Source organism: Nerophis ophidion, linkage group LG12 (genome assembly GCF_033978795.1).
Source record: "Nerophis ophidion isolate RoL-2023_Sa linkage group LG12, RoL_Noph_v1.0, whole genome shotgun sequence".
Classification (NCBI taxonomy): Eukaryota; Metazoa; Chordata; class Actinopteri; order Syngnathiformes; family Syngnathidae; genus Nerophis; species Nerophis ophidion.
In genome coordinates this window covers 2,451,577-2,576,278 of record NC_084622.1, presented here as the reverse complement: position 1 = coordinate 2,576,278, position 124,702 = coordinate 2,451,577, and the positions used below count along the sequence as shown (strand labels likewise).

General features: G+C 40.5%; 3 protein-coding genes across 12 annotated transcripts; 2 read left to right on the top strand and 1 right to left on the bottom strand.

Annotated features, from left to right (window-relative positions):
- The first annotated feature begins 19,637 nt into the window (after nt 1-19,637).
- On the top strand, nt 19,638-47,147 carry LOC133563732 (death-associated protein kinase 2-like). Its single transcript, XM_061918033.1, has 9 exons — nt 19,638-19,693; nt 19,760-19,981; nt 34,302-34,440; nt 37,589-37,718; nt 37,822-37,870; nt 37,950-37,976; nt 38,055-38,207; nt 38,410-38,455; nt 45,799-47,147. Exons 1-9 carry the CDS (start codon nt 19,638-19,640, stop codon nt 46,348-46,350), a joined length of 1,374 nt encoding a protein of 457 aa, XP_061774017.1. The 3' UTR covers nt 46,351-47,147.
- LOC133562885 (alpha-mannosidase 2C1-like) lies at nt 21,380-111,806 on the bottom strand. Of its 5 annotated transcripts, XR_009808927.1 has the most exons (31): nt 111,561-111,806; nt 104,842-104,967; nt 104,648-104,771; nt 104,498-104,568; nt 103,190-103,367; nt 102,924-103,113; nt 98,975-99,081; nt 98,771-98,881; nt 98,575-98,667; nt 98,385-98,501; nt 98,214-98,309; nt 97,980-98,125; nt 97,650-97,773; nt 97,443-97,564; nt 97,280-97,365; nt 95,967-96,110; nt 95,814-95,893; nt 95,500-95,594; nt 89,021-89,125; nt 88,772-88,928; nt 88,535-88,678; nt 85,119-85,228; nt 84,485-84,564; nt 84,275-84,417; nt 84,104-84,207; nt 83,864-84,012; nt 70,236-70,315; nt 70,026-70,168; nt 69,855-69,958; nt 69,615-69,763; nt 21,380-22,064 (listed from the first exon to the last, which is right to left on the bottom strand). XR_009808927.1 is itself a non-coding variant. In XM_061916696.1 (27 exons), exons 1-26 carry the CDS (start codon nt 111,659-111,661, stop codon nt 83,901-83,903), a joined length of 3,066 nt encoding a protein of 1,021 aa, XP_061772680.1. In that variant the 5' UTR covers nt 111,662-111,806; the 3' UTR covers nt 81,950-82,443; nt 83,864-83,900. The 5 variants fall into 5 exon arrangements, 1 of the variants encoding a protein (XP_061772680.1); XR_009808926.1 differs by lacking the exon at nt 21,380-22,064 and having other exon boundaries at nt 57,380-69,763; XR_009808929.1 differs by lacking the exon at nt 21,380-22,064 and having other exon boundaries at nt 57,380-69,763; nt 111,544-111,702.
- LOC133562886 (endonuclease 8-like 1) lies at nt 59,411-82,008 on the top strand. Of its 6 annotated transcripts, none has more exons than XM_061916698.1 (8): nt 59,418-59,505; nt 77,036-77,139; nt 77,208-77,292; nt 77,382-77,503; nt 77,580-77,607; nt 77,689-77,759; nt 77,824-77,995; nt 81,893-82,008. In XM_061916698.1, the coding sequence occupies exons 1-8, from the start codon at nt 59,463-59,465 to the stop codon at nt 81,937-81,939; spliced, it is 672 nt and encodes a 223-aa protein (XP_061772682.1). In that variant the 5' UTR covers nt 59,418-59,462; the 3' UTR covers nt 81,940-82,008. The 6 variants fall into 6 exon arrangements, with proteins under 6 accessions (XP_061772681.1, XP_061772682.1, XP_061772684.1 ...); XM_061916699.1 differs by lacking the exon at nt 81,893-82,008 and adding an exon at nt 76,886-76,935 and having other exon boundaries at nt 59,454-59,505; nt 77,824-78,626; XM_061916701.1 differs by lacking the exons at nt 59,418-59,505; nt 81,893-82,008 and adding exons at nt 68,177-68,671; nt 76,886-76,935 and having other exon boundaries at nt 77,824-78,626.
- Nucleotides 111,807-124,702: the final 12,896 nt, after the last annotated feature.

The window sequence follows — 124,702 nt, the reverse complement described above, 5'->3', positions numbered from 1 at the left end:
CAGTATCATGTTAGACCCGCTCGACATCCATTGCTTTCGGTCCCCTAGAGGGGGGGGGTTGCCCACATCTGAGGTCCTCTCCAAGGTTTCTCATAGTCAGCATTGTCACTGGCGTCCCACTGGATGTGAATTCTCCCTGCCCACTGGGTGTGAGTTTTCCTTGCCCTTTTGTGGGTTCTTCCGAGGATGTTGTAGTCGTAATGATTTGTGCAGTCCTTTGAGACATTTGTGATTTGGGGCTATATAAATAAACATTGATTGATTGATTGATTGAAAACTGAACACACTGACAGCCAGCTCCTCTCCCAAATATGTGAGCTTCAGTGGATTCTCATTTTACCTTGTTATCCTGTACAAAAACAAACAAAAGACGGACACTAAAAGTGTCACTTTTTGCCACTCTGATTTTGTTTTTTTATTAGTTTTGGAACTAGTAATCTATTTCTCTTGGTTTCATTTGCTTGATTGGTTGTTTGTTTGATGTTGGATTTCTGTTGCTGAAAAAAATACTTTTTAGCCTTTTTCTTGAAGTAAATATATATGGGTCGAAATTGACCCGTAACACCATAGATGTTACTATAGTTAAAATTCTTAAAATGAAAAAATAAACAAAACACATTTATTTAAGAGATGTGTTCTAATACCCCTTAGTAATAGTTAGGTAACACAACAACCTTTTTTTATTTATATGATTCTCTTGAGGTTCGTTTTACCATTTTTAAAAATTGAAATCGAGGGGTATACTGACAAAATAAGGCCCAATGGCCCAAACCAAAAATATTAAAACCAATATTTTCAAGGATAAGGAAGCCTAACAAGGTAACCAAGAGATGAGAAACAAATTGGATGATATATAATTGTTTTTAGTGTATTTTACAGCTGATTTAAAACATGGGTCAAAACAGACCCGTTAACATAAGAGATGGTAACAGAAAGCTAACACAAGAGGAAGGTTAAGATGGAAAATGTAGCCACCATTATGATGTGCAGTGATGTTTTCAAATGACCATTATTATTGAACTATACAAAGTATTTCAATGGTCGGAATTTGCGCTTTTGCAGGATATACTATTTACTTTGGTAATCTAATTAGTTACTATGGTAATCTAATTAGTTACTATGGTAATCTAAGTCACAGCAGCTCAGACGAGGCACCAAGAAGTGTGGGTGGGGAGCGTTTCCACAGAGTGTTTCTAGAGCTGCCAGCCTGTAATGCGGGTGTCAGGGACACACGCGAAAGGTAGATTTTTACAACAAAGTTCTAAAGCTTAGTGATATATACCCTTTGCATTCATAATTCGCTGTGTTTGTCGCATTTTTGTTGTGTTTCGCATGATTGTAAGATATGTCGATGGAGAGGGGGTGTGATGTTCATATGTTGTTAATATTCAGTGTTTTATCATTAATAGTTAATATTAGCCCACCTTCTTTAATTTCAGGTATATACTGGGTGTCTCATTCAGTAAAAAAAAAAAAAAATGCCATTCTGTTTTTATACCTGTCTGTCCTAACATTTTTAGCATTCAATCAGACATTATTGTGAGGTTTTGTATTAGTGTTCCTGAAAACAGTTTACACATATTTATATAAATATATATATGTATATATATATATATATATATGTATATATATATATATTAGGGGTGGGCAAATGAATGCGTTAATTACGCGTTAACTCATCAATCTATTAACGCCGACAATTATTTTATCGCACATTTGCGTATGTTGTTTACATGCTTTTATTTTGTTAACGCCTTTTCCCTGGCTCATAACATCACAATATAGTACCATGTATATGATGCGTTCAGTTTATCAAAGCACCAAGCAAACAATTGGAAAATTCCGATCATATCAATTCCTAGATATGGTCATAATTATTTTAAGTGCACTACGCAGAATAAACACAACATTATTAATATTGCTACTACGGATAATTTGATCAAGAATTCCCTAAAACAGCCCACTACCTATAATATAGGTTTTTTTAAACATAAGATCCCTGATAAAAAAAAATGTTTCTGCTGTTACCTCAGAAATTGCCTGTTCAGATGTTATGATTGTGGCTCAGAGATTTGTATGTAGATTATATTTATTTTCCATAACAAACAGGATAACTTAAATACCCTGGCAGTGGCAATAAGCTTAAATGTTTGTATTTACATTTTTGGAGTTGATTTTCATCAAATATGCTATTCAACTGCTACTGTTTAACAAGGACTGATTTAAATTGTGTTTGCACAACAAATGTTTTGGCGCTTTTGTTCATGTGGGAGAATATTCCAATAAAGGTGCACTACACACTACTTTTGAATTCATTATTGGGCTTTGCGTATACAATGCAGTTAATCGCGATTAATCAAATAAATAGTGCGATTAACTTCGATTAAAATGTTTTATACATATATATATATATATATATATATATATATATATATATATATATATATATATATATATATATATATGTGTATATATAGCGATATACCGGCCCAGATAATTGTCTGCATATAAACTGTAAACAGTTTATATGCAGACAGGTATTGATGATTTAATATGCGTACAGACATGATTAATATTATGATTTTGGTCATTTTGATTGATTGATTGACTGATTGATTGAAACTTTTATTAGTAGATTGCACAGTTCAGTACATATTCCGTACAATTGACCACTAAATGGTAACACCCGAATAAGTTTTTCAACTTGTTTAAGTCGGGGTCCACGTTAATCAATTTATGGTAGAATTATTCATGAGTTAATTTGTTATTTTTGACAGCCCTAAAATACTACTACTAATAATAATGATAATGAGCAAAGCATGATTAACAAAAGTTCAAGTTTGCTCCCCCACACTTTTGAAGAAGATTTTTTTTTTTCCCCGTCTGTTGAGCACTCTTCTTTTTTTATCCAATGTTGTCTGCCTGGAATCTGTTCATTGTTTCCACTTCAACAAGCCTGATATTGTCGACTGGCTTGTATTAACTCAGTCAAGGGCTCTACTGTATGTTTGCAAGGCGTGTTATGTTGGTTTTACGGCGTGGCGCAGTGGGGAGAGTGGCTGTGCGCAACCCGAGCGTCCCTGGTTCAATTCCCACCTAGTACCAACCTCGTCACGTCCGTTGTGTCCTGAGCAAGACACTTCACCCTTGCTCCTGATTGGTGCTGGTTGGCGCCTTGCATGGCAGCTCCCTCCATCAGTGTGTGAATGTGTGTGTGAATGGGTAAATGTGGAAGTAGTGTCAAAGCGCTTTGAGTACCTTGAAGGTAGAAAAGCGCTATACAAGTACAACCCATTTATCATTTATTTATTTAAGTCAAACATGTGGGGATCAGCAGTGCTCTAAAGATGAATAATCAAAAGTAACCGTTAGTATGAGTGCCACTTTTAAGCCATTTATTATTAATAAAAAAAAAAAACACTTTTTAATCTTGGGTAGAAAAAAATAATTGTGTTAAAATATTGTTTTTGTGTCTTTGGACATTTGATACTTTGTCTCCCACTCTAGACACAATAGAAGGTCAAGATATTACAGACTAGAAAAGCCCTCGGAAAGCTCAGAGTTTTGCCAGGCTCTATCTCCCAATAGTAAATGATCCCTTAAAAAAATCCCAACTGAACTACTTTTTGTAGACTTATCTGTCACGATCCGCCTCCCGGATCTGACATAGTTTTAGTTCTTGAGTCCTTTTGTGTGTTTTGATTATTTTTGGACTTTTCCGATCCCTTTGTTTGTTCAGTTACCATGGTTCTTCATTTGTTCCACCTGCCATGCCTTTTAAGCACACCTGTGGTAATTGTTTGGTTCTGTATTTAAACCTGCCTCCTCCCTTTGTTGGGTCTTGGTACGTTGTTTGCGGTAAGCAACAGTCACGTTTGTTATTCTGCTTTGTATTTACCTTGCTAAGTCACGTCTTAGCATGTCGTTTCTCTTGGACTTTGAACTCAATGCTTGCTAACTATTAGCATTAGCTTGCCGTGCGTAGGCACGCTGTTTCTTTTCCTTTTTGTTTTTGTTCTTTTATCATTTTTATATTAAAACAAGCTCCTACCTGCAATCCTGCCCAGTCATAGTCCCTGCCTATGTGCGTTCCAAATCAATCAATCAATCAATCAATCAATGTTTATTTATATAGCCCCAAATCACAAATGTCTCAAACGACTGCACAAATCATTACGACTACAACATCCTCGGAAGAACCCACAAAAGGGCAAGGAAAACTCACACCCAGTGGGCAGGGAGAATTCACATCCAGTGGGACGCCAGTGACAATGCTGACTATGAGAAACCTTGGAGAGGACCTCAGATGTGGGCAACCCCCCCCCCTCTAGGGGACCGAAAGCAATGGATGTCGAGCGGGTCTAACATGATACTGTGAAAGTTCAATCCATAGTGGTTTCAAGACAGCAGCGAGAGTCCCGTCCACAGGAAACCATCTCAAGCGGATCAGCAGCGTAGAGATGTCCCCAACCGATACAGGCGAGCGGTCCATCCTGGGTCCCGACGAGCGGTCCATCCTGGGTCTCGACTCTGGACAGCCAGTACTTCATCCATGGTTATCGGACCGGACCCACTCCACAAGGGAGGGGGGGACATAGGAGAAAGAAAAGAAGCGGCAGATCAACTGGTCTAAAAAGGAGGTCTATTTAAAGGCTAGAGTATACAGATGAGTTTTAAGGTGAGACTTAAATGCTTCTACTGAGGTAGCATCTAGAACTGTTACCGGGAGGGCATTCCAGAGTACTGGAGCCCGAACGGAAAACGCTCTATAGCCCGCAGACTTTTTTTGAGCTCTAGGAATCACTAATAAGCCGGAGTCTTTTGAACGCAGATTTCTTGCCGGGACATACGGTACAATACAATCGGCAAGATAGGCTGGAGCTAGACCGTGTAGTATTTTATACGTAAGTAGTAAAACCTTAAAGTCACATCTTAAGTGCACAGGAAGCCAGTGCAGGTGAGCCAGTATAGGTATATATGTATGTATATATGTATATAAAGGTATATACAGTACAGGCGTAATGTGATCAAACTTTCTTGTTCTTGTCAAAAGTCTAGCAGCCGCATTTTGTACCAACTGTAATCTTTTAATGCTAGACATGGGGAGACCCAAAAATAATACGTTACAGTAATCGAGACGAGACGTAACAAACGCATGGATAATGATCTCGGCGTCTTTAGTGGACAAAATGGAGCGAATTTTAGCAATATTACGGAGATGAAAGAAGGCCGTTTTAGTAATGTGACATTATCTCTTGTAACATTTGTTACTTGTGCTACAAATAAGTAATATTTCTTCCAATGTGTTTTCTTACCAGTCGGCATGTAAATACTTGCAGAATGAGGAATATTTAATTGCACATTACTGAATATTGGGGTTGTAGGCTATACCGCTACTGGTACAAATGAACTAAAAACGGTACCATACTCTGTTTGAAAAGTACCGGCTCCCGGGCATGACGCCGCGTTGTCACGCTGTGACATTGCTGGTTTTGCGAGCAGAGGAGCATGTTCGGCAGCGCACAATCACGGAGTACATACAAGCAGACACGGTGTGCAGACAGAAAAGGGAGAACGGACGCATTTTGGCCTACAAACTTAACGATAAAGGTGAAGTTATATACTGAAACACCCACAGGAAGAGGTGCTTTAAAACATGGTTAGCTAGCTAGCAACTAACATCCATCTGCAGTCTGCATTGTTTTAGCTACCTCTAAATCACTAATCCTTGCCTCCATGGCAACAAATAAAGTACGTTTCTTACAAGTATCAGACGAGGAATAGCTAAACATGCTTCACTACACAGCTTAGCTCACCGGCGTCACATTTTGTAAACACACGCCATGGGTGGATCTACACCTGACATACCACGTACAGGAGCGTATTTAGTTGATACTACTTTTATTACATCGATATTTTTTAGCATCACTAAATCTTTTTACATTTTTCCAAAATCTATATTATGTTTACAAACTCAGGAAATATGACCCCGGACACATGAAGACTTAAATTATGACCATTGTATGATCCTGTAACTACTTGGTATCGGATCGATAACTAAATGTGTGGTATCATCCAGAACTAATGTAAAGTATCCAAACAACAGAAGAATGAGTGATTAATACATTTTAACAGAAGTGTAGCTAGAACATGTTGAAATGGAAAATAACCAGATAATAAGAGTAAATGAGCAACTCGATTAATAATCCATTTTTACAGTTTGTCCTGTAATTTGGACAAAATAGAATGAGAAATGACCGAATATGTTACTGAGTACGTCAGCAGACCAATTAGGAGCCTTTGTTTGTTTACTTACTACTAAAGGACAGGTTGTCTAGAATGTTCACTATTATATTTAAGGACAAAATTATTCTTCGATTGCAATAATAAACATATTTTTAATGTACCGTAAGATTTAAAAAAATAATAACAAAGCCAATAATTCAATTTTGTTGTGTTACACTTTATTTATAAAAGTACCAAAAAGTATTGAAATACATTTTAATACCGGTACCGGTACTAAAATATTGGTATCTGGACAACCCTACTGGATAGTAAACAATGCATGTAGACAATTACAGTATGAAGAATCTCACATTTACGCAAATTATGGTAGCCTACATTTTAGTTTTCATCACCATTGTTTCAACGTGAACAGCAACTGCGAGCTGATTTTGACAAAGTAGCTCAATTGGACGGAACACCGGATCGCCTCCATAACGTAATCACTTTGTCCTTATCCTATTTTTGGCATATCCTGAAGGTTTCATACAAATCCACAAATAATGTAACATAATTTATATTTTGTTTGTCTGTGGCCTTCAAACAGGCCATAGTCGATGTTCCATCAAATCTATGGTGTTATTTTTCGGGGAAATAAACATATGATGATATGTAGTAGTCTTTAAGAAGGGGGACCGGAGGGTGTGTTCCAACTATCGTGGGATCACACTCCTCAGCCTTCCCGGTAAGGTTTATTCAGGTGTACTGGAGAGGAGGCTACGCCGGATAGTCGAACCTCGGATTCAGGAGGAACAGTGTGGTTTTCGTCCTGGTCGTGGAACTGTGGACCAGCTCTTTACTCTCGGCAGGGTTCTTGAGGGTGCATGGGAGTTAGCCCAACCAGTCTACATGTGCTTTGTGGACTTGGAGAAGGCATTCGACCGTGTCCCTCGGGAAGTCCTGTGGGGAGTGCTCAGAGAGTATGGGGTATCGGACTGTCTTATTGTGGCGGTCCCCTCCCTGTATGATCAGTGTCAGAGCTTGGTCCGCATTGCCGGCAGTAAGTCGAACACATTTCCTGTGAGGGTTGGACTCCGCCAATGCTGTCCTTTGTCACCGATTCTGTTCATAACTTTTATGGACAGAATTTCTAGGCGCAGTCAAGGCGTTGAGGGGTTCCGGTTTGGTGACCGCAGGATTAGGTCTCTGCTTTTTGCAGATTCCTGATGGCTTCATCTGACCGGGATCTTCAGCTCTCACTGGATCGGTTCGCAGCCGAGTATGAAGCGACCGGAATGAGAATCAGCACCTCCAAGTCCGAGTCCATGGTTCTCGCCCGGAAAAGGCTGGAATGTCATCTCCGGGTTGGGGAGGAGACCCTGCCCCAAGTGGAGGAGTTCAAGTACCTAGGAGTCTTGTTCACGAGTGAGGGAAGAGTGGATCGTGAGATCGACAGGCGGATCGGTGCGGCGTCTTCAGTAATGCGGACGTTGTACTGATCCGTTGTGGTGAAGAAGGAGCTGAGCCGGAAGGCAAAGCTCTCAATTTACCGGTCGATCTACGTTCCCATCCTCACCTATGGTCATGAGCTTTGGGTCAAGACCGAAAGGATAAGATCACTGGTACAAGCGGCCCAAATGAGTTTGGGTCTCTCCCTTAGAGATAGGGTGAGAAGTTCTGCCATCCGGGAGGAGCTCAAAGTAAAGCTGCTGCTCCTTCACATGGAGAGGAGCCAGATGAGGTGGTTCGGGCATCTGGTCAGGATGCCACCCGAACGCCTCCCTAGGGAGGTGTTTAGGGCACGTCCAACCGGTAGGAGGCCACGGGGAAGACCCAGGACATGTTGGGAAGACTATGTCTCCCGGCTGACCTGGGAACTCCTCGGGATCCCCCGGGAAGAGCTAGACGAAGTGGCTGGGGAGAGGGAAGTCTGGGTTTCCCTGCTTAGGCTGTTGCCCAAGCGCCCCAACTTCGGATAAGCGGAAGAAGATGGATGGATGGATGGATGGATGGATGGATGGATATGTAGTAGTGTATACTGACTGGTCACCGATATTCCGTCTAATTTTACATGTGTATCAGCAAACGCAAAAACTCCCTGAGCATTCCTGTCCCAAACCTGACTTAATAACAAGTCTCATTATAATAAGCAAATGACAGCAGTCATTTTCATTCAATCATTTTCTAATAAATGTTCTAATATTACTCCAATATTAGTTTGTAATATTTGACCCATTTACAATGAAAATACCAAAAAAGAATATTGTTTTTCCTGAGCTATGTAATAGTATTTTATGCCCGGGTAGGTCCTACTTTGGAAAGTAGTTGTTCTCCTTTCAGAGATCATATTTAGTTCCCCTTAAAACATTCTCATGTTGCACTATGTAAGCAATAAAATGGCAACCAAGGTAATCAAAAAGGTCAACCAAAGAACGAGATTCCTCTACAGAATCTCCTCTCTCGTCAACATACTTCCCAACCCTCCCGGATTTTCCGGGAGACTCCCGAAATTCAGTGCCTCTCCCGAAAACCTCCCGGAAGAAATTTTCTCCCAAAAATCTCCCGAAATTCAGCTGGACCTGGAGGCCACGCCCCCTCCAGCTTCTTGCGGACCTGAGTGGGGACAGCCTGTTTTCACGTCTGCTTTCCGCTATATAAACAGCTTGCCTGCCCAATCACGTTACAACATCTACAGATTTGAACAAAAACTACACACACAAGGAGAGGAAGCAGAAGAACGGCGATGCCGTCTGTAATAGAGTGATTCTATGTTGTCTGTTGCCATCTCCTGGTGAATGTTGGCTATAGCGTTATGGGGTTGCTTTTTGATTGCCCAACGATTTACGTGGTGTTGGGCACTTGACGGTTAGTGAGGGAGTCTGTTCTGAAGCCCACAGTAAAGAGACATAACTCCATCACCTAGCCTGGTTATTGACTCCAACCCAATATTTTACACCGTCGATGAGCAAAATGAAGAAATAAATGGCAGAACAAAGGTTACTCAAATAGTGAAAGGTAAGTGTTATTGTTGTTTTTTTAGTAACCAGCAAGCACAGTACAGTTAGTAGAACAACTGTGTTTTTATTACTGTGTATTTGATAGATGCCGTCTGAAATTCAACAATTAATTTTATTTATATATCTAGTATTTCATATATATGTGTATATATATATATATATATATATATATATATATATATATATATATATATATATATATATATATACATTTATATATGTATATATATGAAATATATATGAAATACTCGAGTTGGTGAATTGTAGATATAAATATACTCCTCCCCTCTTAACCACGCCCCCGCCCCAACCATGCCCCCAACCACGCCTCCGCCCCACCCCCGACCATGCCCCCACACCTCCCGAAATCGGAGGTCTCAAGGTTGGCAAGTATGCTCGTCAACAAAAGCACCTTAAAGATTCTAGCGGGGAACTCTCATTCAACCCTTTTTCCATTACACTTGCACCTCCTGGTACCCCAGCACCTCCAAAACCCTCAAATCCAGACTCCAAACATCCCAGGACAAGCTAGTCCGGTTACTTTTAGACCTCCACCCCAGATCACACCTCACTCCAACCCACTTCTCCAAAGTGGGCTGGCTCAGGGTGGAGGACAGAGTAAAACAACTTGCACTGAGCCTAGTCTATAAAATCCGCTACACCTCCTTGATACCGAAGTACATGTCAAACTACTTCCTTAACGTAAATGACCGCCATAACCACAACACCAGGGGGAGCCCCACAAACCACGTTAAACCCAGATTCCGATCTAACAAAGGTCTTAACTCAATCTCTTTCTATGCCACATCAATGTGGAATGCACTCCCAACAGGTGTAAAAGTAAGTACATATCTATATTCCTTCAAAACCGCTCTAAAACAACAACTTCAACCCTTTACTAACACCCTCCTCCATTCACATCCCATCTCCCCGCATTGTAAATAACTTAATGTAAATAATCAAATGTACTTCTAATGTATATACTTGTTCTTATACTATCTGAACTCACTATGTTCTCTGCTGGCTGTACATATCCTACTAAATAAGACCTACACTGTTTCAATGTCCACATTTCTCTGTTGATGCAATTGTTGATGACTGAAGTTCTGATATCAAACAAAGCTCCTCATCCCACCCCCATGATTGTAAATAATGTAAATAATTAAATGTATATACTATGATGATTAACTTGTGTGATGACTGTATTATGTTGATAGTATATATTTGTACCATGAATTGATTAATGCGGACCCCGACTTAAACAAGTTGAAAAACTTATTGGGGTGTTACCATTTAGTGGTCAATTGTACGGAATATGTACTGAACTGTGCAATCTACTAATAAAAGTATCAATCAATCAATCAAAGATAAAGTGTAAATTCCTGTAAATTTCTCTATTTATCTTTTTATTAACATTTCTGTAATCTAGTAACAGCATTTCATGATTATTGTCCATAAATAATGATTGAAATTCAATAAGCACACATCAGATTGATAGTCATATTGTACCGACCTGGCATTTACACTTAGTGTGGTGTTGGGGTTGTCTGACTTTTTGAGTGGTCTTGTGGCAAAGTGTGTGTCTTGGTGCAGGTGAGAGAGAGAAAGCGGGTGCTGTTGATATGATCGATGACAAAGAGTTGGATTTGGCTTAGTTTGTACGGCAGAAAATGACCAGTTTATACGTTTTTTTGCCGACTTGTCCAGGGTGTACACCGCCTTCCGCCTGATTGTAGCTGAGATAGGCTCCAGCGCCCCCCGCAACCCTGAAGGGAATAAGCGGTAGAAAATGGATGGATGGATAATGTTTTTGGTGTGGTTACGGACAATTATAAAAAGCTTTGCTCAATACAATGATCAAATTCCTGTCCTCTTTAAAGTGTCTTGACAGACTTTAGAATATTTGAAAATTGTTGACATTGTTTTATCTGTTTAGGCCTCTTGTTGTCACCTGTCACTCACAGAGTTGCATTGCAAAATCCTATAGAACAAATAGTTAAAAAAAAAAAATTTTTTATTTAGAGTTCAGATGGGATTTTATTTTGCGCACGGCATAGATTTGCTGTGCGCAGAGGACGAGTGAACAGTTCGCAGTTGCGCAGGCTTAAAGGCTTAGAGCAGGGGTGCCCATTACGTCGACCGCGGGGGGTGTGTCAGTCGATCTCCAGCCAGGCTTTTAAAAAAAATAGACCCAAAAATGAGTGATCCTCAATCTTCACCAAGACGTCACTTAAATGACATTCACGGTACCGGAGGGTCTTGTGAGATGACGCTGGCTGCTGCAAGATCATTATTATGAAAATATGACCCAGAGGAAGGCGAGAAACACTTTTTATTTCAACAGACTCTCGCGCCGTACCTTCCGTCAAAACTCTAAAGGCCGACTGCACATTTCCTATCTTCACAATAAAAGCCCTGCTTCATGCTGCCTGCGCTAACTAAATACAGAGTCTGGGAAAACTGGCGTGCACAAGCGATCCCTCAGAAAGCTGGCGTGCACATCACTTGTGCACGCCAGTTTTCCCAGACTCTGTATTTAGTTAGCGCAGGCAGCCTGAAGCAGGGCTTTTATTGTGAAGATAGGAAATGTGCAGTCGGCCTTTAGAGTTTTGACGGAAGGGACGGCGTGAAAGTCTGTTGAAATAAAAAGTGTTTCTCGCCATTCTCTCTGTCATTTTTTCATAATAATGAACTGGCAGCAGCCAGCGTCATCTCACAAGACCCTCGGGTGCCGTGAATGTCAATCAAGCAAGCTACGGAATTTGCCGCCAATGTTTTTCTTGTAAAGTGTATGGAAGCTGGATGAATTAGATACCAAAAACCAACCACTTTCATGTGGTATTGTACAGAAAGGACAACATTTTTTCTCCTCCATTTGAAAATGTGGGCGTTATCATCATTACTGTCTGATTCCAATCAATGCAAGTCATCAGAATCAGGTAATACACCAACTTATATTCTTGTCTTTGTGAAAGAAAGACATCTATATGTGTTACACATGCTTGTATTATCATTAAACACATTTAACTTGTTTACAAAAATGTCTCTTTCATAAATACATAAATATAAATGATATATATAAATGAGGTAGATCCCCTCGAGTTGGTCAATTGAAAAGTAGCTCGCCTGCAGAAAAAGTGTGGGCACTCCTGGCTTAGAGGGAAAGTTGCTGGTCACTAAGTGTCAGTATTGTCACATGGATATGTACTCTATTACATACAGTACAGACCAAAAGTTTGTACACACCTTCTCATTCAATGTGTTTTCTTTATTTTCATGACTATTTACATTGTAGATTGTCACTGAAGGCATCGAAACTATGAATGAGCATATGTGGAGTTATGTACTTAACAACAACTGAAAACATGTCTTATATTCTGGTTTCTTCAAAATAGCCACCTTTTGATCCTATTACTTTTTGCTCACTCTTGGCATTCTCTCTATGAGCTTCAAGAGGTAGTCACCTGAAATGATTTTCACTTCACAGGTGTGCTTGAAGCTCAACGAAAGAATACCTAGAGTGTGCAAAACAGTAAATAAAGCAAAGGGTGGGTATTTTGAAGAAACTAGAATATAAAACATGTTTTAAGTTATTTCACCTTTTTTTGTTAAGTACATAACTCCACTTGTGTTCATTCATAGTTGTGATGCCTTCAGTGACAATCTACAATGTAAATAGTCATGAAAATAAAGAAAATGCATTGAATCGGAAGGCGTGTCCAAACTTTTGGCTATTCCAAAGTTAATTAAAGGTACTTATGAAAGGAATACAGTCTTTCATTAAAGTAAATAATCAAAGTTCTCCTTTTCACCTCCAAAAAGGCTAAACCACAGTATATTAGGTGCTTGGCTGGAAGAAATAAAACTTGACTACATAGAGGAAGTAAAAGTCTTGACAAAGTTTCCATATGTGAACATGCGGAATTATTATTACCTTTAAAAAAGAAAAGCTACACAGAGCGTCTCAAAGAGCGTCAATCACGTTCCCCATGTACAAAAATCCTCCCAACACAACTAGTAAAATATTCTTATGTGCAGACAAATAGTTTTATGCAATAAAAGATGTGGGAGGTCAGGACATGGCCGGATGTTTTTTGACACGTGATGTCACACCAGGAAGCGACGACCGCTGCCCTAAAGAAGCTGGAAGTGGCAGCCAAAAGTAACGTGTATTTCTTACTCTCTAAAAACTATTTGTCTGCGCACAAGAATACTGATGTAATAGTTAAAGAAAAACACAGTCAATATCTCATCCCAACACACATAGAGGGCCCGAGCAGATACTGAACTCAATGAGGGAGGGAGGCTTTAACAGCCAAGGTTTTACTCGTCGAATCAGAAATACTTATAAGCAGTCTAGTTGATCTCAAGCGTGACTTCGCTGATCTGCCCCCACATGTGATTTAGACCCTGTTTTAAGGGCGGGGTTAAGGGGGGAAGAGTATAGTTATAGCTAGAATTCACTGAAATTCAAGTATTTCTTACATATATATATATATATATATATATATATATATATATATATATATATATATATATATATATATATATATATTAGGGGTGGGCAAATTAATGCGTTAATTACGAGTTAACTCATCAATCTATTAACGCCGACAATTATTATATTGCACATTTGCGTATGTTGTTTACATGCTTTTATTTTGTTAACGCTATTTCTTAACAAGAGGGCGTCGCCCGGACGGGCTTCAGCGTCGAGGGGCTCTTGGTAAAGATGGAACATTTGGCAAAAATACCGGACAATTCTGCAGATTTCATGGCTGGCTTACAGCGTGGTCACTCCGGGATCACTTACGACCGCCAGACAATTCTGGATGTGGATAGATCGGGCCGTTTTGGACTGAATGAGGCGTGCTTGCTAGACCGGCTAGCTAGCATGGGAATACTTTGCTGGCTACATCCAGCAGCCTGTGAAGCAGCGGAGTATATGTGTTGTCTGTCTATTTATGAATAATGCAGACCAGGAGTGTTGGCTGAGTTCTTAACGTTTGCTTTCAGAGCGTGCATATCACAACATACAAGATGCCGTCATGGCGACACAACCTATACCGGGCTACCGCGCATGCTCGTCACTCCTGTTGCATGCTGGGTAGGGTAGTTCTTTTATTCCCTGGCTCATAACATCACAATATAGTACCATGTATATGATGCCTTCAGTTTATCAAAGCACCAAGCAAACAATCGGAAAATTCCCATCATATCAATTCCTAGATATGGTCATAATTATTTTAAGTGCACTACGCAGAATAAACACAACATTATTAATATTGCTACTACGGATAATTTGATCAAAAATTCCCTAAAACAGCCCACTACCTATAATATAAGTTTTTTAAACATAAGACCCTGATAAAAAAAAAATGTTTCTGCTGTTACCTCAGAAATTGCCTGTTCAGATGTTATGATTGTGGCTCAGAGATTTGTATGTAGATTATATTTATTTTCCATAACAAACAGGATAACTTAAATACCCTGGCAGTGGCAATAAGCTTAAATGTTTGTATTTACATTTTTTGAGTTGATTTTCATAAAATATGCTATTTAATTGCTACTGTTTAACAAGGACTGATTTAAATTGTGTTTGCACAACAAATGTTTTGGCGCTTTTGTTCATGTGGGAGAATATTCCAATAAAGGTGCACTACACACTACTTTTGAATTCATTATTGGGCTTTGCGTATACAATGCAGTTAATCGCGATTAATCGGAGAAATAGTGCGATTAACTTCGATTAAAATTTGTAATCGTTGCCCAGCCCTAATATATATATATATATATATATATATATATATATATATATAAATAAAATAAATACTTGAATTTCAGTGTTCATTTATTTACACATATACACACACATAACACTGCTTTACTCATTGTTGTATTGGAAAGTGCAATGCTTTGCAGCCAATAGCACAGCCTATGAAGGAGCAGAGGTATGGGCAGCATCTGTGATATTTTAATTTGCAGTAAAGGAGTGAGTTAAGGGTTGAATTGTCCAACTTCGTTCTATTCTCTGTCACAATCTTTCTAACCATGCTGAACAACCCTTTCGGATGATGCATTGCTGTGTGGCACGCACAAAAGTGCGTTCATCAAATGCACCAGAGTCTGGAATCTTACATCTTTCCCTAGCATCCCCCTTCCCCTTTGATTTGTCCTGGATTAACTGTAATTCTTGTTTCCAATCATTTTTGAACTTGCAAGCGTACTTCTTCTTCTTACTTGTCGTCGCCATGACTGTCTACTGTTCGTTCTTCTGCTTCGTCTATGTTATGTTTTTGGACATCACTACTTGCCATAGTTTTGAAGCAATGCATGATGGGAATCCGGATGTTGTGTGTCAGTGTATTAATGTGCCGGTTGGAATAAACACACATTAAGAAATAGCTCCATGCCTGCCTACTTTATGGGTTATAGATAAACCTATGGTTAACGGAGACATATATAATAGTCTCCTTCTTGTTGTGTGTGCAGTTGCGCACTGAGCTCCAAAAGCGGTAGATGTTATAACGTGACTGGGCTGGCACGCTGTTTATAAGGATGAAAAGCGGAAGTGACGACAGGCTGTCCTCACTCAGGTCCGACTGGAAATCGGGAGAAATTCGGTAGAAAGTTTGTCCTTGGAGATTTTCGGGAGAGGCACGGAAATTCTGCAGTTTCCGGGAAAATTCGGGAGGGTTGGCAAGTATGGTTTAAATCAGGGGTGCCCATTACGTCGATCGCGAGCTACCAGTCGACCGCGGGGGGTGTGTCAGTCGATCTCGAGCCAGGCTTTTAAAAAAAATAGACCTAAAAATGAGTGATCATCAATCTTCACCAAGACGTCACTTAAATGACATTCACGGTACCGGAGGGTCTTGTGAGATGACGCTGGCTGCTGCAAGATCATTATTATAAAAAATTACAGAGAGGAAGGCGAGAAACACTTTTTATTTCAACAGACTCTCGCGCCGTACCTTCCGTCAAAACTCTAAAGGCCGACTGCACATTTCCTATCTTCACAATAAAAGCCCTGCTTCATGCTGCCTGCGCTAACTAAATACAGAGTCTCGGAAAACTGGCGTGCACAAGCGATCCCTCAGAAAGCTGGCGTGCACATCACTTGTGCACGCCAGCTTTCCGAGACTCTTATTTAGTTAGCGCAGGCAGCATGAAGCAGGGCTTTTATTGTGAAGATAGGAAATGTGCAGTCGGCCTTTAAAGTTTTGACGGAAGGGACGGCGCGAAAGTCTGTTGAAATAAAAAGTGTTTCTCGCCTTCCTCTCTGTCATTTTTTCATAATAATGAACTGGCAGCAGCCAGCGTCATCTCACAAGACCCTCGGGTGCCGTGAATGTCAATCAAGCAAGCTACGGAATTTGCCGCCAATGTTTTTCTTGTAAAGTGTATGGAAGCTGGATGAATTAGATGCCAAAAACCAACCACTTTCATGTGGTATTGTACAGAAAGGACAACTTTTTTTCTCCTCCATTTGAAAATGTGGGCGTTATCATCATTACCGTCTGATTCCAATCAATGCAAGTCATCAGAATCAGGTAATACACCAACTTATATTCTTGTCTTCGTGAAAGAAAGACATCTATATGTGTTACACATGCTTGTATTATCATTAAACACATTTAACTTGTTTACAAAAATGTCTCTTCCATAAATAAATAAATATAAATGATATATATAAATGAGGTAGATCCCCTCGAGTTGGTCAATTGAAAAGTAGCTCGCCTGCAGAAAAAGTGTGGGCACCCCTGGTTTAAAAGGGTTAAACGACTTAGTGTAGACATGGCCTGAAAATGATTGCAGAAAAAGGGTGCGGCACACACACTAAAACAGTGAAGACAGAGGTCATTGGAGTCACCTAAAAACCTAAAAAGACGAATACAGGAGTAGAATTTCCTTTTATATCTCAATTTCATTGGGGCAGTAGACTTATTTATTTCTTCTTTTCCATTCCATCCATCCATTTCTCCCGCTTATTCCCTTTTTGGGGTCGCGGGGGGCGCTGGCGCCTATCTCAGCTACAATCGGGCGGAAGGCGGCGTACACCCTGGACAAGTCGCCATCTCATCGCAGGGCCAACACAGACAGACAGACAACATTCACACTCACATTTACATACTAGGGCCAATTTTTTAGTGTTGCCAATCAACCTATCCCCAGGTGCATGTCTTTGGAGGTGGGAGGAAGCCGGAGTACCCGGAGGGAACCCAAGCATTCACGGGGAGAACATGCAAACTCCACACAGAAAGATCCCGAGCCTGGGATTGAACCCAGGACTGCAGGACCTTCGTATTGTGGGGCAGAAGCACTAACCCCTCTCCCACCGTGAAGCTCTCTTTTCCATTCATGCTTTCTCAATCTTTTTCTACGCGGAAACCGTCAAGAGATGACAGGTGGAGAGCCAGTTAATTTTAGCCCAAGAGATAACTACGATAACAGCTAAGCACTTCATGTCACAGTTACACTGCTATTGCTGTCTCTCAGTATAGCAGCAAAAAACAGGGCGAGTTGCATGCTTGTTTTGCCATTAAATGCGAGTTGAGGAAAAGGGGGTAAATTCAGGGAACTCGGAGCGCCAACTGCAAACTCTACATACATCTGAATGGAGGTCCACAAGCAAGAGTCCTAGTTGTCAAAGACATCAAGGATTTGGACAAATATTAGAACTCCCAGCAACTACAACAACGATAATGGAATCTGACGGAAATCAAACATTGACATTCGACTACAAATTTACAACGCTCCAAGGGATTACCGAACAAGAAGATCTTTACTCAGGTGCAAATACATCTGCACTTATAGACATTCAGAGAGCAACACAAATGATTGATGGACAGGAATGTGTGGAACTGAAAACCTTCATCAGCAAAGATCACAATAGTCCAGAATTAGATGAGGATATAGATCCAGATACATATTTTATCTTTTCATTGTTTTAATTATACAGATGACAAATGGAACGAAAACATTAAAATTGACAACAAACTATCGATTACAGAAATGTCATTTGAAAACAATGGCAGCCCCCAAGAATACTTGAATTTAATAATATACAAATGCAAATGTTAGTATTCTTTAAAGGCTACTAAAAAAGGATCTATTTTTAACAAAAGTTAATACACACTTATCATGGTTGTGCAAGTTTGACCAGACTACTTTGGTGTAATAAAGCGCTATATAAATACAGGCCTTTTACCATTTGCCCAAAGTGTGAAATTTACAATTTCACAGCAGTTTTGAACGCAGCATAAAACTTAGCTCAACTTGTTAAATTCACTTATTGTGCTATTTTACAACAGTTTTGAATAAGTCTCAGAAACCCCACAATAGTTATTGGAAGTTGGCCAAAATCAAGCTACGATTCTGGAGTTTGGACCGTTTAAAAGTAAAGTGAAGTGAAGTGATCTATATTTATATAGCGCTTTTCTCTAGTGACTCAAAGCGCTTTACATAGTGAAACCCAATATCTAAGTTACATTTAAACCAGTGTGGGTGGCACTGGGAGCAGGTGGGTAAAGTGTCTTGCCCAAGGACACGACGGCAGTGACTAGGATGGCGGAAGTGGGAATCGAACCTGCAACCCTCAAGTTGCTGGCACGGCCACTCTACCAACCGAGCTATGCCTGTTGGTAGAGTATTTTCTATCACGTCATTTTGTGTATCCATCCATTTTCTGCTGCTCGTCCCGTTGCTGTAGCTTTAATGCTAGTAAGCTTTGTCCATGCCAGGGGCGTCGCCAGACATATTTCACTGGGGCACGTGCCCAACTGTTGATCTGCAGTGCCCCAGTAAAAATTTCACGAATAAAAAAGAAAACGCGACACAGTGGTGAACATGCCCTTTCCCAACTACTTTGGCACGTGTTGCAGCCATGAAATTCTAAGTTGATTATTATTTGCAAAAAAAAAACAAGTTTATGAGTTTGAACATCAAATATGTTGTCTTTGTAGTGCATTCAATTGAATATGGGTTGAAAAGGATTTGCAAATCATTGTATTCCGTTTATATTTACATCTAACACAATTTCCCAATTCATATGGAAACGGGGTTTGTATGAAATACATAGAGAAAAAAGGAAACATCGGCTAAAAGCGTTTGGGTGCATGGAAATGTGTCGAGCAAGAGTGATCGGGCGCTGAGTCAAGTTTAAGATGAAAACAAGTTGCCTTCGATGAAACGGTTCAAAAGTGTGCAGGAGTAAAATGATGCGGTGAGAAAACAATGACTCAGAGATGATCCCCCATTGTGAAACACTTAACAGGATTATTTGATAAACGGCAGGAAGTTTGCAGAGCAGCAGCTTGGACCTCGCAGGCTGCTTATTGTTCTTAAAGAGGAAGTGATGGATCATACTGCAATATTTCACCCACAACTTCCCCCTCGATGTTTGTGTCCGCCGTCCGCTACATCCTGTTGACACTTAAGTGTTTCATCATCACGTGATTCAGATAAAAACATGTGTGTTACAAAAAAAACAACATTTTTTTGGGATGTTCTGTCTGCAGTGGTCAGTTTGCAGTGGTTAAACGTTGCACAGAGAAGAGCACGGGCCTGGAATATGCCGCCAAGTACGTTAAGAAGCGCCAAAGCCGCGGCAGCAGACGCGGCGTGAGGCGGGAGGCGATCGAGAGGGAGGTGGACATCCTGAAACAGGTCCAGCACGCCAACGTTGTAGCACTTCACGACGTCTACGAGAACCGCACGGACGTGGTGCTCATCCTGGAGCTGTGAGTCCTGCACCAAACACCACACTTTCACTCATCAAAAGAACCACAAAGCAGCATAATGAACGCTATAAAAAAAAATGCATTTTTAAATAATATTTTAGCCTAATAATCATGCATGGCAATAGCCATTTAATCAATTTCAACTGAATCACAGAAGGGAATGTGTGAGAAAACTGAGTTATATTCATTTCCTTCTCAGTGTTGATTGGCTGGATTTGTTCCGCAGCCAGATCAAAGAAGAGATTATAGATAGAAAATGGCCCTAATTTGGCAAAGATGCCATATAATGGTCTTACTGGTGGCTGATGTTAAGTTTGATCAGACGTCCTGATGTTGCTCCTTTTGGAAGGAAATGTGACTCGTAGTTGACTTATTGTGTGAATGCTCCAAAGCATTCACACATGGTTTTCTTCATCCATCCATCCATCCATTTTCTACCGCTTATTCTCTTTCGGGGTCGCGGGGGGCGTTGGCGCCTATCTCAGCTACAATCGGGCGGAAGGCAGGGTACACCCTGGACAAGTCGCCACCTCATCGCAGGGCCAACACAGATAGACAGACAACATTCACACTCACATTCACACACTAGGGACCATTTAGTGTTGCCAATCAACCTATCCCCAGGTGCATGTCTTTGGAAGTGGGAGGAAGCCGGAGTACCCGGAGGGAACCCACGCATTCACAGGGAGAACATGCAAACTCCACACAGACAGATCCCGATCCTGGATTTGAACCCAGGACTGCAGGACTTTCGTATTGTGAGGCAGACGCACTAACCCTTCTGCCACTGTGAAACCCATTTTTTCCATTCTAAATTAATTGGCCATTTTTCAAACTTCCACCGTTTCCATATTTTTCAACTAGGGCTGGACGCTATGGCCTTTTTTTAACATCTCGATATTTTTAGGCCATATCGTGATACAGGTTAAATATCTCAATGTTTTGCCTTAGCCTTGAATGAACACTTGATACATATAATCACAGCAGTAGATTAGATAGATAGATTAGATAGTACTTTATTTATTCCGTCAGGAGAGTTCCTTCAGGAAAATTACAATTTTCAGCACAATCCCATTCAAGATCAGACAAAACATTACAGGGAGACAGAACAGGATCGCTGACGGGTCTGCCGGCTTCCAGCGCCCCTTACAAAAAAGATGAGATACAGGTAAACAAGGAGGGGGAATAGAAGATTAAAACAAAATAAAAAAAATCGGTCTTAGCCTGGGCCCTGGAGAGGAGGTGCAAACTGAGGCCAAGGGAAAAAACAACAACTCATAGCCATGGTACACATCCCTCTTCCATGTGTGTAAGAGGGAAACATCAAACATCAAAGAACACAGAGGACATTAAAGACATTAAAGCAGCAGATACAACCAGACACTTCTACATACTAGCTAGTATGATGATTCTATGTGTCTATATTCAAACATTCTAGTTCATACTGCATTTGTTAGGCCTTGGCGAGAATGAGGACAATTGACACTGCCTTTATTTAACAGTTTTCTTTGAAATCTCTTTGAACAGAGTGATTAATACAAAGCGGCTATAGAATTTATCTTTGGTATATTAGAGCAACAAAAGACATATAGGCAGAACGCAATAAACGGAAAATCACTCCATAGGGAGGAAAAAGGCAATAGCAAAATTACACACGAATCTAATAACCAAAAAAAACAACGATCCATGATTGGCTAAAAAAGTAAATCACTCATGCAGAGGAGACAAGAAACTTTAAACAAAAGGTATGGTCTAAAAAGCTGAGATAACTACAAAGTAAAGCGCTCCAAGAGGCTAAGCAATATGAAATTTAACACACAAAAATGTTGACCAAAAACCTTAGCAAACAAAATCACTCTCTCAGAGGAAACAAAGAAATCAATAAATAAGGCAAGGCAATACTTAGCAACTTGGTTTGAGACTGTGGACAAGGCTGGAGGTACGTGACGAGACGATATACTCTGGCACAAGACAAGAGGAGGACGAGACATCTATACACTTGAGGGAGGGTTGACACAGGTGGGCACAATCAGGCAATCAGGAGAGACATCAGACCAGTGAAACGGGAGGAAGGGCAAGTGACCTGAAACGAGGGGGCAGAGGTAACCTTTCAAAATGAAAGAGGAAAATACAAGACAACATGAAGCCAGACAAGACTTCACCCAGGTGTGACGGCATTAATATATGTTCATTTTAAACTTTCATGGTGAGAAGGAAATCACGACTAAGTTAATTGACCAAAACTGTATTTATTAAAGTTATTAGCAGGTGACTTTTCAAATGATGCTACATATTAGCAGTGATGCTACTATTGGTAGCAACGCTTGTGCCCCACACTTGACAAATTAAAGTTGTCTGTTCGACATCTTCCCGCTTGAAGCCAAAGGAATGAATTATTTCTTCATTTGCACCTTCGTTCTCTCGTATTACCACTCGCACGGCTTCACTAGCATCACAGCTAACGTTAAGCAGTCTGTTACCTCTCTGCTCTGTGAGGGCGTATGAGGTGACAGTATGTGATGTGTGTAAGTTTGTGCGCTTGCTGTCTGTGAGAAGGAGACACAAGAAGAAGTGGGAAGAGCCTGTAGTGTAATGCCCGCAGCTAAAAGCAACTGCGTGAGAACGTATACTCAAATATCACGATATAGTCATTTTCTATATCGCACAGAGACAAACCCGCGATATATCGCCCAGCCCTATTTTCGAACGATTCAAACAATTCCACCGTCAACACATTCAACTCATCCTGGACATGCAAACAATCACCCAAGTTAAAACAATCCCAATAATTCCCATTTATCCACCCTTTTTTCTGTTGACTTCTCCTTCCAAATTTTTCATAGCTCTGTACAAACATTCCTCTTAACCAGGGCGGAAAACCAAGTTGTTTTTGAACTTGAAAAAGTCCTGGTTTCCCAGAAATTTCAGGAATTCCAAAATACCATTTCTCAATTAATAAATCGTACTGCTGTAACATTTCGCGACCGATTTGAAAAATTCCAACACCAACCATTCAAATTCATTCAGAACATTCAAAAGTTTTAGCATTTAAAAAAAAAAAATCCCTCTTTTCCCGAGATTCCCAAATTTCCATGAAAATTTAATTGAAATGAATGGGACCTTTTTTCAACCTATTCAATCCATTCCAACATCGACAGATTCCTCTTATCCTGGACATTCAAACTATCCATCCATCCATTTTCTACCGCTTATTCCCTTTCGGGGTCGCGGGGGGCGCTGGCGCCTATCTCAGCTACAATCGGGCGGAAGGCGGGGTACACCCTGGACAAGTCGCCACCTCATCGCAGGGCCAACACAGATAGACAGACAACATTCACACTCACATTCACACACTAGGGCCAATTTAGTGTTGCCAATCAACCTATCCCCAGGTGCATGTCTTTGGAGGTGGGAGGGGCCTATCCCCAGGTGCATGTCTTTGGAAGTGGGAGGAAGCCGGAGTACCCGGAGGGAACCCACGCATTCACGGGGAGAACATGCAAACTCCACACAGAAAGATCCCGAGCCTGGGATTGAACCCAGGACTGCAGGAGCTTCGTATTGTGAGGCAGATGCACTAACCCCTCTCCCACCGTGAAGCCCCCCACATTCAAACTAACACTTTCCCAAGTTCCAAACCAAATTCCAGTTTTCATGGAAATCCAAATTCTTCAACATTCAAACCATTCCAACATTCAAACTATTCTTACATTCATACTACATTATATCAGCATTGGAGCATTCACACGAAATTCCTTTAGGAATAGCCTCATCTATTTATTATTACTATAAAAGGAAGGTACACTTTTACCCTCAGGTCCCGAATCGGTCTCACTCAAAAAAGTGTAATATCTCAAAACAAGTAATATATCAATATGTTCTTTTCGGGGACCAATGATTATTTTAATCTACATTTAAAACATATCATTGTGGTTTAGATCGGGGGTCCCAAACCTTTTTTGCAAAAGTGTTTGGTATATTTTCACGGGTGGCAGATAAATAGAGCAAAAATAAGTGCATTAAAATACAACTCATCATAACGCGGAATAAGTGGGAGCCCTGGGCTTGTTTATTTGCAATGAGATTGTTTTTTGCAGATTGATGATTTAAACCAGGGGTGCCCATTACGTGGATGGCGAGCTACCAGTCGACCGCGGGGGGTGTGTCAGTCGATCTCCAGCCAGGCTTTTAAAAAAATAGACCTAAAAATGAGTGATCATCAATCTTCACCAAGACGTCACTTAAATGACATTCACGGTACCGGAGGGTCTTGTGAGATGACGCTGGCTGCTGCAAGATCATTATTATGAAAATATGACCCAGAGGAAGGCGAGAAACACTTTTTATTTCAACAGACTCTCGCGCCGTACCTTCCGTCAAAACTCTAAAGGCCGACTGCACATTTCCTATCTTCACAATAAAAGCCCTGCTTCATGCTGCCTGCGCTAACTAAATACAGAGTCTCGGAAAACTGGCGTGCACAAGCGATCCCTCAGAAAGCTGGCGTGCACATCACTTGTGCACGCCAGTTTTCCGAGACTCTTATTTTGTTAGCGCAGGCAGCATGAAGCAGGGCTTTTATTGTGAAGATAGGAAATGTGCAGTCGGCCTTTAGAGTTTTGACGGAAGGGACGGCGCGAAAGTCTGTTGAAATAAAAAGTGTTTCTCGCCTTCCTCTCTGTCATTTTTTCATAATAATGAACTGGCAGCAGCCAGCGTCATCTCACAAGACCCTCGGGTGCCGTGAATGTCAATCAAGCAAGCTACGGAATTTGCCGCCAATGTTTTTCTTGTAAAGTGTATGGAAGCTGGATGAATTAGATGCCAAAATCCAACCACTTTCATGTGGTATTGTACAGAAAGGACAACTTTTTTTTCTCCTCCATTTGAAAATGTGGGCGTTCTCATCATTACTGTCTGATTCCAATCAATGCAAGTCATCAGAATCAGGTAATACACCAACTTATATTCTTGTCTTTGTGAAAGAAAGACATTTATATGTGTTACACATGCTTGTATTATCATTAAACACATTTAACTTGTTTACAAAAATGTCTCTTTCATAAATAAATAAATATAAATGATATATATAAATGAGGTAGATCCCCTCGAGTTGGTCAATTGAAAAGTAGCTCGCCTGCAGAAAAAGTGTGGGCACCCCTTATTTAAACTATATACTATCAATTAATACTACGATATACCTTCTCACTAATAGGGCGTGTAAGCCGGGTTTAGACTGTTGTGAGACAGGTTAGATTTTTTTATATATACCAGGCCTGGGAAAAATATGGCCCGCGGGCCACATGCGCCCCGGTAAGATGCTCAATCCGGCCCACCGGACGTTCTACATAATTTTTTAGACCTTTAACATCAAAACTGTAGCCGCCGTTATGATGTGCAGTGCTATTTTAAAAATGACTGTAAGTCCTGAACTATAGAAAGTATTTCAATGGTTGAAATTTGTGCTTTTGGGTGTTATAGGAGTTATTACGGTAATCTACGTCACAGCAGCTTTGGCCAGGAACAAAACAGAGTGGGCGGGGTTTGTTTTCAGAGCAGCCAGCCCGAAACGCCTGTGTCAGGAACAGATGCGGAAGCAGATTTTAAAACAAAGTTCTGCATAAAAGTGATCATGTATCTTATTGTAGGTGTTTATTACACTTTGCATTCATGTTTTGCTGTTTGTTACATTTTTGTTGTGTTTTGCTTGATTGTAAAATATGTCTATCAGGAGCTGGTCTGAGAAGTAAAAGAAAAGCGACGTTCATATGTTGTTAATTTTCAGTGTTTTATTGTTCATAGTTAATATTGTGAATCTCACTTTGTAACTCCCTCCAACATAGCACTGACACAATGGCTTTCTTTGACTGATTTATTGAAGGCTTCCTTTCCCTTCAATTCACCGTGAAAACTGTTAATAAAATAAAGCATGTCACAAACGTGAAAATAACATGCACAGCATGTGGCTCAAACATTTTACCGAAGTAAAATACAAACAGAAATGACAAATACCTCGTTGGCCTGCATGCTTCTTTTAGGAGGAAATTGTGATCTTCTGGCTGTTATAGCCCAAACGCTGAAAGACCTTGTGATACTTTATAGTCCTTTATCCATTCTCATTGCATCAAACAGATGTTCACTCATACCCGGAAGCAGCTTCCTTAAATCCGTTCACAGACCAATCGAGACACTTCAAAACAAACGCATGCCCACAAACCCAACAAAAAGGCATGAAATTACATTTTTAACCATAGTAACTTAAATAAAGCCTTCTTATGAACTTTTATACATTTTGATTTAAATTCCCTTTTATGAACTTAAATTATTCTGTTTTTAGAGAAATAAAACAAATTAAAGCTGCCAGCAGCGTTGGTCGGGTCCGCCTTTGGCTGCTGCCCCCGAGACCCACGGCCGAATAAGTGTTAGAAGACGCCTTGGAGCCACTATTTTGAGAATCTAATGCATTGTGAAAGTAATGCAGTTGTTGTATTGAAGTGAAAATATCAAACTTCCTGTTGATTTTTGCTAAAGTATGTTAGTTATTAAAATGTAGGTCTAAGTGAGACCTACATAGTGTTTTTTGTTTCTTATCTGTCTGACATTCCTACCGGAAGTTACAAGCAGTTTTGTCTGTGTTTTCTTCCTAGGAGCAGTTTGTCCGTGTTGTATTCCTATGGAGGCGGTAGAGCGCAATTTTGAGTTTTGAGGTTAGGTTTTTTCATCAGATCGCAATTTTTGCCAGACCTGATGTGTGTGTCAAGTTTGGTGAGTTTAGAATAGTCAAGAGTCAAAAATGACATTTTTTAGGAGACTTTGCACAGGGGTTCTTTGAAGGCGCGTAAAATCAAAACCTGAGAACTTATCAAAACTCTGTTCTATACTTTTAATCAGAAGGGTTCAATCTCTCTCCTGTGCGAGTTTGAAGCCAAAACAACAAACGCACTCAGAGGATATAATGTTTGAAGAAAGGTGACCGGTTTTTACAATTTTTTTCTTTTGAAGGGGGGATTGCAAACTTCCTGTTGATATTTGTTGGGGGTTGTCAATCTATGAAATGTAGGTCTAAGCGAGACCTACATAGAGGTTTTGGTTTCATGTCTCTCCGACATTCTTACCGGAAGTTACAAGCTATTTTGTCTGTGTTTTCTTCCTAGGAGCAGTTTTTTAAGTGTTTTATTCAAAAATAGCGCTAGAGCGCAATTTTGAGTTTTGGGGTTTGGTTTTTTCATTAGATCGCAATATTCGCCAGTCCTTATGTGTGCGCCACGTTTGGTGACTTTTGAAGCCTTTTAAAGGGGTCAAATTACAGCGCAAAGAGGCAAAAATTGCATTTTTTGCGAAATTTTTATTTTGAAGGGGTTTTTGCCAACTTCCTGTAGATTTTTGCTGAAAGAAGTGAGTGTATGAAAATTGGGTCTAAGTCAGACCTGCATAGGAGTTTTTGTTTCATGTCGCTATGACATTCCTAACAGAAGTTACATGCAGTTTTGTCTGTCATTTTTTCCTAGGGGGCGCTAGAGCGCAATTTTAATTTCGGGGGATTGGTTGCTTAATATGTTGGGAAAGTTTGCTATACCGACGTGTGTGTCAAATTTGGTGAGTTTTGAAGCATGTTAAGGGGGTCAAATTACAGCGCGTAGGTGCGGAATAATAATAAAACACAGCAGTTTCAATAGGGTCCTTGGCCCATGGCAAAGGACTCCACAGGAGTCCTTTGCCATGGGCCAAGGACCCTAACTATAATAATTACTAGTAGCAAAAGTTACTCACTTTCTGTATTTTAATGTACATTTTTGGGTAACCCCATTCATTAAAAAACTGTAAAATTCCATTCCGTTTTTTTGAGGTGATCTGTCATTACGACAAGTCGTCCAGAGTCCTAATCACAGGGCTTCGGACATTGTGACTTTTGGTCTTAGTGTTCCTGAAAAAAAGGGCCCCAGACACACATACTGTATAGCAGGTTTTTACAGCCAAATGTATATACATAATTTATACACACATACACCTTAGCCCCCCAGACACATTTTTTCTCTCAATGTGGCCCCCGAGTCATCCATCCATCCATCTTCTTCCGCTTATCCGAGGTCGGGTCGCGGGTTAACATCAACCTGCAGATGAAAATTAGCCTTTGGCTACAATTTGGCACATTTACATTTAATATTCCTCCCACCTTGGAAGACCTGCACCGGGAGATAGGTTGATTGGTGACAATCAAATGGGCTCTAGTGTGTGAATGTGAGTAGTCTGTCTATCTGTGTTGGCCCTGCAATGAGGCGCTGACTTGTCCAGGGTGTGCCCAGCTGCCTCTCACCTGAATGCAGCTCGGATAGGCACCAGCACCCCTGCGAGAATGACCAGTGGTAGAAAATGGATGGATGGATAGATGTTCATTAAAGGCCTACTGAAATTAGATTTTCTCATTTAAACGGGGATAGCAGGTCCATTCTATGTTTTCATACTTGATCATTTCGCGATATTGCCATATTTTTGCTGAAAGGATTTAGTAAAGAACATCGACGATACTTTTGGAACTTTTGGTCGTTGATAAAAAAAAGCCTTGCCTGTACCGGAAGTAGCAGACGATGTGCGCGTGACGTCACGGGTTGTAGGGCTCCTCACATCTTCACATTGTTTATAATCATAGCCACCAGCAGCTAGAGCGATTCGGACCGAGAAAGCGACGATTTCCCCATTAATTTGAGCGAGGATGAAAGATTCCTGGATGAGGAAAGTTAGAGTGAATCACTAGGAAAAAAAAGAAAAATAAGGTGACGGCAGTGGGAGCGATTCAGATGTTGTTGGACACATTTCCTAGGATAATTCGGAAAAATCCCTTATCTGCTTATTGTGAAGTGAAGTGAATTATATTTATATAGCGCTTTTCTCTAGTGACTCAAAGCGCTTTACATAGTGAAACCCAATATCTAAGTTACATTTAAACCAGTGTGGGTGGCACTGGGAGCAGGTGGGTAAAGTGTCTTGCCCAAGGACACAACGGCAGTGACTAGGATGGCGGAAGCGGGAATCGAACCTGCAACCCTCAAGTTGCTGGCACGGCCACTCTACCAACCGAGCTATACCGTGTTACTAGTGTTTTAGTTATAAAGTCATACCTGAAAGTCGGAGGGCTGCGGTGACCGCCAGTGTCTCTGAGGGAAGCAATATAGAGGAGCCAAGAAAGTCACAGCTGGCTTTTTGACAGCAGCTGCAGGAGGACGCAAACTCCGTTCAAGTAAGAGCCGACCTAATATCACAATTTTCTCATCCCAAAAACTTGCTGGTTGACATGTGGTAGAGATACATGTCCGCTTGACCGCTCTGTTCCATATTAAAGCTTCACAACAAACAAAGAAACACATGCTCATTTGTTGTCTGGACTTTTATCGTACGTGTCATTTGAAGCGAGAAGTTGGAATTTCCGAGTTCCCTCCCGGAAGTTTCGACTGGAATTTTAAATGCAAATGTTTCTTTACTGTGTCAGTCATTAGATTTGGTTCGTTAGTGAATATCACAACCCTCCAGTCTTTTGATAAAATTTGATATTCTAACGTTAATCAATGCAGAACAAAATTTATTTAAAAAAAACTAACTAATCTGCACTTTTAATCATAATTATAATTTTTTCAAACTCACTTTTGTATCTCTCCAACAGCGTCCTTTGCCATTAATTATGCCAATGAAGGGATGACATCATCCAGCGACTTCTAGCCACTTTTAGGACAGCCAATAGCTACTTTCCGTGCTGGGGAGTTGGCAACACTGATATGGAGGCGTACAAATTAAACCACTCCCAGCCCTCTCTAAAAAAACATCATAGTTTATTTTTTGGAAAATGTATATCTTGAAGTTGTCACACTATTTTTCTTTTGGAAACGGTCAACAATAAACTTCATAAACAGTTTACATATTCACTCGGCCACAACATTAGGCACACCTGCACACTTTCCTATTGATCTGCATGTCACACATTGGTGTTATTATTCACATGACAATAATATATAAAAATACAGTCGTCACTTGTTTATCGCTGTTGATTGGTTCCAGAGATGACCACAATAAATGAATGTACGCAAAGTAGAAATCATGAAAAAAAAAAAATCAAATATTTTCATAACTAGAACATAAAAAAACTGTTTATCAATCAATCAATCAATGTTTATTTATATAGCCCCAAATCACAAATGTCTCAAAGGACTGCACGAATCATTACGACTACAACATCCTCGGAAGCACCCACAAAAGGGCAAGGAAAACTCACACCCAGTGGGCAGGGAGAATTCACATCCAGTGGGACGCCAGTGACAATGCTGACTATGAGAAACCTTGGAGAGGACTTCAGATGTGGGCAACCCCCCCCCCCCCCCCTCTAGGGGACCGAAAGCAATGGATGTCGAGCGGGTCTAACATGATACTGTGAAAGTTCAATCCATAGTGGCTCCAACACAGCCGCGAGAGTTCAGTTCAAGCGGATCCAAGACAGCAGCGAGAGTCCCGTCCACAGGAAACCATCTCAAGCGGAGGCGGATCAGCAGCTTAGAGATGTCCCCAACCCATACACAGGCGAGCGGTCCATCCTGGGTCCCGACGAGCGGTCCATCCTGGGTCTCGACTCTGGAAAGCCAGTACTTCATCCATGGTCATCGGACCGGACCCCCTCCAGTAAGATCATCGGATTCCTATTTATCAATCAATCAGTCAATCAATCAATGTTTATTTATATAGCCCCAAATCACAAATGTCTCAAAGGACTGCACAAATCATTACGACTACAACATCCTCGGAAGAACCCACAAAAGGGCAAGGAAACCTCACACCCAGTGGGCAGGGAGAATTCACATCCAGTGGGACGCCAGTGACAATGCTGACTATGAGAAACCTTGGAGAGGACCTCAGATGTGGGCAACCCCCCCTCTCTAGGGGACCGAAAGCAATGGATGTCGAGCGGGTCTAACATGATACTGTGAAAGTTCAATCCATAGTGGCTCCAACACAGCCGCGAGAGTTCAGTTCAAGCGGATCCAAGACAGCAGCGAGAGTCCCGTCCACAGGAAACCATCTCAAGCGGAGGCGGATCAGCAGCGTAGAGATGTCCCCAATCGATACAGGCGAGCGGTCCATCCTGGGTCTCGACTCTGGACAGCCAGTACTTCATCCATGGTTATCGAACCGGACCCCCTCCACAAGGGAGGGGGGGACATAGGAGAAAGAAAAGAAGCGGCAGATCAACTGGTCTAAAAAGGAGGTCTATTTAAAGGCTAGAGTATACAGATGAGTTTTAAGGTGAGACTTAAATGCTTCTACTGAGAGGTTTACGACCTTCTATATATTTTTTTTCCACATTATGAGAGCCCTTTAAACATGAAACATCACCTTTTAGTCACCTTTACATTCTATAAATTTGATATAGTAATGCTGCCCAAGGCTGAGCCAATCAGTGGCCTCGATGCTGAACAGCATGATCTAACTGGTTTGATCTCCTCTAGTGGCAAATACTACTGTAGTTTTGATATGTTTGGTTAATTTAGCCATTTCTCTGCTTGAAAATGCTACATTTAGGCCAAATAACTACATAATGTTTTAGAAATATTACAAAACCCAAAACCAGCGAAGTTGTCATGTTGTGTTAATCGTAAATAAAAACAGAATACAATGATTTGCAAATACTTTTCAATCTATATTCAATTGAATAGACTGCAAAGAAAAGATACTTATTTTTCGAACTGGAAAACTTTGCCATTTTTTGTAAATATTAGCTCATTTGGAATTTGATGCCTGCAAAATGTTTCAAAAAAGCTGGAATAAGTGGCAAGAAAGACAGAAAGTTGAGGAATGCACATCAAACACTTATTTGGAACATCCCAAAGGTGAACAGGCTAATTGTGAACAGGTGGGTGCCATGATTGGGTATAAAAGCAGCTTCCATGAAATGCTCAGTCATTTACAAACAAGGATGGGGTGAGGGTCACCACTTTGTGAACAAATGCATGAGCAAATTGTCCAACAGTTTAAGAATAACATTTCTCAACGGTCTATTGCAAGGAAATTAGGGAGTTCACCATCTACGGTCCGTAATATCATCGAAAGGTTTAGAGAATCTGGAGAAATCACTGCAAGTAAGCGATGACATTACGGACCTGCGATCCCTTAGGCGGGACTGCATGGAAAAAAAAAAAAAATCGGCATCAGTGTGTAAAGGATATCACCACATGGGCTGAGGAACACTTCAGAAAACCACTGTCAGTAACTACAGTTTGTCACTACATCTGTAGGTTCACGTTAAAACGCTACATTGCAAAGCGAAAGCCATTTATCAAAAACAGCCAGCAACGCTGAGCCCGAGCTCATCTAAGATGAACTAATGCAAAGTGGAAAAGGGTTTTGTGGTCTGACAAATCCACATTTCAAATCGTTTTTGGAAACTGTGGACATCGTGTCCTCCGGAACAAAGAGGAAAAGAGCCATCCGGATTGTTATAGGCGCACAGTTCCAAAGGCAGCATCTGTGATGGTATGGGGGTGTATTAGTGCCCAAGGCATGGGTAACTTACACGTCTGTGAAGGCACCATTAATACATACAGGTTTTGGAGCAACATATGTTACCATTCAAGCTACGTTATTATGGACGCCCCTTCTTATTTCAGCCAGACAATGCCAAGCCACGGGTTACAACAGCATGGCTTCATACTACAAGAGGGCGGGTACCAGACTGGCCTGCTTGTAGTCCAGACCTGTCTCCCATGTATGGCGCAATATGCCTAAAATAACACAACGGAGACCCCGGACTGTTGAACAACTTAAGCTGTACATCAAGCAAGAATGGGAAAGAATCCCACCTAAAAAGCTTCAAAAATTGGTCTCCTCAGTTCTCAAATGTTTACTGAGAGTTGTTAAAAGCAAAGGCCATGTAACACAGAGGTAAAAATGCCCCTGTGTTGCTGCCATTAAATTGAAAGTTAATGATTATTTGCACACAAAAAAAGAAGTTTCTCAGTTCAAACATTAAATATCTTGTCTTTGAAGTCTATTCAGTTGAATATAAGTTGAAAAAGATGAGTAAATCATTGTATTTTGTTTTTATTTACGAATTACACAATGGCCAATTTCACTGATTTTGGGTTCTGTACTTTGACAGTTTCAGCCCTAAATGTCACGCCCGGAAAAGGGTGGAGTGCCATCTCCGGGTTGGAGAGGAGACCCTGCCCCAAGTGGAGGAGTTCAAGTACCTAGGAGTCTTGTTCACGAGTGAGGGAAGAGTGGATCGTGAGATCGACAGGCGGATCGGTGCGGCGTCTTCAGTAATGCGGACGTTGTACCGATCCGTTGTGGTGAAGAAGGAGCTGAGCCGGAAGGCAAAGCTCTCAATTTACCGGTCGATCTACGTTCCCATCCTCACCTATGGTCATGAGCTTTAGGTCATGACCGAAAGGATAAGATCACGGGTACAAGCGGCCAAAATGAGTTTCCTCCATTGTGTGGCGGGGCTCTCCCTTAGAGATAGGGTGAGAAGCTCTGCCATCCGGGAGGAACTCAAAGTAAAGCCGCTGCTCCTCCACATGGAGAGGAGCCAGATGAGGTGGTTCGGGCATCTGGTCAGGATGCCACCCAAACGCCTCCCTAGGGAGGTGTTTAGGGCACGTCCAACCGGTAGGAGGCCACGGGGAAGACCCAGGACACGTTGGGAAGACTATGTCTCCCGGCTGGCCTGGGAACGCCTCGGGATCCCCCGGGAAGAGCTAGACGAAGTGGCTGGGGAGAGGGAAGTCTGGGCTTCCCTGCTTAGGCTGTTGCCCCCGCGACCCGACCTCGGATAAGCGGAAGATGATGGATGGATGTCATGTCAGCTCCGTCAGCGAGTTCCTCTGTCCTTGCTTGCTGTTTGCCCTCCTATCTCTGCCAGAATCGATAATACTGATTTGGAATAGAGCCCTCAGTAAAGTGGGACCCTGTCCAGGTCCAGTCGCTTCCTGAGACTGAAAACTCTAGTTAATCAAAGCAAGAATGAAGCGTCTGACGGCTTTTGTCTTAACAGCGTGACCTCACCCAGTGCGTCATTCAGTCAATCATGTTTTCAATGTGACTGCCAGCTGCTCAAAGAACACTTTGTATGTGGAGCTTTTCACCACAAAATGACGGGCAGAGCAGTGAATCGTGTGTTGGAATGGTGGGCTGACTGAAAACTAACACGCACCGTGGCTAGAAGTATCCCTGGCATCCTATTTGAGCGCATCCTAATCTTGAGAACACACACTGATAAAGTTTGAGAGCTTCCAGGATGAGTTACTCAGTGTGTGTGTGTGTGTGTGTTTGTATGTTACAGCGTTTCTGGTGGAGAGCTGTTCGATTTCCTGGCTCGCAAGGAGTCGCTTTGTGAAGAGGAGGCCGCTCAGTTTATTAAACAAATCCTGGATGGAGTCCAGTACCTTCACTCGAAAAGGATTGCACATTTTGACTTAAAGGTACATAACAATCATTGACATACGTGGTAAAATGCTGTATGTCCACCGGTATTAGGAACTAATGTGAAATATTTCTGATGTAAGAATTGTGAGGCTATTGTGAACCACACTTCCTTCCTGTTTTCTGAGGTCCAAGCTCTCAGCTACAAACACCACAAGGTTATCTCATCCCTTTCGTGGAGCAATGTCGCCCACGCTGCACTCTCACAGTCAAAGTCCTGTCAGTCTGCAGCTCTGGCCCTGCACTTGCTGTTGTTTAGCAAGAGATTTGAACTGAAATGCAATCTTATTGATTGTTTTTTGGTGCGTAGTATTCATTTTACTCCCTTTTTTAAAGAAACATATTTTGTGATTAAGATCCTGCATAGTCAGCAAAGCAATGAACAAATAATATGACAAAAATTGACAACTAAAATACAATATATTTGATAAATAATGATGAAAGTCATGATTATTTTGATGATTTATCGGTATTTTAAAATGCAACAAACAGACACTGACAAATGTTTTAAATAATAATAATTCACCAACTTATTTCCAAAACAACAACCCATCTATGCAAAAAACAACAGTGATAATAAAAGAAAACAAAGAAACATGTGTTCCCGAAAAGGAGCAAAAGCGTATAAAGACATGCCCCATTGCTAACTAAGATCATCGGATTCCTATTTATCAATCAATCAATCAATCAATCAATGTTTATTTATATAGCCCCAAATCACAAATGCCTCAAAGGACTGCACAAATCATTACGACTACAACATCCTCGGAAGAACCCACAAAAGGGCAAGGAAAACTCACACCCAGTGGGCAGGGAGAATTCACATCCAGTGGGACGCCAGTGACAATGCTGACTATGAGAAACCTTGGAGAGGACCTCAGATGTGGGCAACCCCCACCCTCTAGGGGACCGAAAGCAATGGATGTCGAGCGGGTCTAACATGATACTGTGAAAGTTCAATCCATAGTGGCTCCAACACAGCCGCGAGAGTTCAGTTCAAAGCGGATCCAAGACAGCAGCGAGAGTCCCGTCCACAGGAAACCATCTCAAGCGGAGGCGGATCAGCAGCGTAGAGATGTCCCCAATCGATACAGGCGAGCGGTCCATCCTGGGTCTCGACTCTGGACAGCCAGTACTTCATCCATGGTTATCGAACCGGACCCCCTCCACAAGGGAGGGGGGGACATAGGAGAAAGAAAAGAAGCGGCACATCAACTGGTCTAAAAAGGAGGTCTATTTAAAGGCTAGAGTATATAGATGAGTTTTAAGGTGAGATTTAAATGCTTCTACTGAGGTAGCATCTCGAACTGAATAAAATACATAATCACCTGATCCGTGGCAATTCATCCATCCATCCATCCATCCATTTTCTACCGCTTATTCCCTTTGTGATCGCGGGGGGCACTGGTGCCTTGTCCAGCTACAATCGGGCGGAAGACGGGGTACACCCTGGACAAGTCGCCACCTCATTGCAGACAGGAATTCATATCGTATATCATTTAATTCACATATACTCACAAAAATAAACATTTTGATCATTTCATCAAATGTTGTTTGTGAAAATCCTAGGGCTTCAGGCAGATATCGATTATTTTAGTAATTGCCTCATCTATCAATTAGTTCAAGTAATCGAATAAAACCCACTGTACAGTCTCACTGCATATTTTAGGGCAAATAGTTGACATAAACAAACATTTCTCATAAATTACTTGATTAGCATTTTATTTAATGTATTGATTCTTAAATATTGTTTTCGGTGTGACTTTGATTAAATAGATCAGTAAATGTAATGTTTTAAATTACAAAAATATTATGTATTTACTCCATGTTATATATATATATATATATATATATATATATATATATTAGGGATGCACCGATTAATCGGTAACCGAATATAGGGGCGTGGTGATTACTTCATGTGTTACCTAGAAGGTGCCATCACAGACGGGAACACCTTCTAGGTAACACATGAAGTAATCACCACGCCCCTACACCTGCCTGTACCCACCCACTCTGTGTCCTATACAAACCATGGTATGTGAATGCTTCCATTAAAATCTCCTGACGATTGAGGCAACCCCTCATGAAACAGTTCTGTAGAGATGAAGTAGTCTTGTGATCCCCCCCCCACACACACACACATATATATATATTAGGGTTGTGGGAAAAAATCGATTCGAATACGTTGTGCGATTCAGAAGCGATTCTCATTTTTAATAAAATTGATATTTTTTTAAATCAATCCAACAAACCACTACACAGCAATACCATAACAATGCAATCCAATTCCAAAACCAAACCTGAGCCAGCAACACTCAGAACTGCAACAAACAGAGCAATTGAGAGGAGACACAAACACCACACAGAACAAACCAAAAGTAGTGAAACAAAAATGAATATTATCCACAACAGTATCAATATTAGTTATAATTTCAGCATAGCAGTGATTAAAAGTCCCCTCATTTACATTAGACATTTATTATTAGACATTTATAAAAAAAAAAAAAAGAGCAGCAGTGTCACAGTGGCTTGCATTTGCATCGCATCTCATAAGCTTGACAATCTTTCACAAAGATCAAATAAGTCATATTTTTGGTTTGTTTAATAGTTAAAACAAATTTACATTACTGCAATCAGTTGATAAAACATTGTCCTTTACAATTATAAAAGCTTTTAAAAAAATATATACTACTCTGCTAGCATGTCAGCAGACTGGGGTAGACCCTGCTGAAATCCTATGTATTGAATGAATAGAGAATCGTTTTGAATCGGAAAAATATCGTTTTTGAATCGAGACCCGCGTTGAATTGAAAAAATCGATACATTGTCGAATCGTGACCCCCAAGAATCGATATTGAATCAAATCGTGGGACAACCAAAGATTCGCAGCCCTAATATATATATATATTATTTTTATCTTAAGAGGTAATATAATTCAGTTACAAGAATGTTGAAAATACTGTGCGACCTTTACATGTATTACTACACAAATATGACAATAACATACATCGCAATGTTTTTTCTAATGCTGACACTTAAGGCCCCTTCAAAAAGGTACTTTGTTGTATTATTTTATGACAGTATGTGTATTAAAAAAAAACTGGGGATTAGTTGGAAAATAATTGTTGACTTTGTTGACTTCAGCCTGAAAACATAATGCTGCTGGACAGAAATGTTCATCCGCCCCGCATTAAAATCATCGATTTCGGACTGGCACATAAAATGGAAGACGGATCAGATTTTAAAGACATTTTTGGAACCCCTGAGTTTGTTGGTAAGTTGTTGTTTTTTTTTGTAATTATTCATGAATGTCTGTTCCGAGAAGTACAACATGTTTGTGATGTTTGTGTGTGTGTGTGTGTGTGTGTATTTTCCAGCTCCAGAGATAGTTAACTATGAGACCTTGGGGTTGGAAGCAGACATGTGGTATGAGTATATGAGTTGTATATCATAGTGGACACTGTGTGTACGCAGTATCTACAAACATGCTTTAATCTTCTTACAGGAGCATTGGTGTCATCACATATATACTGTAAGTTGACTCCTAAACTTAGATGTACTCCAAAATACGTAAACAATAGTCAAGTCAACGTGTTTTGTTTTTTTTCAGCTTGAGCGGCGCTTCGCCTTTCCTCGGCGACACGAAGCAAGAGACGTTGGGCAACATCTCCGCCATGAACTACGAGTTCGACGAGGAGTTCTTCAGCAACACGAGCGAGCTGGCCAAGAGCTTCATCAGGCAGCTGCTGGTGAAGGACACGAGGTACGACGTTAACAACAATGGCCCTCTCACAAAAAGTCACAATGCACAACGACGGATCTTGTTCTTGTTGCCTTTCACATGTGTTTCCCATTGTGTTGCACCTCCAGGATTTGAAACCTAAACTGTTTGTATTAAGCTCAATGTGATCCTGAGGGGGTTTGCATCACTGTCTGTTTACTCAGATGCATTTTTCTCACTTTAGGAAACGCATGAGCATACAAGAAGCCCTCAACCATCCTTGGATTAAGGTACTGTGTGTGCGTGCGTTTGTGTGTGTGTGTGTGTGTGTGTGTGTGGCTTTTACACTGTAAGAAGTGCAGTTGTATCTTACCATTTGAGAGCGTGTTGATCTGTTAATAACCACAGACCGAACGGGACCTTTATACTCGCCGACACAGTCTAATGAGCTCCCAAGGAAGCGCTCTTCTTGGCATTCTGTTTGAAATTATTTCCTTAAATTGAATTAATTGTTTGAATAATGAAAAAAATAATAATCAAGGCATCACATTGAGAAGTGTTTTTAATCCATCCATCCATCCATTTTCTACCGCTTATTCCCTTTTGGGGTCGCGGGGGGCACTGGCGCCTATCTCAGCTACAATCGGGCGGAAGGCGGGGTACACCCTGGACAAGTCGCCACCTCATCGCAGGGCCAACACAGATAGACAGACAACATTCACACTCACATTCACACACTAGGGACCATTTAGTGTTCAATCAATCAATCAATCAATGTTTACTTATATAGCCCTAAATCACTAGTGTCTCAAAGGGCTGCACAAACCACCACGACATCCTCGGTAGGCCCACATAAGGGCAAGGAAAACTCACACCCAGTGGGACGTCGGTGACAATGATGACTATGAGGACCTTAGAGAGGAGGAAAGCAATGGATGTCGAGCGGGTCTAACATGATACTGTGAAAGTTGAATCCACAATGGATCCAACACAGTCGCGAGAGTCCAGTCCAAAGCGGAGCCAACACAGCAGCGAGAGTCCCGTTCACAGCAGAGCCAGCAGGAAACCATCCCAAGCGGAGGCGGATCAGCATCGCAGAGATGTCCCCAGCCGATACACAGGCAAGCAGTACATGGCCACCGGATCGGACCGGACCCCCTCGGACCGGACCCCCTCCACAAGGGAGAGTGGGACATAGAAGAAAAAGAAAAGAAACGGCAGATCAACTGGTCTAAAAAGGGAGTCTATTTAAAGGCTAGAGTATACAAATGAGTTTTAAGGTGAGACTTAAATGCTTCTACTGAGGTGGCATCTCGAACTGTTACCGGGAGGGCATTCCAGAGTACTGGAGCCCGAACGGAAAACGCTCTATAGCCCGCAGACTTTTTTTGGGCTTTGGGAATCACTAACAAGCCGGTGTCCTTTGAACGCAGATTTCTTGCCGGGACATATGGTACAATACAATCGGCAAGATAGGATGGAGCTAGACCGTTTAGTATTTTATACGTAAGTAGTAAAACCTTAAAGTCACATCTTAAGTGCACAGGAAGCCAGTGCAGGTGAGCCAGTACAGGCGTAATGTGATCAAACTTTCTTGTTCTTGTCAAAAGTCTAGCAGCCGCATTTTGTACCAACTGTAATCTTTTAATGCTAGACATGGGGAGACCCGAAAATAATACGTTACAGTAGTCGAGGCGAGACGTAACAAACGCATGGATAATGATCTCAGCGTCTTTAGTGGACAGAATGGAGCGAATTTTAGCGATATTACGGAGATGAAAGAAGGCCGTTTTAGTAACGCTTTTAATGTGTGCCTCAAAGGAGAGAGTTGGGTCGAAGATAATACCCAGATTCTTTACCGTGTCGCCTTGTTTAATTGTTTGGTTGTCAAATGTTAGAGTTGTATTATTAAATAGAGTTCGGTGTCTAGCAGGACCGATAATCAGCATTTCCGTTTTTTTGGCGTTGAGTTGCAAAAAGTTAGCGGACATCCATTGTTTGATTTCATTAAGACACGCCTCCAACTGACTACAATCCGGCGTGTTGGTCAGCTTTAGGGGCATGTAGAGTTGGGTGTCATCAGCATAACAGTGAAAGCTAATACCGTATTTGCGTATGATGTCACCTAGCGGCAGCATGTAGATGCTGAAGAGTGCAGGGCCAAGGACCGAACCCTGGGGAACTCCACACGTTACCTTAACGTAGTCCGAGGTCACATTGTTATGGGAGACACACTGCATCCTATCAGTAAGATAAGAGTTAAACCAAGACAGGGCTAAGTCTGACATACCAATTCGTGTTTTGATACGTTCTAATAAAATATTATGATCGACGGTATCGAAAGCCAATGTTGCCAATCAACCTATCCCCAGGTGCATGTCTTTGGAAGTGGGAGGAAGCCGGAGTACCCGGAGGGAACCCACGCATTCACGGGGAGAACATGCAAACTCCACACAGAAAGATCCCGAGCCTGGATTTGAACCCAGGACTGCAGGAACTTCGTATTGTGAGGCAGACGCACTAACCCCTCTGCCACCGTGAAGCCCTTAGTGTTTTTAATGTTTGTTAATTTAGTCTTTTATGGGCTTCACAGTGGCAGAGGGGTTAGTGCGTCTGCCTCACAATACGAAGGTCCTGCAGTCCTGGGTTGAAATCCAGGCTCGGGATCTTTCTGTGTGGAGTTTGCATGTTCTCCCCGTGAATGCGTGGGTTCCCTCCGGGTACTCCGGCTTCCTCCCACTTCCAAAGACATGCACCTGGGGATAGGCCCCTCCCACCTCCAAAGACATGCACCTGGGGATAGGCCCCTCCCACCTCCAAAGACATGCACCTGGGGATAGGTTGATTGGCAACACTAAATGGTCCCTAGTGTGTGAATGTTGTCTGTCTATCTGTGTTGGCCCTGCGATGAGGTGGCGACTTGTCCAGGGTGTACCCCGCCTTCCGCCCGATTGTAGCTGAGATAGGCGCCAGCGCCCCCTGCTTACCCGAAAAGGGAACAAGCGGTAAAAAATGGATGGATGGATGGATGTATAGTACAGGCCAAAAGTTTGGACACACCTTCTCCTCATTCAATGTGTTTTCTTTATTTCTATGACTATTTACATTGTAGATTGTCCCTGAAGGCATCAAAACTATTAATAAACACTTGTGGAGTTATGTACTTTAAAAAAAAGGTGAAAACATGTTTTATAGTCTAGTTTCTTCAAAATAACGATCCTTTGCTCCGATTACTGCTTTGCAAACTCTTGGCATTCTCTCGATGAGCTTCAAGCACACCCGTGCAGTGAAAGCCCTTTCAGGGGCAGCATAGCTCGGTTGGTAGAGCGGCCGTGCCAGCAACTTGAGGGTTGCAGGTTCGATCCCCGCTTCCGCCATCCTAGTCACTGCCGTTGTGTCCTTGGGCAGGACACTTTACCCACCTGCTCCCAGTGCCACCCACACTGGTTTAAATGTAACTTAGATATAGGGTTTCACTTTGTAAAGCGCTAAATAAATATAATTCACTTTACTGACTATGTCTTGAAGTTCATCGAGAGAATGCCTAGAGTGTGTGAAAAATTCAATATGCCCTAACCTGCTTATACGCACTGAAATTACGGTCATATATAAAACATTTTGTGCAGCATGTGTCCACTGTTTTCCCCAAATTTGTTTGATTTTATTCGACACGGTGTCGCCCATCCTGCTGAGCAATTATGCATGATACGGAGCATAATGTTTGATAACATGCATAACTCTAGTTAAAAAAAATGTGGGTTTATCTTCCAAAAGCAATAAATTAAAGATAGTCTGTCCAATACCTGTTTGGCACAACACACAGTTAAAGTTGTTCCAATGTAAAGGAATTTAAATATTAATAAATAAGTATAAATACCATTTAAATTGACATTAAAAGATCTTAAAGGACCCATAGCTTCCAGATGTATAACATTTCACAAAGAAGTTCTCTATGTATTTTCTTCTCCTGAAAACGAATCTAAATAATAATATCAATTAGTTTTTGAGTAATGGGTAGATAACTAACAGTATATGGAACATAGCTAGACTTGATATTCTGTCCCCTTTTGAGGTGATGTCATTACAGAACTGGAGCTCGTTTCCTTGCATAGACCGTGTGGATAAAGGCATGCCAATCTATTATTTTGATCGTTTAATTGCATGTTTTTGTCACTCTGGTCCATGACTACTTTAAAACTGATACGGTTAAAATTATGAACAAAAAAAATGAATATAAAAGATCACCATTTCCGGACTTCCCTGCTCTTCCAGCTCATCTTCCATTGACACCATAGTCTGTGTTTCCTAAAGCCGGGGATATATGGCTTAAAACTGTATCACCGTATAGGTGTCTTGTATCGGTCGATATCAATAATCAGTGGTATTTTTTATGACCGATTGACCAGGAGAAAAATACATTAAATGTAATTTTTTTCTAAACAATTTACCTTCTTCTGATTATAACCCCTTCAGCTATAAAAGGAAATGTCAACACAACCATGGAAAACACTCAATCAATGGAAACATCATTTTCATATCACATTGAACACTTAACAATAACCTCTTAAAATTGAGGTGCAAAAATAAGGAATGCGTAAAAAATGCTTTATAAAGTGTAACAAAAATAGTGCAAAGTGTGAAATGTAAACCTAGAGAAACCTAAAAAGATTAATTTTCTGCAGGGTTAGTGCCGGGAAGTTAGGGCTCTGCTCAGGGGTGTGGTGTGTGATTACCAGCCTTGGTGTGGACAAGCACCTTGCATATTCTACCGACCACGTTGGTTGAACTTAAGTCCATTATAAAACATTTACTGCCATACTGTCGAGTTGACTTTTCCTGTTTTATCGACAATTTTGTTACTCTCTGCAGCACTCATTTTTGCTTTCTTTTCTAATTCGATGCAAAGAATCAACCGCGAGACAACAAGATGGTGCAACCGAACTTGATTGTTATTACTGTTACCTGATTGGCTGTTAGCATGTCACTCCCACTGTTCAGTGATCAATTCCTGTGCTGGTTGGTTACCAGGTAGCGAGTACCTTTGTTCATGCAACCAACCTTGCTTCTTAACTTCCGGTTTCTTAGATTACATGCAGCTCAGTGGCCTTGTGGTTGGAGTGTCCTCCCTGAGACTGGAAGGTTGTGAGTTCAAGACCAAAGACTATAAAAATGGGACCCCTCCCTGCTTGGCACTCAGCATCAAGGGTTGGAATATGGGGTTGAATCCCCAAATGATTCCCGAGCGTGGAGCGTGCTGCTGCTCACTGCTCCCCTCACCTCCCAGGGGGTGAACATGGGGATGGGCCAAATGCAGAGGACACATTTCACCACACCTAGTGTGGGACTTTAACTTTAATGTCTATCGCGATATACATTGATATTAGTTTATTGTCAGGCCCTAGTGTTTCCTCATGCTCCCTCAGCCCTCTTGAGGAAAACATCAGTAGAAGAGGATGCAAATTCCATCTTTGAGCACCAGGTCTGCTCTTCCTTTTCAGTTTCCCACAGGTTCTGGTTTAGTCTTTCTCACCTCAATGGTGCTCCTGATTTTCAGAATTGCATTTGGCTCGAGTCTATTAAACCCCATCCAAAACCTTTCTTCTTGAAATTACTAAAATGATTGTTGCAAATTACTCTCTTCTCGCTTATTTTTTCCCATTTTGCACGGGTCAATTTGAATGGAGAGGTCCATACTTTCCTCATATTTCTATCAAAGGGAATTGTATGCAGGCTGACCCCCTTCTTTAGTTGTATTGCTACAACCTGCAACAATGCATCTTGCAGACATATATGATCATTCCTTCGAATGCAGTATGAAAATGTCATGATTCGGGATGAAGATGCTACCAAAACACATACTACGTAATATGAAATTGCCTCCACTCTTCTGTAAGTGACGTCAGCAAGCTCATCAGAATCAGGAAAACTTTATTAACCCCGGTGGGGAAATTACGATTTTCAACACAATCTCATTCAAGAGCAGACAAAAGAGAAAAACAATATTAAGTGTAATCCTGGGACCCTGGAGAGAGGGTCCAAGGGGGGGCTGGGGCCAAGGGAAAAAACTCATAGCAATAGCACACATAAGCATGTGTGTAAGAGGGAAACATCAAAGCACAAAGGACATTAAAAAAATTAAAAAAACAGAACTGATGCAACCAGCCGTCTACAAAAGTAAAATAACAACAACAACCAAACATATACACTGTGGTGGCCTCTGCGGTGTTGCACGCCATCATCTGCTGGGGTGGGGGGAGCATAACCACAGACAGGAGCAGACCCAACAAAGTAACCAAGAGAGCCGACTTTACCCTCGCCTGCCCACTAACTTTCGGCCAGTGTCCAGTCTGCATGGATGAGCGAGGATGCGTCTCTGATGCAGGCCCGCCCACATTTTAGAGTTAAAAGTGGGCGTTCCAAAATGTGCTGAAACTCACTTGAAAACAAACCTACCTACTGTCTCCATTTTGGCTGTCATTTTACCTGTAGACATCATTTTTGGGTTCAGAACTATGAAATACGTTCCAAAATTGTCAGCATCACAGGAGCCCCTTTAGCAAAAATTAGTACTGGCTCTATACATTATAGCCCCAGCTCCCTTTAATCTATCCATCCATCCATCATCTTCCGCTTATCCGAGGTCGGGTCGCGGGGGCAACAGCCTAAGCAGGGAAACCCAGACTTCCCTTTCCCCAGCCACTTCGTCCAGCTCTTCCCGGGGGATCCCGAGGCGTTCCCAGGCCAGCCGGGAGACATAGTCTTCCCAACATGTCCTGGGTCTTCCCCGTGGCCTCCTACCGGTTGGACGTGCCCTAAACACCTCCCTAGGGAGGAGTTCGGGTGGCATCCTGACCAGATGCCCGAACCACCTCATCTGGCTCCTCTCCATGTGGAGGAGCAGCGGCTTTACTTTGAGTTCCTCCCGGATGGCAGAGCTTCTCACCCTATCTCTGAGGGAGAGCCCTGGAAACTCATTTCGGCCGCTTGTACCCGTGATCTTATCCTTTCGGTCATGACCCAAAGCTCATGACCATAGGTGAGGATGGGAACGTAGATCGACCGGTAAATTGAGAGCTTTGCCTTCCGGCTCAGCTCCTTCTTCACCACAACGGATCGGTACAACGTCCGCATTACTGAAGACGCCGCACCGATCCGCCTGTCGATCTCACGATCCACTCTTCCCCCACTCGTGAACAAGACTCCTAGGTACTTGAACTCCTCCACTAGCTCTGCAAAAATAAATACAATACAGTTTCCTATGCAACACAGAGAAAGGGTATGGCAGACGGAGAAGTGTCAGACTTTATTTTAGAAGGAAATGACGACTAGATATCTAAAGATGACAAGCGGTTACCCCGACACGTTGCCACAGTTAGTGGCTAAACATCACTAACTGTTATCTTGATGACAAGCTCCAGTGGTGATATTTATTGTTTGCATCCATGCATGCGATTGTTGCTTTTGATGTGCAACGTGTGGACACCAGCATGACACCAGGAAGCATCTAACACAGCGGTAATGTGCTGTGGATGCTCTTACCCCTGCCATGGCTTCTGCTGTAGGGTCACAAACACTAACCCTACAGAGCCACTTCTGCAGCCTCTGACTCAGTGTTCCTCCATCCTTGTGTCAGAAGACCGGTGGCCGCCCGCCAGACATCGCCGTCCTGGAAGCTGAGCAGCTCAAGACCAAGCGCCTGAAGGAGTACACCCTGGAATCCCACTCCAACATGTGCCAGAACAACACCTACGCCAACTTTGAGCGTTTCTCCCACGCGGTGGAGGACATTGGGTCGATGGAGATGGGGGTGGCGCAGGTGGCGGGGGCCCCCCACACCCTGCAGGGGGACCTGGAGGCATTGCTGGCCATCTTCAATGATAAAGAAGCCTGGTTCGAAAAGGAGAAGGAAACCGCCAGAAAGCAACTCTGTGAGTTTCACAAAATGGAGATCACCAGGAGGCTGCTGCAGGAAGACTTGACGGGCGTGGGGACCACCCTGGACAGCGTCAGCGGGAAGTACCAGCAGAGGCAGAGTCACCTGGACACGCTCAGGCAGGAGCTGACCTCGGAGCTGCAGTGGCTGGAGGAGGTGATGGTTCTCTCTGCATCTGCAAGGAGCAGCAACACTGGAGGAGCTGCTGCGTCCCGAGACCCAACAGGCCTTCACAAAGTCAACTTAATATGAATTATTTGGAAGCACATCCCTTGAATCGAATACAATCATGGGAATATTCAGTATGTGTCTACATGCTGACTACACATAATTTAAAATGAAAGCAAGTATGCTTTGCAGCTGTAACACAGACTTCTGGGAGGACGCTGAGCAATATGTTGGCGTGAGAGGTCACAGCTCACAGAGTTCTTCTTCTCCAATCACATCCAAACATGCCTCCATGGATCTTTGTGTACTAGGGCACACAAACAGACCCTTCCCCTAACTTCCCACACAACGGGAACATTGATTTATGTAGGGATTATAGGAGTCCAGCCCCAGCGGATAAATATTGGATTGTCATAAATATTTCTTGGAGCTTGATGTTTAAGCGAGCTCGATTAATGTTGGCTCGAATTTGATGGAGTTTGGCAAGTAGAGGCAATAACTTATTTGCCTTCACTGTGTTGTGAAAATGAGGCCATAAATGAAGCTTTTTAATGGAATGTATTGGAACAACATTTTTTTTTTCATTCCATTTTATTATGTTGCTTTAATTTGTTACTTTCCTGTTAAAGAGCACTTTTATCGACGGCATATTTATTTGATTATTTTTGTATTGTTTGAATTTCGTATTTTCTTGGTTATTTTTTTGAAAACCTCCAATATATTTAATCATGCTTTTAACAAACTGTAAGCAGATCCACACAATGTGCACCTTTCTTTATTAAATCATTCACTGTTTTCATAAAACTTTGAATTCATTTTTTTTTATGCTAAAAACACATTCATTAAAATGTGTCCACTTCGGCAATTATTATCATTATTATTTCTTCCTTCCCCTTGTGTCTCCACAGCCTCACAATTCCAAACAAGCGATGGTCAAGAGGTTGTCGGTGGTCAACTTAGAGAACTTCAAGAGGCAGTATGCCAGGCGTAGGTGGAAGGTAAAGTCTCCAAGCACAATTGAGAAATCAATGTTGCTTATTATTGATTTTTTTGCCTTTCAATGGGTCGATTTTATAGCTCTCATTCAGGATTGTGGCTCTGTGCAACCACTTAACTCGGATCATGAAGAAGGGTCACAAGCTGCCGGAGCAGAGTACGGTAGGAACAGACTTTTGTTGTGCCAGCAAGCGCCTGATTACCAGAATGCATGTTACTTTTGAGACTAACTATTTGGTTATAAAACATATACGACAGAATCAACAGGACTCTTGCATTTTAAACTTAAAACTGGAACTAGGTAATAACTGTAACTTCCATAGAGACACTTATACAGATTTAATACTTGACATGTGTCCTTCAACGTCAATATTTTCTTACATTGAGACATGATGACATTACGTTTAGTTTTTTTTAATCCCGTGAAGATTTTATATTTGTTTTTTATTTTTAAGTGCTCTACGGAGCACTTTGTACAGTACTTCACATTCTGTATACTAACCTTAAAACCAGTGAAGTTGGCATGTTGTGTAAATTGTAAATAAAAACAAAATACAATAATTTGCAGATCCTTTTCAACCTATATTTAATTGACTAGACTGCAAAGACGAGATTATTGACGTTCGAACTGGTAAACTTTTTTACTTTTTGCAAATATTACCTAATTTGGAATTTGATACCTGCAACATGTTAAAAAAAAGCTGGCACAAGTAGCAAAAAAGACTGACAAAGTTGAGGAATGCTCATCAAACACGTATTTAGAACATCCCACAGGTGAGCAGGCTAATTGGAAACAGGTGGGTGCCATGATTGGGTGTAAAAGCAGCTTCCATGAAATTCTTAATCATTCACAAACAAGGATGGGCAAGGGTCACCACTTTGTGAACAAATGTGTGAGCAAATCGTCAAACAATTTATGAACAACATTTCACAACGAGCTATTGCAAGGAATTTAGGGATTTCACCATCTACGGTCCGTAATATCATCAAAAGTTTCAGAGGATTTGGAGAAATCATTGCACGTAAGCGGCAATGCCATGACGTTCGATCCCATAGGCGGTACTGCATCAAAAAGCAACATCAGTGTGTAGAGGATATCACCACATGGGCTCAGGAAATCTTCAGAAAACCACTGTCAGTAACTACAGTTTCTTGCTACATCTGTAAGTGCAAGTTAAAACTCTACTATACAAAGCGAAAGCCATTTATCAAAAACACCCAGAATTGCCGCTGGCTTCGCTGGGCCCGAGCTCATCTAAGATGGACTGATGCAAAGTGGAAAAGGGTTCTGTGGTCCACATTTCAAATAGTTTTTGGAAAACAGTGGACGTCGTCTCCTCTGGACCTAAGAGGAAAAGAACCATCCAGATTGTTGAAGACGCAAAGTTGAAAAGCCAGCATTTGTGATGGTATGGGGGTGTTTTAGTGCCCAAACCACGGGTAACTTACACATTTGTAAAGGCGCCATTAATTCTGAAAGGTACGTACAGGTTTTGGAGCAAAATATGTTGCCATCCAGGAAACGTTATCATGGACGCCCCTGCTTATATCAGCAAGTCACTGCCAATCCACGTGTTACAACAGCGTGGCTTCATAGTACTAGACTGGCCTGCCTGTAGTCCAGACCTGTCTTTCATTGAAAATGTGTGGCGCATTGTGAGTTGTAAAATACCACAACGGAGACCCTGGACTGTTGAACAACAGAAGCTGTACATCAAGCAAAAATGGGAAATAAGTCCACTTGAAATGCTTCAAAAAATTTGTCTCCTCACTTTACAAACATTTACTGAGTTTTGTTAAAAGGAAAGGCCATGTAACACAGACGTAAAAATGCCCCGTGCAATGTGTTGCTGCCATTAAATTCTAAGTTAATGATTATTTGCCCCAAAAAATAAATTTCTCAGTTTGAACATTAAGTGTCTTGTCTTTGCAGTCTATTCAATTGAATATAAGTTGAAAATGATTTCAACCATTTCAATGATTGTATTCTGTTTGTATTTACGAATTACACAATGTGCCAACTTCACTGGTTTTGGGTTTTGTAGGATAAGAATCAGAAAAATCAATTGGATTATTGCATTCAATACTTTATACAACAACTGTAGAATTGGAAACACAGTGTAAAGATAGCCCCACACCACTTTGAACTCAGATATTTTCGAGCAAGTGCGGCTCGCCGACGTCTTCAATTTGACCCGCAAAATGTCTTGAGTTTAATAAGGAATCTTGCCAGCAGGAAGATTGCATTCATTTTAAAAGGCTAATTTTGATGCTGCCATCTTGTCACCATCAAGTGGACACTAACTACAGTATGTACACATGGACACAATTAATTGGATTAAAAGCCTAACCTGAATAAAAATTCCATTTGGAATATTCTGACTCAATCACACACGTTCGCACCAAAATTTCATTCAGATCGAGACGAGTCGTTTATGTGAAAGTCATTTGGATTGGAGCGCATTAACACATTTCTTCCGAAATTCATGTTGAAATTGTCCTTACTACGCATGTCTTTGACGTCAGCTATAGTTTGGTGGTAGAGCTAAATTTTGTAGTCTCGGAATGAAGGGACAAGCGGTAGTAAATGGATGGATGGATGAAGCGATTATCTTACTGCTGTCTCCCAACATTCAACATGTACAGAAGTTGCGTTGTATACTGTTGAGTTTATTGCTCTAAAACCGAGACTAACAAAAACAAAAGTATGGAGTGTCATTTGTCGATGTCACAATAAAAGGAGTGATCCAGTTGTCGTCTGACCGAGCTGTTTTATGCAGTGCTAACTGCTAGCCTCAGGGACGTACACAGAATGTCGTAACAAAAGGACGCCAAACTATACATACTGTAACATAAAAAACACAGGGAGATAAAACAAAAGTAGTGAACAGAAGAACACAATTGATAAATGAATATTGTGACGTCGTCGGACAAGCAAAATTGCACAAATCTGTGTTTGTTTAAACCAGGGGTGCCCATTACGTCGATCGCGAGCTACCAGTCGACCGCGGGGGGTGTGTCAGTCGATCTCCAGCCAGGCTTTTAAAAAAAATAGACCTAAAAATTAGTGATCATCAATCTTCACCAAGACGTCACTTAAATGACATTCACGGTACCGGAGGGTCTTGTGAGATGACGCTGGCTGCTGCAAGATCATTATTATGAAAATATGACCGAGAGGAAGGCCAGAAACACTTTTTATTTCAACAGACTCTCGCGCCGTACCTTCCGTCAAAACTCTAAAGGCCGACTGCACATTTCCTATCTTCACAATAAAAGCCCTGCTTCATGCTGCCTGCGCTAACTAAATACAGAGTCTCGGAAAACTGGCGTGCACAAGCGATCCCTCAGAAAGCTGGCGTGCACATCACTTGTGCACGCCAGCTTTCTGAGACCCTTATTTTGTTAGCGCAGGCAGCATGAAGCAGGGCTTTTATTGTGAAGATAGGAAATGTGCAGTCGGCCTTTAAAGTTTTGACGGAAGGGACGGCGCGAAAGTCTGTTGAAATAAAAAGTGTTTCTCGCCTTCCTCTCTGTCATTTTTTCATAATAATGAACTGGCAGCAGCCAGCGTCATCTCACAAGACCCTCGGGTGCCGTGAATGTCAATCAAGCAAGCTACGGAATTTGCCGCCAATGTTTTTCTTGTAAAGTGTATGGAAGCTGGATGAATTAGATGCCAAAAACCAACCACTTTCATGTGGTATTGTACAGAAAGGACAACTTTTTTTCTCCTCCATTTGAAAATGTGGGCGTTATCATCATTACTGTCTGATTCCAATCAATGCAAGTCATCAGAATCAGGTAATACACCAACTTATACTCTTGTCTTCGTGAAAGAAAGACATTTATATGTGTTACACATGCTTGTATTATCATTAAACACATTTAACTTGTTTACAAAAATGTCTCTTTCATAAATAAATAAATATAAATGATATATATATAAATGAGGTAGATCCCCTCGTGTTGGTCAATTGAAAAGTAGCTTGCCTGCAGAAAAAGTGTGGGCATCCCTGGTTTACAGTGTAAGTCACTACTTTTTTAGCACCTTCAGTGAGCGAACTGGTCCAAATTATGGCGCCCCAGCACAAACATATAAAACACCTTTCCAATTACGGTATATGGTGCGCATGTCAAAGTAAAGTATTCAGATTTAAGGAGCGATGCATGAAAATTCACATAGTAATCATATCTTTTGTTCAAGCTCCATGTACACAGGAACATTGATTTATCATTAATGATCAATTTTGTTTATACACATGTGGCTAATGTTATTAATTTAGGCCTATGACCTTTATTTATACTCTGATTAGGGTTCAGCGCAGCATTTACTTATACAATCCAATGCAGACAACCTTCCCCAGTCACGGTGCAAAAATCCAACCAACACAACATTTCAATACACATCGTTACACATAACAAAACCTGCTCACTGAACTTTGTGGTTTTTGTACAAATGTCCGAGCACCATAAACATTTAAAAATCGCACCCATTTAAAGGCCTACTGAAAGCCACTACTAGCGACCACGCAGTCTGATAGTTTATATATCAATGATGAAATATTTACATTGCAACACATGCCAATACGGCCGGTTTAGTTTACTAAATTGCAATTTTAAATTTCTTGTCACGTTGGGAGCGCATTTTGATGCGTGTTGAGTCACCCCCAGATGCACGAGGACCAGAACAAGCAGGGATAGCAGGTAGGACTTAATTTAATATACCAAAAGTAAAAGAACACTGGTACACAAGGTAAAATAAAGTGCGTGCCTACGCACGGGAAGCTAATGCTAAACGTAGCATGCAGTCCAAAAGTCCAAAAGTGACGTGCCGATCGCACGGGAAGCTAAGGCGTAACTTAGCGCAAGTGTTAACAAATCAGAGAAGTTGCATGTAGCAAACGCCGAACCAAGAACAAACAGAGGTGGAATGCAGGCTTAAATACTAAAGTAAACAATTGCCAACAGGTGTGCGTCAAAAAGCATAGCAGGTGGAACAAATGAGAAACCATGGAAACAAGATAAACAGGAAGTGCAAAACTCAGAACAGGAAGTGTTCAAAAATAATCAGAAAACACACAAAAGGACTCAAGAACAAAAAAACTATGTATGATCCAGGAGGCGGATCATGACATTTCCCGCAAAGTATCCTGTTGAAAACGTCGCGGAATGATGACGCGTGCGTGTGACGTCACGGGTTGTAGCGGACATGTTCTTCCAGCACCGATCACGGCTAAAAGTGGTCTTCTTTAATCGCATAATTACACAGTATTCTGGACATCTGCGTTGCTGAATATTTTGCAATTTGTTCAATTAATAATGGAGAAGTCAAAGTAGAAAGATGTTGGTGGAAAGTAGGTATTGCGGCCGGCTGTAGCAACACAAACACAGCCGGTGTTTCCTTGTTTACATTCCCTAAAGATGACAGTGAAGCTTTACTATGGAAAAGAGCGGTCAAGCGAACATGGTTCTCTACCACATGTCAACCGGCAGGTTTCGGTGAGAAAACTGTGGTAATAAGTCGACTCTTACCGTAGACATGAGCGGAGCTTGTGTCGTTCCTCCTGCAGCTGTCAAAGAGGCAGCTGTGACTATCTTGCCTCCTCCATGGTTTCCCTCAGAGACACTGGCAGTCGATTATATAATCTCACTAAAACACTAGTAACACAATAAGCAGATAAGGGATTTTGCAGAATTCTCCTAGTAAATGTGTCTAATAACATCTGAATCGCTGCCACTGCCCTCTTTTTTTTTTTCTTTTTTTTTGTTTTCTAGTCCTTCACTCTCACTATCCTCATCCACGAAACTTTCATCCTCGCTCAAATTAATGGGTAAATCGTCGCTTTCTCGGTCCAAATCGCAATGTTCAAATGTGAGGAGCTCCACAACCCGTGACGTCACGCGCACATCGTCTGCTACTTCCGGTACAGGCAAGGCTTTTTTATTAGCAACCAAAAGTTGCAAACTTTATCGTTGATGTTCTCTACTAAATCCTTTCAGCAAAAATATGGCAATATCGCAAAATAATCAAGTATGACACATAAAATGAACCTGCTATCCCCGTTTGAATAAAAAAATCTCATTTCAGTAGGTCTTTAAATCCATTAAAAAGCATGATGGGGAAAAATGCAAAACACTGTCTACACTTATCCATGTTGGGCACATTTTAGCTGCCTGATATTTTTGACTGATTACAAAACTTTAAGGAGGTTGTCATGTACAGGCCATATAACATTTATAATTTGTTTAGCCCAAGTCTAAAAGTTTGAACACCCCAGCTTTAATGACTCAAAATGAATGGTTCACACCAACAAATGTTGGCTTAAAAATAGACCAATTTTAACCCAACTGCTGGTTCAGAAATGGACAAACACTTTGTTTGAGTTATTTCAACCCAACATTTGTGTTGAATTATTTAACCAAAAAGTTGAGGTATTATAACTCAATTTTGGGTTATTCCCAACCAAACTATTGGGTTGAATTATTAAAGGGGAACATTATCAGCAGACTTATGTAAGCGTCAATATATATCTTGATGTTGCAGAAAAAAGACCAAATTATTTTTTTCAACCGATTTCCGAATTCTAAAAGGGTGAATTTGGCAATTTAAACGCCTTTCAATTGTTCGCTGTCGGAGCGATGACCTTTCACCCGTGACGTCACAATGGGAAGCAATCCACCATTTTTCAAACACATTACACACACAAGTCAAATCAGCTCTGTTATCTTCCGTTTTTTCGACTGTTTTCCGTACCTTGGAGACATCATGCCTCGTCGGTGTGTTGTCGGAGGGTGTAACAAAACGATCAGGGACGGATTCAAATCGTCTTACGTGGAGTGTGCATCAATTAGCATGCCGTGCTAATTGATGCTAACATGGCAGAAATGGCAAGAATGTGTGGATATCCTGCGACACTCAAAGCAGATGCATTTCCAACGATAAAGTCAACAAAATCACAAAGGTGAGTTTTGTTGATGTTATTGACTTATGTGCTAATCAGACATATTTGGTCACGGCATTACTGCCAGCTAAGCGATGCTAACATGCTATTTAGGCTAGCTGTATGTACATTTGTAGCTATATTTGCATCCAGCCTTTCCCTCCACCCACATTTAATGCCAAACAAACACTTACCAATCGACGAATTTAAGTTGCTCCAGTGGTCAAAAGATGCAATCGTTGGTTACAAGAAGATCGTCGAATAGCTTCAATAGCTAATCGCTCAATAGCTTCAGTTTCTTCTTCAATTTCGTTTTCGCTATCTGCCGATTGTAGCTGAGATAGGCGCCAGCGCCCCCCGCGAACCCAAAAGGGAATAAGCGGTAGAAAATGGATGGATGGATATCTGCCTCCACACTCCAACCATTCGTTTCAATACATGCGTAATCTGTTGAATCGCTTAAGCCGCTGAAATCCGAGTCTGATTCCAAGCTAATGTCGCTATATCTTGCTGTTCTATCCGCCATGTTGTTTGTATTAGCATCACTATGTGACGTCACAGGGAAATGGACGGGTGGATTTACAGATAGCGAAAATCAGGCACTTTAAAGCCTTTTTTCGGGATATTCCATGATGGGTAAAATTTTGAAAAAAACTTCAAAAAATAAAATAAGCCATTGGGAACTGATTTTTATTGGTTTTAACCCTTCTGAAATTGTGATAATGTTCCCCTTTAAACCCCAAATTTAGTTATGCTAACTCAGTGTTGGTTGATTCATAACACAATTATTGAGTTAAATTCATTTAAGAAAAAAGCAGAGTTATTCTCACTACAATGTTGGGTTATTGCCAACCCAACTATTGAGTTGCGCAATTTAGCGCTCCATAATCCAATAGTTGGTTAAAAATGATACATTTTACGACTAGTTTTTCCTACTCCTCTCCAACTACTGATCAAAATTATTTTAGTTCTATTAAAATATACTCAAAAGCAAGAAATGAGTGACTTTTTTTTTTTTTTTTACAAGAATTGCCTTGTATGGTCATAGTATTCTTATACAGCATGCTCAAATAATTTCATGTACATAAAATGTGTGATTGTAAATAATGTCAATGAGATTAATCCAAAATAGAATTCCCTTCAAGAAAAAAGTAACTTTTTAATTTAAAAAAAGCCTTTTACCCAAAAATGAGTTACTCGTTGAAAAACAATCCACTAATGGTCCATCATTTTGAACCCAAAAAATGGGTTGCTCTTCATAAAAATAACTCCAAAATGTACCCCAACACTAGCAACTCATAAATTGGGTTATCAAAATAATGCAGGATTATTTTTTGTACGTCTTGAGGAAGTTATTGCTGAACATCTGAAAAATGTCAGGTTGCGAAAGAAGCAGATAAGGCAAATCCAAAGATTTTTACAATTTCTCGCTCACAGAACTTGATCTCTTTAAATAATACTACAAATCAATAGGGTTCTTGAATTGATAGAGGACCAAATTCAAATCAAAAAGCGTTTGAATAGCGAAAAAAAACATCCGTTTAGCCCAGGGGTGCCCACACTTTTTCTGCAGGCGAGCTACTTTTCAATTGACCAACTCGAGGGGATCTACCTCATTTATATATATCATTTATATTTATTTATTTATGAAAGACACATTTTTGTAAACAAGTTAAATGTGTTTAATGATAATACAAGCATGTGTAACACATATAGATGTCTTTCTTTCACAAAGACAAGAATATAAGTTGGTGTATTACCTGATTCTGATGACTTGCATTGATTGGAATCAGACAGTAATGATGATAACGCCCACATTTTCAAATGGAGGAGAAAAAAAGTTGTCCTTTCTGTACAATACCACATGAAAGTGGTTGGTTTTTGGCATCTAATTCATCCAGCTTCCATACACTTTACAAGAAAAACATTGGCGGCAAATTCCGTAGCTTGCTTGATTGACATTCACGGCACCCGAGGGTCTTGTGAGATGACGCTGGCTGCTGCCAGTTCATTATTATGAAAAAATGACGGAGAGGAAGGCGAGAAACACTTTTTATTTCAACAGACTTTTGCGCTGTCCCTTCCGTCAAAACTCTAAAGGCCGACTGCACATTTCCTATCTTCACAATAAAAGCCCTGCTTCATGCTGCCTGGCTACAAAATAAGAGTCTCGGAAAGCTGGCGTGCACAAGTGATGTGCACGCCAGCTTTCTGAGGGATCACTTGTGCACGCCAGTTTTCCGAGACTCTGTATTTAGTTAGCGCAGGCAGCATGAAGCAGGGCTTTTATTGTGAAGATAGGAAATGTGCAGTCGGCCTTTAGAGTTTTGACGGAAGGTACGGCGCGAGAGTCTGTTGAAATAAAAAGTGTTTCTCGCCTTCCTCTCGGTCACATTTTCATAATAATGATCTTGCAGCAGCCAGCGTCATCTCACAAGACCCTCCGGTACCGTGAATGTCATTTAAGTGACGTCTTGGTGAAGATTGATGGTCACTCATTTTTAGGTCTATTTTTTTTAAAAGCCTGACTCGAGATCGACTGACACACCCCCCGCGGTCGACTGGTAGCTCGCGATCGACGTAATGGGCACCCCTGGTTTAGCCGATCCAAGACCTCGGTTACCAAACATCCAGGGTCAGTTGTTACAAAAGATTAGCTTTTTTTTTGCTTGACCTACATGAATGTCACTCTGAAACTCAAATGATGTTGTTTTTGAGTACAAATGTGTGTTAACTGCAGCCTTTGTTTATGTCAGAGGGATTGTGAAAGCGACCAGGAAGAAGAAGTCCTAAGGAGGCGGCCGAGGACCAGAAAGAGAAGCAGCACTTCCTGAAAGCTCTTAAAAACCTTTCAGTTGTGAGACACACACACACACACACACACACACACTCTTGCAGCTGTCACCCTATATAAACCTATCCATGCCAACAGTCTGGAATGCTTCATTTGTCCGTGCGAGCCTCCGCCACATAATCTGCCGCTGTGTTACTTAGCATTTTTAAATTACAACTTGTTTACTTTTCTGCCATAGTAGGATTATTATTGACGTCTTGCAGAATATAGACGACTTCCTCTAATATGATGCAGTCTTAAAAATCCTTCAGCTGTCGAGTGTTAATACAGAGACATTGCTTTTTTTTTTTTTATTAAGCTGGCTCTTTTTGGAGCAAGGAACCATATTTGGTTACTTTATAAACAAGAGTTCAAAATGGACCTTGAGTGCTTCATTATGAGGCAGTTAAATAAGTTATGATTACGATATTCTGTCTTTTTGTCTGTGTCATGTATAGTAAAAATCCATGTATTTTAATAAAACAATAAATGACCATCCTCCTGTATAGACAACATCTATACATATTTAAAGTGCAAGTTTTTCATGCAACTATTTGTACACGATACATTTTATGTATTTATGGTGTAAATATAAATATCAGTCTTACCAGTTTTAAACATAAACGTTCCTCTTTGCTCGGTTTACTTGAATGTACCGTATATTGAAATGGTGGTTTAATAAACTTCTGAATATAATATTTGAGTGTCACTTTTTTTGTCTGTCATTTAAATATGGAAGTTATAAAAACGTCATAAATGTGGTGCGTTCAAACACCCTTGTTCAAAGTTAGAAAAAGGTGTCACAATGTGTTAAGGACGGAGAAACTTAACCCCTTGGAGAGTCACTAATAATCATAATAATGTGTTATTGTGACTCATCTTACAAACTAAAGGATTTACTGGATTATATAGATATTAGCCCCATCTTTAAAAAGCCAAAACCATAATTAACGTATTTTTCGGATTATGAGGCGCACTTAAACTCCTTTAATTTTCTAAAAACTCGACAGTGCGCCTTATAACCCGGCGTGCCTAAAGTACGAAATTATTTTGGTTTTGTTTAACGAACTCGAAGCTATTATATTTGGTACATGGTGAAATGATAAGTGTGACCAGTAGATGGCAGTCACACACAAGAGAAACGTGTGGATTGCAATATGACTCAAGTAATCAACACCAACATTTTATATGTTCCATTGAAAATATCGAACTTTACACACGGCGCTCAATAATCCATCAAAATGTTATAGTACGACTTTTGTAAGCTATGAAGCCGCACCGCTTGATGGATTGTACTGTGCTTCAACATATAAGTATCATTATATTATCTGTTGTTTTGTTTCGCAATATTATGCAAAAGCAACTTTTCTTACCTTCTGGTACCTGCTGATCTGTATTCTGGATCTGCATAAGTCCTGAAAAATTGCGCGCGTCCGCCTTTGTAGTCTGTGAACAACCGTAGTCGATAAGCTTCTTCTTTTTCTCCATCTTCTTATTTTGGGACATTCATCCTCCGCTGTTGCCATTTCTAATACAAATTAGTGTAAAGTTCTTACATATATCTGTCAGTAAACTTGCCATGAAAGCACTAAAACATACCGGTGTAGTGAGTTTACATAATTCACCCAAGGAACTTCAGTTATTAGAGAGTTCCGGTCGGATGTTTTTCACGGGACACATTTCTGGCCTTGTTATTATACTACTAGTGAGCCATGGATGAGGATATGCTGAAGTGTGAATGTCATTAAAACAGTTCTTTTGACACGTCTTCTACTCCCGTCCTTGCACGCTACACCGCTAAAACAAAGATGACGAAAAAAGACGCTGCCGAAGGTGAGCCGCGTAAAAAAGACCGCCCACAAAACGCCGCATACCAAAGCGACTGTCAGAAAGCGACTTGAATATTGTCTGGAAAACATAATCCATGCAACATTTTGACCAAAGAACCACCATTACATGTTATGTAGACCGCAGGAAAGAGTTTTCCATTAAAAAAAGAAAAAGACCCCTTTAATGCGTTTTATAATCCGGTGCGCCTTTTGTATGAAAAAAGACCTGACTAGACCCGCTCATCGGCGGTGCGCCTTATAATCCGGTGCGTCCTATGGACAGGAAAATACAGTAAGGTTTTTACATGAAAAAAGCTGGTTTCTACCCAAATCAAGGGCGTAGAATCGGGTAGGGACGCTAGGGACACGTCCCTACCAATATCCAGCCGCTACTGTGTAGTCACTATCAATACAAGCGCTGCCCGTAATGTTTAGTCAATGATTATGGCACAGAAAGGGTTAAATGTCGGTCTCTGCTAGAAGTCCCGCCTCTAACCTAAATCTCGCTCCCTGATTGGTTGCCGGTTTCAAGCTAACTTACGTGTGATTGGCTGTCCCCGCTGTCACTCCTTCTGCTTGTAAAAGCTAGCCTACATGCTAGTTGCTAGCGAGCGGACGAGAGGCAGTGCAACTCGGTGTAAGTTGTAAGTTCTAACTTGTAAGTAACTGTAAGTTGTAAGTAAGTGTAAGTTGTAAGTAACTGTAAGTTGTAAGTAAGTGTAAGTTGTAAGTTGTAAGTAAGTGTAAGTTGTAAGTAACTGTAAGTTGTAAGTAAGTGTAAGTTGTCAACATGTTCGGCATTTGTTGTTCTTGGCACACGGTAGCTAGATGGATTTTAATATCAGTGGTGTGATTTACATTGTGTTTGTGTCTGTTTGCGTGCGTGTGTGCTGTAGGTTTTGAAGGATGTCAATGAAAAGAAAACTGGATATAAAAGACTTCTTTAGGAGTCAAACTAAGTTATTTCAAGGGTGTATAGAAGCTCAACAATATTGAATAAATCAACAATATATCACTCCAGTCACGCCCCTTAGAGTGCTATAATGAGCATATACCATGGACTGGAGTGATATATTGCTTTTATAAAACGGTTACAAATAAAGGCAATATGAAATAGGAATACTCAATCAATTTAATGTAGTTTTATTCAACCCGAAATACATATTATCCAATAAAACAGCCTCAATGTGGAAAAAATAGTCCCACCTATCCAGACGTTAGCTCCAAATTAGCACTGCATCTCGTCTTTTCCTCCACTTTTTTTCAGGTGAAAGTCAATGCTCAGTCCCCTCTACCATTGTTAACCCTCCCCGGAGGTGAAAGTTAACCTTAAACATGTGAATTCAACTACTTTAGTCCGTTTTTTAAGATCGTAAAAACATCAGCTGTCTTTTACTATGGAATGCAACAGTCCGTTGTCATGGATACATGACAACAACTTCCATTCATACCAGTCATGCGTGCCTGAGGTGGAGTGATAGCCTGCGCTGTGATAAGGCTTTAGAATATTTAAACCACGGTTAACAGCCAATCAGATCGCCGGATTTCACCTTTCCGTTTTATTTTTGAAATTATTTTTTAGTTTCATGTATTTGTGTAGAAGTGAGCAACGTTTTGAAAATAGCAAAGTGGTGGAAACACAATAAACCCTCACTAGATGATCATGTGATTTTACAATGCTAAAATACAATTCATAAATATGAAGTAATATTCATATTTAGTAAAAGCCTTTTTGCTCAGGCAGTAACTGTACCATCAAGTTCTATGGTCATTGTCCTTAAAGTATCTGTCACGCATCAACATATTTTTGGCCAGCAGTTCATTTCTGTGACAGACCGGCGGAGGCACGTGTTTGGCTCTTTCAAATAGGAACAACCAGTGGACACTAATCTGCTTGTATTTGAGTATTAGTGACAAACATATTTACAGTACAAAAGCAGCAATAGAAAGAAGTAGTTGATTCAAACACAAGTTGGGGAAAATATTATTACAGTTCATTTATGTTTATTTACAATGTTGTATTGCATGAATGTATTTCTGATGTTGTTGATGGACAGTAGGCTATGTTGATTGACAGTCTTCTGTATGGGGGGCCTAGCATTTGGTGTTACGCCCCTGAGTGCAGCAATCATTCTTTTGAGCTGATCTGAATTAAACGTTTGGCAACAACACAAAGTAGGCCACTGCCACAAAGACGCAGGGAAAGTTGTCCACGTCAACAAGTGGGTCAGCCAGAAATCCCCACACTGGTTGGTGCTGACAAAGTCCAACAGTTTGATGCTATTGCTTGTTAAGAAAAATATAAGATAATCAATCAATGTTTACTCATATAGCTCTAAATCACAAGTGTCTCAAAGGGCTGCACAAGCCAAAACGACATCCGCCGATCAGTGCCCAAATAAGGGCAAGGGAAAACTTACAACCCAATGGGACGTCAATGACAATGACAATGACAAGGAGAAACCTTGGAGAGGACTGCAAATGTGGTTGTCCATCCCTCCTCCCCGACGGGAGACCAAAAGCAATGGACGTCAAGTGGGTCTAACATAATAGTGTGAGAGTCCAGTCCATAGTGGATCTAACATAATAGTGAGAGTCCAGTCCATAGTGGATCTAACATAATAGTGAGAGTTCAGTCCATAGTGGATCTGACATAATAGTGAGAGTCCAGTCCATAGTGGATCTAACATAATAGTGTGAGAGTCCAGTCCATAGTGGATCTAACATAATAGTGTGAGAGTCCAGTCCATAGTGGATCTAACATAATAGTGAGAGTCCAGTCCATAGTAGATCTAACATAATAGTGAGAGTCCAGTCCATAGCGGATCTAACATAATAGTGAGAGTCCAGTCCATAGTGGATCTAACATAGAAGTGTGAGAGTCCAGTCCATAGTAGATCTAACATAATAGTGAGAGTCCAGTCCATAGTGGATCTAACATAATAGTGTGAGGGTCCAGTCCATAGTGGATCTAACATAATAGTGAGAGTCCAGTCCATAGTAGATCTAACATAATAGTGAGAGTCCAGTCCATAGTGGATCTAACATAATAGTGTGAGAGTCCAGTCCATAGTGGTTCTAATATAATAGTGAGAGTCCAGTCCATAGTGGATCTAACATGATAGTGAGAGTCCAGTCCATAGTGGATCCAACATAATAGTGTGAGAGTCCAGTCCATAGTGGATCTAACATAATAGTGTGAGAGTCCAGTCCATAGTGGATCCAACATAATAGTGAGAGTCCAGTCCATAGTGGATCTAACATAATAGTGTGAGAGTCCAGTCCATAGTGGATCCAACATAATAGTGAGAGTCCAGTCCATAGTGGATCTAACATAATAGTGTGAGAGTCCAGTCCATAGTGGATCCAACATAATAGTGAGAGTCCAGTCCATAGTGGATCTAACATAATAGTGTGAGAGTCCAGTCCATAGTGGATCCAACATAATAGTGAGAGTCCAGTCCATAGTGGATCTAACATAATAGTGTGAGAGTCCAGTCCATAGTGGATCTAACATAATAGTGAGAGTCCAGTCCATAGTGGATCTAACATAATAGTGTGAGAGCCCAGTCCATAGTGGATCTAACATAATAGTGAGAGTCCAGTCCATAGTGGATCTAACATGATAGTGAGAGTCCAGTCCATAGTGGATCTAACATAATAGTGTGAGAGTCCAGTCCATAGTGGATCTAACATGATAGTGAGAAAGTCCAGTCCATAGTGGATCTAACATAATAGTGTGAGAGTCCAGTCCATAGTGGATCTAACATAATAGTGAGAGTCCAGTCCATAGTGGATCTAACATAATAGTGAGAGTCCAGTCCATAGTGGTTCTAATATAATAGTGAGAGTCCAGTCCATAGTGGATCTAACATAATAGTGTGAGAGTCCAGTCCATAGTGGATCTAACATAATAGTGAGAGTCCAGTCCATAGTGGATCTAACATGATAGTGAGAGTCCAGTCCATAGTGGATATAACATAATAGTGTGAGAGTCCAGTCCATAGTGGTTCTAATATAATAGTGAGAGTCCAGTCCATAGTGGATCTAACATGATAGTGAGAGTCCAGTCCATAGTGGATCTAACATAATAGTGTGAGAGTCCAGTCCATAGTGGATCTAACATAATAGTGTGAGAGTCCAGTCCATAGTGGATCTAACATGATAGTGAGAGTCCAGTCCATAGTGGTTCTAATATAATAGTGAGAGTCCAGTCCATAGTGGATCTAACATGATAGTGAGAGTCCAGTCCATAGTGGATCTAACATAATAGTGTGAGAGTCCAGTCCATAGTGGATCTAACATGATAGTGAGAGTCCAGTCCATAGTGGATCTAACATAATAGTGTGAGAGTCCAGTCCATAGTGGATCAAACATAATAGTGAGAGTCCAGTCCATAGTGGATCTAACATAATAGTGAGAGTCCAGTCCATAGTGGATCCAACATAATAGTGAGAGTCCAGTCCATAGTGGATCCAACATGATAGTGAGAGTCCAGTCCATAGTGGATATAACATAATAGTGTGAGAGTCCAGTCCATAGTGGATCCAACATAATAGTGTGAGAGTCCAGTCCATAGTGGATCTAACATGATAGTGAGAGTCCAGTCCATAGTGAATCTAACATAATAGTGAGAAAGTCCAGTCCATAGTGGATCTAACATAATAGTGTGAGAGTCCAGTCCATAGTGGATCTAACATAATAGTGAGAGTCCAGTCCATGGTGGATCTAACATAATAGTGAGAGTCCAGTCCATAGTGGTTCTAATATAATAGTGAGAGTCCAGTCCATAGTGGATCTAACATAATAGTGTGAGAGTCCAGTCCATAGTGGATCTAACATAATAGTGAGAGTCCAGTCCATAGTGGATCTAACATGATAGTGAGAGTCCAGTCCATAGTGGATATAACATAATAGTGTGAGAGTCCAGTCCATAGTGGTTCTAATATAATAGTGAGAGTCCAGTCCATAGTGGATCTAACATGATAGTGAGAGTCCAGTCCATAGTGGATCTAACATAATAGTGTGAGAGTCCAGTCCATAGTGGATCCAACATAATAGTGTGAGAGTCCAGTCCATAGTGGATCTAACATGATAGTGAGAGTCCAGTCCATAGTGGGTATAACATAATAGTGTGAGAGTCCAGTCCATAGTGGATCCAACATAATAGTGTGAGAGTCCAGTCCATAGTAGATCTAACATAATAGTGAGAGTCCAGTCCATAGTGGATATAACATAATAGTGTGAGAGTCCAGTCCATAGTGGTTCTAATATAATAGTGAGAGTCCAGTCCATAGTGGATCTAACATGATAGTGAGAGTCCAGTCCATAGTGGATACAACATAATAGTGTGAGAGTCCAGTCCATAGTTGATCTAACATGATAGTGAGAGTCCAGTCCATAGTGGATACAACATAATAGTGTGAGTCCAGTCCATAGTGGATCTAACATAATAGTGTGAGAGTCCAGTCCATAGTGGATCTAACATAATAGTGAAAGTCCAGTCCATAGTGGATCTAACATACTAGTAAGAGTCCAGTCCATAGTGGATCGAACATAATAGTGAGAGTCCAGTCCATAGTGGATCTAACATAATAGTGAAAGTCCAGTCCATAGTGGATCTAACATAATAGTGAGAGAGTACAGTCCATAGTGGATATAACATAATAGTGTGAGGGTCCAGTCCATAGTGGATCTAACATAATAGTGAGAGTCCAGTCCATAGTGGATCTAACATAATAGTGTGAGAGTCCAGTCCATAGTGAATCTAACATAATAGTGAGAGAGTACAGTCCATAGTGGATCTAACATAATAGTGTGAGAGTCCAGTCCATAGTGGATCTAACATAATAGTGTGAGAGTCCAGTCCATAGTGGATCTAACATAATAGTGTGAGAGTCCAGTCCATAGTGGATCTAACATAATAGTGTGAGAGTCCAGTCCATAGTGGATCTAACATAATAGTGTGAGAGTCCAGTCCATAGTGGATCTAACATAATAGTGAGAGTCAAGTCCATAGTGGATCTAACATAATAGTGAAAGTCCAGTCCATAGTGGATCTAACATAATAGTGAGAGTCCAGTCCATAGTGGATCTAACATAATGGTGAGAGTCCAGTCCATAGTGGATCTAACATACTAGTAAGAGTCCAGTCCATAGTGGATCTAACATAATAGTGAAAGTCCAGTCCATAGTGGATCTAACATAATAGTGAGAGAGTACAGTCCATAGTGGATCTAACATAATAGTGAGGGAGTCCAGTCCATAGTGGATCTAACATAATAGTGAGAGAGTCCAGTCCATAGTGGATCTAACATAATAGTGAGAGAGTCCAGTCCATAGTGGATCTAACATGATAGTAAGAGTCCAGTCCATAGTGGATCTAACATAATAGTGTGAGAGTCCAGTCCATAGTGGTTCTAACATGATAGTTAACAAAAACTTATATTTGAGTAGTAACAAAGAACATGGAATATACAGTTATGACTTTTGGCGTCCCCTACTGTTTTTCATTTTAGAAAATGTGTATCTTTAACTTGTATTTATTTAGCATAAACTTTTTTTCCCCCGCCACTGAAAAAAACTAAAATACGTCAGTCATAATTATGTGATAAAAGTTTAAATAAGAAAATAAATTTGAAATGATGAGATAAAAAGTCATAATTATAACTTATTTTAATGTGTCGCGTACTAATTCATCTCATAATTTCGATATTTTTAATCACACATTTATGATTTTTTTTAAATCTCATGATTCCGATTTGTTTTATCTCATCATTTTGACTTTTTATTTAATTATTCAGATATTTTTAATGTATTATGTAATTAGGAATTATATCTTCTAATTATGTCTTTTTATCTCATAATGTTGACTTTTTATTTAATTATTTAGATTTTTTTTATTTCATAATTAGGACTTTTTATCTTATAATTATGTCTTTTTATCCCGCAATGTTGACTTTATCTCATAATTTTGACTTTTTAGCCAATAATTTTGACTTTTTAGTTAGATATTTAGATTTTTTTTCGTATTACATAGTTAGGGCTTTACATCTTATAATTATGTATTTTTATCTCATAATGTTGACTTTTTATTTAATTATTTAGATTTTTTTTATTTCATAATTAGGACTTTTTATCTTATAATTATGTATTTTTATCCAACAATGTTGACTTTATCTCATAATTTCGACTTTTTAATCACACAATTATGATTTTTTTTTATTCTGATGATTTCGATTTTTTTTATCTCACAATTCTGACTTTTTAGCCAATAATTTAGACTTTTTAGTTAGATATCTGGATTTTTTTTTGTATTACATAGTTAGGGCTTTACATCTTATAATCATGTCTTTTTATCTCATAATGTTGACTTTTTATTTAATTATTTAGATTTTTTTTAATTTCATAATTAGGACTTTTTATCTTATAATTATGTATTTTTATCCCACAATGTTGACTTTATCTCATAATTTTGACTTTTTAATCACACAATTATGATTTTTTTTTTCATCTGATGATTTCGATTTTTTTGATCTCATAATTTAGACTTTTTAGCCAATAATTTAGACTTTTTAGTTAGATATTTAGATTTTTTTTTGTATTACATAGTTAGGGTTTTACATCTTATAATTATGTATTTTTATCTCATAATGTTGACTTTTTATTTAATTATTTAGATTTTTTTAATTTCATAATTAGGACTTTTTATCTTATAATTATGTCTTTTTATCCCGCAATGTTGACTTTATCTCATAATTTTGACTTTTTAGCCAATAATTTAGACTTTTTAGTTAGATATTTAGATTTTTTTTCGTATTACATAGTTAGGGCTTTACATCTTATAATTATGTATTTTATCTCATAATGTTGACTTTTTATTTAATTATTTAGATTTTTTTTATTTCATAATTAGGACTTTTTATCTTATAATTATGTATTTTTATCCCACATTGTTGACTTTATCTCATAATTTCGACTTTTTAATCACACAATTATGATTTTTTTTTAATCTGATGATTTCGATCTTTTTTATCTCACAATTTTGACTTTTTAGCCAATAATTTAGACTTTTTAGTTAGATATCTGGATTTTTTTTTTGTATTACATAGTTAGGGCTTTACATCTTATAATTATGTCTTTTTATCTCATAATGTTGACTTTTTATTTAATTATTTAGATTTTTTTAAATTTCATAATTAGGACTTTTTATCTTACAATTATGTATTTTTATCCCACAATGTTGACTTTATCTCATAATTTTGACTTTTTAATCACACAATTATGATTTTTTTTTTCATCTGATGATTTCGATTTTTTTGATCTCATAATTTTGACTTTTTAGCCAATAATTTAGACTTTTTAGTTAGATATTTAGATTTTTTTTCGTATTACATAGTTAGGGCTTTACATCTTATAATTATGTATTTTATCTCATAATGTTGACTTTTTATTTAATTATTTAGATTTTTTTTATTTCATAATTAGGACTTTTTATCTTATAATTATGTATTTTTATCCCACAATGTTGACTTTATCTCATAATTTCGACTTTTTAATCACACAATTATGATTTTTTTTTAATCTGATGATTTCGATTTTTTTTATCTCACAATTTTGACTTTTTAGCCAATAATTTAGACTTTTTAGTTAGATATTTGGATTTTTTTTGTATTACATAGTTAAGGCTTTACTTACATCTTATAATTATGTCTTTTTATCTCAAAATGTTGACTTTTTATTTAATTATTTAGATTTTTTTTATTTCATAATTAGGACTTTTTATCTTATAATTATGTATTTTTATCCCACAATGTTGACTTTATCTCATAATTTCGACTTTTTAATCACACAATTATGTTCTTTTTTTTTATCTGATGATTTCGATTTTTTTGATCTCATAATTTTGACTTTTTAGCCAATAATTTTGACTTTTTAGTTAGATATTTGGATTTTTTTTTGTATTACATAGTTAGGGCTTTACATCTTATAATTATGTATTTTTATCTCATAATGTTGACTTTATCTCATAATTTCGACTTTTTAATCACACAATTATGTTGTTGTTTTTTATCTGATGATTTCGATTTTTTTGATCTCATAATTTTGACTTTTTAGCCAATAATTTAGACTTTTTAGTTAGATATTTACATTTTTTTTTCGTATTACATAGTTAGGGCTTTACATCTTATAATTATGTATTTTTATCTCATAATGTTGACTTTTTATTTAATTATTTAGATTTTTTTTATTTCATAATTAGGACTTTTTATCTTATAATTATGTATTTTTATCCCACAATGTTGACTTTATCTCATAATTTCGACTTTTTAATCACACAATTATGTTGTTGTTTTTTTATCTGATGATTTCGATTTTTTTGATCTCATAATTTTGACTTTTTAGCCAATAATTTAGACTTTTTAGTTAGATATTTAGATTTTTTTTCGTATTACATAGTTAGGGTTTACATCTTATAATTATGTATTTTTATCTCATAATGTTGACTTTATCTCATAATTTTGACTTTTTATCACATAATTATTATATTAATGTTTTTTTTCAAACAGGTTTTCACGTTATTTTGATAGTTTCAAGATTAATCATCATGGTATTTGTGGAAGAAATGCTACACATTAAAGGTAGTTTAAATTGGTATGACCCAGGAAGTGAAAGAAGAGACCGGAAGTGGGGAAGGTAATGATCGAGACACACCTGGTAATTCAAAAAGGAAGAGGACCGTGGAAGAGGAAGTGAATAGCAGTTTGATAAGATAAGACTGAAAATACATTTTCAGCATAAAAGTAAGTGTTTAATATCACACACCTGCACGCACATTTCATCATTATTGTCACTTTTTAGTACTAAGTACTGATTTGTACCTTAGCTAAAATAGTTTGGGCTAGCTAACTAACTACTTAGCTAGCAATCAAGCTAAAGTACTGGGTCATGACCGAAAGGATAAGATCACGGGTACAAGCGGCCCAAATGAGTTTCCTCCTCTCCCTTAGAGATAGGGTGAGAAGCTCTGCCATCCGGGAGGAACTCAAAGTAAAGCCGCTGCTCCTTCACATGGAGAGGAGCCAGATGAGGTGGTTCGGGCATCTGGTCAGGATGCCACCCGAACGCCTCCCTAGGGAGGTGTTTAGGGCACGTCCAGCCGGTAGGAGGCCACGGGGAAGACCCAGGACACGTTGGGAAGACTATGTCTCCCGGCTGGCCTGGGAACGCCTCGGGATCCCCCGGGAAGAGCTAGACGAAGTGGCTGGAGACAGGGAAGTCTGGGTTTCCCTGCTTAGGTTGTTGCGCCCACGACCTCGGATAAGCGGAAGAAGATGGATGGATGGGTTTAATCGGCCCTTTAAGTTGTCCAGCAGCTATAAAATTATATTGCTGAATATATATCTTATTTTTATTTACAAATAAATTATTTAAAATTCCTACAATGTGAATTCCTGGATTTTTTTTTCACCTTCTGTCTCTCACAGTTGAAGTGTACCTATGATGAAAATTACAGACCTCTGTCATCATTTTAAGCGGGAGAACTTGCACAATCCCTGGCTGAATAAATACTTTTTTGCCCCACTGTATTTTCCAGAGTTGTTCCTTCATTATTAGCAATTTTGTACCAACGTGTTACCAATCTTCTATTGTGACATCACAAAAAAACCCACATGTACATTTGAATTAAATGATGTCACTTGAGGACAATTTGTGCAACTTAAGGCAAACTTTCCCTAAAAATACCTTAAGAGGTTCCACTCTGTGTCTGATGACTTGCTGTTTAAAATATAAGCAGCAGCGATCTAACTTGGAATGGAATGAAGTGGAGAATGATCCCATCTGCAGAGTCACATGCTGGCTGAGTAGTGTCTGTTTGCTCTAAAAGATCACAACTGAAAGGAAATAGTATATTGTAGTCAACACACATACGTTTTATTTAATGATATTCTGTATAAAATGTGACATTGCAGAAATGCTACTTACTGCCAGGCCTCCTTGATTGGAAGAGTTGTGTGGAGGGTTGCAGTCACACCTCCGCCGTAAGCCTCGTACATTCTGACAAGGAGGGCTCCCTTCCTGCCTTCCGCCTGTTTTTGTAAATGCAGGCTGAGCATACTTATTCAACATAGGTCATGGTTATGGTCGGTGTGATACCTGTTTAACAGTCTCTAGGATGACAGCTGCAGGGCTAATGGAAAAGGCGCTCCAGAGCGCCATGTCAGAGGAGCACGGGGTTAACCTTAAAGGGTAATTGAGGTTGTACGCACATTGGATGACTCCGACATCTTGTAAGGTCCCTGCAATACAAAATAGAATAAAAGTGAACATTCAAACGTGGTAAATACAACCTAAAGTGGGACTAACCTGCGTGTGGCATGATTGCATAGGTGAAGTGATGAGATCCCATATCAGCGTTGGCATCTGGAGCCTTTGGCGCCCTCAACCTGAGATAAAGAAGTATTCAAATGAACTGTTATGAACGGATCTTTTAATTGAACGATATGAACCAATTCCCATTTGGGAGTTGAAGTTTGCATGCCATTTTTATATCAAAGTTGCCCCACTACCTACAGTACATGTGTGTACATTTACTGCTGTACCAGGAAGGAGGATCATTTACTATAATGCCTGAAAAAAAAAGGTTCAGCAGGTAGGGTAGTACAGTTGTGCATTAATCTTTATCATGTGAACATTTGTATTGTAGTTGGATTTATATGTATCGTAAATATGTACATTTAATTTCTAATTCATATTTTTTTCCGTGTTAGCAGTTGTAGTAGTTTGCATGGACTTTTATCTGTGGGATCTTTAGTATTTTTAGGTAAGGGAAAATACAACAGCATGGGGCTATGGTATGTGAGAATGAGATATTTTTAAGTGTTCTTTCTTAATCCATAGTGATCTTTAATGCAGCTAGTACTTTCCCATGTAGTGAGTCTTCTCGTGACCTCCTTGCTTTTATCTTATGTCCGCTAGTAAAATCTTTGGTTTGTCTTAAGGGCTCCTGTTTGTCGGCTTACACAGCTGTTTTGGCCAGTTTCTTATCTGTTTTGAAGAAGCAGCTGTGATCCTTTCTGGGCGAGAGGGGCTGTTTTCATTCTACATAAGCTGACTCTTTTTGTTTGGATTTAGACCTCTTCTTGCTGATGCTATTGTCGCACTGTAAGGGCTGGTCTCCTGAAGCTTCAGTAAAACTAGGTATTGTACTATTCTGTCTCTGGAGTCTTTTTACTCAACATATGTGTCATCCAAAAGAACTTGGGATTGACATGTGTGTTTTATTACCTGAGAGGAAGACTCAGGGAAGGCACAACAGGTACCACCCAATGTAATGTATACAATACAAATTAAAATTGTAAAAATATTTCGGAATAATTTCCACCAACAGAGTAAATATTGGTGACATATGCAAGTTTGAATTACTAAAAGATACATTTTGTAACTGCTGCAAGTGATGTTTGAGTTAAAGCAAACAAAATATAATGAGCCGGTATTTCTAACGGCTCTTTTGACATGGGTGGCACCACAAGATCATATATCACACATCATATACACACATCATGTATCAAACATCATGTATCACACATCATATATCACACATCATGTATCACACATCATGTATCAAACATCATGTATCAAACATCATGTATCACACATCATATACACACATCATGTATCAAACATCATGTATCACACATCATATATCACACATCATGTATCACACATCATGTATCAAACATCATGTATCACACATCATATATCACACATCATATACACACATCATGTATCAAACATCATGTATCACACATCATATATCACACATCATATATCACACATCAATTATCACACATTATGTATCACACATCATATATCACACATCATGTATCACACATCATATATCACACATCATACATCACACATCATGTATCACACGTCATGTATCACACATCATATATCACACGTCATGTATCACACGTCATGTATCACACGTCATGTATCACACGTCATGTATCAAACATCATGTATCACACATCATATACCACACATCATACATCACACATATATCACACATCATGTATCACACGTCATGTATCACACGTCATGTATCACACATCATGTATCACACATCATGTATCACACATCATGCATCACACATCATGTATCACACGTCATGTATCAAACATCATGTATCACACGTCATGTATCACACGTCATGTATCAAACATCATGTATCACACATCATGTATCACACATCATGTATCAAACATCATATATCATACATCATATATCACACATCATATATCATACATCATATATCACACATCATGTACCACACATCATGTATCACACATCATATATCATGTATGACCACGAGGTGGCGATAGTTTCAAAGAACTATGAAGTTGTTGCAGGTATGACCACTTGGTGGCGATAGAGCACAGTGGGCGAACTGCAGATGGGAACTACTTCAACATGAGAGGAATAAACATCAAACATCTTGTGGACTCAATTGATGACTTGTTTATTGCTGCAGACAAGCTGGCAGGTATGACAACAACAGGTATGTCACACCTGAGAGACATGGCACACACCAACAACAGGTATGTCACACCTGAGAGACATGGCACACACCAACAACAGGTATGTCACACCTGAGAGACATGGCACACACCAACAACAGGTATGTCACACCTGAGAGACATGGCACACACCAACAACAGGTATGTCACACCTGAGAGACATGGCACACACCAACAACAGGTATGTCACACCTGAGAGACATGGCACACACCAACAACAGGCATGTCACACCTGAGAGACATGGCACACACCAACAACAGGTATGTCACACCTGAGAGACATGGCACACACCAACAACAGGTATGTCACACCTGAGAGACATGGCACACACCAACAACAGGTATGTCACACCTGAGAGACATGGCACACACCAACAACAGGTATGTCACACCTGAGAGACATGGCCCACACCAACAACAGGTATGTCACACCTGAGAGACATGGCACACACCAACTACTCAACAACAGGTATGTAACATTTGTATATTGAGACAAATCATAGAGCAGTAGAACCCAAAATGCTCAATGGTTAAGACTGCTGCCTCTCACACAGTACTACTGGGTTCAAATCCACAAGATGGGAGGTCTTGTTTTTTGTTTCATCTCTATCATTGTTAAATGATTGCATTTGTATATGAGTGAAAATCATGTCTTGATGGAACCAGGATACCTCAATGGTCAACACTGTGAGCTTCAAATACGGGGGTACAGGGTTTGAATCCCAGTTGATTTGATAAGTAACTTCAGTTCAAAATTGAGCTGCACCTCAATCGTATTTTACTGGGACAGATGTCACGATTCCATTAATGAATGAGACGGACTACATTTACAACAAGACTCAGGATAGCTCAATGTTTAAGACTGCTGCCTCTCATGCAGAACTACTGGGTTCAAATCCATTTGTAGGAAGAGCTAGTTTATTATTTTGCCTTGATCATAGTTCACTGATTACATTTGTATATGAGTGAAAAACAAATCTTAGTGGGACCTGTGATAGCTCAATGGTTAAGACTGCTGCCTCACACGCAGTACTACTGGGTTCAAATCCACATCCGGGAAGTTCTTGTTCTTTGTTTTGCCTGATCATAGTTCACTGATAGCATTTGTATATGAGCGAAAACCAGACTTTCCCGGGACCCAGGATAGCTCAATGGTCAACACTGTGGGCTCCTAATACAGGAGTAGTGAGTTCAAATCCCATACATGGAATCAGTAATTTGGCAGTATGGCGTCAAGACGACATACATTGTGGGCTGTTTCTTCTCCCCCACACAGAGTAATGTTATGTGCTAGTTGTTTGACTAACATATAGTTGAAAAATTAAGTCAACACTAAAGATAATAATAATCCAAAATAAATTGTCAAATAGTCAATGATGACACCTCAGGGGTTACCTGTGTGTGTGTGTGTGTGAGAATGAGTGCGCGTGTGTGTGTGTGTGTAGGAGTGTGTGCGAGTGAGCGTAACTCCTGAGGTGGGTGGGAATAGGATAAATAAAGAGCGTTGACCAATGAGCTCTCCTGGGTACAAATAAAATAAAATAGGTTAATTGTAATTGGATAAAAAAAAAAGTAAATTAAATTATTATTTTAACATTACATGAGAGAAATGACACAATTACAATATTTGTCAACTTGCAGCCTCCAGCTGATCTTTTAAATTACACGTCGACCCAAGCGGGAGTCGAACCCCACACTCTTCAACCTGAGTCAACAGTCTTAACCACTGGGCTATCCTGGGTCTTGATGAGACATTTTTTTTTCATACACAAATGTAATCGAGGACTGTGGCCCAGTAAAGTTTTATGAGGTAGAACAAAATACACTCAAACTGAGTGGGATTTGAACCCAGTACTTTTCATTCCGAGTCAGATGTCTTAACCCCTGGTCTATCCTGGGTCTTGTGAAGAGAAGATTGTGTTCTATACACAAATGTAATCGAGGACTCCTAGCTCAGTAAAGTATGACAAGCTTAAACAAAATGTTGTCAACATGAGTGGGATTCGAACCCAGTACCTGTCATTCAGAGTCAGCAGTCTTAACCACTGGGCTATCCTGGGTCTTGATGAGATATTTTTTTTTCATACACAAATGTAATCGAGGACTGTGGCCCAGTAAAGTTTGATGAGGTAGAACAAAATACACTCAAACTGAGTGGGATTTGAACCCAGCACTTTTCATTCCGAGTCAGATGTCTTAACCCCTGGTCTATCCTGGGTCTTGTGAAGAGAAGATTGTGTTCTATACACAAATGTAATCGAGGACTCCTGGCTCAGTAAAGTATGACAAGCTTAAACAAAATTTTGTCAACATGAGTGGGATTCGAACCCAGTACCTGTCATTCAGAGTCAGCAGTCTTGACCACTGAGCTATCCCTGGTCCTGTGATAGATGGGTTTATTTCCATACACAAATGTTATATACGACCCCTGACTCACTGAAGTATGATGAGGTGGAAAAAATACTGCTGACCGGAGTAGGGTTTGAACTCTGTACAGTTTGTTCTCATGCAACAGTCTTAACCACTGGGCTACCTTAAATCTTGTAAAGGTAGGATTTTAGTCCATACACAAATGTAATCAACGACTCCCAGCCTTGGTAAAGTATGATGAGGTAAAAAAAAAATACTATCAACCAGAGTGGGTTTGGAACTCAGTACTTTTCATTCAAAGTCAGCAGTCTTAGCCCCTAGTCTACCCTGGGTCTTGTGACAATAAGATTGTGTTCCATACATAAATGTTATCGAGGACTCCTGGCTCTGTAAAGTATAATGAGGTTGGGAATGGGTGAAAAAAATAGAAGATTATAATAAAATTAAATATACTGAAAAAAATGGTCTAAGCCTGGGCCCTGGAGAAGGGGTTATGACTTAGGCCAAGGGAAAAAATAACAACTTATAGCCATAGTACACATCCCTCTCACATGTGTGTAAGAGGTAAACATCAAAGAAGACAAAGGACATTAAAGACATTAAAGCAGCGGCTACAAGCAGACACTTCTACATACAGCTATGAATAACAACTAAAAGAAACATATACACTGTGGTGGCCTCTGCGGTGTTCCACGCCATCGTCCACTGGGGTGGAGGGAGCATGGCCAGAAACAGGAGCAGACCCAACAAAGCAACCAAGAGAACTGACTCCACTCTCAGCCGCCAACCAACTCTTGGCCAGTGTCAAGTCCGCATGGATGAGCGAGGATACGTCCAAGGAGACTGAGGTGTCTGACACCTGCTCACCCAGCCAAGACACCGCGAAGCCTCTCCATCCCAGCGCTCAGAGCTAGCTCCGCAGTCCTGTCCCCTCATCCGCATCTACTCCAGTCCCTCCAAACCGACTCTGGTGTGGCAGTGACCCAGCAGCTGGTCTCCATGGTCAAAAGGCTCCCGGGAGGCAGATCCAGAAGTCCACAAAAAGCACCGCAGAGGTCACGAAAGTTCTACCCCTTGTCACACAGTCCCAAAGGGTCCCGGACCAAAAGGCAAAAAAATATAATAACACATGAAAACAAGAGGGAAACACAAAAGGATGACACAAGATCACAGAGCTCCTGCCAACAGCAGCCACTACACCAGCGCCATCTTGGAAAAAACCACATGGTGGCGATAGTTTCAAAGAACTATGAAGTTGTTGCAGGTGTGACCACATGGTGGCGATAGTTTCAAAGAACTATGAAGTTGTTGCAGGTATGACCACATGGTGGCGATAGTTTCAAAGAACTATGAAGTTGTTGCAGGTATGACCACGTGGTGGCGATAGTTTCAAAGAACTATGAATTTGTTTCAGGTGTGACCACGTGGTGGCGATAGTTTCAAAGAACTATGAAGTTGTTGCAGGTGTGACCACGTGGTGGCGATAGTTTCAAAGAACTAGGAATTTGTTTCAGATGTGACCACATGGTGGCGATAGTTTCAAAGAACTATGAAGTTGTTGCAGGTAGGACCACGTGGTGGCGATAGTTTCAAAGAACTATGAAGTTGTTGCAGGTATGACCACATGGTGGCGATAGTTTCAAAGAACTATGAAGTTGTTGCAGGTGTGACCACGTGGTGGCGATAGTTTCAAAGAACTAGGAATTTGTTTCAGATGTGACCACATGGTGGCGATAGTTTCAAAGAACTATGAAGTTGTTGCAGGTAGGACCACGTGGTGGCGATAGTTTCAAAGAACTATGAAGTTGTTGCAGGTATGACCACATGGTGGCGATAGTTTCAAAGAACTATGAAGTTGTTGCAGGTATGACCACATGGTGGCGATAGTTTCAAAGGACTATGAAGTTGTTGCAGGTATGACCACATGGTGGCGATAGTTTCAAAGAACTATGAAGTTGTTGCAGGTATGACCACATGGTGGCGATAGTTTCAAAGAACTATGAAGTTGTTGCAGATATGACCACGTGGTGGCGATAGTTTCAAAGAACTATGATGTTGTTGCAGGTATGACAACGTGGTGGCGATAGTTTCAAAGAACTATGATGTTGTTGCAGGTATGACCACATGGTGGCGATAGTTTCAAAGAACTATGAAGTTGTTGCAGGTATGACCACGTGGTGGCGATAGTTTCAAAGAACTATGATGTTGTTGCAGGTATTCCACCCTTTGTGCCTGCCCGGACTGTGCTGGAAGGCCTCGAGTCAGAGGATGCGTGTGAAGACAAGAAAGCTGTAAAAAAGGAGATCCATAACAAAAAGGTCAAATAAGTACAAACAAGTATTTTACCTCGATTATTAACAGTTTGGTTTTGCCCAAAAATGTTAAGGGAGCCAAAAAGGACAAAATGGAAGAGGAGAATACAGACCTGCTCAGACTTTGCCACACAGTACCGCTGGAGGTGGTGAACTTAGGTAAGAATCCATATTTCAAGGTTGATCGGGGTGGGGGGAAGACAACGACACAAAGGTGCTCCTCTTATTTCGACTTTTTGTTTATGGAGGTGGGAAAAGTTACGATCCAGAGAAGAAAGACTACCCAGGTTTTGAGGCCTGGTTGCAGTGTTACTATCTGGATGGAATGAAGTCTGTACGCGACCACAATGGCAGGACTATGTGGTTCAAAGTATGCAAACACATTTTCATACGTAACAACTATATTTGTAGCATGTATTGACTAATATAAAATGGTGTCATTTCAGGGCGATCCAGGTCCTATGGCTCCTAAAGGTAAACGCCAGAAAAAATAGTTGAGATACCATTACACATAAGAGAAAGCTTAGTGTGTCTTTATCTTTTCTCACACACCAGAATCAAAGTCTCCAAAGGCCAAAAAGAGAAAAGATACAGATGCAGACCATGATTACCCCCGCAAGAAAAAGGTATATTCAGTAGGTAATCACCACGAGCACATAGAAATCTAACCCCATTGTGGCTGTACTTCAGGTGTCCAGGAAACACAACTCTGACAGCACAGTGAAGAAAAAAGCAGCAAAGGAAGAAGAAAATGGACCTCAAGAAGAAGCCACAGCCAGAAGAAGATCAGCAAACACACCTCAGCAAGAACCGAAATCCACGTCAGGCAGGAGGAAAAAGAACAATACAGAGCCAGCTGCAGGTCTGATTCTAATAATACTCCCATTTTCTGAAAATATTAAGAACCTGATCTTTGAGGATCCAATTCCCACACACTTATCTGTGTGCGCAAACTATAAAATTGCATGTACTGTTGGTGGACGTGTTGTATGTGATCTACTTTGTGCAATTGATAGCTGCAAAAGTGGCGCAGATCACCCTATTTTTGTGTACTAGAAGCATTATGTGCCCTTGGAAACACTTCTTTCCCTCTACATTCATGTTATTATGCTCTCCACACTGGAGGGGGGCTTATATTAGATTATAGCACATATCGATCATCTAACACCTTTTCTGCAATATAGAATCACAATATGTATACTATTTGCAGCAGGAATGATCAAACTGCATATTGCAAGACATTTTTTTAGGAGTTATACTAAATACAAAAAAAAAAAAAACGCAACGCTTTTGTTCTTGTTCCCAATTTAAATGAACTCAAAGATCTAAAACTTTGACTATAAACACAAAATACCTGTTCCTCTCAAATATTGTTCACAAATCTGTATACATTTGTTAGTGAGCATTTTTTCTTTGCCAAGATAATCCATCCCACCTGACAGGTGTGCCTTGAGCTGTCCAAAATAAAAGGCCACAGTGAAATGTGCAGTTTTATCACACAACACAATGCTTCAGATGTCGCAAGTTTCGAGGGAGCGTGCAGTAGGCTAGATGACTGCAGCAATGTCCACCAGAGCTGTTGCCCGTCAATTAAATGTTTATTTCTCCGCCATAAGAATAGAATAGAATAGAAAGTACTTTATTGATCCCTGGGGGAAATTCAGCACCACAGTTCGCTCACAATAAACAATGATAATAATAAATAATATAATATATATGAATAATATAAATATATTCTACATATATTCTACATTTAAGTGCAGTCAAGGAACATATGCATTATACAGTCTGATGGCTGTCGGTGTGTGGTTCCGTGTTGCATTTTGAGAGTCTGAGCCTTCCACTGAACGTGCTCATTCTCTCTGCAAGGTCCGAGTGTAGTGGGTGGGAGGTGTTGTCCATAATGGCTAGGAGTTTTGCTAGACTTCTCCTCTCTGACACCACCGCCAGAGAGTCCAGCTCCACTCCCATCTTGTTACTGGCCTTCTCTACCAGCGTGTCGAGTCTGTTTGTGTCCCTCACTCTCAGCCCGCTGCCCCAGCAAGCCACGGCGTACAAGAAGGCGCTCGCCACCACCGACTCGTAGAACATCTTCAACATCTTTGTACAGACGTTGAAGGATCCTAGCCTCCAAAGGAAATATAGATTCGGCTCTGTCCCTTCTTGTAGAGGGCCTGAGCGTGTTTTGACCTATTCAGCTTGTTGTCCATGTGTACTCCGAGGTATTTATAATCCTCAAACATGTCCACATCCACCCCTTTGATGGAAAGAGGGGTCGCTGAAGTACTCCTCCTCCTTCCCAGGTCCACAACCAGCTCCTTGGTCTCCGTAACATTGAGCTGGAGGTGGTTCTTTCCACACCATGTGACAAAGTCCTCCACCAGTGTCCTGTATTCCTCGTCATCACCATCCTCAATACACCCCACTATCGCAGAGTCATCAGAAAACTTCTGAAGGTGGCAGGACTCTGACTGATAGTGGAAATGGGTGGTGTAAATGGTGAAGAGGAAGGGGGAAGAGTACTGTAGCCTCCGGGGCCCCGGTGTTGCTGACCAGCCTGTCAGACACACAGTCCTGCAGTCGCACATACTGTGGTCTGTCAGTCAGGTAATCTACAACCCAGGACACCAAGGGGGCCTCCACCTGCATCTTCTCCAACTTCACACCCAGTAGCCCAGGCCGTTTAGTATAAGCCGCCTCCAAAGGTGTTTCAGAGAATTTGGCAATACATCCAACTGGCCTCACAGCCGCAGACCTGCCACCCGGACAGCTGCTGCAACAATTGGTTTGCTTAACCATATCATTTCTGCACAAACTGTAAGAAACTACCATGAATTGATTAACGTGGACCCCGACTTAAACAAGTTGAAAAACGTATTGGGGTGTTACCAATTAGTGGTCAATTGTACGGAATATGTACTGAACTGTGCAATCTACTAATAAAAGTATCAATCAATCAATCTGTCTCAGGAAAGCTCATCTGCATGCTCGTGGTCCTCATTGGGGTCTCGACCTAGCTGCAGTTTGTCTTCTTAACCAACTTGAGTGGGTAAATGCTCACACTCAATGGCGTCTGGCACAATACAGAGGTTTTGGTATGTTATTATTGACAGTGAAACCATGTGCATTTTATTGATGGCATTTTCCATGCGCAGAGATACCGTGACGAGACCCTGAGCCCCATTGTTGTACTAATCACCCGAGGCCATCACCTTTATAAATAAAATTTACTAACTCATGTTGCAAGGATCTGGAAGCTAAAAACATCCCGGTTCTTGCATGACCAGCATACTCACCGGACATGTCACCCAGTAAGCATGTTTGAGATAATGTGGATCGGCATACAACAGTGTGTTACAGTTCTTGTCATAATCTCCCTAATAAAGCCAAACTGCACATTTCAGAGTGGCCTTTTAATGTGGGCAGCCTAAGGCACACCTGTGCAATAATCATGCTGTTCAATCAGCATTTTGATATGCCACACCTGTGAGGTGGGATGGATCATCTTGGCAAATAAGAAATGCTCACTAACACAGATTTGTAAGCAATTTTTGAGAGGAATATATGTTTTGTGTATAGTAAAAGTTTCAGATCTTTAAGTTCAATTCATGATAAATGGGAGCAAAAACAAAAGTGTTGCTTTATATATTTGTTCAATACCATATTTTTCGGAGTATAAGTCGCACCTGCCGAAAATGCATAATAAAGAAGGAAAAAAACATACAAGTCGCACTGGAGTATAAGTCGCATTTTTGGGGGGAAATTTATTTGATAAAAGCCAACAGCAAGAATAGACATTTGAAAGGCAATTTAAAATAAATCAAGAATAGTGAACAACAGGCTGAATAAGTGTAGGTTATACGAGGCATAAATAAGCAACTGCTATGTTAACCTAACATATTATGGTAAGAGTCATTCAAATAACTATAACATATAGAACATGCTATACCTTTACCAAACTATCTCTCACTCCTAATCCATAAATCCCATGAAATCTTATACGTCTAGTCTCTTACGTGAATGAGCTAAATAATATTATTTGATATTTTACGGTAATGTGTTAATAATTTCACACATAAGTTGCTCCTGAGTATAAGTCGCACCCCCGGCCAAACTATAAAAAAAAAACCTGCTACTTATAGTCCGAAAAATACGGTGCATATTTTCTAAATCAAAAAAGGAATACCATTAAAAAACAACATAAGTTAATAGAATTTTGTTTAATCGGCCCTTTAAGTTGTCCAGCAGCTATAAAATGATATTGCTGGATATATATCTTCTTCTTTTTATTTCTAACAGTCCAAATATGACATGCACACGTAGAACAAAGGCTTCTCTGTTCAGTTGTCTTTGCAGCGTGATCGCCTCCTTTCTCACAGCCCTGTGTGCAACTATGCCAGTTTGCACGCAGATTTCAGACTTTTTAAGAGGCACGATACTGCCTGCAGGACAGTTTCAGCATTGATAAATCTCACTGTTCATGTTGAGTGATTTGTATTTGCATTTTCTCCTCCCAGTATTGTGGGCATTCTGATAATCAACATATATTCTGCATACATCATTAAGACAAATATGTTAAATGGAGGGAATAAGCGATAGAAAATGGATGGATGGGATGGATTGCACTCCTTATTTTGCTCATTAATCGACAAATATTTAGATCAGCTTTGCGTGTGCTAACAAGTTTGCATGTGTTTTGATACACATAAACCTTTCGTAGATTATACTGTAAGTGTGGTAAACTTACTTTTTGTTGCAGGCTTCAAGACACGTAGCGGGAGACTGACAAGACAGAATGTCAAGTAAAGGACATCTATTGGAAAATACTGTTTTTATTCCATGAAACATATTTTTAATAAACATTTTACAAGTTTATTCTTGGCATACTTTTCAATCACAATAGAGTAAATTATTTGATTTAATGTGAAGTTAATTATATTTATATAGAGCTTTTCTCTTGTGACTCGAAGCGCTTTACATTGTGTAGCCCGATATCTAAGTTACATTTTGAAACCAGTGTGGGTGGCACTGGGTGCAGGTGGGTAAAGTGTCTTGCCCGAGGACACAACAGCAGTGACTAGGTTGGCAGAAGCGGGGATCGAACCCGGAACCCTCAGGTTGCTGAAACAGTCACTCTACCAACCGAGCTATAGCGCCCCAGCAAAGTGTCTCTGACGTCTCTTTTGACCCAACTACACAGCCGCGTCATCCTTCAGCCCAGGAGGAGACGGCAAGACCAGAAACACACTTCACTGACATTTAGAAGATGATGGTAAATGTGTAGCACCATATTGCACACCTGGGCTGCGTCTGATGAATAAAGTATGGCCTAGGATCATTTTGTACACACATGGCAAAAAATATAAGCTTGACAATGCGTCTAATCAAGCCGTCAACAGAAATGATGGCTACCGAGCTCTACTCTTTCCTCTCTCCCTCTTGAGTACAGGTAAAAAAAGCTTCTTTATGGTGACGGCCACCTATGTCACGTGACACATGCTTCTGTTCCTTGTGTACACATCCACAAACACCACGTGACATACACACATGATCTGGCTCCTACAATGACTAACATGGCTCATTTGCATAATACACTAACATCTACTTGGGTCTCTGAGGCAGACGATGAGAGTCCTGTAAAATGTATACATACAGTGGGGCAAAAAAGTATTTAGTCAGCCAGCGATTGTGCAAGTTCTCCCACTTAAAATGATGACAGAGGTCTGTCATTTCCATCATAGGTACACTTCAACTGTGAGAGACAGAATGTGGAAAAAAAAATCCAGGAATTCACATTGTAGGAATTTTAAATAATTTATTTGTAAATTATGGTAGAAAATAAGTATTTGGTCAACCATTCAAAGCTCTCACTGATGGAAGGAGGTTTTGGCTCAAAATCTCACGATACATGGCCCCATTCATTCTTTCCTTAACACGGATCAATCGTCCTGTCCCCTTAGAAGAAAAACAGTTCCAAAGCATGATGTTTCCACCCCCATGCTTCACAGTAGGTATGGTGTTCTTGGGATGCAACTTAGTATTCTTCCTCCAAATACGACGAGTTGAGTTTATACCAAAATGGATACATGGATGATACAGCAGAGGATTGGGAGAATGTCATGTGGTCAGATGAAACCAAAATAGAACTTTTTGGTACAAACTCAACTCATCATGTTTGGAAGAAGAAGAATACTGAGTTGATCCCAAGAACACCATACCTACTGTGAAGCATGGGGGTGGAAACATCATGCTTTGGGGCTGTTTTTATGCTAAGGGGACAGGACAATGAATGGGGCCATGTATCGTGAGATTTTGAGCCAAAACCTCCTTCCATCAGTGAGAGCTTTGAATGGTTGACCAAATACTTATTTTCCACCATAATTTACAAATAAATTATTTAAAATTCCTACAATGTGAATTCCTGGATTTTTTTTTTCACCTTCTGTCTCTCACAGTTGAAGTGTACCTATGATGAAAATTACAGACCTCTGTCATCATTTTAAGTGGGAGAACTTGCACAATCGCTGGCTGAATAAATACTTTTTTGCCCCACAGTATTTTCCTGAGTTGTTCCTTCATTATTAGCAATTTTGTACTGAGCAGCCAGGACACCAACGTGTTACCAATCTTCTATTGTGACATCACAAAAAAACCCACATGTACATTTGAATTAAATGATGTCACTTGAGGACAATTTGTGCAACTTAAGGCAAACTTTCCCTAAAATTACCTTAAGAGGTTCCACTCTGTGTCTGATGACTTGCTGTTTAAAATATAAGCAGCAGCGATCTAAGTTGGAATGGAGTGAAGTGGAGAATGATCCCATCTGCAGAGTCACATGCTGGCTGAGTAGTGTCTGTTTGCTCTAAAAGATCACAACTGAAAGGAAATAGTATATTGTAGTCAACACACATACGTTTTATTTAATGATATTCTGTATAAAATGTGACATTGCAGAAATGCTACTTACTGCCAGGCCTCCTTGATTGGAAGAGTTGTGTGGAGGGTTGCAGTCACACCTCCGCCGTAAGCCTCGTACATTCTGACAAGGAGGGCTCCCTTCCTGCCTTCCGCCTGTTGTTGTAAATGCAGGCTGAGCATACTTATTCAACATAGGTCAAGGTTCTGGTCGGTGTGATACCTGTTTAACAGTCTCTAGGATGACAGCTGCAGGGCTAATGGAAAAGGCGCTCCAGAGCGCCATGTCAGAGGAGGACGGGGTTAACCTTAAAGGGTAATTGAGGTTGTACGAACATTGGATGACTCCGGCATCTTGTAAGGTCCCTGCAATACAAAATAGGATAAAAGTGAACATTCAAACGTGGTAAATACAACCTAAAGTGGGATTAACCTGCGTGTGGCATGATTGCATAGGTGAAGTGATGAGATCCCATATCAGCGTTGGCATCTGGAGCCTTTGGCGCCCTCAACCTGAGATAAAGAAGTATTCAAATGAACTGTTTTGAACGGATCTTTTAATTGATTTAGACCTCTTCTTGCTGATGCTATTGTCGCACTGTAAGGGCTGGTCTCCTGAAGCTTCAGTAAAACTTGGTATTGTACTATTCTGTCTCTGGAGTCTTTTTACTCAACATATGTGTCATCCAAAAGAACTTGGGATTGACATGTGTGTTTTATTACCTGAGAGGAAGACTCAGGGAAGGCACAACAGGTACCACCCAATGTAATGTATACAATGCAAATTAAAATTGTAATAATATTTCAGAATAATTTCCACCAACAGAGTAAATATTGGTGAGACATGCAAGTTTGAATTACTAAAAGATACATTTTGTAACTGCTGCAAGTGATGTTTGAGTTAAAGCAAACAACATATAATGAGCCGGTATTTCTAACGGCTCTTTGGACACGGGTGGCACCACAAGATCGCACAAGATTGGTCTCCCTTGAAGGAGCCATACATCCCATCTCTTTCAACTGCGACTCAACAGTGTAATTAGTGTTTTATTCAAACGTTGACTTACAGCGAGAGCGCCATTGTGTTCTTGAAGACCGAATACCCGTACTTGCAGTCATTGAGCAGTGCCACTCCAAAATTGTGCTCTGACAAATCGGCCCATTTATGACCCCATACCTGAGGAGAAAAGAAACATGGTGGCAAATAGAAAAAGAGGACAAAACATCATTCAAAATAACTACATTACACTAGTTGTAGTGTTTTTATAAGGTGTATGGACAAAAGTACTGTATTGCCACACCCTTTTTATTTACTGCAGTTTTATTGTCAACCTGTGTAAGTCTACAGTCCAGTTAATTTGTAACTTTTAGTAGGTGTAACAATACATTAGCATGGATGAAAATGAAGCAAATGCCAGCGGTGTAGCAAACGGAGTGCTGGGAGCCTAGCCCTTCACAGTGGGGACCTAACCTAAACAGGGACTAAAGGGGCAGGAGAGGGTGTGCTTCTACCACTGTTTGGGCCTGGAGAAGCTCAGATCAAGTGTCCATCCATCCATCTTCTGCTGCTTGTCCCTCTCCAGCATTCTAATCACCACCGATAAAAGAGCTGCACGTACGTGGGCTTACAGGTTGCCCCAGTCAGGATGAATCAAGGTTGCTAAAAACTTTACAAGACTGACTTTAGTAATTTAGTAGGTGTAAATATTTGGGGTGTAAAAAAAATAAACAATTTTTAGATTAATTGCTATTCATATTTGTAACCCATCCATCCATCCTTTTTTTCTACCGCTTGTCCCTTTTTTTGGGGTCGCCATCACAGGTGCATTCGGGCGGAAAGCGGGGTAGACCCTGGACAAGTCGCCACCTCATCGCAAGTCCAACACAGATAGACAGACAACATTCACACACGAGGGGCCATTTAGTGTTGCCAATCAACCTATCCCCAGGTGCATGTCTTTGGAGGTGGGAGGAAGCCGGAGTACTCAGAGGGAACCCACACAGTCACGGGGAGAACAGGACAACTCCACACAGAAAGATCGAGAGCCCAGGACTACTCAGGACCTTCGTATTGTGAGGCAGATGCACCAATCCCTCTACCACCGTGCTGCCCATATTTGTAACCATTTTTACTTAATCATTTAAAAAAACCCCATAAAAAATCGATTTTTAATTGGAAAAAAAAAACAATTTTTAATTTGATTATTTTTCCCAATCTGTCCTGTCCAGCCACTCAGGAAATCATATTGCTGATGTAGATGTCCATATCTGCTGTACAGATTTACTTTAGAAAAGAGAAGTGTGGGATACTTTTCTTGTTGCTTTATTTGTATTTGACTTTATTAAATGTTTGGGAAGCATTTTATTAAACAAAACCCGTGTCTTTTAAGTAATATAGAAATTGGTCAGAGCTGTTTATCTATTTTAATGGAGAAATCGAGAATCGATTCGGAATTGAATCGCTACCTCCAAGAGTGGAATCGAATCGTGTGGTGCCCAAAGATTCACAGCCCGACTAAATATTAAATAAAATGGTGTGCTGCATGACTGGCTTTATGTTCACTCTCACATTTCACTTTGCGACACGCAAATTTGCAAGTCTTTTTCTCCAAGTGTATTTTGGGTAAAGTCGTCATTAACCGTCCACCAATGTCATCAGTCACATTTGTCAACAGAGTACAAAAAAGTGAGCATTTTTACCACAAAGTGGTACCAATGAGTGGTAGTTCATATAAACATAAGGAGAGTGGCAAAGGAAAGGAAAAAGAGAGAGTAAGTGCAGCGTTGTGTGTAGTTTTTCCTACTGCTCCGAGCATGCTGCCGGTGTGAGAGGCGAGCGTGCCATGTGGTTTCTGGCCTGAACAGTGCTCCTGGTCATCGTGGTCCTGCCTTTATGATAAATGTCTTGTTGTTTTGATTGTTAACTCTTTTAAACTTAAACAACTAAGCTCATTGGTAAAAACTTACCTTCTTACTCTAACCTACTCAGTGGCCTAGTGGTTAGAGTGTCCGCCCTGAGATCGGTAGGTTGTGGGTTCAAACCCCGGCCGACACATACCAAAGACTATAAAAATGGGATCCATTGCCTCCCTGCTTGGCACTCAGCATCAAGCGTTGGAATTGGGGATTAAATCACCATTAATGATTCACGGGCGTGGTATTGCTGCTGCCCACTGCTCTCCTCACTTCCCAGGAGTGATCAACGGGATGGGTCAAATGCAGAAGGTCACATTTTACCTTCCCATAAACCAGTTAGTCATGTATACATCCCGCTTGGACACTTGTAACTCATTATACATTGGCATCAATCAGCTTTTGGAGTAGCAGGCCTAAACTTTGGAACGCTCTACCTCTGAATCTCAAAACGGCAACATCTCTCGATACTTTTAAATCTTCTTTAAAACTTAGTTTTTGCGCTGATGTTTTAACACAAACTGAGCTGGACATATATATGGACATTTTATCTTCTTTCTTTTTATCCATTTTGAACTGTTTGATAGATTTTTTTTAGTTTTTTACACAGTTCTTATGCATTTTAAATGTGTTTTATATATGGAATGCTTTGTGCTTATAGTGTCTGTCTATAGGTGTCTGTACCTGACACCTTCTACAGTTTGTTAGCTACCTCTCTTTGTTTATAATGTCTCTTTTCTGCTGGATCTACTCTCTATTTTATGCTGCAGCTGTTACATATACTGTAATATTGTACATGGTAATTGTTATATATTGTATGTATGATTGTGGAGTGTGTGGCCTGCGGGCCTGCAGCGGAATGAGATGTGCCAGGACCGGCCTCGAAGACAGAGACAGGTGCATGAATGACCCAGGTGGACCTTGTCATCTAATCACCTGTCGCCCTGTATAAGCAGCAGCCAGGAGAAGAGAGGTTGTTGGAGCTGGGGGGGAGCTGGATTGAGAGCGAGAGCGTGACGGTCACGGACAAAAGACAATTGCTGGAAAGCAACCCGCTGAACTATACCAAATACAACTGTATTGTAACCATGATCTGGGCTCTCATGTCGGTGATTGGTGGTCCGAAGAACCCCCTGGAGAGCAACCTCCACAAGTATAATATATCAGTATATTCCATATACTGCACATATATTATGTAAATATTACATATATGTTATATTTCATATTACTACTATGGTACACTTTTAGTCTATTTTGTACCTGCATTTTCCTTTCCATCCTTTGTAACTGAGCTACTGTGTGGAACAATTTCCCTCGTGCATCATTAAAGTTTGTCCAAGTCTAAGTCCAAGTGATTTTGAGGATTCTTTTAAATATTTTAACTTTCTGTTTTAATCTGTACAGCACTTTGGGGCAGTAGTCTGTTTTGTAAATGTGCTATAAAAATACATCTACCTTCACCTTGATTGCCCAACTACAAGCCTGTGCTGTTTCGCTCTATATCACAGGGTTGAAGGGCCCCTAGCCTGACTCTAATTTGTTCCGTCACTGGCAAATGCAGTACACATACTTCAAATCTGGCCCAGTCCCACGATGTGTTCCTGTGTGTAGGTCTCTGCAGATGACCAAACTGAATCTCATACGTTGCGTTGGGACTGTGCACTTGCACTGGGAATTCAACCTTAAGAAACTTGTGTGACTCGGCCCAGTTCACCTGGCAACGGAGAAAGTTGGCATTTTCATCTAGCGCTACGCTGTCATCAAAAGAGTTGCGTTTGAATCAATTAAAAAGCAAAAAAGAGTATACCTGCGTGTTGAACTTAATGTAAGGACACATGGCGTCCATCACAATCTCCTGTGTGACTGTACTCTTGTCGCTGATCCTCAGCGTGAAGCTGACACTTCCTCTGAGTTCATGCGAAGAGAGCACATGAGCAGGCTGCACCACTTCCACCACAGGCCTCCTGTGGAAAGTCATTGAACCATCAAAACTACACAACAGTTGTTAAGTCACAAAAAATGACGTAGAAATGGGTGTAATAGTCATAACTCAGACCTTGTCTGAAGATGGTAGTCCATAACATCCCATGCATCCCAGTACAGAGGTACGTCATCAAACATGACAAACTGGTTACCACAGCAGCCAACCGAAAGAGCTTCCCTGAAACCAACAGCATCAACAGATTATATTTGTGCACTCCCTACAGTTTAATGTAGTTGAAGGGGACCTATAATGATTTTTATCTACATTTAAAAAAACCTTTTTTGTGGTGTAAAACATGAGTCTTCAATGTTTTCTAGACCAAAGACCCCCAAACTGAGGAAGGTGAAGGGGGAACCACTTACTTATATTCAGTGCCTTTTAAGTTACAACTTTATTCCAAAATGGAAAAATTCATATCTTTTTTGTTCACAACATTCTATGGACAATACCCCATACTGACAATGTAAAAAGTTATTTTTTAATTTTGCATATGTATTAAAACAACAACAAAAATAACAAACCACATCTACAAACACTGTTTCCATATGGGTTGGGAAATTGTTAGATGTAAATATAAACGGAATACAATGATTTGCAAATCCTTTTCAACCCATATTCAGTTGAATGCACTACAAAGACAACATCATTGATGTTCAAACTCATAAACTTTATTTTTTATTTTTTGCAAATAATAATTAACTTAGAATTTCATGGCTGCAACACGTGCCAAAGTAGTTGGGAAAGGGCATGTTCACCACTGTGTTACATCACCTTTTCTTTTAACAACACTCAATAAACGTTTGGGAACTGAGGACACTAATTGTTGAAGCTTTGAAAGTGGAATTCTTTCCCATTCTTGTTTTATGTAGAGTTTCAGTCGTTCAACAGTCCGGGGTCTCCGTTCTCGTATTTTACGCTTCATAATGCGCCACACATTTTCGATGGGAGACAGGTCTGGACTGCAGGCGGGCCAGGAAAGTACCCACACTCTTTTTTTATGAAGCCACGCTGTTGTAACACATGCTGAATGTGGCTTTGCCTTGTTTTGCTTATTTAAGCAGGGGCGTCCATGAAAAAGACGCCGCTTAGATGGCAGCATATGTTGTTCCAAAACCTGTATGTACCTTTCAGTATTAATGGTGCCTTCACAGATGTGTAAGTTACCCATGCCTTGGGTACTAATGCACCCCCATACCATCACAGATGGTATGGGGGTGCATGGGGGTGTGGGACAAAACTCCTTTGTCCCACACCAACAGTCTGATTGGTGTGCTTCCTCTTTGGTCTGGATAACACGTTGTCGAATATTTCCCCCCAAAAATTGAAATGTGGCCTCGTCAGACCACAGAACACTTTTTCACTTTGTATCAGTCCATCTTAGAAGATCTCGGGCCCAGAAAAGCCGGCGGCGTTTCTGGATGTTGTTGATAAATGGCTTTCGCTTTGCATAGTAGAGCTTTAACTTGCACTTAGAGATGTAGCGACGAACTGTATTTAGTGACAGTGGTTTTCTGAAGTGTTCCTGAGCCCATGTGGTGATATCCTTTAGAGATTGATGTCGTTTTTTGATACAGTGCTGTCTGAGGGATCGAAGGTCACGGTCATTCTATGTCGGTTTCCGGCCATGCCGCTTACGTGGAGTGATTTCTCCAGATTTTCTGAACCTTTTGATGATATTATGGAGCGTAGATGTTGAAATCCCTAAATTTCTTGCAATTGCACTTTGAGAAACGTTGTTCTTAAAAGGTTTGACTATTTGCTCACGTAGTTGTGGACAAAGGGGTGTACCTCGCCCCATCCTTTCTTGTGAAAGACTGAGCATTTTTTGGGAAGCTGTTTTTATACCCAATCATGGCACCGACCTGTTCCCAATTAGCCTGCACACCTGTGGGATGTTCCAAATAAGTGTTTGATGAGCGTTCCTCAACTTTATCAGTATTTATTGCCACCTTTCTCAACTTCTTTGTCACGTGTTGCTGGAATCAAATTCTAAAGTTAATGATTATTTGGAAAAAAAAAAAGTTTATCAGTTTGAACATCAAATATTTTGTCTTTGTAGCATATTCAATTGAATATGGGTTGAAAATGATTTGCAAATCATTGTATTCTGTTTATATTTACATTTAGCACAATTTCCCGACTCATATGGAAACGGGGTTTGTACATAAGTATTCAGAGGCTTTGCTCAATACTTTGTTGTTGCACTTTTGGCAGCAATTTCAGCCTCAAGTCTTTTTGAATACGACACCACAAGATTGGCACACCTATCTTTGGGCAGCTTAGTCCATTTTCTTTGCAGCACCTCTCAAGCTCCGTCAGATTGGATGGAAAGAGTTGGTTTTCATCCAAGATGTCTCTGTACATTACTGGATTAATCTTAGTTTAGTCAGGGAGGTGACCAATAACCTGATATCACTTTGTCAGAGCTACAGTATTCCTCTGTCGAGAGAAGAGAACCTTCCAGAAGGACAACAATCTCTAGATGAAACATCCAATCAGGCCTGTATGGTAGAGTAGCTGTTTAGCAGTAAAAAGTTTGCCAAAATGCACTTAAAAGACTCTCAGACCAGGAGAAACAAAAGAAAATGATCTGGTCTGATGAGACAAAAATGTAACTCTTTGGCGCGAAGGCCAGGCATCATGTTTGGAATAAACCAGGAACCACTCATCACCAGGCCAATACCATCCCTATAGTGAAGCAAAGTGATGGCAGCATCATGCTGTGGGGATGTTTCTTAGTGACAGGAACTGGGACACTCGTCAGAATAGAGGGAAAGATAAATACAGCAATGTATAGAGACATCACGGATGTGCCAAGTTTGTGGCATCTTGTTCAAAAAGACTTGAGGCTGTACTGTAATTGCTGCCAAAGGTGCATCAACCAAGTATTGAACAAATATAATAGATATATATTAAGCAACTAATACACATGTGATGTTTGTTTTTTATTTTTAATACACTTGCCATTTTAAAAAAACATTTCACATTGTAATTATGGGGTATTGTCTGTAGAATTATGATGACAAAAACGTATTTATTTAATTTTGGTATACAGCTGTAACATAAAACGTGGAAAAAGTGCTGTGAATACTTTCCGGATGCACTGTATCTTGTATAGAATTGTGTTTCAAATGAAATCGGTGCTTAAGGTACCTTGTTATTGAGCAACAGTAAGATGGCAAAATAATATAGTTTAGCCTCGCTAATAGCTAGCTGGCAACTAGCACATTAATTGCTAGTTGGCAACTGGTGTGTTAATCACTAGTAGATATATGGCGCGCTAAAAACTAGCTGGCAACTATCGAACTAATTGCTAATTGACACCTGGTGCACTAATCGTTAGCTAACAATTGGCAAGCTAATCACGCGCAGGCAACGAGAGCACTAATTGCTAGCTATCTTAAATGCTAACATCCATCCATCCATTTTCTACCGCTTATTCCCTTTTGGGGTCGCGGGGGGCGCTGGCGCCTATCTCAGCTACAATCGGGCGGAAGGCGGGGTACACCCTGGACAAGTCGCCACCTCATCGCAGGGCCAACACAGTTAGACAGACAACATTCACAACTCACATTCACACACTAGGGACCATTTAGTGTTGCCAATCAACCTATTCCCAGGTGCATGTCTTTGGAAGTGGGAGGAAGCCGGAGTACCCGGAGGGAACCCACGCAGTCACGGGGAGGACATGCAAACTCCACACAGAAAAATGCTGAGCCTGGATTCAAACCCAGGACTGCAGGACCTTTGTATTGTGAGGCAGACGCACTAACCCCTCTTCCACCGTGAAGCCCTAAATGCTAACATGAATACAATGATATAATTATTTATTCATGTTTTTATTTTAAAACTGCAAGATACAGTGAGTCACTGCTATTTCTGAACTACACTACAGTGTGTTGGATCAATGTTAATGTGTATTGGAAGATATGTAAATTAGGGGAAAAATGGCATAGGGAATATAAAAAAAAATACTTTTAAAGTCATATCAACCAAAAATTTCACAACCTTCTTGCAGTCGTCGTGGACCCCCTGTTGAAGGTCTCTGGTCTAGATTTTTCTTCCAGACACTGTCAAAAATAAACTTCCTAAACATTATCTACGCCCCATTTACACTGCACACTAAATCAGATTCATTTTACCTTAAGTGACACAGATTTGATTTTTTTTTTCCAGTCTAAATGCTCCAAGGTGTTTCAAATCTGATATTTTCACATCAGATTCGGGCTACATTAGGAGGTATTTTAAATCCTATTTGGAAATCGATCTTTTCGGTGAGCCAAGTCTTCTTTCTTGGGGGCGAATCTCTAATCTATAGTTTGCAAATAATATGCACCATGTAATGTATTGATATATATTTTCATTCCCAAAAAAATTATTGTTGAAGGACTGGAATTGACGCTGTGGCATATTTGTTTACATGTTACGTACGTTGCGTAAGTTGTTTACAAAAGTAAGTTAATAAATAAAGCTAATGTAGATCCACGCTGAGGTCTGCGCCTCCTCCACTTAACAGCCACAAAAAGATTAGAACCCTCCTAAATATATTACACTCTATCTATCCATTTATTCATAAGAATAATTTATTTTATTTTCACGTGAAAAAAACCCTCATTTTTAAGGTCTGGCGCCCATATCTCAGGTGGCAACTTGTATTTTTTTTGTATTAGTAGTAGGGAATTACTTGTTCATTTTCGGAATCCGGTCAACTTCCTTTGTTTTCAATTTATTGAACAGCATGCAAGTGACGTCAAAGCTAAATTGGTGCCACATTGGTGTCTGTGCGCGTTTATGATATTGATCACATTTTACTTGAAATGTAAACAGTCAGCTGGAAAAATTTGATTTAAAAAAAATACAATTTGCAGTGTAAACGCAGTCATAGATTCAACCCGGCGCAACATTAGGTACCCCTGCACACTCTCCAAAGGATTCAGACTCGGTGTTAAAAAAGCTGATTTTAGCAGCATTTATTTCACTGCATGTTGCATGTTGTGTTATTTTGCGCATGCCAAGATTATATAAAATTAATACTTTATCCTTCCTTTTTCTGTATTTCCCCATAGTCTGTAACAGAGGCGGAGCTCAGCCACCTACAGTTGAGAGCTTAACTTAACTTAAACCTGAGGTTTGCTCCCTGCCTCTTACCATCCAAATTGCTGCCGTTGTGTCCTTCACCCCTGCCCCCAGTGCAACTCACACTGGTGAATGAATGAATAGGTGGTGGTCGGAGGGGCCATAGGCGTGAACTGGCAGCCACGCTTCCGTCAGTCTACCCCAGGGCAGCTGTGGCTACGCAAGTAGCTTACCACCACCTGGTGTGAATGAATGATGGGTTCTCACTTCTTTGTGAAGCGCATTGAGTGTCTAGAAAAGCGCTATATAAATCTATCTACCCATCCATTGGGGTCACGGAGGCTGCTGGAGGCTATCTCAGCTGCTTTTGAGCGGAAGGCGGGTACACCCTGGACAAGTCACCACCTCATCGCAGGGCCAACACACATAGACAACATTCACACTCACATTCACACACTAGGGCCAATTTAGTGTTGCCAATCAACCTATCCCCAGGTGCATGTCTTTGGAGGTGGAAGGAAGCCGGAGTACCCGGAGGGAACCCACGCAGTCACAGGGAGAACTCCACACAGAAAGATCCCGAGCCTGGGATTGAACTCAGGACTACTCAGCACCTTCGTATTGTGAGGCACATGCGCTAACCGCTGTGTCGCCGTGCTGCCCTTTAAATGAATCTAATCCATTATTAATAAGTGCTTCTACTTTGTTGTGACGTTACGACACATTCAGATTGCAAAACCACGCGGACAGACACATCCAAAACTTTGTGAACGTTCACACCAAAATGCATGGACCTTATGTTTGGTTCAACGCTTTGGTATTATTGTATTGTATTGTATATTGTAACAAAGTTTATAAGTCAGGAAAAGACAAAATTCATTAAATGAGGGATTCATTACCCAACAGCATTTCTGCCAATAAAAATGATGTACAGTACAGGCCAAAAGTTTAAACACACCTTCTCATTCATTGTGTTTTCTGTATTTTCAAGAGGTAGTCACCTGAAATGGTTTTAACTTCCCAGATGTGCTTGAAGCTCATCGAGAGAATGCCAAGAGTGTGCAAAGGAGTAATCAGAACCAAGGGTGGCTACTTTTAAAAATCTAGAATATAAAACATGTTTTCAGTTATTTCACCATTTTTTGTGAAGTACATAACTCCATCCATCCATCCATTTTTTACCGCTTATTCCCTTTCGGGGTCGCGGGGGGCGCTGGCGCCTATCTCAGCTACAATCGGGCGGAAGGCAGGGTACACCCTGGACAAGTCGCCACATGTGTTCATTCATAGTTTTGATGCCTTCAGTGACAATCTACAATGTAAATAATCATGAAAATAAAGAAAACACATTGAATAAGATGTGTCCAAACTTTTTGCCTGTACTGTATACCTCTACCTAATATTAAAATAGTGTTTTCTTAACATTAGGTTTGAGTTATTTTATTTTAATCAGCTTCACTTAGTAACTGGAGTACCTGTTTGCAGATATCAAATGCAGTGATGCCATTGTGCCATCTTTTTTCACAACAGTGCGTATGATGCCGTTTTCCATGAGGACACTGCCGTCCTCCTGTAATAGAGAATCAATTATTTGAGTATATTCTCCACAAAAGAAAAGACTTAAGAAACATTTTGACAAATTGGCAAAAAGATTGGTAGAAAATTGTGAGGGTTTTAGACCTTTTTGAATCAAATATTCACAACTCTACTTGGTCTTTGTTTGAGAACACTTTTAGAGATAACACTGGACAATATATGTGGATATAATGGACACATGGGTTCAATGTACCTGAACAGTAACACAAACTGCAGTCGCAGGCTTTGTTTCTTGAATGAAATTCACACCAATACTGGGAACTCGCACCAGAGCTGTAGTGGAACAGATAAAAAAAGGGCAGTGGACATGGAATAGCTGGAAAATCTACCACAGTAACAAACCTACCAAACTCATTGCTGGGGCCATCCTGAATCTGAATGACTTCAAGGCGCTCCCAGGACAGAGAGTTGAATACACTTGTGGCATCGCCCTTTGACACCAGAGCACTAAGGCTATCTTGCAGGAGTGCGGCACCACTCCTACGAATATCTACGACACAAAATGAAGAATGTCCGTATTTCTGGGAAAATAACAACATATCTTTATAAAGTAGCCTCTTCTTTAAACGCTGTGCCTTCATTATTTGTCCGGTGAGTCATTCACTTAAACAAAGGCTTTGTGTGTCTCCCTTGCGTGTGAAAGCTGTGAGTAGCCATGTTTCTATCAAGCTGTACAGATCAGTCATCAAAGGTGAGTAAATAGTGGGACATCTTAACACCAGGAAGCGTCTATAGATGGAGATAAACTCAAGGAAAAACAACTTCAGTGAGTGAGGACATTGTCTGTAAACAGGAAAAACAAACGCCTCCGTTTTTACATTTTTTTAATAAACAGCCCGTTTGCGGCCAAAACCTTGGGTTTGGTTTTTTAAAAAGATGGTACTTTATTCTTTTGAAAAGTAATTTTTTTTTGTAAAAAACAACAAGAAGACAAACACTATTAATACATATTACTAACATTACCCATTTTCAAAGTGAAAACTTGATGCGTAACTCCCCTTAAATAAACACCTGGTACCTGTTGGCCGAGTAAATTAACAGTACATCTAAGAAGGACAGCTCCAGACAAGAGAAATTGATCAGGTGGGCCGGTTCTATGATCGGAATAAAACTGGACTCACTGGTGACGGTGGCAGAGAAGAGGACTGTGGAAAAACTAGTGAGCATCCTGGATGATGCCAGTCACCCTCTGCATAGCGTTATCAGTAGCCAGAGGATCCTGTTCAGTGCTAGACTGCTTCATCCCAAGTGCAGGACTAAGACTAAAAAACTCCTTTGTCCCACACGCCATTAGACTGTACAACTCCTCTCTGGGGAGTGGGTGGGGGGTACTAGGATGACAGGGGATACAAAACAATAACAGTGCAATACTTTTTCATAACATGGTCACTACTGCCTAGTTTCTATTGTTATATTATTATTTTACTGTAATATTTGTATTCCCATTGTTGCTTTTTATTTTTATTCTTATTGTAATATTTTTCCATTTGTTTCCATTTATACCCCATTATTTACTTTTTAAATTGATCTCAACTCTGTACACTGCTGCTGGAATTTTAATTTTCCTGAAGGAATCAATCAAGTACTATCTATCTATTACACACTATTTAGGGAAACATGGCAGGTTTGCTATGAATGAAAGTTTTAAAAAAGATATACCTTCATAATATCTCAATGCATCCTCTACAACCATCTCAATACAGCTGCCTGGGATTACATCATGGAACTGGTTTAGTAGCAGAAGCCTGCAAGAGATTTTTAAGCATTCATCTTTGACATTGCGAAACACAAAAGCCACCAAGCTTAATAACTGAACTCTGACCTCCAGAGTTCTCTCAGCCTCCCTACAGGATACTGAAAATGTGTGTCCTGACACAGTGCCAAGCTGCTGGCTATCTCAATGTCATGCAGGAGTGTCTCACACTGGCGGTTTCCCCGCTTGATCTAAAAATCAGAAGATCTACATTAGTATTGTGAAAAAAAAAGTGATGTTTCTTAAACATGTTTTATTATTGAAGTCGGTCTCGACCTGTGCCTGTGTGGTGTACGTGCCGTTGTGCAACTCGAGAAACAGCTCCCCTGCCCAAGTGCACAGCAGATGTGAGTCGGCCCAAAGCTCAGAGAAAAATGAGTCAGGAGAGGACATTCGAATCCTAAAACAGACAAGTAGTGTTACTAATATAAACACATTAAACAAAGCAATAATGACGACATCAGTTGAAGTGAATCATTTCCTTTTGCATTAAAGCAGCATGAGTGTGGTTAAAAAAACAAGCGAAATTCGCATTTGACTGGTGACTAGTTAATTTTTGAAAGGGTTTGGGCTTCAATTGGTGACATGCAGGAAAAAGGAACTGACTTAGGAAGGCCATCTGTGTCCTGGACCCGCTTCAGTCTGTCCAGCATCAACTGCGTAGGACCACCACCCCCGTCACCAAAGCCAAACAACATGACACTGTGGTTTGCCCTGCCCCTGTCTTTGTTTTGCTTTACAGTTTTTACAAGCTGTGGATAGAACACAAACAGAATGTAAGCTTGGGGAAGTTTGTAAACAGTTTCTTCTTAGACTAAACAATTCAATATCAACACTCACGTCTTCAACCTTGCCTTTTGTTTCATAGGAATCTCCAGGTGGGAAGTGAGTCAAGACCTTGGAGCCGTCGAGGCCTTCCCAAAAAAATGTGTTATGCTTGAAGAAAGACATTTTTAAAACAGGTGTTAGGTTGCACTTTCTATTTTAAACAATCCCCAAACCTTTACTTACAGGGAAGGTGTTCACGAGGTTCCAACTTAGTTTCTGTGTTAAGAAATTGGAAATTCCGCAGCCCTGCATTATCTGAGGGAGTTGGGCCGAGTATCCAAAGGTATCTGGAAGCCAGAACTAAACAAAACTGAGAAAAGTAATACAAAGACACAAACGTTTGCATCAAACTTCGAAGATGTTAGCTACCTACTTCTTTACACCTCATCCCAAACTCTTGCTCAAAAAAAAGCTGGCCCTCCAGGAACTGCCTGACCATGGACTCTCCCGAGGGTAGATTACCATCCTGACAGACAAGACACATGAGCAAATAATTTGCTGCACAGAAATACCAAACATGGCAATAAGATGAATGATATGTTGTGTTTTTGTACATATCAGGCTTTTACCATTTCCACCCACGTCCCTCCGACTGGAATGAACCGGCCAGCCTTAATGTATTGCTGAATCTCTGAAAAGAGTCCTGGGTACCAGCACTTGACCCACTCAAACTGTTGGGCCTGGGCAGACAGGAAATGGGTTTGAAATATAAATAATTCCTTGGATTGGCAGGCACTATTTGTATTGAACGCTGCCTTTGCTAAGGAACTGACTTGAGAACATGTAAACACAAAATCCGGATTCTTTTTCATGAGATGGATCACCGTCACCCAACTCCTGGCACACTTACGAATAGTTTCTTCATAAGGCCACAGCCAAGCTAGATGAAACACACAAAAACAACAATAGGCATAACATTAAACATAAACCAGCACAATATAGTGCTACAAGATATGTGTATGTTTGATATGTGGGTTTATAATGGCCAACCCATTGAAGAAAAACAAGAACATTTCTATTAGCTGCCACGCAAATCCCCAATTATTATTTTTTTAAATCAGAACTGCATTTCCTGTAATTGGGGGCATTTCTACACCATATTTTACCTCTAAATCTATTATCATCTTTATCTTTTTCATATTTAAAATAGTTCATTAAAGCTGATACATATTGCCGGTAAAAAATTGTTCAGAAAATACACAAAAAGACAAATAATGTTAAGTGTTCATCTTTATTTTGCAGTTCAAGTTTGAGTTCACATCGATTATAAATATAAAATTAACATGCATAGGCTATTTCATGAAATTATTATCACTTTACTGAGTATTGTTTGTTTTCTGAATGTGAACCAGTTCCCTGAGCTCCGATCCAGTAACATTATCCTCGAGTGCTATTATTTATATTCTTGCGGCAAATCTTACATTTCGCAAAGCCAGGTTTATCGATCTTGTCAAACACAAGTTGACTTGTATTTTATTAACATTTTTTTTTTTTCCAGACAAGACCGGCGGCAGGGATTTTTAACTCCCGCATCAATTTTCGTAACATCAGACTTCCAGTTAACTTTTAATAAAACGATAAATGGGTTGTACTTGTATCGCGCTTTTCTACCTTCAAGGTACTCAAAGCGCTTTGACACTACTTCCACATTTACCCATTCACACACACATTCACACACTGATGGAGGGAGCGGCCATGCAAGGCGCTAACCAGCACCCATCAGGAGCAAGGGTGAAGTGTCTTGCTCAGGACACAATGGACGTGACGAGATTGGTACTAGGTGGGGCTTGAACCAGGGACGCCACGCGTCCACTTTTGCCACGTTCATCCTCTGAGCTTACTACCAAAACACATATTTTAGTGATAAGGGTAAACACTACTCAAGTCTGTCTGCCCGTCATCACCATCAATCATCAAAACAAGAAAAGCGGATACCTGCGGTGGCCGAGAAAGGTCACAATCAATCAATCAATCAATGTTTATTTATATAGCCCCAAATCACAAATGTCTCAAAGGACTGCACAAATCATTACGACTACAACATCCTCGGAAGAACCCACAAAAGGGCAAGGAAAACTCACACCCAGTGGGCAGGGAGAATTCACATTCAGTGGGACGCCAGTGACAATGCTGACTATGAGAAACCTTGGAGAGGACCTCAGATGTGGGCAACCCCCCCCCTCTAGGGGACCGAAAGCAATGGATGTCGAGCGGGTCTAACATGATACTGTGAAAGTTCAATCCATAGTGGCTCCAAGACAGCAGTGAGAGTCCCGTCCACAGGAAACCATCTCAAGCGGATCAGCAGCGTAGAGATGTCCCCAACCGATACAGGCGAGCGGTCCATCCTGGGTCCCGACGAGCGGTCCATCCTGGGTCTCGACTCTGGACAGTCAGTACTTCATCCATGGTCATCGGACCGGACCCCCTCCACAAGGGAGGGGGGGACATAGGAGAAAGAAAAGAAGCGGCAGATCAACTGGTCTAAAAAGGAGGTCTATTTAAAGGCTAGAGTATACAGATGAGTTTTAAGATGAGACTTAAATGCTTCTACTGAGGTACCATCTCGAACTGTTACCGGGAGGGCATTCCAGAGTACTGGAGCCCGAACGGAAAACGCTCTATAGCCCGCAGACAAATGTGACCGCTACAAGACAATATCATAAACCCCAAAACAACAACTTTGAGCTACAGTACGACTGCAAAAGCCACAAGAAATACAAATGCCACAACACAACAATGTAAATCAGCAACACAACTTTAAGCCCCAAAGGATCCAACAGACAAAACGTAAGTTTCCCTGATGGACCAACTTCCTAAGGGTGGAAGTTGAAAACTGTGTAATTAACATATTATATTCGCCATGGTCGTCTTATTACGTTTAGCTCGCAACCATGCTAGCTTCTAGCTTACTTGTATCTTAAACCTTCCTGTGCATGGAGGTTGTTGCGAAAATTAATGTTTAAAAATGCACATTTTCGCGGAAATGTTTCATGCTTGCAAAATATAGACTCACACTGGTAAAACTTGTTTTCCTTGATATGATTAATAATGTCTAATTAAAACAAATGTGTAATGTGAACTTGTTTTCTCTGAAAACCTCACGTTTTAAATGTTGCCCTTTATCCAAAATCCTTTTGTTAGACCAGAACATACATCTTTCTCTTTTATGCGAGTTCTGCTTGAAAAACTTCTAGTACGAGTCAGTTAACAATGCAAAGCAAATGGGATTCATCTACTCCGCCTATAAAGCGCTCTAAAAACATCCAAACACTGCCAACAACGCTTTATTTACAGTACATAAATAGACATTTTACAAAGTCTGCCCTTAGGGTTAGCAAACACAGAAGCTACTTACTATCTTAACTAGAGGTATTGTTGAAGGAAGTGGCGTTTGTTGCTATGTGCTCTGATTGTTTAAGGCGCAAAGTTCACAAGCCAGCATCTGTGATGGTATGGAGGTGTATTAGTGCCCAAGGCATGGGTAACTTACACATCTGTGAATGCACTATTAATGCTGAAAGGTCCATACAGGTTTTGGAGCAACATACTGTATGTTGCCATCCAAGCAACGTTATCATGGACACCCCTGCTTATTTCAGCAAGACGATGTCAAGCCACGTGTTACAACAGCATGGTTTCATAGTGAAAGAGTGCAGGTACTAGACTGTAGTGCAGACCTGTCTCCCATTTAAAATGTGTTGCGCAAATGGCACAACACAGACTGTTGAACAACCTAAGCTGTACATCAAGCAAGAATGGGAAAGAATTCCACCTGAAAAGCTTAAAAAAATTGGTCTCCTCAGTTCCCAAACAATTACTGAGTGTTGTTAAAAGGAAAGGTCATGTAACACAGTGGTGAAATTCTCCTGTGCCAACTTTTTTGCAATGTGTTGCTGCCATTAAATTCTAAGTTAATGATTTGAAAAAAAAAAAAAATGTGTTTCTCAGTTCGAACATTAAATATCTCGTCTTTGCAGTCTATTCAATTGAATATATGTTGAAAATGATTTTCAAATAATTGTATTTTGGGGATAGGTTGATTGGCAACACTAAATGGTCCCTAGTGTGTGAATGTGATTGTGAATGTTGTCTGTCTATCTGTGTTGGCCTGTGATGAGGTGGCGACTTGTCCAGGGTGTACACCGCCTTCCGCCTGAATGCAGTTGAGATAGGCTCCAGCACCCCCCGTGACGCCAGTTGGGACAAGCGGTAGAAAATGGATGGATGGATGTATTCTGTTTTTCTTTACGAATTATACAACATGCCAACTTCACTGGTTTTGGGTTTTGTACATTTTATCATTAATGTACCTGTTACTCATAACATACAGTACTTACTGCATAAGTTTTTGGATGTTTTTAAAATGCATTGTTAAATGCTTTGTACTAGCAGTTTTTCCCACTATTTAGAATGCACAAAAAAGGGAAAGCCATGGTTTCTTGTCTCACATAGGAATTATGGATGATGGGCAAAATAAAAAGTGCTGTTTTACTTGCAAGCAAGAAGCATGAGAATACTGTTAAGAAGGTCAACTGATTAGATACTAGGTTTGACTAAAATTATATATATTTGCGACCTTTCATTCCAGATACTTAATTGAGCTGTGGAGTGGAGGAATTCTTAATCGTATTAGGTAGCACACCTTCAAATACTAAGTATGTCTCAGCGTATTTTAAGTTTGGTGTCAATCGGTACTCTATTGTGATAAAAATGTGAGACCTGAGTCAATGTGGCAGTGGCCCATGGCGTGGACAGTGTGCTGGCTTTGTCCGTTATGTTGGCTAAAAAAATTCTGAGCCAAACTCCGTGCTCCAGAGAAAGAGCTGGGATCAGTGGGGTCGCTCACGTTCACCATCTCATTGACGGTGAACAGAGCCTGGTAGCTTCGCTGCTCGCCCTCGCCAAGTTCCTACAATGGAAAAGAGAACAACCAAGAAGAGGTCACCTTTTTCTTTTTAAAGGCAGATTGTTTTCAGGTACTGTACCTTGACAATGTCAATGAGCATCTCAAAATCCGTCATCAGCTCCCTGACTTCCCGGTTGAAGATCACAAGCTCTGCTTTTTGCACAGAAAACTTCCTGTTTGGGTCTGGAGGTGCGATCATTGACCCGTTACCGGCTCCAAAGAGTCCATTACAGGCCATTTCCACATAGATGGTAACACTAAAAGAATACAAGGCGCCACAGATATAGACAATCACACACAGATGTGGACAATTTACAATCGGCAATTAATCTAACATGCATGTTTTAGAACTACAGAATGAAACCCAGGAGATCATCCAAAGTCCACACAAAGGTTTAAACTTAGAATTCCCTTGCTGTGTGGCAGACCAATATACACAAGCACCACTTTTTTTTACCATACATAACCATCCATCCATTATCTACCGCCTTTTCCCTTTTGAGGTCGCGGGGGGTGCTGGCGCCTATCTCAGCTACAATCGGGCGGAAGGCGGGGTACACCCTGGACAAGTCGCCACCTCATCGCAGGGCCAACACAGATAGACAGACAACATTCACACTCACATTCACACACTAGGGACCATTTAGTGTTGCCAATCAACCAATCCCCAGGTGCATGTCTTTGGAGGTGGGAGGGGCCTATCCTCAGGTGCATGTCTTTGGAGGTGGGAGGGGCCTATCCCCAGGTGCATGTCTTTGGAGGTGGGAGGGGCCTATCCCCAGGTGCATGTCTTTGGAAGTGGGAGGAAGCCGGAGTACCCGGAGGGAACCCACGCATTCATGGGGAGAACATGCAAACTCCACACAGAAAGATCCCGAGCCTGGGATTGAACCCAAGACTGCAGGACCTTCGTATTGTGAGACAGACGCACTAACCCCTCTGCCACCGTGAAGCCATACATAACCATATCATCCTCAATAATTACAAATATGAAAACCAATCATGATAATCAGAGGTTATTACTCTATTGAATAATTTAAATTAACTTAAAGTAAGTGTCATATATTGGACACAAATGCAATTTTATGGTCAAAATGCCACTCATAATCCTCTGTAAAGTGTTTTACTTAAGAGCAAATCATTTATTTGCAAACCGTGCCACCATTCAGGTAACGATCTGCGGTTAAAATAAAGAAGCAGTGCAGACAAATTCAATTGTGTGAATAATCTGTGCATATAAATGATCAATGCAATAATTTTTTGTGATTATTCACAAGTTAACTTGTTAATTTTGACAGCCATATTAAGTAAATATATACTGTGTATAATATACATTTAAATATTTTTGCGTGAACAACATGAACAAGCAGGAGCACTGGTGACAGACCTGTGCGGTTCTTCGTCTGTGAGGCAGTCAGACAAAATGTAACTCGTCTTTTCACCTTCTTTAGTCAAACCCTGGATAAATCAAGACAGGAAATTCATCTTAAAGTGTTTGAATAACAAATGTAAATGAAAAACAACATGCTTTCTTTACCTGAACTGCTTGTCCATCCCTCCAAACCATCGCCTCTCCATCACTTTCCCAGAGAACATGAACCTCTTTACCTCTCCAGCATTCTGGAATATTCAGGGTTGCTTTAAACCAACAAGTCCACCACCTAAAATAAACGTATGTGTTAATAAAAAAACACACCACTTTTTTAGAACAAGGGTGACAAAAATACTTACGTCGGTCCAAAGGTATCGCCTACATTGTAAGGTGTAAAACTCTGTGTTTGAGCTTCCATCAATGTTATCCGTTTAGGAGACATAAATTGGCTGAGGGATTCCAGTGGGTAAGATTCTCCATACAGCCTTTATGAAAAGATAAAACCTTACTGTTTTTATGTATAGTTAATGCAAGAAGCATCACAGTGAAGCAAAGCAAAACATTTGTATTGGTTTATTCTGAGAGGAATATCCTAGATCAGGGGTGTGCAAAATGTTTTAAGCAAGGGCCACTTACATAAAAATTGAAGGGGCCACGTTTATACATTTTGTACAGTAAAGTTACTATGACCAATACAGTGTAGGTCAATTAATATATGCTAAACCAGTGGTTCAACCTTTTTTCAGTGATGTACCACCTGTGAATATTTTTTTAATTCAAGTACTCCCTAATCAGAGCAAAGCATTTTTGGTTGAAAAAAAGAGATAAAGAAGTAAAATACAGCACTATGTCATTAGTTTCTGATTTATTTTATTGTTCATTTGCAGTGGTCTTTTTTTAACTATTTGGAAAAAATTGATTTAAAAACAACTAAAAACTTGTTGAAAAATAAACAAGTGATTTAATTATAAATAAAGATTTCTACACATAGAAGTAATCATCAACTTAAAGTGCCCACTTTGGGGATTGTAATAGACATCCAGAGATATAGTCATCATTGTCACCGACGTCCCACTGGGTGGGAGTTTTCCTTGCCCTTATGTGGGCCTACCGAGGATGTCGTAGTGGTTTGTGCAGCCCTTTGAGACACTAGTGATTTAGGGCTATATAAATAACCATTGATTGATTGATTGAGATCCATCTGGATTCATGAACTTAATTCTAAACATTTCTTCACAAAAAATGAAATCTTTAACAGCTATATTCATGGAACATGTCCACAAAAAAATCTAGCTGTCAACACTGAATATTGCATTGTTGCATTTCTTTTCACAGTTTATGAACTTACATTCATATTTTGTTGAAGTATTATTCAATAAATATGTTTATAAAGGATTTTTGAATTGTTCCTACTTTTAGAATATTTGAAAAAAATCTCACGTACCCCTTGGCATACCTTCAAGTACCCCCAGGGGTACGCGTACCCCCATTTGAGAACCACTGTGCTTAACTACCTGAAAAAAAACATCCACATCCATACCTATCTTTGTGTTACAGGATTTAAAGCAAATTAGTGTAAAATTTAACGCACTTCAGATATTTAATTTGTTGTTGTTTTTTTACAAAAAAATATTATTTCACAACTACAACCTTTTTGAGGCGTTAACTTACATATCTTGCAATCAAGATGGCGGCGCCCGGAAGGGCTGCGACATTGAGGAGCTCTTGCTCCTCTCCAAGGTTCTCATAGTCATCATTGTCACCGACGTCCCACTGGGTGTGAGTTTTCCTTGCCCTTGTGTGGGCCTACAGAGGATGTCGTAGTGGTTTGTGCAGCCCTTTGAGACACTAGTGATTTAGGGCTATATAAGTAAACATTGATTGATTGATTGATTGATTGATTGATTGACATGTTTATCCTGACAGGATGCAAGGAAATGATTTAAGACTATACAGCAAAGGAGTCAAATTTAAGGCCCGGGGGCCAGATCATTTTGAATGGAAATAATATGCATCAAAAAAGTACTTTATCTTTCTTTTTCTAGTTTGACAGAAAAAAAAGACATGTACTGCATACAGTTATATATCTTTTAAACTGTATCTATCCAATAATGAAACAGAAATTATATTATCATACATTCAAAACATTTTTGGGGGCTACACATACATAAATATCTACTAAACATCCATCCATCCATTTTCTACCGCTTGTCCCTTTCGGGGTTGCAGAGGTTGCTGGAGCCTATCTCAGCTGCATTTGGGCAGAAGGTGGCATACACCCTTGACAAGTCACCACCTCATCACAGGGCCAACACAAATAGACAGACAACATTCACACTCACATTCCAATTTAGTGTTGCCAATCAACCTATCCCCAGGTGCATGTTTTTGGAGGTGGGAGGAAGCCGGAGTACCCGGAGGGAACCCACGCAGTCATGGGGACAACTTGCAAACTTTTGGTGGTAGCAGGGGGGGTGTATATTGTAGCGTCTCGGAAGAATTAGTGCTGCAAGGGGTTGTAGGTATTTGTTTTGCTGTGTTTATGTTGTGTTACGGTGTAGATGTTCTCCCCAAATGTGTTTGTCATTCTTGTTTGGTGTGGGTTCACAGTGTGACAAATAATGCATCGAAATGTTGTTCTTATTTGTACTGTAAAGTTCAAATTTGAATGACAATAAAAAGGAAGTCTAAGTCTAGTCTAATATTTGTAACAGTTTTAAAGTTGTTTATACAGCCCCCCTCAGTGTGACCTGAATGGCTGTTGATCAAGTATGCCTTGCATTCACTTATGTGTGTGTAAAAGCCGCATATATTATGTGACTGGGCCGGCACGCTGTTTGTATGGAAGAGAAGCGAATGTCACGACAGGTAGTAGGGGACGCTAAAGGCAGTGCCTTGAAGGCATGCCCCCAATATTGTTATCAGGGTGGAAATTGGGAGAAATTCGGAATGGTTGCCCCAGGAGATTTCCTGGGGGGGCACTAAAATTCGGGAGTCTCCCGGGGAAATCGGGAGGGTTGGCAAGTATGAATAGACTGTGACCATTTTAATGTGAATTTTATGGTAAAATTTTGCCATTCTTTTGGACCGCAAAATCCACAGATTTTTTTTTTTTTTTAATAGTGTAAGTAAAATATACATAAAAGGCCTACTGAAAGCCACTACTACCGACAACGTAGTGTGATAGTTTATATATCAATGCTGAAATCTTAACATTGCAACACATGCCAATACGGCCGGTTTAGTTTACTAAATTGCAATTTTAAATTTCCCGCGAGGTATCCTGTTGAAAACGTCGCGGAATGATGACGCGTGTGATGACGTGCGCGCGTGACGTCACCGGTGGTAGCGGACATGTTCTCCCAGCACCGATCACGGCTAAAAGTAGTCTGTTTTTATCGCATAATTATAAAGTATTCTGGACATCTGTGTTGCTGAATCTTTTGCAATTTGTTCAATTAATAATTGAGACTACAAAAAAAAAAAGATGTTGGTGGAAAGCGGTGTATTGCAGCCGGCTGTAGCAACACAAACACAGCCAATGTTTCTTTGTTTGTTGTGAAGCTTTAATATGGAACAGAGTGGTCAAGCGCACATGGTTCTCTACCACATGTCAACCGGCAGGTTTTGGTGAGAAAATTGTGGTAATAAGTCGGCTCTTACTGTAAACATGAGCGGAGCTTGTGCCGTTCCTCCTTCAGCAGTCAAAGAGGCAGCTGTGACTTTCTTGGCTCCTCCATTGCTTCCCTCAGAGACACTGGCGGTCACCACACCCCTCCGACTTTCAGGTATGACTATATAATCTCACTAAAACACTAGTAACACAATAGGCAAATAAGGTATTTTTCCAGAATTATCCTAGTAAATGTGTCTAATAACATCTAAATCGCTCCCACTGCCCTAATCTTTTTTTTTCTAGTCCTTCACTCTCACTATCTTCATCCACAAATCTTTCATCCTCGCTCAAATTAATGGGGAAATTGTCACTTTCTCGGTATGTGAGGATGTGAGGAGCTCTACAACCAGTGAGGTCACGCGCACATTGTCCGCTACTTCCGGTACAGGCAAGGCTTTTTTAGTATCGACCAAAAGTTGCGAACTTTATCGTGGATGTTCTCTACTAAATCCTTTCAGCAAAAATATGGCAATATCGCGAAATGATCAAGTATGACACATAGAATGGACCTGCTATCCCCGTTTAAATAAGAACATCTCATTTCAGTAGGCCGTTAACTAATCAAATGCATAGGTGTGACAATATCATGCGGCTAATCCTTATCCATGTATGTTTCTTTTATTAAAAGCCTACTGAAACGAGATTTTCTTATTTAAACAGGGATAGCAGGTCCATTCTGTGTGTCATACTTGATCATTTCGCAATATTGCCATATTTTTGCTGAAAGGATTTAGTAGAGAACATCCAAGATAAAGTTTGCAACTTTTGCTTGCTAAAAGAAAAGCCCTGCCTCTACCGGAATTCGCAGACGATGACGTCACACGTGTGGGGGCTCCTCACATCTTCACATTGATTTTAATGGGGGCATCCAACAAAAAGTTATTCGGACCGAGAAAACGACAATTTCCCCATTAATTTGAGCGAGGATGAAAGGTTCCTGTTTGGGGATATTGATAGCGACGGACTAGAAGAAAAAAAAAAAAAACATGATTGCATTGGGACGGATGCAGGTGTTTTTAGACACATTTACTAGAATCATTCTGGGAAATCCCTTATCTTTCTATTGTGTTGCTAGTGTTTTAGTGAGTTTAACAGTACCTGATAGTCGGAGGTGTGTGTCCACGGGTGTGTTGACGCGCAGCGTCTCGGGGAAGTCGACGGCAGCTTTATGGGCGGCACAAGCAACTTTTTACCACAATTTTCTCGCCGAAACCTGCTGGTTGACATTCAGTCGGGATCCATGTTCGCTGTGATCCATACTAAAGTTTCACCTCTGTGAATTTTAAACAAGGAATCACCGTGTGTTTGTGTGGCCAAAGGCTAAAGCTTCCCAACTCCATCTTTCTACTTTGACTTCTCCAATATTAACTGAACAAATTGCAAACGATTCAGCAACACAGATCTCCAAAATACTGTGTAAATATGTGGTTAAAGCAGACGACTTTTAGCTGTGTGTGTGTGCAGTGCTCATACTTCCCAACACCCCGTGACGTCAAGCGTACACGTCATCATTACGCGACATTTTCAAGAAAAAACTCCCGGGAAATTTAAAATTGCAATTTAGAATGGCAAAATTTTACCATAAAATTCACATTAAAATGGTCACAATCTATTGATACTTGCCAACCGTCCCGATTTTCCCGGGAGACTCCCGAATTTTAGTGCCCCTCCAGGAAATCTCCTGGGGCAACCATTCCGAATTTCTCCCAATTTCCACCCTGATAACAATATTGGGGGCATGCCTTCAAGGCACTGCCTTTAGCGTCCCCTACTACCTGTCGTGACATCCGCTTCTCCTCCATACAAACAGCGTGCCGGCCCAGTCACATAATATATGCGGCTTTTACACACACATAAGTGAATGCAAGGCATACTTGATCAACAGCCATTCAGGTCACACTGAGGGGGGATGTATAAACAACTTTAAAACTGTTACAAATATTAAACTAGACTTAGACTTCCTTTTTATTGTCATTCAAATTTGAACTTCACAGTACAAATAAGAACAACATTTCGTTGCATTATTTGTCACACTGTGAACCCACACCAAACAAGAATGACAAACACATTTGGGGAGAACATCTACACCGTAACACAACATAAACACAGCAAAACAAATACCCACAATCCCTTGCAGCACTAATTCTTCCAAGATGCTACAATATACACCCCCCCTGCTACCACCAAAAGTTTGCAAGTTGTCCCCATGACTGCGTGGGTTCCCTCCGGGTACTCCGGCTTCCTCACACCTCCAAAAACATGCACCTGGGGATAGGTTGATTGGCAACACTAAATTGGAATGTGAGTGTGAATGTTGTCTGTCTATTTGTGTTGGCCCTGTGATGAGGTGGTGACTTGTCAAGGGTGTATGCCACCTTCTGCCCAAATGCAGCTGAGATAGGCTCCAGCAACCTCTGCAACCCCGAAAGGGACAAGCGGTAGAAAATGGATGGATGGATGTTTAGTAGATATTTATGTATGTGTGGCCCCCAAAAATGTTTTGAATGTATGATAATATAATTTCTGTTTCATTATTGGATGGATACAGTTTAAAAGATATATAACTGCATGCAGTACATGTTGATATTTCATCATTGATATATAAACTATCAGACTGCGTGGTGGGTAGTAGTGGATTTCAGTAGGCCTTTAATGTTACATTCGGCCCTCTGAGGGCAGTCAAAACTGCAACGTGGCCCTCAAAGAGAAGGAGTTCGACACCCCTGATATACAGTAAGATGCACAGGTTGTTGGCCATTTTGGTTGTCAAGTATTTATGATAATTTTCTTAGTCTGTGATGTTTTTATTTAACCCCGAAAGAGACAAGTGGTTGAAAATTCAAGGATGGAATGTGTTGTTACGAAGGTCCTGCGGTCCTGGGTTCAAATCCAGGCTCGGGATCTTTCTGTGTGGAGTTTGCATGTTCTCCCCGTGAATGCGTGGGTTCCCTCCGGGTACTCCGGCTTCCTCCCACTTCCAAAGACATGCACCTGGGGATAGGTTGATTGGCAACACTAAATTGGCCCTAGTGTGTGAATGTTGTCTGTCTTTCTGTGTTGGCCCTGCGATGAGCTGGCGACTTGTCCAGGGTGTACCTCGCCTTCCGCCCGATTGTAGCTGAGATAGGCGCCAGCGCCCCCCGCGACCCCAAAAGGGAATAAGCGGTAGAATATGGATGGATGGGATGGAATGTGTTGTGGGCCAAATAAAAAGGAGCAGCAAATGGCCCCCGGGCCAAAGTTTGGACACCCCTGTCCTATATGTTTGAATGAATCAAATGTGGACTCGGTTTGAATAAGCTGAACATGTTATTAAAAAGTAATGTAAATGTTCAAGCAATGATGCTCCACATGAGAGGCACAATTGTAAGATGAGAATAAAAACCTCAATAAGGTATATACCGTCCTCGCAGGTTGCAGTCTGTGAAGTAAACATCAGAAATAAACTTCTCAGCTCTCTCCAAAAGTGTCCGCCTGTTCTTCAACACAGGTTGGTGATACATAGCAAAAAAAACAACTTTGGCAAATGTTTGCCGGTGCAAAAGTGAAAAGTGAAGCTAGAAATGACAACAATATTGATTCACTCCCTACCCGGAAGTAGAAATAGATCATGTCTTTATCTTCTTTTTTGGTTTAACGGCGGTTTGCATCCATCATTTGGTACATTAGCGCCCCCTGCAGTATTATTCTTCTTTTGCTTTTTCTTCTTTGTGTTTTTTGGTGGTTGGCATCCAGCTTCATGGTGCGTTACCGCAATCTTCTGCTCAGGAGTGTAGGTCAGACAATAATTCACAATCTAAATCCCCAATTCACAAAATAATTGAAACAAACTTAAATACATTAAATGACCTATGTAGCAGTTTAACCAGGCTCACCTGCCCTTTATTTGGACCCCGCTCTCCCTATCCCCCAGTATCCATTAAATCTTATAATACAACCATGTGTTCTTAAACAAATCAAATACAGCCTTCACCTGTTTCCTATTCCTCGTGTTAAACACCCCAGCCATTGCTAATGACACATCTGTTGATTTCCTCTTTAACAAACATCTCTATCTCTTATATCAGGGGTGCCCATTACGTCGATCGCGAGCTACCAGTCGACCGCGGGGGGTGTGTCAGTCGATCTCCAGCCAGGCTTTTAAAAAAAATAGACCTAAAAATTAGTGACCATCAATCTTCACCAAGACGTCACTTAAATGACATTCACGGTACCGGAGGGTCTTGTGAGATGACGCTGGCTGCTGCAAGATCAGTATTATGAAAATATGACCGAGAGGAAGGCGAGAAACACTTTTTATTTCAACAGATTCTCGCGCCGTACCTTCCGTCAAAACTCTAAAGGCCAACTGCACATTTCCTATCTTCACAATAAAAGCCCTGCTTCATGCTGCCTGCGCTAACTAAATACAGAGTCTCGGAAAACTGGCGTGCACAAGCGATCCCTCAGAAAACTGGCGTGCACATCACTTGTGCACGCCAGCTTTCCGAGACTCTTATTTTGTTAGCGCAGGCAGCATGAAGCAGGGCTTTTATTGTGAAGGGGCGGCATAGCTCGGTTGGTAGAGTGGCCGTGTCAGCAACTTGAGGGTAGCAGGTTCGATTCCCGCTTGTGCCATCCTAGTCACTGCTGTTGTGTCCTTGGGCAAGACACTTTACCCACCTGCTCCCAGTGCCACCCACACTGGTTTAAATGTAACTTAGATATTGGGTTTCACTATGTAAAGCGCTTTGAGTCATTTGAGAAAAGCGCTATATAAATATACTTCACTTCACAGATAGGAAATGTGCAGTCGGCCTTTAGAGTTTTGACGGAAGGGACGGCGCGAAAGTCTTTTGAAATAAAAAGTGTTTCTCGCCTTCCTCTCTGTCATTTTTTCATAATAATGAACTGGCAGCAGCCAGCGTCATCTCACAAGACCCTCGGGTGCCGTGAATGTCAATCAAGCAAGCTACGGAATTTGCCGCCAATGTTTTTCTTGTAAAGTGTATGGAAGCTGGATGAATTAGATGCCAAAATCCAACCACTTTCATGTGGTATTGTACAGAAAGGACAACTTTTTTTCTCCTCCATTTGATTCCAATCAATGCAAGTCATCAGAATCAGGTAATACACCAACTTATATTCTTGTCTTCGTGAAAGAAAGACATCTATATGTGTTACACATGTTTGTATTATCATTAAACAAATTTAACTGGTTTACAAAAATGTCTCTTTCATAAATAAATAAATATAAATGATATATATACTGTAAATGAGGTAGATCCCCTCGAGTTGGTCAATTGAAAAGTAACTCGCCTGTAGAAAAAGTGTGGGCACCCCCGTCTTATATGTACTACACTACTTAGTACATGTTCAACAGACGTCCCTCACACCTTCTGTTTGTCCATTATTTTCAATGTTTTACTGACCTATCCTTGATCTTGATCAGCAAACTTTCTTCCCTCCTTATTGCACTTCCAACCCTTTCCATTTTAACACTCTGTATTTCGCATAAATGTCTTCTTTTGACTTCTCTAGCGCAGTGGTTCTCAACCTTTTTTCAGTGATATACCCCCTGTGAACATTTTTTTAACTCAAGTACCCCCTAATCAGAGCAAAGCATTTTTGGTAGAAAAAAAGAGATACAGAAGTCAAATACAGCACTATGTCATCAGGTTCGTATTAATTAAATTGTATAACAGTGCAAAATATTCCTTATTTGTAGTGGTCTTTCTGAAAGTATTTGGAAAAAAACGATATAAAAAGAACTAAAAACTTGTTGAAAATAAACAAGTGATTCAATTATAAATAAAGATATTTCTACACATACAAGTAATCACCAACTTAAAGTGCCCACTTTGGGGATTGTAATAGAGATCCATCTGGATTCATGAGCTTAATTTTAAACATTTCTTCACAATCAAAGAAATCTTTAACATCAATATTTATGGAACATGTCCACAAAAAATCTAGCTGTCAACACTGAATGTTGCATTGTTGCATTTCTTTTCACACTTTATGAACTTACATTCATATTTTGATGAAGTATTATTCAATAAATATATTTATAAAGGATTTTTGAATTGTTGCTATTTTTAGAATATTTTAAAAAAATCTCACGTACCCCTTGGCATACCTTCAAGTACCCCCAGGGGTATGCGTACCCCCATTTGAGAACCACTGATCTAGCCCACCTTGCTTGCCATTCGTCCACACTTTTTCTCTAATTTCACATTTCACCTCCACCCTATTTACATGCATTTCTATATTTTATATTTTAAAGGTTTTCATATATATATATATATATATATATATATATATATATATATATATCCATCCATCCATTTTCTACCGCTTATTCCCTTTCGGGGTCGCGGGGGGCGCTGGCGCCTATCTCAGCTACAATCGGGCGGAAGGCGGGGTACACCCTGGACAAGTCGCCACCTCATCGCAGGGCCAACACAGATAGACAGACAACATTCACACTCACATTCACACACTAGGGACCATTTAGTGTTGCCAATCAACCTATATATATATATATATATATATATATATAAGAAATACTTGAATTTCAACGAATTCTAGCTATAAATATACTCCTTCCCCCTTAACCCCCCTTTACCCCCCTCCCCAATCTCCCGAATTCGGAGGTCTCAAGGTTGGCAAGTATGTCGATGGGGTCCCTAGGACCCCATTTTGAAAATTCCTAGCGCCAACACTAGGGTTGTGGGAAAGACATTGATTCGAATATGAATCGCTATACTCACGTTGTTCGATTCAGAATCGATTCTCTTTTTTTTTTTAATTAATTTTTTAAAATTTTTATTTTTTTATTTTTATTTTTATCAATCAAACAAAACAATACACAGCAATACCATAACACTGCAATCCAATTCCAAAACCAAACCTGATCCAGCAACACTCAGAACTGCAATAAACAGAGCAATTGAGAGGAGACACAAACACCACACAGAACAAACCAAAAGTAGTGAAACAAAAATAAATATTATCAACAACAGTATCAATATTAGTTATAATTTCAGCATAGCAGTAATTAAAAATCCCTCATTTACATTATCATTAGACATTTATAAAAATACAAATAAAAGAACAACAGTGGCTTACACTTGCATGGCATCTCATGAGCTTGACAACACACTGTGTCCAATGTTTTCAAAAAGATAAAATAAGTCATCTTTTTGGTTCGTTTAACAGTTAAAACAAATCTACATTATTGCAATCAGTAGATAAAACATTGTCCTTTACAATTATAAAAGCTGTTTTAAAAAAATGTACTACTCTGCTAGCATGTCAGTAGACTGGGGTAGATCCTGCTGAAATCTATGTATTGAATGAATACAGAATCGTTTTGAATCACAAAAATATCGTTTTTGAATCGAGAATTGCGTGGAATCGAAAAAAATCGATGTATTATCGAATCGAGACCCCAAGAATCGATATTGAATCGAATCGTGGGACACCCAAAGATTTGCAGACCTAGCCAACACTGATCGAGTATTGGTGCGTGCAAAACAGTGGCCTTTGGGCCGCTTCTAATACTAATTAAATATCATCCCGGGGGCCATAGATAATTCATTTGCGGGCCGGATCTGGCCTGCGGGCCTTGACTTTGACACCCCTAGTTTCTATAAGCCTATCTTATTTAATTCTCTTGTCTAACACTTTGATAATAATCATTTCTTTTTAATGACATACATTAGCCTTTCTGTCACCATCCTCTGCATTATTTTACACATATTGGACGATTTTTTACCCCCCTTTGAGCACAATATCTCCATAGATTGTGTTGCCCGGAAGTAGAAATAGATGAATGCGTTTTACAAATACGGCCAGTAGATGGCAGTGTTGTACAGGGACTGCTGTGGGAGAAGCTGTTTCCTTTTAGTACAGGGGTGCCCACACTTTTTCTGCAGGCGAGCTACTTTTCAATTGACCAACTCGAGGGGATCTACCTCATTTATATATATCATTTATATTTATTTATTTATGAAAGAGACATTTTTGTAAACAAGTTAAATGTGTTTAATGATAATACAAGCATGTGTAACACATATAGATGTCTTTCTTTCACGAGAATATAAGTTGGTGTATTACCTGATTCTGATGACTTGCATTGATTGGAATCAGACAGTGATGATGATAACGCCCACATTTTCAAATGGAGGAGAAAAAAAGTTGTCCTTTCTGTACAATACCACATGAAAGTGGTTGGTTTTTGGCATCTAATTCATCCAGCTTCCATACACTTTACAAGAAAAACATTGGCGGCAAATTCCGTAGCTTGCTTGATTGACATTCACGGCACCCGAGGGTCTTGTGAGATGACGCTGGCTGCTGCCAGTTCATTATTATGAAAAAATGACAGAGAGGAAGGCGAGAAACACTTTTTATTTCAACAGACTTTCGCGCCGTTCCTTCCGTCAAAACTCTAAAGGCCGACTGCACATTTCCTATCTTCACAATAAAAGCCCTGCTTCATGCTGCCTGCGCTAACAAAATAAGAGTCTCGGAAAGCTGGCGTGCACAAGTGATGTGCACGCCAGCTTTCTGAGGGATCGCTTGTGCACGCCAGTTTTCCGAGACTCTGTATTTAGTTAGCGCAGGCAGCATGAAGCAGGGCTTTTATTGTGAAGATAGGAAATGTGCAGTCGGCCTTTAGAGTTTTGACGGAAGGTACGGCGCGAGAGTCTGTTGAAATAAAAAGTGTTTCTCGCCTTCCTCTTGGTCATATTTTCATAATAATGATCTTGCAGCAGCCAGCGTCATCTCACAAGACCCTCCGGTACCGTGAATGTCATTTAAGTGACGTTTTGGTGAAGATTGATGGTCACTAATTTTTAGGTCTATTTTTTTTAAAAGCCTGGCTGGAGATCGACTGACACACCCCCCGCGGTCGACTGGTAGCTCGCGATCGACGTAATGGGCACCCCTGTTTTAGTAGTTAAATCTATTTACGTCACAATAACGCTTTAAACGTCAGAATACCAGCATATTTATATACATTTGGAAGATATTTCCATAGATATTTAACCAAGGTATGTAACGTTGTTTGTAAGCAAAACATACACAGCATGTATTGTGATATTTTACATCGACAATTTGAAGTTACTGCACATGTATTTTACTATTTCAGCCCTTAGGAATGAGTAAGAAGTCTAACTTTTATAATAAGTACTAGCTAGCTAAACAAGTAAATATCACTATAATGCTTGAGATATCAGAATATGTGGATATTTCTGTCAGTTTAGAAGATATTTAAGTTTATAGCCAACCAAGGTATACAGTACAGGCCAAACGTTTGGACGCACCTAATCATTTCAATGTGTTTTCTTTATTTCCATGACTATTTACCTTGTAGATTGTCACTAAAGGCATCGTAACTATGACACCTGTGAAGTATAAAGCATTTCAGGTGACTACCTCTTGAAGCTCATCGAGAGATTGCCAAGAGTGTGCAAAGCAGTAATCAGAGCAAAGGGTGGATTTTTCTGAAGAAACAATATTAAACATGCTTTCAGTTATTTTACCTTCTTTTCTTAAGTACATAACTGTGTTCATTCATAGTTTTGATGCCTTCAGCGACAATCTACAATGTAAATAGTCATGAAAATAAAAAAAACACATTGAATGAGAAGGTGTGTCCAAACTTTTTTTTACATTAGATTAGATTAGATAGTACTTTAATTATTCCGTAAGGGAAAATTAAAATTTTCAGCGCAATCCCGTTCAAGATCAGACAAACATTACAGGGAGACAGAACAGGATCGCTGACGGGTCTGACGGCTTCCAGCGCCCCTTACAAAAAAGATGAGATACAGGTAAACACGGGGAGGGGTTAAAATAAAATAAAAAAATCGGTCTTAGCCTGGGCCCTGGGGAGGGGGTGCAGACTGAAGCCAAGGGAAAAAAAAACAACTCAACTCATAGCCATAGTACACATCCCTCTTCCATGTGTGTAAGAGGTAAACATCAAAGATCAAAGAACACAAAAGACATTAAAGACATTAAAGCAGCAGATACAACCAGACACTTCTACATACAGCTATGAATAAAAAGTAAAAGAAACATATCCACTGTGGTGGCCTCTGCGGTGTTCCACGCCATCGTCCGCTGGGGTGGAGGGAGCATGGCCAGAGACAGGAGCAGACCCATCAAAGCAACCAAGACAGCCCACTCCACTCTCGGCCAGTGTCAAGTCTGCATGGATGAGCGAGGATACGTCCAAGGTGACTGAGGTGTCCGACACCTGCTCACCCAGCCAAGACACCGCGAAGCCTCTCCGTCCCAGCGCTCAGTGCTAGCTCCGCAGTCCTGTCCCCTCATCCGCATCTACTCCAGTCCCTCCAAACCGACTCCGGTGTGGCAGAGACCCAGCAACTGGTCTCCATGGTCAAAAGACTCCCGGGAGGCAGATCCAGAAGTCCACAAAAAAGCACCACAGAGGTCACGAAAGTGACACCCCTTGTCACACAGTCCCAAAGGGTCCCGGACCAAAAAGAAAAAGATGATAATAACACATGAAAACAAGAGGGAAACACAAAAGGATGACACAAGAGCACAGAGCTCCTGCCAACAGCAGCCACTATAGCAGCGCCATCTTGGAAAAATGTTGGCATGTACTGTATAAATGTATTTGGATAATGCGTTTTGGGGAAAGTTTCAACCCTATGTATCTAATCTATTCAGTTTATTAGAACTATGATATTTGTGTAACATTGGTTATGATTTATTCAGACATGTTTAATGAAGTTATTTTGGAACTTCTCGTGCAGGTTAAATTTGCACATTTCTGCATAATTATCTAAAAAGGAGTATGAAGAAGCCCATCTTTTAAGGTAATTGTTCTCACTTCGTCTCCATGTCTATTACAGATCATTCATTCACAGCATAACATTTACTTGTTTAAATTAAGTTAAATATTAGTAACTTCTAATGACTTGGCCATTAAGATGTTCCATTAAAATCCTGCAGTTAATACTATTCATGCAGACGTTGAAAACATTGTTGATACCCTTATGGGACAGAAAGAAAGAAAATCCCACAGTAATCACTAAAATAATTCAATGCTGATTAATCCATTCATCCATCCATTTTTTTACCGCTAGTCCCATTGGGGGTCGCGGTGGTGCTGGAGCCTAACTCAGCTGCATTCGGGCGGAAGGCTGGGTACACCCTGCCACCTCAACGTAGGGCCAACACAGATAGACAGACAACATTCACACACTAGAGCCAATTTAGTGTTGCCAATCAACCTATCCCCAGGTGGAATTCTTTGGGGACGAAGCCGGAGCGCTCGGAGGGAACCTACTCAGTCACGGGAAGAACATGCAAACTCCACACAGAAAGATCCCGAGCCCAGAATGGAACCTAGGACCTTCGTATTGTGAGGCACATGCACTGACCTTTTAGAAATTAATGGAATTTGCCAAAATCTATGTTGATTAGTATACACAGACTTCAGAGATGGATCAGTCATATACAGTAAACTCTATGCTTACAGATGCAACAAGAAATGATACCTACTGCTTTGCTGCATCTGACACATGGTGTCTTTAATCTGTACAGCATACATTGGAAACTCAAATCTATCAAGGCATTCTGGTTCAGAATGTGTTGCCCAGAGTCAGAAAGCTTAGTCTCAGTTGTCAATGACCCCCAAAAACACACATCTAAAAACACTTAAGTATGGCTCAGGGTGAAACCTTGTCTTATTCTAAAGTGGCCCGTGAGCCCGGTCTTAAACCTGATCAAACATATTGCTTGATTGTCGTAATTGCTTCGAGAGGTTGTGCAACAAAATATCAGGCTAGGGGAACCATCATTTTTCTCGAGGCCGGTTTCATTAGATGGTTGAAAAGTTCTGTCAAACCCCAAATCAAAAGCAATGTACAATATACAGTCTCAATTTTTTGGTATGTTTTTCCGTATGATCACTTTTGTCAGTTTCCAATTATTTCAGTGATTCTTGTGAGTTTTTCCTTCTCAAGCGTAAAAGTAGCAACACGTTTGATCATGTGTATCGCACAGAGAATATAATACTGCTGGGGCCTCCCCTACACTTTGCGAAACAGATTTTGTGGAGCAAATAATGTTGTGTTCTGCTCTTTTCTCTTTTGACTGTTTAGCCCAGGGGTGGGCATTACGTCGATCGCGATCGACTGGTCGATCTCGGAGGGTGTGTCAGTCGATCTCAAGCCAGGCATTAAAAAATAGACATAAAAATGAGCAATCATCAATCATACCAAGACTTCACTTTCGTCAGTTGTTTGACATTCTCGGCACCCGAGGATCTTGTGAGATGACGCTGGCTGCTGCGAGCTCATATTTAAGAAAAAAATCACTAGCAGAGAAACACATTTTATTTCTAGAGACTCCGTACCTACTGTCAAAACTCTAAAGACCGACTGCACAGTTCCTGTCTTCACCATAAAAGACCTGCTTCATCCTGCCTGTGCTAACAAAATAAGAGTCTCAGAAAGCTAGCAAGCTACGGAGTTTGATGCCAATGTATTTCTCCCCCGCCCTCAGCGACCGCTTTCTCACTTGCTTGCCCACCCGCACACTCACTGACGTCACTCACCTGCTGCCAGACATTAAAGGGCCACACACATATGCTACTCTCATAACAAAGTGTTTAAAAACGAGTATGCAAGTTGGACAAATGAGATGCCAAATCCAACCACTTTCATGTGGTATTGGACAGAAAGGAGGACTTTTTTTTTCCTCCATTTGAAAATGCGGACGTTATCAGCACCACTGTCTGATTCCAATCAATGCAAGTCATCAGAATCAGGTAATACACCAACTTATATTCTTGTCTTCATGAAAGAAAGGAATCTATGTGTGTTAAACATGCTTGTATTATCATTAAACACCATTAACTTGTTAACAAAAATGTCTCTTTCATAAATAAATAAATATAAATTATAAATAGGAATGAGGTAGATCTCCTCGACTTGGTCAATTGAAAAGTAGCTCACCTGCAGAAAAAGTGTGAGCGCCCCTGTAGGAACTAAAAAATCCATTCATTTTGCCCGACTTGCAGTGACTAAAGCTGCTTGCGACCCCGGAAGTTTGCAATTGACAATGCTTGTTACGCCCTGGACCTTTTGATTTCTGGTATCCATCGACGGTAAGTCTCTGATTGTAACCATCCTTTCCTGTTTTCTTCTGCTGCAGTACATCTTGTTCCAGGTTGTATGTGTTTAGAAAAGCCCTCTGCATTCCCCAGTCAGAACACGGGCTATTTGAAGTACTGTTGTCTTTAATTAAGCGGCATTCATATTGACCTTTCTCCTCAAGACATTTTTTCCACTGGACATATTCTCTTTAGGGACTATCCCTAAAATTGCAACAGGGGTACATAAACACCATGCATTTTTGTAATTGCTATGATGTACTGGGGTTGTCTTTGTGGATATAATCTTGCAGGATGGGACGGAAATGTCTCTCTAACCACATAGATAGAGATCTGTCTTTAATGAAGCATTGACCAGAAGATGATACTCCTAAACGCTGAAGATTAAAAGCACCTTTGTATTTAAAGTATTATAGAAACCATGAGCCCCGTATGGTCCATACACAGCATTATATGGTCCATACACTGACCACATGAAGTGGGTACAAACCTTAGTATGTTGTTCATTTTTACTTGGAGTCACAAATTTCCATTACACCCCAACAGCAATGCCACATTCCCCGCGAGTGACTTCTGCTACTAATGTGAAGGTCATTTTGACCATGACTCTGTTCATCATGCCTTAATGCAGTGGTCCCCAACCTTTTTGTATCCGCGGACCGGTCAACGCTTAATAATTTGTCCCGCGGCCCGGTGGGGGGGGACTTTTTTTTTTTTTTTTCTTTGTCATGAAAAAGGGACGTTTTTGTCATGAAAAAGGGAGGTTTTTGTGGTTGGTGCACTGATTGTAAGTGTATATTGTGTTTTTTATGTTGATCTAATTAAAAAAATAAAAATAATAATGATATATATATATATATATATATATATATATATATATTTAAAAAAAATACAAATAAATAAAATAATAATAATAATAATAATAATAATAATATATATATATGGGCTTCACGGTGGCAGAGGGGTTAGTGCGTCTGCCTCACAATAAGAAGTTCCTGCAGTCCTGGGTTCAAATCCAGGCTCGGGATCTTTCTTTGTGGAGTTTGCATGTTCTCCCCGTGAATGCGTGGGTTCCTTCCGGGTACTCCGGCTTCCTCCCACCTCCAAAGATATGCACCTGGGGATAGGCCCCTCCCACCTCCAAAGACATGCACCTGGGGATAGGCCCCTCCCACTTCCAAAGACATGCACCTGGGGATAGGTTGATTGGCAACACTAAATGGGCCCTAGTGTGTGAATGTGAGTGTGAATGTTGTCTGTCTATCTGTGTTGGCCCTGCGATGAGGTGGCGACTTGTCCAGGGTGTACCCTGCCTTCCGCCTGATTGTAGCTGAGATAGGCGCCAGCGCCCCCCGCGACCCCTAAAGGGAATAAGCGGTAGAAAATGGATGGATGGATGGATAATATATATATACATATATATATATATTTTTTTTAATAAAAATGAATAAAAAATTCTTCTGCGGTCCGGACTACTGCCTTAATGCATTCGTTGGAAGATAGTTGCATTAGCCAGAAGTTAGGAAATTGTGCTCAGTTAAGGCCAGCAAGTTTGTATCAAAAGTCCAGTGATACCTCTCATTACTTCTATTTATTTTAACAGGATACAAACAGTAATTGGGGTCAAGAGCAAAAAAGATGAGGCATATCACTGAATCACTTTAGCGTATTTGACATTCCAATGTCAGCATGTGCACTAATCAAACTAGTCAAAATACGAACCATAAAGATGATAAGGAAATGAGTTTCCAGCAGTCCTGTGATCAAGTGGACACAGAGTGCTGCTGGGAAATCAACATGGGTTCGGGGTCATCCTAAAAACCACTAAAGCCGTCTTTCTCAGCAGTATTCACCAGGGCAGGACCTGTTTGTTCCAGCGTTTCTGTGGAGTCTTTTATTATGATACCATGGAGCAGGTCTAAGTACAGGGTTGGGGCAAATGCGGCATAGCCGGTCCTTCTGATGTCAGCCTACCATCAAGGATGCCTGATGACTCCTGTCCCCTGATTGTATGGACTGTGGTCCGAACATGGTTCCACCGAGTCAGGAAGGCCCAAGGGAACGGATGACTCGGTCCGACTTGACCCAGGACTTTCAGCGGCCCAGGGCTGACCTGACGTGCCTTAGGGGCTCACCACATCATGCTGGATAACGTGCAAAGGGATTTGATCGGGACAGATCTTCATGAAGTAGGGAAGCATCAAAGTGCATTAAGACACTCAGAGTTGCCAGAACACTGCAAAAGGACCGCCATGACATAAGGAGGGCGTCACACAACCTTCTCTTGTGATCCACATTGCACGTTACCACAACTCATTCCAAAAAGACCTCTTCGGAGTTTGAGTCAGGGAAAAATGTGTCTTAAAAATCGCCCAAAACCACTGAATTTTTACAGCATATTTCCTTGACCGCAGAAAATCTTTCAAGATATCCAGTGCAAGGATGACTAAAGGAGACGGCCACTGAGGTGCTCGCTGGCACATTTAACTTGACTGCCCTTTAAATAGAACTGTTTTAATTTGTTTTTATCAAATAAATGACATGCATTCAGGTAAAATATTTTAAAAAAGGTTTATTTATCCGTTCAATGAAAAGATAAAGCTAAACCCATCTAATGCAGGTCAAGAGAGACAAAGCATGTAAAGATCTTTTTGAGAACCAGCATCCTGCCAGTGGACATTTGTGTTTTTTTGTCACAGGTAGACATTTCGGTAAAAATAGCCAAGTGTCCACTGCATAGGATGCTTGCTCTCGAGAGGTTATTTCAAGAAAAAAATACTTACTGTTGAGTTTTGTGCGACATGACAATGCAAGTTGTTAAAACAATAAATGGGTCAATAAAAAGCTGTGCTCTTGGTCCGCACTTTAGACACAAAGGGCCTGATCTACTAAGATCCAAATACCACACGCTAAACAGCGTATAGAAACTATAAGATTGTGTGTACTATTAGAGGGCGTGTTGCGTGTATTTTTGATAACAAGTGCAAAGTGGTGCAGACCACCCTATATAAATATTTTGCGTGTACTATGTGGATGTCACCATTGGAGACAGCCACATTTCCCTCCACATTCATGTTATCACGCTCCTGCCTGTGGCGATTTGCTATGTTTTGAAACATGCAGTAGACATTTATAATATATACCACTTTTTCTGAGCTTTTTAGATGTTGCCCTGCAATGCGATTTACAAACCCTGTTTCCATATGAGTTGGGAAATTGTGATAGATGTAGATATTAACGGAATACAATGATTTGCAAATCCTTTTCAACCCATATTCAGTTGAATATGCTACAAAGACAACATATTTGATGTTCAAACTCATGAACTTTTTTTTTTTTTTGCAAATAATAATTAACTTAGAATTTCATGGCTGCAACACATGCCAAAGTAGTTGGAAAA

Bases quoted from the DNA above. Each gene is read 5' to 3' on its own strand.
- LOC133562886 (XM_061916697.1), top strand. From the start codon at position 59,463: ATGCTAGTTGCTAGCGAGCGGACGAGAGGCAGTGCAACTCGGT. The intron at 77,504-77,579 runs GTATGCAAACAC...GTGTCATTTCAG, and splicing joins GCAGGACTATGTGGTTCAAA to GGCGATCCAGGTCCTATGGC. The intron at 77,760-77,823 runs GTATATTCAGTA...GCTGTACTTCAG, and splicing joins ATTACCCCCGCAAGAAAAAG to GTGTCCAGGAAACACAACTC.
- LOC133562885 (XM_061916696.1), bottom strand. From the start codon at position 111,661: ATGTATCACCAACCTGTGTTGAAGAACAGGCGGACACTTTTGGAGAGA. The intron at 88,679-88,771 runs GTATACTCTTTT...CTCCGTTGCCAG, and splicing joins ACATTAAGTTCAACACGCAG to GTGAACTGGGCCGAGTCACA. The intron at 84,208-84,274 runs GTATCACACCGA...TTACAACAACAG, and splicing joins TCCTAGAGACTGTTAAACAG to GCGGAAGGCAGGAAGGGAGC.
- LOC133563732 (XM_061918033.1), top strand. From the start codon at position 19,638: ATGTTTGTGTCCGCCGTCCGCTACATCCTGTTGACACTTAAGTGTTTC. The intron at 37,719-37,821 runs GTAAGTTGTTGT...TGTATTTTCCAG, and splicing joins TGGAACCCCTGAGTTTGTTG to CTCCAGAGATAGTTAACTAT. The intron at 38,456-45,798 runs GTACTGTGTGTG...TCCTTGTGTCAG, and splicing joins TCAACCATCCTTGGATTAAG to AAGACCGGTGGCCGCCCGCC.